Below are 143,706 nucleotides of genomic sequence, written 5' to 3'. Positions count from 1 at the left end.
TCACTCTAGGCTGCAGAACACTGAACACAATGCCTTCAGCGCCGATGCCCCATTCGCAAGAAATGGGACTACCTGGCTCGTGCAACAACGATGTACGTTTGACTCACCACATATCACCCACACAATTACACACATAAACACACAAACCATATACAATTACACAAACCGGGGTATACAATAAACACTGCAACAATATAGTGGTAAAATAGACATGGAAACCGGACAAACACAATACAATCAAAACACGATATGGAAAATATATAGTGAATATATACATACATATCGAACACACAGAAACACACAAACCAACAATAACAAGATGTTTTATAAATAAAAACAGTTTAAGAAAAGTAATAAATATATATAAAATAAGTTTATATATATATTATTAATATAAATACGAAAGCAAACATATATAGGTAAAATACGTGAGCAAACCACAAAATAAAACGAGGCCATATCCTTACGGTTTGCATCCAACTGTGAAATAATAAGTACCTAAAGTAAATAAATAAAATTATGTATGTACCTACAGAAACATAGGAATGCCCCTTCGTCGCTGGTGACAGTGAGTGCGCTTCTTTGTGAAATTATGTGAATTATGTAGATAAGATTATTTATTATCTAAGTGTCATACGTGTAACCAATGTAAGTGTAACCAAGCAGTACTTAGACTAAAAACAAGAATAAAATGTTAAATAAAGATAAATAGAAAGTAAGTTCCCAAACTTTGTAATGTTATCACAAGTTATGAGTAAAAAGTAAGATTTATGTAAGCCAGATAAAATAGATATTATGTAATAACTAGTACTTGGAATATAAGAATAAAAAATGTTAGGCTAAGAAATACTGAAGAAAAAGTGTAGGTAAACATAATGAAATACAAATATAGATATAAGATTTAAATGTAAAATAGTTTAATATAATCAAGCAGTACCTAGAATAAGAATATAAAATGTTGTAAGGAAACTGAAAATACATAGTCTAATAGTTTTTATTGAAATATAATAAAACCTTAAAATTTGTTCCCTGAATAAAACTACATAGTAGATAGGTTATTAGCGGAAATCCCATCCGGCATAGAATAAAAGATGATGAATGAATGCGTAAAGTATGCGGCAGGGTGCGAGAGGCATAGATGCGAGAACTGGAATGAATGAGAATGTAGAATAACAAGATCCTGCTGTTCTTATGAGCGGGGAAAAAGCAAAAAAAACCTAACCTAACCTAACCTAACCTAACCTAACCTAACCTAACCTAACCTAACCTAACCTAACCTAACCTAACCTAACCTAACCTAACCTAACCTAACCTAACCTAACCTAACCTAACCTAACCTAACCTAACCTAACCTAACCTAACCTAACCTAACCTAACCCAAATCTTTGAAAATTATTTTTTGACGGATTTGGCATCTCAGTAGTCTCCTGACTTGGATTAGACAAAATTCGCTTCAATCTGGCCTCTTTTATTCAAATTAAGCGGTTTTTAGCGTAGGTTGAAGTACTGTTTTATCCAAGAAAAGTTATCAAAACATTTTTGACCAACCAGTTGACCGGGGCGCAGTCCCCAACATAAGTTATCTTTACTCACGCAGTGTAACGTGTCTATTGACCGCTGCACTTAGATTTTATTCTAAAAATTTGAAACCACAGCTTTTTTGGCTGCCGACTTATCTAACTGTGACCGAAATTTTAATTCGAACTTTTTATCTATGCTATTTATTTTATTATTTTATTTTTCTAATATATTTGACTGTTTTAACAAACTATTTTAAAACCTATACAATCACCACAAAACATTATTAGATCTTTTGATCCGTTTTGATTTTACTTTTGAAACTATTAACAGCACCTTCCAGCCCTATACACTGGACGGTGCATTGCACAAGGACGAGCACGCGACGGCAATTAGCTTTGTGAAGTATCCACAGGCTAACCAGGGCCCTTTGGACCCTTCTTCTTAGCAAGAAGAGTAGCCCTGCTAAGGTGCCCACAGCTAGCTGCTCGGACGCCATCTATCATAGAAAACTGTCTTTTGTCCAGCAAACAAAACTAAATATGTTTGGAATCCGAACGCCCGTTAACAGGAAGACTGCTCCTCCAGCCCAAGATGCTTCTCCTGGCAGTTCTTCAAATGTGAGCCCGCTCAGCCGACAAACACAAACGTCAGGAGGAGCATCGAGGTGTTGGAGTCCAGCCAAACCCCTTGCCCAGCTCAGCACCTGCCGCCCCAGTGAAACCTAAAAGATCACAACACTAAAGAGCGTGTCACCAGCTCCAGAGAAGCCCGCTGGGGCGGGCCCAAAACCCCAGCCTCCGTCAGCAGGGTGCAAGAAGCCAGAAACTTGGTGACTAAGGCTAAGATAGCTCTTGGCCAAAGCCGGAACCTCGGACCGACATCAAGGAGGATGTCACGCTGGCTATTGACACCCTCTATCGCATGGTGAGGGATGGGGAAGCGGACAAGGGGAGGGCCTTATATTCTCAAAAAGGAGCAGCCAGCCACTGTCGATGCGGTGCCACCGGAACGTTGCAGTCAAGAGTACTCCCAGCTGCTCTCCTCACTGGCGGACCACAGTAGGCTCGTGAAGGAGAGCGCCGAAAAATGGAGGAACTCAACAAAGTCTGTCAAACACACGACAGCGTTGGACGCGACCACATACGCGCGGAGTGTTGGCGGCACAAAGCCGCCCGCAGCATCACCGCGACCAACACTACACTCGGTTGTGGTCGCCTCCAACGATAAACAAAAACTGGCGAGCAGGTGCTGGATAAAATCCGCACTGCTATTAACGCCAAAGAAGTGGTTACCGCATTGACAGGGTCAGGAAAGCAAGGACAGCAAGGTCGTCATCAGCTGCAGGGACGAGGAGGAGCGGAGCAGGGTCAGGAAAAGCTTAGGTCGGCCGGTCAACAACTGACCGTCCAGGACGCAGCAAACCTAGACCCGCTCATTATCCTCAGGGACGTCCTCAGCTACAACACCGACGAGGACGTCACGAAAGCCCTGAGGACGCAGAACACCAAGCTCTTCGCCGACCTTGCGGCTGAGGATGACCGCGTCATAATAAAATATAGAAAAAGGGCTCGGAACCAGCTGATGTGCCACATCGTTGCGAGAGTCTCCCCCACCCTCTGGAGCAGATTGACGGGGGCGTCTGCCGTGTATATAGACATGCAGCGGATCAGGGTGGAAGACCAATCTCCCCTGGTTCAATGCTCCCTATGCTTAGGATATGGGCACGGCAGACGCCTTTGCACAGAAAAAGAAGAAGCCTGCAGCCACTGCGGTGGCCCTCACTTACGCAATTCTTGCCCAGAAGCGAAAGCCAATGCGCCCCATCCTGTTGTAACTGCACTAGAGCCGGGCTGGAGGAACGACGCATAATGCGTTCAGCCCGGACTGCCCGGTGAGATGGGACGCATTGGCCAGGTCAAAATCGGATACTGCTGAGGGCGCCGCAGTGGACACCAGGTCATACAAAGTTCTGCAGGCCAACCTTCAGAGAAAGCAGCTGGCGACCGCCGAGCTGCTTGGAGCTGCTTCACGGTCGAAGGCGTCCTTCGCTCTCATCCAAGAGCCTTACGTGGGCTCTGTCCGGAGAATGCGGAGCTACCGGGGGCGCGGATCTACCAGGCTTCGGAGGAGGGAGGGGCACTGTAAAGCTGCCATTGTAGTGTTCGACCACGACCTCGACGTCATACAGTGCCCAGAACTCACCACCCATAACATCGTCGTGGTGAGGATCCGGACAAGCCTGGGAAATCGCAGCAACATCGGTGTACTTCGAACCGGACAAGCCCATGGACTCGTACCTGGAGCACCTCAGAGCGGTCAGGCGGAAGCTGGGAAGTCGCCACCTTCTCATCGGGGGCGACTTTAACGCGAAAAGCTCATGGTGGGGAGCCTTACGGAGACAGCGGGGGAGGAGCTATGCTCCACACTGAACGAGCTGGAGTTGCAGGTACTAAACAGCGGCACCCTGCCCACTTTTGACACCATCCGAGGGGGCAGGAGATACTGCAGTCACGTCGACGTGACGGCATGCTCGGCGGATCTTCTCTGCCTGGTTGAAGGCTGGGAGGTAGACGAGGGACTGACGAGCTCGGACCACAACGGCATAAAATTTAGGATAAACTTGCAAAAATCTTTAGGCACAGCAATAAAATCAACTACTAGGACGTTCAATACCAAAAAAGCAAACTGGGTCCAGTTTCGTGAGAAACTGGCCCAGTTTAAAACAGAAGAAAATATAAATCAGTCAAAATTTGAAGAAATTGAAAATAGTCAAAATTTAGAAACAACCATAAATAAATATTTAGAAATAATAGTAAAGTCATGCAGGAAACTATACCGAAAAAAAAAAACTCGGAAAAATTACCTTGCCGTGGTGGTCCCAGGAGCTCGAAAGCCTGAAGAAGGAGGTCACCACCAGGAAGAAGAGTCCGCTGTGCCGCTCCAGTCCGAAGGCAGTCCGTCGTCGAAGAGTACCTGCAACATAAAGAAAATTATGAGACCAAAGCCATGATAGCCCAAACGAGGAGCTGGACGGGTTCTGCACCAAACAGGATAGGGAGGGATGTGGGAGGGCATTTACAGGGTGATAGGGCGTACTGCGACACGGCACGAAGACGCAACCCTACTTAGAAGTGGCGTATATCTGGCAGAATCCGCATCGCACCTGGCTGAGACCTTTTATCCGCAAGACCTGGAAGAGGAGGACACTGAAGAACAAAGGACATCCGACGTTTAGCCATGCGGGTAAACGACCCGGAACATGATGAAGAACATGACCCGCCTTTTACTCCGCATGAGCTCATAACAGCAGTGTCCTCCTTTAACCCTAAAAAGGCGCCAGGCGCGGACGGTCTCACCGCGGACATCTGTCGCCAGGCAATTCTCCAGGACCCGGGGCGTTCCTTGCCCTGGCCAACAAATGCCTCAGTCTGGGCCACTTCCCAAGAAGTGGAAAGAAGCCACAGTTGTGGTACTGAGGGAAGCCGGGCAAGGACAACTACACAAACGCCAAATCGTATAGGCCGATCGGGCTCCTGCCCGTGCTAGGAAAGGTCCTGGAGAAGATGGTTGTCACGAGGCTCCAGTGGCACCTAGTGCCGAGGCTGAGTACCCGCCAGTACGGCTTCATGCCCCAGAGGAGCACCGAGGACGCCCTCTATAATCTAGTGAACCAAATAAAGGTTGAAATAAAAAACAAAAAGTTGGTCACCATCGTCTCGCTGGATATAGGGGGCGCTTCGACAGCGCCTGGTGGCCAGCCATAAAGGTCAGACTGGCGGAGGAAAAGTGTCCGGTAAACATTAGGCGGCTACTTGACAGCTACCTTGGCGACAGATGTGTGCGACTAAGGTATGCCGGAGTAGAACACCTAAGAAACACACAAGGGTTGCGTCAAGGCTCGATCAGCGGGCCGATACTGTGGAATGTCCTCCTAGATCCCCTTCTCAAGAACCTATATGACCGCGGGGTTGCGTGCCAGGCGTTCGCCGATGACGTGGTTCTGCTGTTTGCCGGGGATACTGCGCTGGAGGTGCAGCGACATGCAAATGCCGCCCTCGAGTTTGTTCAGGAGTGGGGAGTCAGAAATAAACTCAAGTTTGCGCCACACAAGACTTGCGCAATGCTGCTGACCAACAAGCTTAAGCATGACACCCACTCCTGCGCATGGGCGGGGTCGACATTGGCATGTCTCGCGAAATAAAGATCTTGGGCCTGACTATAGACGATAAGCTGACCTTTAACACCCACGTCGCCAACGTCTGTAGGGAAGGCCCTAAACATGCGAAGCAACTCCAACGAGCTGCAAAAATAAGCTGGGGACTGCACCCCGACGTCATCCGCACAATCTACACGGCAACAGTGGAGCCCGTCATCCTTTACGCTGCGGCCGCATGGTCGCCCGCCGCTCAAAAAATTTGTGTCCGCAAGCTACTAAACACCGTCCAGCGGGGCTTCGCAGAGATCTGCAAATCTTACCGCACCGTCTCCCTAAACTCGGCCCTACTACTCGCCGGGTTACTACCTTTGGACCTACGCGTCAAGGAAGCAGCCGGCCTATATGGGCTCGCAAAGGGTCAACCCGGCTAGTGCTGGGAGACCGGGAGGTTGAGCAGGTGGTTGGATTTGCAGAGCTACCACACCGCCTTGCGTATGGACCTGAACTTCAGGTGTCTCGATGACCGAAGCCTGGTAGACCAACACAACGTGCAGTCGCTCAGAATTTTCACAGACGGCAGCAAGTTCCAGGGCAAAGTCGGTGCTGCGTTGTCCATATGGGACAACCAGACCGAACTGCGGAGCCGAAAACTGAGCTTGCCAGCGTACTGCACAGTCTACCAGGCTGAACTTCTGGCCATATGCAGGGCTACTAGCCCTGAACAGCGGAGCGGAGAGCTGCGGCATTTATAGTGACTCACGGGCGGCCTTGCAGACTGTAACCAATCCCGGGTCTATGCACTCCCTCGCAATCGAGGCGCGCCGAAACCTCAGCGTGGCCTTGACCCTTGGCAAAGCTGTGACCTTGTTCTGGATCAAGGCCCACGCCGGCATCGATGGCAACGAGCGCGCCGACGAGCTAGCAAAAGAAGCAGCACTCTCGAGCCGGAGGAAGCCTGACTATGACCGGTGCCCGGTCTCATTCGTCAGGAGTGAACTTCGTGGAGACTCTCTTGACGAATGGAACCGGAGATACAAAACGGGCGAGACGGCCTCCGTCACGAGAGTGTTCTTCCCGGACGCGAGGGAGGCATATCGCCTGGTGCGAAAAATACAACCACAGGGAATCTTAACTAACATCTTTACAGGCCATGGGGGGTTCTCCCAATACCTGCACCGCTTCAAGTGTCGGGAGAGCCCGTCATGCGTCTGCGACCCTGCGGTTGAGGAATCCATTCAGCACATTCTATTTCCAGTGCCCTATATTCGAGAGAACGTTTTGACCTCGCCCAAAGACTCGAGACAGATGTGGCAGCCAGTAGAGCCTTCGAGCTCATCGCAAATAAAAAATTAAGAGGCGATTTTCTTACGTTTGCTGAACAAATTTGCAAAATTGTCGTGGACAGAAACGCTTCGGATTAATCCGGAGCGTCTTTGTCCACAGCAAAGAAAATAAAAAATCAAAAAGACAAACAAAGTCTCTGATTCCGTCAGAGGAACTTTAGCAGTACCCATGATGGCGGGTGCATTATTTAAAAAGAACCTAACAACCTAACCTAACCTAACCTATTAACCTAACCTAACCTAACCTAATAACCTAACCTAACCTAACTAACCTAACCTAACCTAACCTAACCTAACCTAACCTAACCTAACCTAACCTAACCTGGAACCTAACCTAACCTAACCTAACCTAACCTAACCTAACCTAACCTAACCTAACCAACCTAACCTAACCTAACCTAACCTAACCTAACCTAACCTAACCTAACCTAACCTAACTAACCTAGCCTAACCTAACCTAACCTGGCCTAACCTAACCTAACCTAACCCAAACCTAACTAACCTAACCTAACCTAACCTAACCTAACCTAACCTAACCTAACCTAACCTAACCTAACCTAACCTAACCTAACCTAACCTAACCTAACCTAACCTAACCTAACCTAACCTAACCTAACCTAACCTAACCTAACCTAACCTAACCTTTTTTTTTTAGAATCTCATGGACTTCCTCCGCCTGGGGAGAGGCGGAGTGTGTGGGACTCACCGGCTAAAACCCCCTGTGTCCTCCTTACACGTGGGCGGGCCGCGGGATCAAATTCTTCCGGCCCCACTGGTGCTGGCCCGCCTTGCGGGCCTCGCCTCAGGCACGGGGGTGAGGTGTTAAACTCCCCGTGCAACGCCTCAGAGGCGCGCGTCGACACCCGCGCGCGCCTCCGCCTCGGGTCCGTTGAATAGGGGCGGGGACTTCCCAAGTCCTTCGCCCTGGACCCGTTCATGGGGGCGGAAGGGGCGTTGTCTGCCCTCCTCCGGCGCCCGGAGCGCCCTGCGGGCGGGATCGGCAGTTGAAATCTCCCTCTCCCGTTCCGCAGCTTCCTTCTGCGACATCACGTCCTCGCAGAAGGACACCACTGCGTCCCACGACTCTGCGCTGCCGACCATCTTCCGTACCACGGCCGGCGACAGATCGCCTCCTACTTCATTTGTGAGGACACGGCGCTGCTCCTCCCAAGCAACACACTGAACGAACGTGTGTTGCGCCGTGTCCTCCCGCCATGGACGCAGTGGTGGCACCGAGCGTCCGGCTCCTGCCTATGCGACACAGGTACTTGCCGAAGCAGCCGTGCCCCGACAGCACCTGCGTCACCCTGAACGACAGGGAGCCGTGCCTTCTCCCGAGCCAGTCGTCGAGCACTGGCCGGATCGCCTCGACGGTGGCGAGGCCGGCGGTAGGGCGCAGAAGCCTCTGCCGCCATTCCGCCACCAAGACCTGACGGAGCTCTGCTCGGCGCTGCGCTATCTGCCGCTGCACCGGCCTCGAGTCCCGTGCCCGCTCTTCCTCGCGCCACCGATACAGCGACGCGAGTACTTTAGCCTCTAGGTCCCAGGGCGGGGATCCGGCCAGGACGCAAGCCGCCTCGTAGGAAATCGTGCGATACCCGCGGACGACTCTGACGGCCATCGCCCTCTGCGGTCTGCGCAGAATGGCTAGAGTGCTGGCCGCCAGGTCCATCGCCCACACAGGGGGCCCCATGGGGCCATGGACCGCACGATTCCCACGTACAACCGCCTACAGGCGGCGCTCGAGCCCCCATGTTAGGGCAACGTTGACAGCGCGCCCGCTGCCCATCAGCGGGCACCAGCCGCCGGAAGTGGGGCCGAATTCCCATCGGCTGTCGAGCACCAATCCCAGATACTTCATGGTGGACTCGACAGCTATCCGGGCTCCACCGACCACGATGTGATCCCGACGGCGGCGCGCGTCGGGGGCCATGAAACACCATGGCCTCCGACTTGTTGAGGGCCACCTCCAGGCCCAGGCGCCGGATGCGGTTCACCACCTGTGACACCGCAGCCGTGGCTATCAACGCTGCTTCCCTGTGCGAGCTCCCCGGGTGACAAGCGTGTCGTCCGCATAACACGTCAAGTCGGCGCCCGACGGGAGTTCGCCTCTCAGCACCCAATCGTAACCGATGTTCCACAGGAGCGGCCCCAGCACCGATCCCTGTGGAACACCGCACGTCATGAGGTGCCGACCGGCACCGTCATGTCCCCGATATGTGACGCATCTACCTTCTAGGTAGGCCCCTACTGTGCGACGGAGGTAGGGAGGCACGCGGTGATATCTCAGTGCCTCCCGAATACAGCTCCAGGGCAGGGTGTTGAACGCGTTGGAGATGTCTAAAGACACCGCCAACACCACCCCACCCTGGGACACCGTCTCCTCCGCCAGGGCTCTCACGCGCATTATGGCGTCTACGGTGGAGCGCCCGCGACGAAAACCAAACTGGTTGTCGTCCAGGTCCGGCCCCTCTCTGCACAAGTGGCTGACGAGGCGATCTGCGATGACACGCTCAAAGAGTTTGCCCGCCTCGTCGAGCAGCACTATGGGCCGGTACGCGGACGGCGAGTCCGCGGGGCGCCCCTCCTTCCTGAGCAGGACCAGCCTCCCCTCCTTCCACACACTGGGAAACTGACCCTGCTCGAGACATGCCGTGAAGAGCCCTCTCAGCTGGGGCTCTAGCACCTTCAGAGCCAGGACGAGAGCTCGGCCAGGAACTCCGTCGGGTCCGGGCGCCGTGTTCTTAGCCCGGAGCCGCGACACGGCCGCTCTCGTCTCTGCTTGCGTCACCTCGGGGACATCGGTGCTCTCCTCTTCGGGAGAGTCTGCCGAGGTGAAGCCATCGTCGGGGGAACGTGTCCCGCTCGCTCAGGGAAGAGCGCCAATACGACCGCCCCTAGCAGCTGGGGCTGCATGCTCTGCACCAGTGGAGGCGCCCATGCACGCAGCTTGCCCCGTACCCAACGGTAGGGGCGGCCCCACGGATCCCGATCCAGGGACCCCAGCAGCTCCTCCCTGGCACGCGACTTAGAATCGCCGATGGCCAGCCGGACGGGCGCTGGCCCAGCCTCCGCGGATGGAAAACGTCGTCTCCGGTATCGTGTGTACTGGCGGCGAGCCGCAACGCACGCGATGCGCAACTGCGCAATCTCGGCGGTCCACCAGTACACCTGGCGCCTTGCGGACTGTTGGCGGACGCGGGGCATGGACGCGTCGCAGATCTGCGTCATCGCCCGCGAAACCGCAGCGCCACTTCGACGTCGACGGGGCGTCCGTCGCCGACTCCCAAATCCAGGACTGGACTAAGGGCTTCCTCGAGCCTTGGATGCACTGCGCCCAGCGCGGGCCGTCGTTGATCGGGGCTGTTGGATGGCGGCCGCTCGCGGTCTGGGCAGAGACGTCGAACCGGATATACCTGTGGTCCGACAGCGTCTCCACCTCCACGGCGACACGCCAGTCGCGGACTCGGCTGGCGACAGAGGGGCTAGCGAACGAGACGTCCACTATCGACCCGCCCCGCTGCCGCACGCGTGTATTCCGAGCCCCGATTCAGGACGACCAGACCGGTCGTCACCGCCCCTCTTCAGCACCTCGCCCCGAGGGTCAGGTGACCGGAGATCCCCACGCCGATGACTTGGCGTTGAGATCCCCGAGCACCAGAACGGGGCGAGGGTGATGGCGACACGACGGCGCCCAACTCGACAAAAACCCTCGAAGTCGGCGAGACTCTTGTTGGGGAGAAATACGCCCCACAATGACGATGCCGCCGAGACCGCAACAACCCAGCCACGGCCCGAGACGGGTCGGTCAGAGTCCGCCAATAATGGCCACCAAACCGTCAGCGCACCCCAGCCAGTTGTCACGGGCGGGGATGAAGTGGCTCGGCGACCACAGCCACGTCAATCGACCACTCTGCCATGCTCTGGAGGAGAAGATCCTGAGCTCTGGCACAGTGGTTGATGTTGCCCTGGAGGAAATGGAGGTGCCCTATTATTGACACTCCATTCCCTCGGCAACGGTCCTGGGCGGGAGTCGGCCGCGGAGCTACTGGCCTGCGGGGGTGGCGAGGTTTCCCCGGCAGGCTTAGAGCTCCTCTTCTTTTTCTTGGCCTTGCTGGCAGGCGCGCCACAGGCCCCTCCGCCCACTTTGTGTCCCGCTGGCTTCCCCACAGCCGAACACAAGCAGCAGTTTGGCGCCGCGGAACACTGGGCCGCCTTGTGGCCGGGCTGACCGCAACGATAACAGAGGTCGCTGCGGTCAATCTCGGCGGTGCATTTTGCCCGGACGTGCCCTTCTCCAGGCACCGGAAGCACCGCAAAGCGGGGCTGCAGGAGTTTCACCCTCGCAACCCAGCCAACCAGCAATCTGCCACTATCGGCGATCTTTTCGCCGACGCTACAGGGCACCGAACCCAGACTACGCCGAGTCCGGTAGCGTCAACGCGTATGTCGCCGGCCCGCACCTTGTCCGGCGGACACTCTCCGCCACGAGCAACGGCCGCCGCCACCTCCTCAGAGGTCACGGAGTCGTCCAGGCCAGCAATCCGCACTTCTGCGGTTTTCATTGGCCTGGAGACCCGACGTCCTCTGGGTTGAGGACCTCCTTCATTTTGGCGGCCAGAGCGTCCGCCTTCTCGACGCTGTCGCTCGCAGCACCAGCCACCTCAAACAGCCGCACCCGTGGCAGCCTGCCTGAGGGTGACGGACTGGAGGCCAAGATCTGCCAATTTTATCTTGGCCTTGGCCTCGGCAATCACCGACTGGTACGTAACGCCGCGCTCCGCAGCTCCGGGCTGGAGCGTTAGCGTAACAGCCTCAGAACGAGGCGCACGTATCGCCGGCGCATTGCGACCGCCGGTCTTTTGGCAGTCCGTCGCGCAGGCCGCGCAACTGCGCGCGCGCTGCTGCTGGTGCCGCGGCCTTTTGGCGGCTTTGCGGGCCTTCTTGCGGCCCACGACTTTCGCCCAGGTCTCACCCTTGGACCCGGCAGTCGTGGGCTGAACATCGACGGGGTTCCCTCCACGGGCTTTCAACACCCTCCGCGGGCTTCCCCTTTTGAGGCGCAGGTCTCGGCGGCTCTCCGTCCTCCGTTTGTCCGCCGCTAATGTCGGCCGGAGGATTGGCTCCTGCGGAAGCGCCGAGAGATGGCCTCGATGCGAGCGTTCATCATGCTCCCGCACTGGGCATGCAGAGCCGAACAATGCGCTCGACCTCATCGTCGGTGTGCGCGCTTGTCGGTCCCGGTGCGGGAGTGGGGTCGCCATGGGCGGAGTGGCGACGGCGGCAGATTGTGGCTGCTGCTGCTCGCTCAGCGCAGCCACTTGCCGCCGGAGATCCTCCAGATCTCTTCGGAGCGGCTGTTCTCCTCCTGCAACTTAGTGACCTCGTCTGAGGCCGTTCGGTTGAGGAGGTCTCAACCGCCTCCCTTGATGTCGGCGGCTGCCTCAGGAGCGCGGGTGAATGTGCCCTTCAGGTTGCCGGACTGCGTGGCAACCTTCAGGACGACATCCACGCCGCCCAACACTTGTTGGCTTAACGCCACCGCCGACATCTCCCCTGAAGCCGCCAAAGCGGCACGTCGCTCGCGGGCGCGTCGGGCCATCTCTGTCACCTCATCGACCGCGACCGCCCTCCGCTGCTCTCTTTTGGCGGCGTTGAGCTCTGCTTTCGTGCTTCCTGGGGACACAGCTCACGCCGCCAGGGTCCTCGCTCCTGACCCCAACATCCTCTCTTCGCTGGCCGCCGGGTAGCGGAGCGCAGAAACCGCCCCCGCGATCCCTCGGCGGCCGCAAGGGGCCCCCTCCTGTTGGTGCCGGTTTTCGGCCCCGCCGAGCTGTCGGCACTTTTGGGGCCGATAGGTCCTCCTCGCTTGAGGATAGGCCTATCGACCCATCTCGGTCGAGACTTCATCGCGCGGACGCTTCCTCCAAAATCTGGAGGCAGTTCCGCGCGACTCCCATCGGACAGGACCACACTGCACGGTCTGCAGCCCCTGGCCAAGACCGTGCCAATATTGGTGCTTCCAGTAGCACTATCAGCAGCAGGGGCCTGGTCGCCTACCCTGCGCGTCCGTCGGTCGCCAATTTCGCACTCACAGGCCCGGATACCTGTGAGCGCCGGTTGTCAGCCGGGTCACATGACATAGAATCGGTGCTTCCAGTAGCCACATCCGCTACAGGGGCCTGGTCGCCTGCGCGTCCTTCGGTAACCAATTTAACACTCGCAGGCCCGGATACCTGCGAGCGCCGGGCGTCAGCCGGATCGCAAGACAAGACACACTCTATATCTGACATTTCCATTTACGATATGGTTGGTACACCCATCGCTTAAGGCGATGCGGCCACTCTTTTGGGAGTATTTAGTCCGAGGAGCGGATGCCTCCGGTGCAGGATACACCGCCCGCTGCTCGGTATCTACCGGGACACTAACCTAAGACTAAACCTAATATATTTTTGTATTTTTGTTATTTTGTAATTTTTTTTTTTTAACTTACGGCTAACTTACTAACTTAACCTACTTGGCACCGTGGCTCAGCACCTCGCCACGGATGCCCCAATACCGCGGGTTGAGGAGCAACCTGCGGCCTTCCTCGGTCACCGACGAGCACGCCGCGGAGACCCGTAGACCGCGGACTGTACAACGGCCCGATCACCACCCACCTCGCTCCTAGTCGTGCACTCTGCTGCTGCAGGTGCAGATAGAGGAACCTCGAGAGCGACTCCTCCGCTCCTGTCGAAATTAGCCACGGACAACAATCTCCTCTATCCCACCCCCGCGAGATTATTGTCCGTGCCAGGGTGCACCGGCCCGGTGACTGCTCTTCCCTTAGGACGTGTCCACAGGGACCAGCAGTTGCCGAGCACACGGGGAGGTTTTCTGACAGGCACCCCAACCTAACCTAACCTAACCTAACCTAACCCAGTCACGCGGACACCCCCCGCCGCGAGAACACGAGTACAGGCGAAGCTCCGCGCAAAAATTCCCTTCAAAAATCGCTACCAGTGGTATTTTTCTCGCGTAACATATCGTGTTGCATACCAAATTGTGCGGAAAAATCAGGCCTACGCGCGGGTGAAAGTGTGGTGAAAATCGGTGCAGCCGTTCGAGTGCAAAGTGCAAAAAAGTGGAAATTTGATAAAAATTTTACCTTTAAAAAATAACGCTGCCCGATTTACCGCGGTGACATACCCCTTTTTTGGTGCCGTCTTGAAGCTGAAAACGAGTTCTACATCCTGCATCACTTTGTCGATTTTTTCCGCCCACTAGGGCGGAAATACAACAAAAACAAAACCACGTGGCCACCGAGCCACGCATCTGCAGAACGGGAGGACGCAATCCAGCTATCTCAAAACCCGCTGGGAGCTTTCATCTGCCGCTTCAAGCTTGAAGATAGGTGCCCTAGTTTAAGAGATATACAATTTTGAAAATTTTGCATATTTTCAAAAAATTATAACTTTGATTTTGTCGCGACGACCCTCTGTTTTTAAAATTGCTATTGATAGCATTAAGCGATATTTACAACATATCCAAATTTTACAATTTTATCTACATTAGTTTTTAAGATATTAAATTTTAAAATTTTAGGGGTTACATGAGGGTTGCTAAATACAACCCCTAGCAATTAGGTTGGTATCCCAAAAAATTTGGAACATCATCTAGAATAGCAGCAAATTTTTTGGTGAATTTTAGTTACATTTTTTAATTTTTAAGCACTTTTCCATGCAAAATTCATTGTTTTTTGCAAAAATAAAATCGGGGGTTGAGCCAAAAAATATTTAAGCCCATCCATTATATAACCCTTTCAAAGACCTTTTCAGCAAGCTAAAGCGCGAGTCTGTGGGACGCTTAGAACTCGAGGAATCTGCGATTGAAATTTGGGGCGGAAATTGTCGCGAGGGCGGTGGAGTCCCGCCCAGTTCCGCCCAAACTTTCATATCGCGATAACTTCGGTTCCGAACGTCGTACGGACTTGCGGTTTCTTTTGCTGACCTTCCCCTAGCTTTCTGCATCCCCTCCATCCCCTCCCTACGTCTATAACATTTGACTTTTGGGCCCCTATATTAGGCCTTGATTCATATAGAGAGGGCGGAGGGAAGAACAACGAGCCATCGCACGTTCCTGAGAGACGCTTCGTTCCAGAGATATTGAAGTGCAAAACTTGGCGGCCATTTTGGCCGGCCATCTTGGTTTTATAAAACACGCGATATCTCGGGAACCAGGAGTCGTAGAGACGTGCGGTTTTCCTCGTACAGCTTCCCTCTTGTTACTCCTACATCTCAATCTCTCAGAACCTACCCCCCCCCTCCTTCTTTGTACCCCCCCCTTCCAATTTCAAACTTAATTAAATCCGGCTGTTGTTTACTTTAGATAACGCAGTAATTTAACATAGTTAAGGCTCACCCCCTCACTTTGACCCCCTCCTCCCTCCCACTGTAGTTTTTAAGATAGACTTAGGTAGAACTAGGAATCTACCTAAAACTTAGTTTTAGACAAAATATTTATTTTACAATTGTATACAAAACCAGAACCGACCCCCCTATACAGGGTCTAGTTGAAACTTGACAATTTTCCCCGTTTCCCTCGCTAGGCCTTTGCCAAACACATACAACACAACACACACTACACCACAAATACACACATACACAAGCAAACTAATAATGTATCGCACTCCTACAACGTCGGGCACTTCCAAGAATGCCACACCTAGCCCCTCTGGTGGATCTCACGCAGTGCAGGACGCTGCCAAAACATTCATCCGGAGACCCGAGCGGAGTAGAAGGTCCGTAGACAACATGGAGGCGTACAAGAAACTCCAGGACAATTACGCGGCTATGTCAAGCGACAAACTCCTCCAGGAGTTAATGAAAACTTTCGAGGATATTCCTTCGAAAGTCCGCGAATATCCGCAAATGCGGAAAGATATTAAAAACTACCTGGAGATCCATTCGGACAGAGGTCAGCGGGTCCTCTACGAGCTCAGCAAGAGAATGTCATGTCTGGAAGCAGGGACAAAAACACAACCGCACACAAAAGGGACCTTAGCAGGAAACGACCAAGACGTTCTGGTGCGCCTGGATCAGGTTGAAACAAACTTGGAGACACGACTCAACCTCCTTGAGTCAAAAATGACCGCAGCTTTCGAAGAGCAAACTGCTCTCCGCGACGATGGTGGCGCTGACATCATCGACAAAATCATCGACAAAATTGACGAGGTTAGAGCGGCTGTTGATACCACGACCGACGATGTCAGAGTCATGGGCCGCTCTCAACATACCCTCGGCAATAAGCTCGATGAAATCGCCGGTGATGTTGCGATAGCCAAAGAGCAAATCAACCAGGTTGCCACAGGGACGGTCACGTGTCAGAGTCCCAATCCCAGGACTTACGCCAGCGTAGCAGCGTCCAATCAAGTATACCGGCCAGCACTTCACTCTATGGCGGTCACCTTCGAAGGCGATCTGGAGACTGCTGATGAGGTACTCGCCAGAGTGAAAAAGGCGGTTGATGCCAGGACCACTGGTCTAAGAATAAATAAGGTCAGAAAGGCCAAAAATCAGACCGTTATTCTAGGATGTGACACAGTGGAGGACCTAGAAAAAGTCAAGCACAGGCTAGAAAGTCAGGGTGAGGGACTAACAGTAGTACCAATGAAAAATAAAAACCCTCTAGTCGTCCTGAAAGATGTCTTTTTAGACAGTGATGATGAAGAAATGGTTAAGGCGCTACACTCACAAAATGAAAACATTTTCAGGGGACTTGAACAAACCGATAAAGAAATTGAAATAAAATATAAAAAAAGGACAAAAAACCCCAGAACAGCCCACGTCGTGGTCCAGGTAAGACCAATAGTATGGCAGAGGATGACGGAGTCCGGAGCCCTCTACCTTGACCTGCAAAGGATCAGGGTGGAGGACCAGTCTCCTCTCATCCAATGCACTAAGTGCCTCGCCTACGGTCATGGCCGGAAATTTTGCACCGAAAGTGTGGACAGATGCAGCCACTGCGGCGGACCGCATCTGCGCGAGAAATGCGCAGACTACATCGCAGGAAACGAACCGCAGTGCTGCAACTGCTCGCACTCTAGGCAGCAGAAAACCGACCATAATGCATTCAGCGCACAGTGCCCAGTACGTCAAAAATGGGATTACCTGGCCCGCGCAAACACTGCTTACCATTGACTCACTAAATGTGGGGTGCGTAACACACACTACAGCACGAAACACATACACAGACAAGACATGCAATAACTCAAACCGGGAGTACAAAAACCGAGAACACTTAGGAGGAAAGAACAAAACTATGGAAACCGGAGAACAAAAAACATATATACACAGATATGTTAACCATATAATGACTATATACAAGCATATCAATAACAACACACACAACATCAAACCGCACCCAACAAAACAATTAAAATACCAAGAAATAATTAGATACTGGAAAAGAAAATATGACAATAAATATATATAAAGTATGTATATATATATTATTGCCACTAATATAGCAGCAAGTAATAAATAAGGTTTAATTAGTGAGTAGAAAGGTTTAAAAAACAGAAAAACAATAAATAAATCATGTACGCCCTTACAAAATTGTAAATCTATATCTAAAATGTTATATTAAAAGTATATTGTTTAAAAATAAGTTAAATAGAATAAGATGGAAAGATGGAAAAGTTTCTACTTTTAGATATAAGAGCATAGTCATAAGAAATAAATTGTATTGTTAATCTGTAGTTTGTAATTGTAATACTTAGTAAAAAACAATGTCAGTAGAGATAAGATAAATTAAGAAAGAAAAATGTATATCTAGAGCGTCAGAATCAAACTAATGTAATCTAAACAACAACATAGTACTTAAACAAATTGATAGTAAATTAAGAAACATTAATTATTTCCTGTACTTGATAAAAGTTCAAGTAAATAAAGCCCCTTGATATAATTATTTTCCCTGTTGTAACAAATAAAAGTAGGCCAAATTAGCGGGAGTCCCACCCGGCAGAGTAAAAAGATGATGCATGGAAGGAGGTATGATGCTTGAAAGTGCGAGAGGCATAAATGCGAGAACTAGTATGAAAGAGTAAAACTAGAATAATAAGGTCCCGTTGTTCTCATGAACGGGGAAAAGCAGTAATATATAAAAAAAAAAAAAAAAAAAAACCTAACCTAACCTAACCTAACCTAACCTAACCTAACCTAACCTAACCTAACCTAACCTAACCTAACCTAACCTAACCTAACCTAACCTAACCTAACCTAACCTAACCTAACCTAACCTAACCTAACCTAACCTAACCTAACCTAACCTAACCTAACCCAAACCTAACCCTAACCTAACCTAACCTAACCACCTAACCTAACCTAACCTAACCTAACCTAACCTAACCTAACCCAAACCTAACCAACCTAACCTAACTAACCTAACCCAACCTAACCTAACCTAACCTAACCCAACCTAACCTGGCAACCTAACCTAACCTGGCCTAACCTAACCCCTACCTGGCCTAACCCAACCTAACCCAACCTAACCTAACCTAACCTGGCCTAACCTAACCTAACCTAACCTGGCCTAACCTAACCTAACCTAACCTAACCTGGCCTAACCTAACCTAACCTAACCTGGCCTGGGCGAACCCTGGCCTAACCTGAGGCGAGACCTGGCCTAACCTGGGCGAGACCTAACCTAACCTGGGCAGACCTAACCTAACCTGAGCGAACCTGGCCTAACCCTGAGCGAACCTAACCTAACCTGAGCGAACCTAACCTGGCCTGGCGGACCCTAACTAACCCTGGGCAGAACCTAACCTAACCCTGAGCGACCTGGCCTAACCCTGGCAGACCCTAACCTAAACCCTGAGCAGACCCTAACCTAACCCTGAGGCGAACCTAACCTAACCCTGAGCGAACTAACCTAACCCTGAGCAGAACCTAACCTAACCCTGAGCAGACCCTAACCTAACCCTGAGCGAACCTAACCTAACCCTGAGCGAACCTAACCTAACCCTGAGCGAACCTAACCTAACCCTGAGCGAACCTAACCTAACCCTGAGCGAACCTAACCTAACCCTGAGCGAACCTAACCTAACCCTGAGCGAACCTAACCTAACCCTGAGCGAACCTAACCTAACCCTGCGGAGGAAGAGGTGCTTGAGCAACTTAGCTCCATAAGCCCGAAAAAAGCTCCCGGATTAGACAATCTAACATCAGATATTTGCCATAAGTTCGCAAAGATATACCCCCGTCTCATGACAGATATTTTAAATAGATGTCTCTCACTCCAGTACTTTCCTGGAGCGTGGAAGGAGGCCTACGTAAAGATCATTCCCAAACCGGGCAAAGACGACCACATGGATCTTAAATCCTTTCGCCCCATAGGACTGCTTCCAGTCTTCGGGAAGCTACTGGAGAAGCTATTTATCAAAAGGGTCGTCCATAAAGCAGAGTCGGAGAATAAACTCAACAACAACCAGTTTGGCTTTCGGCAACAGAGAAACACGACGCTAGCCGTTCACACCGCTCTGGACTTCATCCGCCTCGCAAAGAGAGTAAAAACATGTAATCGCGGTCTCTTTGGATATCAAGGCGGCGTTTGACAATGCTGGTGGCCCGCACTCTTCCAACGTCTCGCCAATCTTGGTGTGCCCAATAACATCTACGGGCTCATCAAGGATTACGTCAGGGATCGAGTAGTCACTTTGGATCACGCCGGAGTGCGCGCGCGTAAAACACTCACAAGGGGTGCATACAGGGGTCTGCGTGGCCCCGTTCTGTGGAACATGATCTTGGATGAACTCCTAGACATGCAGCTGCCAGCGGGATGCCACATGCAGGCCTTTGCGGATGATCCTCCTTATAGTCACCGCGGACAATAATGAAGAACTGCAGAGCGTGTCAAATACCGTCCTGTCCGAAATTAGTAACTGGGGAACTAAAGTGAAACTCAATTTTGGCCCAGCGAAGACACAAGTCATTGCTTTCACGCCGAAGGCCAAGTCCGTGCAGCTCCATATGGACGGCACGGACTTGGCATTCGTGCCTGAAATTAAATTGCTCGGCATAGTGATAGACGAAAAGCTCAAATTCAAGCGACACCTCAAATACGTGCTGGGTAAGGCCTCGCGTATCTACAACAAACTGTGCATTTACGCGAGACCAACCTGGGGCACACACCCTGAAAATTCGCGAACCATCTACTTACATGTTATAGAGCCGATCATCACCTACGCTGCAGGAATATGGGGCCAAGTGGCAATGCAAAGAGTGCACGAAAAGATCTTGCCAGCCTGCAACGCGGCTTCGCACTAAAGGCCATTCGCGCCTTCAGGACAGTGTCCACTAATGCTGCCCTGGCGCTTGCGCAACTCATTCCACTTGACCTCAGAATCCTCGAGGTGCATCAAATCGAGCAAACGCGCCTTACCAACACCACTCCCTTTTTGCCGGAGGACGTTACGCTAGAGCGGCCCACACCTGCCCGCGAACTACTGCACCCAGCGTTGAGAGTGGGAAAACCTGATTTAGACCACGAAAGAACGGACGATACTCAAGAAATATTTACAGACGGAAGCAAACAAGACAGCGGCGCTGTAGGGCTGCCTTTGTGTGCCTTGACCCAGGTGGGTCACAACAACCAATCATTACTAAAAATTCAAACTACGACTCTTGCACGGTCTTCCAGGCTGAGCTCTTCGCCATCCTGGAGGCCTGCAAGTGGGCGACTCAAAATATCAAAACACTGTTATCTACACCGATTCACAAGCATCATTACAAGCCATAGCAGACAGAAGCAACACACACCCTCTCGTCACACAAATACATAAAATCATACATACACACCGCGATACAAAAAACATCACACTTAAATGGGTCAAGGCACATAGGGGCAATGTCGGCAACAGGGCTGCCGACGCCGCGGCAAAACTGGCGACCCTTCTTCACAAGACGCCGGACTACAGGTCGTTCCCAATGTCCTTCGTGAAACATAAGCTCCGCATGCGTAGCCTGGACCTTTGGCAGGCGCGCTACGTCCAGCGAACAGGGACAGTACACTAAAGCATTTTCCCTACACTAACTGATATCAAACACTTCCGAAAACACACAGACATTCACTTCCACACAACACAAATACTCACCAACCACGGCTTTCACAAAACATACTTACACAGATTCCACATCACACCAGACGACTGCTGTCCCTGCAACACAAATACACCCCAGACTGTGACGCACCTGCTGACTGACTGTCCGAGGTTCGCTGCGGAGCGAATGCGACACGAGGCATTATGCGTCTACCATGATATCGTCCCGTATAGTTTGCCAGAAATACTTAAGAAAGAGGAAGCGCTGGCAAGTTATACGGAACTCGCGAGCAGAATTTACTCGAAACTCAAAGCCTACAATGGCACATAAAATAATATCTATTATTACTCATCTATACATTTTTCATATATTATCATATATTTCATTATTCATATATATTCTGAATATTTATTATTCTCTCTACCCAAGCGATATCAAAACTTAAAAAGCGACATCCCAAGTTTCGGGAGCAAGCGTATCAAATCGCGCAAACTGCCGCAACATATCATATACGCGAAATAACAGCTATCTTAAACCAAAAACAAAGTTCAATAAAAAAAAAAACCTAACCCTGAGCGAACCTAACCTAACCCTGAGCGAACCACTTAGCAGCCGCATAGATTCATCGATCAAGGTTGTGTTGTGGATGTGACCATTATCTAAACAAAAGAAGTAAAGTTTGTGATGTTGTGGAAATCTCTGGATCTAGTCAGCCAATTTGGAAAATTATTACGTATGGTGCGTAAGTTATTCTCACACGAAACAGTTATAATCTAGGTATACAGGGTTATTGGTAAATCACTAACAACCTTGCAGGACTGTATTACTAACGTCATAAACTACAACTTTTGTGACTCGTACCTAGTCATACTTTTGAATTGGTAACTCGCTACGCTACGATTTCCCGCCTTTTTACGAAAAGATCAAATAAAAAAAAACAAAATATCGTCTTCTTCACGTACTGTGTGCCTCGGTGGACGATCACTATCCCTGATGGCATGCCGGAATTGCCCGTAATCTCGTAACCGCTGTGTGGCGGCTAGCATTCTTACTCAGCGAGGTGTAGGGATGTTTGGGAATCGTATGGCGTATTGGCGACAGGCTTCTGAAACATTGTCATCACACCTAGCCAGCGTTCGCACCATTTCCGTGTACTCGAAATTTGAATATCGATACGCCATACTGTAAAGATAATTACGTTCGCACTACCGAATTTCCCTACAAGGACACGTATGATGCGACGCGGGCGCATAAAAACGACTGACGGACGGCCGCTCGTAAATAGGTCAAACGCTCCCCACCCGAGCCCCGCTCCCTGCTCCCCTCCGCTGTCTTTTGTACTACTGTTTACTGTGCTTCGCATAGACTTCGTAACTTTTCGAGCGCACACTTGAAATATTTTAATTTTTGTGTGAACATTTTGATGAACTTAAATCTGAGAATTATTAAAAGTCATAGAACAAAAGTTTTAGTTTATAATATTAGTAATTATGGTCCTGAGAGGTTGTTAGTGTTTTACCTATAACCCTGTATACGCTTTGAGTCTAACAAAGCTGTCATTTGTGTAGGTATAGGTATGTCACCGGAAAATAACAAGACTCGTAAGTTGATCAACTCTTTTTTGCCTTTGTCGGATAATTTAACGGCTTTTTTAAATGGACTATTTATCGTATGTATTTTAGTAAGTTGATTAATTTACGAAGCCTTGCCGTTAAATTATCCGACAAAGGCGAGGTGTACGTTGATTGGTTAAAAGACTCACGTGCTTATAATTATTAAACTACGGCTAGGTACCGTATTTTAACCATTAGCTAAAATTTAATCCGTTAAATGGTACAATCGTTGCGAAAAGTCCCCACTTTAAGGTGTGGCTCGAGCCACTGTACGGACGGCCCGGAGGACAGGGTGAACTCCACAGTCCAGGTGTGCCCTGCCTGCGAAGGGCACCGCCGTGTCATCGTCGAGGCAATCGGCAGCGGCGACCTTTCGAGTCCGTTCACACCTCTCGTCCCCGCTGCCTGACTACCGCAGATACCTGAAATACCTATGTACGTCAAAATAATACTCCTTTTTATCCATGGTACCTACCATGAAGCTTTTAGTTTCAGAGCGTATTAGCTCCATTGATAAAGCTATTTCTTTGAAGTTCGTCACTTCACTCAGCACTTGTCTGTTCGTTTCCAGAAAAAGAAATTTGGAGAAGACCTTTAGGATCTCGTTTGTCATTGCATTGTGCAATAGCCTGGGTTGTTAACCCAAACCAAAAATACGTAGTTATTCTTAACGGAATTAATTCAAATAACGGAACTACAAAGAAATATAAACAATCGTTTTATTTCGTCTCTATCAAAAGAAATTCGACTTATTTTCGATCGTGTCGTTTCGTCGTATAAACTATAATATGTATGTATATTATTTACAACGTCGTAAAATTACATTTTGCGGTGACCCAGGACTCCGAAAAAATACAAACGGACATTTATGGTGCTCTGGATCACCGTAACAAATAAATGATACAAAAGACGAGGCGCTGGCACAGCTCAGCTGACGGGCAGCGGCCGGCGGGCGGCGGCTGGCGGGCGGCGGCTAGCGCGGCGGCGGCGGCCGCGGCTTGGCCGTGGCGTACGCGATCTCCGACAGGCGCACGTCGATGGGCGCGCGCTCGTCGTACAGCGTAGGCGCCTGCAGGATGATGCCGGCCGACCCCACCACCACGGCCAGCGTGAAGATCCACAGGAACAGCCGGTCCAGCACCATCGCCACGTACTTCCAGTCCTCTTTCACCTGCACCAAACAACAATCTGTTCGATAGTCGGCTACACAGAGTTCAAGCAGATGTCGGCACGCGCAACACTCACTCTAGTAGACTCTTCTTCTTTACGCGTTTGCTCTGCAATGTAGTTGATGCCATCAATGGCCTTGTTCAACTCGGGGCAGCGATGCCAGCGGCGCAGGGCGTCACAGAGCGCCGGCGCGTCGTGCAGGCGGCACGAGCGGCAGGCGGAGCAGGCGGCGGCGGGCGGGCCCGGGCCCAGCCCAGCGCCCAGCGGCGAGCCGTCCTCCCAGGGCGCGCTCTCGCTCACCGCCGTCACCAGCCCTGCACTGCAAGCGACACGCGTGAGTCGGCGGCGGCGCGCGGCGCTGCGCGAGCGGCGCAGAGGCACTCACAAGCGACTGCGGTGCGGGTCGACGCGGTAGTGCGGCCGGCGCATCACCAGCAGGCGCGGCAGCACGTGGATGAACACGCGCCGCACCCACGGCGCCATCGTGTGCGTCTGCGGCGACCGGAAGTGCACGTTCAACACCACCACCGTCACGCATATACTGTGTTACACAATCATATCGTTATTATCAGGGTTGCTTGTTTGTATGGGACTGCTGTAAGCAAGCGAGCACCTGAACGTGTCGAGGATCATGGTGAAGAGCACAAACTTGCCCAACAGTGGCACCACCAGCGAAGTAGGCGGGATGATCTCTGCCAGCAGCAAGAAGAACACGGTGAGCGACAGCAGGATGGAGATGGACAGAGACACCTTTTCCCCGCTGTCCGAGGGCAGGTAGAACACAAGAACGGTGAGGAAGGAGATGCCCATGCACGGGATGATCAGGTTCACCGTGTAGAACAGCGTCTTGCGCCGCATCGTGATGTTGAACGTTATGTCCAAGTAGGGCTCGTCGCAGCACGTGTAGAACTTCTCGTTCCTGGTAACGGGTACAAGCAGGCATGAGTCTTATACAGAAATAGGTAATAATTGTTTTCGGAGAACCCCTTAAACCGGACGTCGTTACCTTCACATGTACAAACTTCGTACTTACTGACTAGGTGATCCGACAAACTTTGTACCGGTTTTTCTATATAACCTTTTAATTTTATTTTTTTTTTTTAAAGTCGTGGTGGCCTAGTGGGTAAAGGACCAACCTCTCAAGTATGAGGGCGCGGGTTCGATCCCAGGTCGGGCAAGTACCAATGAAACTTTTCTAAGTTTGTATGTACTTTCTAAGTATATCTTAGACACCATTGGCTGTGTTTCGGATGGCACGTTAAACCGTAGGTTCCGGCTGTCATTGAACATCCTTGGCAGTCGTTACGGGTAGTCAGAAGGCAGTAAGTCTGACACCAGTCTAACCAAGGGTTATCGGGTTGCCCGGGAAACTGGGTTGAGGAGGTCAGATAGGCAGTCGCTTCTTGTAAAGCATTGGTACTCAGCTGAATCCGGTTAGACTGGAAGCCGACCCCAACATGATTGGGAAAAAGGCTCGGAGGATGATGACTTTTTTGACTGTAACAGCAACTTTCTTGCACAAAATCAAAAGTAAGTATATCACGTTGACATAGGTGCGATGTTACCTGACGGCAGGTACCTCCAGGATATCCCACTCCACGGAGGTGTAAAACTCAGACAGGTCGACACCCAGCTCCACCACGTTGGTCCCGCGTGCTTCGTCGATGTGTCTCAGGTCCACCTGCGCACACAAGCTCAACTGAAGCGCGACCCCTCGACACTGCCGCACGACACCCGCCGCGCCACCACCGCTCGCGCGCTTACCTGGAAGCCGTCGTAAGTCCACGAACCAAATTTCATGACGCACGTCTGCTGGTCGAACGGGAAGTATTCCACGTCAATCTCGCACGAGGACTTGTAGATAGCTGGCGGGCGCCACTCCACACGTCCCGTGTAATTCAAAGTTGCCTTCGTTGCCAGCGTCACCTCGAAGTTACCGTCGGCACTGCGACAAGGGCACGGTTAGCGGACTCGTGACGTCATTGACATCGACCGGGAAAGCAGATTAGCAGACGCTCACTTGTTGTAGAGGACTATGTCCGGCCGCCAGATGTGGTCGGAGGGCACGTGCAGCATCTCCACTCCGCCGTACTCCCGCGGCTCCCACGACAGCTTGTAGTCATACCAACTCTGCGAACAACGAGACCGTTATCAGCCGGCTCCAAGGTCGGCCGCTCGGTTCGCTCAACGGGAATCTTACCTGCTCCACCCACAAGTTGGTCGTCATGATCTGATTCTTTAGGTTCTGTAACAAGCGAGGAAGTGATTTGAGAGAGAGGTCTATCGACGGGCAGCAGTCGGTGACAGTGTGACGGTGGCGGTGCCGGTACTGACCACATCGATGAGCTGGCTCAGCTTGAGCTTGATGCGCACGGTGAGCGCGTCGCTGACGTTGAGCACGGGGCGCACCAGCTTGTTGTAGTTGCTGAGCAGGTCGTCGTAGAGGCGCTTGGCGTCGGGGTTGGCGGAGCAGCCGGCGAGCGCGGCCAGCGCCACCAGCAGCAGCAGCGGGGCCGCACGGTGCGGCGCGGCGCGGCGCGGCATGTCCGCCCGCGCATGACGTCAGCGCATCGCGCCGCCACCGCGCGCCGCCTGCCCGCTCTCTGCGCACAACACAAAGCGCTCATCACAACAGTTACAACGCACTATCCGCACCTGCTGGCTCTTATCTAACTCTTTGAATTTCGCAGAACCCCGAGCGGTATGCGCTGTGTATTACTTACTCTTGACTTTCTAAAAATCATACTCAATTGTAAGTTCACTGACAACATAAACGTCAGTTTAATTAAAATCACTGTTCACTACTTTCAAACTATTTTTAACCGACTTCCCAAAAAGCAGAGGTTCTCAATTCGACCGTATTTTTTTTTTTTGTTTATTTGTTACGCGTTTACTCAGCCATTTATTGATCGATTTTGATTATTCTTTTTTTGTTTCATAGCGTATACTTTCGAGGTAGTCCCATTATCATCAGGTTAGGATCTGATGATTTGAACCCTGAGAAATCGAGGGCAACTTTCGAAAGTTGTAGGAATACATAGGGTGAAAACTTGACACTCAGGTGTTTGTCTGATAGCACTATTCAACAGTGAAGGTTTTGAGCTGACCTAATGATGGAGACCAATGAAGGGCGAGGGAATTCGGCAACTGAATACGTAAACTTTCTTGTGTTTGGGCTTATATTATTTGTATTGACGAGACCTTTGCAATAGTGAAGGTTTGGAGCTGAACTGATGATGGAGACCAGAGAAGGTCGAGGGAACTCGACAAAGTCAAAGTCAAATCATTTATTTCATTTAGGCCTTTACAAGCACTTATGAACGTCAAAAATATAGCTAAGTTTGATTCTAGTTGCCCATTCCAAAAGTAGCTTCCTATGGAGAAGAACGGGCAAGAAACTCCATGACCGAATATGTAAACTACCTCGTGTTTGGGCTTGTATTATTTGTATTGATGAGAACTTTATAGTTTTGCGGATAGTGACAACTATTCGTATCACTGAAAAACTGAAAATAAAAAACTTTTTACAAAAAAATAAAACCGACTTCCAAAAACACTAAAAAGCCAAAACAAAAACTAATTTTAGGTGCATCGGTCTAGAATCGGTGTCTAATGGATTTCCCTAAGTTAATTTTGCCACCGACTTCTAGGCCGATCAATATTCAAAGAAAACCGTTGTTTTAAGAGTAACGAGTGTTATTGTTATTGGTGAACTAAGCCAAAAGATGATAATGATGATGGCGTCCTCCTAGCTGATTATCGGCTACGGCGGCTATTCTCATATAAGGAGATCAGCCAGCTGCTCAGGATATAAGTATTATAGTGCACAAGAAGACAGGTGGGACGGCAATCCGAGGAAGATCAGGACCGACATTTACGTCCTCTCCGATGCATGGGTGACTCAATCACCGACTTCCAGGCTCCGGGGTGCTTGGTGAAAGTTTCTAAAACCAACGAAACGAGTTCGGGCCGACCCGAGAATCGAACCCGAGGCGCCGCCGCGCCGTGCACAGCCACGCAGCTGACGCAGCCGAGGTCTCTGTGAACGACATTGGCCCTCAGAACTTGCATTAGATTTGTACGAGTACATTGAAACTAGGTGACTTGAAATGGAACAACAACTGCATAGTTGGAAGATTTCGCTTTCGCGCACACTGCAGACTAAGCCCTGAGGTTGATTTTTTTTTTGGAAATCTTGAATTCAATCAATGTTTTACGTTGGTCTGATACCGGACAAATATCTGATCGTTTCTACGGGTGTACTTCCATCTTGATACTGATTTATGAGCAAACCAACTATCAGCCCACAAAAAGTTGATGGTGGGCCCGTTCTCCTATCCGACGCCATTATTTTTGAACGTGAAGTGTTTTTACACTGCAGCCAGTTGCATCAATAACTACATATCATGAGGTGCTAGGTATTGTGTCGAATACATGAAATGAGCAACTATTTACTTCATCATGTATTACCTTTTCTTTAAGTATTTCTTGTTACAAATAGATTGATTAGGTTCGCTTAATCACCATGGCTCGATATAAGTATATCACAAACAGAACGATAACTAAAGATCTAGGCTACCTTTGTTGTACTTAAAGAGTAATTTGACATTATGTAGGTATGTTCCTCGCATACTTAAAGTGCTGAAGAAGAAGGTGCACTGCGCATGGTCAATACTTGGAGTAGAGAGAGGTAAGTCCTGCAGGCGCTAGTGCCCTCACTCGCGGCCTGGCTGCCGCTGCTTCACGCGGACAGCTACCTGCTCGTGTCCGTCTGACTGCCGACGTGTTGAAGTGGTGCTGGCCCACGCGGCCCAACATCACATCTTTAAGCGGATTGTAAAGTAGTAAATCCAAAGCAAAGTACAGCGTGGCCGGCACACACTCAGACAGTCGCATAGCCTCGTGCACCTGAGGACCTGACTCTGTTGGCATACTTGCAATCTTCTTGTAAAAAGGAATACTCGTCGCACTTCTCCTTGTCTGGATTACAAATAATGATCTCTGTAGGGATACACACATACTTCACATATCGTATAAAGTAAACGAATTAGAAATTAACCTCCTAGGTACCTAATTAGAAATATGATTATCATTTGAATTTTAATATTTTGCAAGCAGATTTATTTATAGCTAAGCATGTTTATTCCTTATTTTCATGTGAATCGCTTAAACACTACATATGTTTACGAGCAATCCTTTCATTTGTACCTATAATTAAAGCAAGCGTTCCTTACACCGGTTGCCCAAGCAAGGGTAGATGTCTTTACTAAGAACCTATGTTAAGTAGTAGGGACTTAATTGAAATTATGCTTTGTATCTAAGCGTATTACGCTTCGTAAATGCTATCGGAATATCACAGTAAGTATATAAACTACTACTACTGGTGCCAGTAGCTGATCCCCTGCACAAGATGCCGCGGACAAGCGAGCCCGGCAGACCCTTAGCGGACGACTGTCACTTGTTCTGAGCCGCATCGTGCTCCACGCACACACAGTGCCTTCATTTTGCATCGCCACCACAACAACTAAATTATGTGTATATTGTTAAACGCACGCAGATGGTATTTTTTGTTTCCTAGTCCACGGAGGAGAACTTGTCGCTTCCAAGTTGTTCTAATCAGCCTTCACGCGTTATAAGCCGCTCTCCAAAACCCTGAATTATCGAGGGCGACTTAATCAGCAACTGTAGAGTAGCACAGAGCCATGCGTTAGTGCACGCCTGCAGGTCAACGAGCTGATGTCGCGACGTCTGCAGTTTGACATCTAACTGAAACTATACGATTTGTTCTGGTAAAGTTCTAGACACCCGTCGAGTTTCCTTGCGGGAAGAACTGCCCGAACGCAGATGTAGATTCTTTAAGGGTGCATCGCTGGCATGCATCGTTGCACTACTTGCAAGTATTTTTTTTAACACTGTCCACAAGGCATGTGCAGCAAATATTAATTACCAGATCGGTATGAAGCGAATCCTGAACAAAAGTAGTGGTGAGTGGTCCAAAGGTTAATTCATTATTAGAGAGCGCAGCGTTCGGGCGAGGGCGGGCGGGTCACGCGGACGCACGCATGGCACGCGCGGCTCGGCCGGGGGCGCGCCGGAGACTGGCGCGCGCCGCCGCGCCGCGCACCGCGCCGCCACGCACTCGCCACGCCTCTCCACTACACTACCGCGACGCCAGCACGCGAGCTTCTCCTAACTTCAGCTCACTAACTAAATTAAAACTTCTCACACAACTTCAAACCATAAAGTGTTCATGATGAGATACCTACTTTATTTTTCCCAAATTGCGGGAATATTGTGAGCGTAACAAGTTTCTGCCGAACATTTACGTTACCTATAACTAAATAAAATGAAAATAAAATAAATAAAAATCAAAAACATGATCACAATCTTTAGACTCAAATAGCTCAGTTAATTATATTAAAAAAAGACTTAACTTCTACTAAGAGATTTACAATGAAAAGCAGATTTTCAAACAATGACAATCTTGACAGTAATAATGAACACCGCTTCACAGGGTGTTTATATGGCAGCATAATTATCATCCGACTACTTATGTAAAAAACAATAAAACACAGTGTTAATAACGTCTGTAACTAATCCTACACACAAAATAAATGAAGGTATGTAGAAATTAACTAAGGGGAACATTTTTTTCATGTTGTCATTTAAATATTCGAGATTGAGAGATGTTACTATGATCAGTTGAAAATATCATACTGAGTGGTTATTTTAATTTAATGGCAGTTGATTAATTAATGCGACAGAAAAACATGGAGAGCTGTAAAAAAACAATTGGATGGTTACCTCTTATTATATGCAATGTCAATTCTAAATATAATGGCCATTCCAATAAATGAATGAGCAGTAAAAAGGATGGATCAGGGCCCCGATTCTCCTAAGTTAATAATGTCAAAATCGAATAGAAATTAAATCGCAATATGATTGCAATAGCAGTTTTAACTAGGTATATCGGTCATACTGCTACTGATTGGTTTGCTATTTTGGTGAGTTTAGTCTATACGGTAGTTTGCTCTACAATCATATTGAAAGCGTAAATCATTTGCAGAAAAATTGCATTTGCTAAATTCATAGGGGGAATTTTACCTAAAAGTAACGGTTCATCTGTAAATGAAAATTGGAGGTCAGTTTTCGAGCTGGGGCACCCCGACTTTGATGTGGCAGGTTTTTTTGTTTTTACTTTATAAACCAATCAGAAGAAGGCTCCGTCGACTTGCATTAACTCATTTAATTTGTCGTTACTTCGGAATAGCATTGCTTCGGATGAGGTTTCTTTATCAACAAATTCCAAATTCTTACTGCCCGCACGTAACTGCTCATTCAGTCATTTTTACCGGTCATTTTATTATTTCCCTGCTCGATTATTTATTATTTATCGATTATTTATTTACGTATCCATTTCATTATTTTAACTCAATTTTCTTTCATTTATTGCTTAGTTTTAACTGCTGAAATAGTTATCCCACCGAAAACATTAAATGTAAAAAAAGCCAAGTCTTCCTACGCAATTCTTTCTCCGGAAAAAGTTTTTGGGATCGCATAGACGCCAAGTCCTGTTCAACTTAATTTGTAATAATAAATCAATATTTTGTGATGACTATATCAACAGTTTTGTTCACATTACAATAATATTGACAATTTAGAGAGACATGCATGGCTTTTTTTACATGTATTGTTTTTGGTGGGATCTTATTTATTTTTTGTAGGTCTATTTCTTTTCTTTTTAGGTGATGTTAATATTTTTTGTGCTTCAGCTGCTGCTTTGTTTAGAGCCCATTCTCTGTCTCTTACTTTTTTACCTTTTCTTTGTAGTGTTGTAATTTGTAAGGTCACAAGTCTGGACGGTAAATATTTCTAAGTCGGTTATATTCAACTACTGCTGACTCTGAGCTTTGATGCTTGTAATGTAACGAAAGCATAGCGCGATTTAGACCAGGACAACGCCATCTATCGAGCGATCATGAAGTATTTATCGGACTCCATTAATATGAAAGATTTTATCATTATTCATTTCATTTTAACCTAGCTTTTTGTATATTTAATACATAATAACAATATAACACACTATATACTAGAATAATATGTACTAGATAGATATATACTAGAAGTGACAAATGGCGAGCGTACATTTTGAAAAACTTGGCAAAACTGCAGGTTTTAAATACGAACACAATTGGACTCTCATTGATACGTAATTTTGCCTATTCGTGAACTAATGCAAACATTTCGGCGGAGTAGGTATGAGTGCACAGAAAATCCCCATCATACAAGTGTTTCTCCCCTGTAGTGAAATTATCCTACCCTATGCGCCAGCCTGATGACTCATGTCATCATCCATCCAGCTATTCCCCAACTATGTTGGTTTTGGCTTCCGAGTCACCGAATCTGTTCGAGTACCAATATTTTGCTTGAAGCGAATACCTATCTGATCTCTTAAATCCAGTCAACTACCTACACAAAACGTTATCCATGGTAAGTTTGACAGACTTTCTGGCTTCTGATTAGTCGCAGCAGCTGCAGAAAATGTAAAACTGACAGCTTTGTCAGACTCAAAGCATATATACTAAGATTATAGCTGGTTCCTGTGAGAATTACTTACGCAACATCCGTAATAATTTTCCTCCAATTCCAATAATTGGCTGACTACATCCAGAGATTTCCACAACGTCACAAAACTTTAGGTAGGTACCTACTTCTTTTGTTTAGATAAATGGTCACACATCCACAACACAACCTTGATCAAAGAATCTGTGCGGCTGCTAAGTAGTAATCCTAATTATATTGTCACGTGAAAAAATGCACCTACGCGATAAGTATTATTTTGACGATTCTATATTGCCCCCGCAGACGAAGTTGCGGGCTACAGCTATAAAACAAATAGTAAAATTTCGTACATAAATAAAGAACAAAGTTATCAATGCTGTCGAAATTCTTACACAATGTTCTTGAAAAACCACAAATATAAATAATTTGTTTCCTATTATGTACAAGTTGATGAATAAATTACAAAATGTGACTGAAATCAACCGACTATAGGAACAGGCTACTGGTGTGTGGTAGTTACTGGTGGTGAATAATCCAAGGACGAAACTGAGTAGGATGAACTAACAATACATCATCCAAATCGGTCAGCCCTTGTCGTGTCGCGTTATGTGCAGTAGCTCAGAGCTCGCAATTGAGATATGTAGTAAGCAGGAGATGATCTTAGGGGTTAATCTGGATTAACCTTGAAGTATCGTCTTGGAGACTTAGATGCAATCGTGAGAGTTGACTAATACGACATTTAAGTAAGTATGTACAATTGCCAGGCTATGACATGAGGCCCGTGACTACATACTTAATAAGTAAGAGGTTTCATGTGTGTAGCGAGCGGCCGCAGCCGCAGGAAGGCGCTCAGTCGCAAGATAGCGCTCCGGCCGGTAATCTCAAGTGTCATAACACGCCTTGAGGGCCGTTTATCGGCGTCTGACGCCCCCCCGCGCCCCACCGCCCCGCCCCGCGCCCCGCACACATGGCAGCTGTTATCAGTGACGAGCTGGTAGCTACAGAGCGACAATAGTACCTAGAGTGTGCGCCGCGCGCCCGCTGGGAACCTTCCCCATACCACACACGGCTGCCTACAAGCTGAGCTGAGCTAGCAAACAACTCATTCTCACTTAGGATATCCTGCAGTTCCACCTGCAATGATGTAAAAGTAAAATATTTTTTGATGACATACCTAATTTGAGTAGTTGGAAGGAACTCTGACGGCGGATAGTCATAAATCCAGGTAAGGTAATACTTGGGCGGCGAATACAAGCTGTTGATTTGCATCCGTGCCATATTCAAGGACGTAATTATGCTAATGATTCTCGACCCAAATCAACAAAAAAATTAGTACGTAATTTTTTTTTTCGGAATTCTGTCTCAATCTCATCTAGCCGTATTTAAACTTGGCGCGTGTGTTACTGGCCTTAAAACCGTGCTGCACCCTCACACAAACGCAAACACCAAGCATACGCAACGATTATTCATAAAATTGGATTACTTCTGAAATACTACGACATTTCAATGACAAAAAAAGCAGTGCATATTAGCTATTTCCTGCCTACTGTAATTCCAATCGATTATTTATGTATTTTATGTCCTCCTCCTGAAGTATGGCACAAATGCAAGTCAACACCTTGTATACGTATCGAATGTGTAGTTCTCGTTAGCCCACATCTAAATGCCTCCGTGTTTTTTATAAGTTACACTTAGGGTTGATTTTTAAATAGTAAGATAACTCAGCCCTTCATTAATTACAAGCAGTATCACGCGCGTCCCGTGGGTATTACTTTCTGTACCCAGACAAAATATTATATGCTATGTAACTCGGAGATAGCCTAGCTTCCCAATAGTAGATAACCGATCTTTACAAAACAAATTCAGTAGTTTCGTAGCCAAACAACCAAAACCAAAAATGGGTACAGGAAAACCAAAAAATGTTTGAACAACTTTATTATATTGGTGTACATCATCTGATGATGGTACTGGAACTTCCTCAAGCACGCATACAAAATATCTAAGGTCATTAGAAAATTGGAGGCTACAGCCATTATTTTCATATAACAGGTCAACATCAGTTCAAAAACATATAAAAATTAGCGTATTCAACTCTTCTCTTCCTTGTGTTTGTTTTAGAAGTAGTTATGTTTAGAAAGAGCAGAAAACATAAATGATATGATCGATGTGAGTGTTACAGCACGATATGCTACTCCAATTGTGTACGATATTATAAGTAGGTAGGGAGTGCGGTCGTTTGCGGCGCGGCTCGCTATCGGTGAGTAATTCAAGGCGAAAGCAAGGAGGATGCCAGTGGGGCACGTCGCGCGACTTCCGGGAGTGCCCCCCCCCGCCCCTCCCCGCGCGGGGCGCGACCCGCCCCTGACCCAGATGTGCGGCGGCAGTGCGTTACGCAGGCGGCGCGTCACGCGTGCACGCCGCCACTGCAGCCGCGCCGTCTGCGTCCGCTACTGACCGACGACACCGATTTATACGAACACACCTAATTTGTACTAATTCAATAGGAATTCATACGTAGCAAACAACTAGGTACAAATACTAATCAGGTGTAGTACAAGACAGAACAGACGGGTATTGTTTTCTGTCGGCAGTCAGTAACGTCGACCTGTTCACAAGGAACTGAGTTTTGTTCGCATATTGGCGTTCTTCGAGCCTATACATCAGCTTTAAAAAACACGTTTTTGATTTTGATTCCAAACAGCCAGTCGCCCATCATGGGGAGGCCGCCATATTGATTGGATTTGTAATGAAGTTTCTTAGCTAGTCATATATTGTCATCAGAACTCAGAGCGTGTGCAAAATGTCATCCTCATCGAAGACTGGGAAGCAGGTCAAATTAAGATTCCAAGATTTTCTTACATACATTTATGAAGCTAATATACCTATATAAGCGTGTTAATAAAAATTACGATGTTACCAAATGAATAGAATTTTTACAGATATTACAAATTAAGGAGAGAAAGAAGATTTGTATCGAATCTAGAGTTAGTAAAGGAGCCAAAAATATGTTTGCTTTAAAAAAAACAGCAACTTTACAGGAAGTGTAATGCACATAAATATGTTTCGAAGCCAGAATTGTATTACGCGTACTAAAATGAGATAAATGAGTCTCGATTACAACTTTGTGAGTAAATCTAACATAATAGCTTCACCCTTTCTTTCATAAAAAAATTCCGAATAATTTTATAAGTTTATTAAACTACAATTTTCAACCGACTTCCCAAAAAAGGAGGAGGTTCTCAAGTCGTCGGGATCTTGCTTTTTATGTTCACCGAATACTCGAAGACGCCTGGACCTATTTGTAAAATTATTTTTCTGTTTGATAGGGTATACCTCCCACGTGGTCCCATTCAATCAGGTCAGGACCTGATGATGGAAAACCTGAGAAATCGAGGGCAACTTTCAAAAATTTTAGGCATGCATAGGTTAAAAACTTGACAATGAGGTGTATGTCTTATAACACTATGCAACAGTGAAGATTTTGGAGCTGACCTGATGATGGAGACCAGAGAAGGACGAAGAAACTCGACAACTGAATATGTAAACTACCTCGTGTTTGGGCTTATACTAGCCGTATTGATGAGAATTTTCCACTAATGCGGGTAGTGACAACTATGCTTGTCACTGAAAAGCCAAAAATAAAAAACTTTTTACAAAAAAATAAAACCGACTCCCAAAACATCGAAAAGCAAAAAAAAACTATTCTTAGGTGCATCAGCCTAGAAGTCGGTGGCGAACTAAACATATCATCATCCATTATTATTGATTAGACTAGACACGATAGTTATCGTTGTCTCCGAATGCTGGTCTCAAGTTCTGTACTGTTACTGTTACTGTTACAGCCTTTTTATCGTCCCACTGCTGGGCACAGGCCTCCTCTCACATGGAGAAGGATTGAGCATTAATCACCACGCTTGCTCAATGCGGGTTGGTGATTTCAGACTTTATAGTCCAGGTTTCCTCAAGATGTTTTCAACAGTTCTGTACATATTATAATAAAACATCGTATTATGTTGACGATCATTTAGCAGCCGGTGTCGTGCAAATCCGCGACTAAACTACGGTCCTGGAGTCGGGCTAGTCCCTGTCGGCGCACGTGAGTACCGGTAGCGGCCAACTGTCGCCGACCCACGGCCAGCTCGCTTTCATCACAGCGGAACCGACTCAATTCTCATGAGACATTTCCTGTGCCTTACAATGAAGCCTTAGTTTGGCGCGACATATTATTGCATTGTGTATACCTTCGATAGCAGCCAGTGTGTAGTACACGACTCCGGTAAAGAGCACAAGAATTGATTCATTATGAGCAAATCATATCGCAAGGAATTATTTTTCGCTTCTCTTTCTGTGTTTGAGGAAATTGGTTTCGTTAATGTTTAATTCATAGTCCTCGTAGTTGGGTGAAGTAGTGGACATGCGGGTGGCGGCGACTTGTTCAACATGGCGGGACAATGCACAGCTGGTGCTAATATGATAAAATGGAGCGGGATTGTGTTACAGTGTTCAGTATTGCGATTGACTTAGTCTGGCAGCTCTCATTGTAACGAGAACCGGCAAAATGAGAAATTTCACGCTTTAATAAAGCTATGCGCGCTCGGCTGTTGATTTTTTTTCATAAGCAAAAGGCGCGGTGCGGCGTGGGCCGGTCGCAGAGGCGAAGTAGGGGGGAAGGGAGGAGGGGCGGAGGCTCTGGCTCGGACGCGCGCCTCCTGTAATATTAAAGCTGCTTAAGAGTAAGACCTGCGGCTTTCACTTACCGCCTTCCGTTTTACTTATTCACGGCGAACTCGCGGCTTGCTTACATATTGATGCGGTGAGGAGCGCTCTCACAGATATTGTAATCATCGAGCATGCGAGCAGGCGCTTAGCCTCGGTATCGTCACCGCACCGCCACCGCACCGTCGCCGCAAGGCCAACGTGACTTCAGCTTCCTTTTACGGATGCTTGCTGATTCTCTGTGAGACAGACCTGTCGTCCTCTACGAGAGGAAAAGATGATCAGCCACCCGACACTCACCGCCCACGCCTATGGTGGCCGGGAGTCATCTCTCGACAGCCAGCGCCCGTGATGCCTATCACGTCCACCGCAGCCGCGTGGATGAGCGGTGAGCATTCTCGATCTCAGTGGCGTGCACTTGGAGAGGCCTATGTCCAGCAGTGGACTGCGATAGGCTGATGACGATGATGATGATGATGATTCTCAATCGCTGCACCGCCTCCTCTTCGAGCATGACTACTTCGCAGACGGAGGCATCCTATTCCCTCTCGCTCCGGACCATGCTTTTTTATGATAATTATACTGAGTTGTGCACTTGCAAGAATATTTCAAAATATTTAATTGATGACTACAGATGCGTTTTAGTCAGATCTGATATTATATACTTTCAGTCAACTGTCAGAAGCCTCGGTAATTATTCCAAGAATTCAGAAATAAGATTTTTCTCCTTAAATGGTTCACAAGTTTTATTTTTAACACTTTGAAACGGAGTCCTAAAACTGGGATGTCGGGAGTGGGTCATTAATATATAAGTGATTGACTCGGACAGCGATCACAGGTGAGCGCGACACGGAAATTGAATTAGAGTGCGCTCGCGCTCGGCCCGCGCCGCCGCCGGGCCGCGCCGCCGCCGGCACATACATACATACATTATTCGGATAATTTATTTAAGCGCATTTCAAAGCTAATACTAGTAGAAAGCAGATTTAATAAAAAGTGGCGAAGAGCACCCGGAGTAGCGCCGACATGCCCAGTCGTCGTCAGTTACTGACTCAATGTAAATCAGCCTCAATGAGTGACGCGTCCACGCAACAGTAGGTACTGGCGCGCGTCTATACAGTCAGCAACATTCAAGCACGCTCACTTCATCAAATGATTGACAATTTCATGTAACGTCGCGGCCCTCCTTTTCCAGAACCGACTTATCCAACTCGGAGTGTCATTAAATGCAACCATTTTGTGGGGTTATCGAGCATTACGCTGAGTGAGTAAATCTACGAGTAGTTGATGTTCAGAAGTGGCAGCGACGAGGCGGGTGCAAAGCGCTGCCATCAACTGAAATAAAACAAAACTAATAGAACATACTCATGGACATGACCGTTGTTTGTGAAGAAGTACTGAGCTGTCAGGCTGTACTATAGTATAAGGTCGCGGGGACGCTATGCAAAGCGGCGCGTGATGGATGGCCTGCGTCCGTGACCTCTCTCTAATCGCTGCCAAATCCCTCACAAAAAGAGAAATAATTAGCGAGAAGCTCTCCGTCGGCGCCTCCCTCGGCGCGGAATTAAACAAGTTATGATAATAGCTCACCGGCGATGCCACGCAATTACGTAAATTCCTTTTATTTTTCGTTTTTGCACAAGTTCTGATTAATTCCAACAAGAAAGTCGGTATTATCCCTCTCAGTGATATAATTGAATTCTAAAAGTAAAGGAACGCGGCCGCTTCTATTTGTTTGTTAAACGAACTTTAGCGGGAGTGAGGAGAACGAGGGCGAACCTCCCGACGACACTTGCAGATGATAAATATTTAATTTTAGGCGATGAGTAAGTCGAGGTGTTGAGCATTGTGTCGAGGCGGCGGCTCACAACCACAGCTCGACCGAAAATGTAACTCAGCACGCACTGCGCTGTATGGTGCTTTAACCCGGCCTCACCCTTTCTTCTAAGATACTGATAATTTTTTTTTCGTTGTATGTTTATTATAACGTACCTGTTGAGGATGTTAATCCCAACAGTGAAGATGAGATGTGGTGAGTGCGGAGAGAAAGGAACACACATGTTGGTTCTGTTGTGTTGTTCTTGTTATGTGTAACGTACCTATGTCAGTACAGAAAACAAGGTTTGGTAATTCCTTCCGCTTATGTAGTATACACGTTTACTGATGCTGTAGTCAATTAGACTTAGGTATAATTGGGTAGTATAGTTATCGGCACGAATCTTGAGCTCTGACCTTCATCTGCGCAGAAGTAATTTATTAGCAAAGAACCAATCCCAAGTGACGGCTTTGACGCGATGCACTCCGGGCCAATCACCGCTTTAGCCCGACCCAGCGCCTCACTTCATACCACAAAAGGGACCCACTTCTGCGCAGGTGAAGGTCAGAGCTCAAGATTCGTGCCGATAACTATACGTAGTAATTGAATTTGAATTTGGTCAGCCCACACTAAATATTAAATGAAAAAAGTAGAGTATTAATACTTAGCAAAATGATGGTATCGACCGCGGCGTCAGCAGAACATGTGCAGTCGGACACTGTGCATAACCCTAACATCTATAATCTCATGTATTTTAACCCCAGTGCAGGGTACAGGATACGTGAAGTTGGTACTTTCCACGGGATACAGGTGAAATCGCGGGAAAATGCTAGTTATATGTATATACTAGCTTCTGCCAGCGGTTTCACCCGCATCCCATGGGAACTACTTCCCGTACCGGGATAAAAAGTAGCTATAGCCTTCCTCGATAAATGGGCTATCTAACACTGAAAGAAATTGTCAAATCGGAAAAGTAGTTCCTGAGATTAGCGCTTTCAAACAAACAAACAAACAAATTCTTCAGCTTTATAATATTAGTATAGATAAAGCTAAAGAGTTCTAATGCACTAGCCTCAAGAACTACTGGTCCGCTTAAAAAACTTCGTTCAGTGCAACATAGGCAGCTCAATCGGGAGAGTGGCTATCAATGGGGAGGCTAAGTGCACGAAGTGGCCCCTCGCGGCAATCAAAACTCGCCTGAACACACCTAAAATATTGAAACCCTAGATGTATATTGTGAATCATGAAACCGTGAGGCTCGCGTCCACAAGAATTGTAACACTTAGTTCGTTTCCGTGGTCGCGTCGTAGCGTCCTTGGCTTTCCGAATGACAAAAGCGACAATCAGCCAGTTGCCACTCAACGTCGCGGATTACGTGTCTAAAATTCTTAGCACTTTTGAAATATAAAGATGCAACGTCCAGTGGGTCGCAGGAGCTCTTCGCGAAGCGGCGCCACTGAATGCGCGCTAATGAAGGTAGCGCGTCTGTAGGCTGCAAGGTACCGCCTGCTTCCTTCTGTACGTTAGTTACGCTATTTTATATTCATGATGGGTGACCATCTTGTCATACTGAGATTTTCCGTGTTTCGGAAAGCACGATAACGGTGTCCGGCTGTCATTTACATATCTTTGGAAGTCGTTACGGGTAGTCAGAAGCCAGAAAGTCTGGCGATCAGCCTTGGCAAGGGGTATTGGGTTACCCGGGTAAACGGGTTGAGAAGGTCAGATTGGCACTCACTCCTACTAAAACTCAGCTGCATCCGATTAGTCTGGGAGCCGGCTAAACATAGTTGCGAAAAGACTAGAAGGCAGATGATTCGTTCAGTTTGTTCTCCATTCTCAAGTTAGGTACAACCTACATACTTATTTAATTAGGTGCACGTTGAGGTTCCAAGTTTTGTGTTGTTGTCTTATAGTTTTTACATTCTCTGTATGATATTAAACTCTTCTTTTATAATTATTTCAATAATTATTTTAATTTGTATTTCAAAAATTCTAGATACTTACTCAAATTTCTCAGGTGGTGTAGAGCGAGTTCATCGTCAATCCATCATCATCCATCAGGTGTGCCCTATTGCTTTCATTAAGCCACGGCGATGACGATAGGGGTCTTCTGGAATCTGTCCATGGTTGTCCTTGCTAGTTCGCCCAACACACGCACACACACGCAACTCATCACAATAAGTTAGCGCCGACAGACAAACTTGTGATCCTCTATATAATGCATGTCGAATCGATGTTCCGCGCTGAATCATTCATGACGACAATCGCTGAACACTTCTACAGCCGACTTATACTTTATTTATCTCATCACCAAAAATCTAAATAGAGCCGAATAGTATACACACAAAATCAATGGCGTAAATTGAGAGAGAAGTTGTGCAGGCGGTGAGTTGAAGCGTTCAGTCGAAGTTGTGTATGGAGGGCCATCGCGCGGCCGAGGGCTCTCGCGCTCGCCGGTGTCCGGAGCCGCGGCACGTCTTATTTATCCAGGCACAGAAAGTTGTTTCCTTTGTGTCCGTTGTTGAAATAAAACAATCAGGCATTCATAAAACGTGTTATTTATAAACAGGTAATTTGCAACATTTTTGCGTAAATATTCATATCCGAAAAGCCATTATTTTAATCATTTATACGTTTTCTTTTTATTAAGTTTTCTTTTTACTAAAATATTTTTTCATGACCATGGTATAATGAATGACGATTATTTGGGTAAAGTGTAGACACAAGGCCTCGTGTGCGACGGCGACGCTCTCGACACGTTCAGGTGCACTCGATATGCGTCACCGGGCGCCTGCGAGACCTCATTAAACTGAGAACAACACTAGTTGTGACGTCACGCTTCATTGCGGATTCCTGATGGGAGTGTGCGGCGCGGCTGTGATTGACATTCTTGCACAAGTAGTCTCACGAGCAGATTGCGATGTTTGTCAGCTCCGCCGTCGGATATTCTATTGCCTTTGTAGATCCATCGTCGGAGAAGAGAACAGCTTATTAGATTGTTCATGAGCCTCGCTCGTATTATCTGACAAACAATGTAATTAACGTTTCCTAATAAGTTTGTTACCGCGCGGGTCATTATCTGTCAGTCAAATAATTATGTATCAAAAACCCACATGTGTTCTTCACATTGTACTGTGGTGTGATCTGTGTTATGTTCATACGGTAAGTAGACAATAGGAATTCGTCGTGCAGATAAGAAGATACGCACGTAACTTTACATATAAATAGTATTGTATATTGAATAAAATATGTCACTTCTTAAGGTATTCCTTAGCTCAACTATACCTCGACATGTAGTTCTGTGTTTTGTTGTGACGCCTACCCCTGAGTACTTGCGGAGTCTGCCTGCGGGAAGGTTGGCGAGCCCAACATCACAATACGCGGATGGGTGACGTTCACGATCTGCGAATTCTTATAGAGTCTGTAATTCAACTCTTATCATGTTGTTGTCCGATTGTGAAATACCGAAACAATACATACTGCACATGCAATAAGCTCCAATTAAATGTAGCAAAATGTTATCATGTGGCCTTCACACGTCGAAAATATGTAATAGATTCCAAGTATACGATTAACAGTAAAATCATCAGCAAAGTTGGAACAATGAAAGATCTTGGAATCACACAAGATAGTAAGTTACTATATGACCAACATATTGATAATATTGTGAATAAAGCATTTAGAGCCCTTGGATTCATAATGAGAACTACAGCCTGTTTTCGATCATTAAAGCCTATTAAGATATTATACTGCTGATTCGTAAGCAGTCACGTCTTGGAGTATGCGTCCCAGGTTTGGAACCCACAATATGCAATATACATATAAGACACGTATTGAAGGGGTTCAGCGTAAATTTCTAAGATATTTAGATTACAAGGCACAGCAATGGTCGGATGATTATGTTCATCGTTGTAAGAGGTACCACTTTTTACCCCTGGAAAAAAGACGTGAAATCAATGACGTATTATGTTTCTTGATAAATATCGCGAAGGGAGCGGTCGACTGTCCTGAACTACTAGGAAAAGTACAACTGCGTACCAATCATATTGGTTTCCGACAGCGAGCGCTGCTTCACGTACCTTTCGCCTCCACGAAGTATAGACGTAACGCGTTCTTCTCACGTAGTGCACGTTGTTTAATTCACTACATAGACCTTTTTGCACAAAGTCTAACGTAGTAAGGCGACGTTTGGCAAAACTGTTCTTTTGCGAATGATTTTAAATAAAATTGTGAATAATGTAACTGGCTAGCAATTGTACTCAAACTGAAGGTATCTAGGGTATAAAGACTGTAACAGTGTGTTACCTACATTACGTGTATTAAAGTTGTAAATATCGATAGGTTGAAATTATCTGTGGATGCTTGTTGTTGGCAATTTAGTTTTATAATTATGTTACTTATAACATTGTGATTAGTCTGCCTTCTCTAAGAATAAATAAATATAAAAAAATATAACAAATCATCCCTTAATAAGATACTGGGGGATGATTTACTGAAATCCTAAAATACTTTACTTTATTACTTACTAGCCGTTTTCCCGCGGTTTCACCCGCGTCCCGTGGGAGCTACTGCCAGCACCGGGATAAAATATAGCCTACGTTACTCGCATATAATATAGCTTTCTAATGGTGAAAGAATATTTAAAATCGGTCCAGTACTTTTTGAGTTTATCCATTACAACCAAACAAACAAACAAAATTTTCCTCTTTATAATATTAGTATAGATATAGGTAACATCAATATTTATCCCTTTGAAAAATACATTATAATAATTGCTTAAAAATTGCAATTGTAAGCCACACAGGGAAAAAGGATATATAGATAGATCAAATGTGTATATAAGGAGCGTGTTATAAAACATGATATTTGGTATAAATATTCCGGTTACGTTATCTAGCGCACGTGGGGTTACGTGACAAATGTACAGACGAGATTATACTGTTAGTTATTCAAAGCGTCTTTCCTCGGCGCGAGCCCCGCGCCGCGCCGCACCGCACCGCGCCGCACCGCACCGCACCGCGCCGCACCGCGCCGCACCGCGCCTCGACACGCTACGACCCGTCGCCGAGTGTCGTTTAATGAATTGCACATGATCAGAAAGCAATGCTATTGCGAAACACCGACGAGCGTGTCAGTCAGCATGGTTGACGGTCGCGTCTTGGTGGCTACACACGAGCCTGGCCGGCCGCTGATTGCAGACGACAGCGCGTTCGGGCACACCCGCTTGTTTAAACTTTAATCACGTACTTACAAGTTGGCACTCTTACACTTTTCACTTGGGCTGGTAAGTTCCCCCGCGAACGCTTTGAGACTTCGCGGTACCAACAGATTAACTAAAGGCACCTCTAAATAGCTGGGCGTTTGTCCTTGGCACCATCATGTCGAGTAGGGCTGGGTTACGTCATTATTTTCTTAATATATGTATAATTAAGCAGGTATTCAAATAAAGAATTTGGATTAGGGCAAGGGAACCGGTTCATCCGAAGTGCTGCTGAATATATTGATTTGCCGCGTACCTACCTACAGTGTATATTAGGAAGTTCCGTCGATATCAGTTTGGTGTATAGTGCGACAGTTAACGACTACAACTCCGTGGAGCTCCGCCGGGAACACTCGTACCAGGATGTCAGCCATACTAATAGTTAGGGTAGGTAAGTTCCAGTTCTGTTTAAACTCCTCTGGACACTAATGTCTCTGTGAGTGGCGTGGCGCGGGAGGGGAGGGGGGGGTGGCCAGCTTGTTGGCACATTTAACAGTAAAATGGATGATGATGCGGAGACTAGTTACCAAGAGTTGCTCCAGCAAGAGGGTTACTTCACCTGCCTCTTGACTCTCTGTAGTGAAAGGACTGGATTATTCTTCAATCAAAAAAATATTCCCAATCTTTGCAGATTGACAGCGGTACGAGTGCAAATTCTAAAAATTTTTATTGCCAACCAAGAGTTATCATTTTCGTATATATTTTTTTTTGCATAGTTTGTCGCTCAACAAATAACTAATTATATGGACTATTTAATGAATGACCGGCGCGGCCGGTGCAACGTACTCTCATCGATAACGCCTGACATTATCGTAATTAAATCAATGCCCCCCCCCGCCTGTCCCCCCTCCGCCCCGCTCCCGTGGCGGCGGCACGCGCGACTGCGGCCGCGGCTGTGGTTGCTCTGCGGAGGCGCTGAGTCCGTACGGCTCACACTCCATGCAAGAGACGTGACTCGTCTGTCAAGCTCTATGGCGACAATTTTCCATAAGAATAATGGCTGCGGGGCAGGAGGGCCCGCGGCGATGCGGGGGGCGGGGTGCGGGGCGCGGGGGGCGGCATTCGCCGATAAACTACCTTTTTATGCATGCAGGGCCATCTCGCGGCTTCAGATATTGGCTCGTAAATCAGCACGTAAACTGTGACGTGTAACGCCGCCACGTAAATACGTAAGCCGGCAGCGCGCCGCACCCGCTAATACATTTATGAGCGGCGCGGACTGCGCGATAAATAACTAATTCTTCAAGTGTTTATGCTTCGTAAGGGGCCGCTTTATTGTTGCCGCTAATGCCCGCGCGACGCGGCGCGGTACGGTGCGGCACGGTGCGGCGCGACGCGGCGCGGTACGGTGCGGCACGGTGTGGCGCGACGCGGCGCGGTACGGTGCGGCACGGTGCGGCACGGTGCGGCACGGTGTGGCGCGACGCGGCGCGACGCGGCGCGGTACGGTGCGGCACGGTGCGGTGCGGTGCGTGTTTGTGGCGTGATGTGATTCGATTTGTGATGCAGTTTGTATTGCGAATGTGATATGGTTGGTTTTTTTGTGTTTTATACCTAGCTTCCTGTAATCGGAGTTGATAAAATTATAAATCTAAATCAAAGGTCATTTATTCAAAGTAGGTTGAAAATCAGAACTTTTTGAACGTCAAATCTATAAAAGACAGCCCCCAAAACGCCCACCCTTCACCACTTCCTATGTGTTTTTGCTGGGAAGAAGAAGTGGTGGAACAAACTCCCCAGCAACACAATTCTGTCTGTATGGTTTGAAGAAGCGTAAACAAAATATTAAAAATATCACTATACAACATTGTATACATAAAAATAATATAAAATATAAAAATCAATTAAATAGTTAATCATACAATAACAATACACACAACAATAATAGTGATCCAGAACTCACTATAGGAAGTAATTTAGCTGGGATCGAGGAATCCATGGGTTGCACGTGAAGGTACATCGCTGTAACGGCTTGCCGGTCACACCTACCAGGATTGCTGTGGTTATATAATAATACTACAGTATTATTCATGGCCGGTTTCATCAAACTTTAAATCATTAATGATCTGTACATATTCAGCCACATAAATTATGTCATAATTATTCATCGGTATTCAATTTCAATGAAACCTATCTCATAAATGCAAAATAAAGTTGAGTGAAAATGTAGAGCCCGCGACATGACATTCCACTTAGATGAAATATTTTTATCGAGTCACCGACATCCGTAGCGTGTGCGTAGATATGCTACGGCGTAGCTCGTAGCGCTGCTACGCCGTAGCGTTTATGGCGCGTTCGATCCAGTTTATAGTGTAAGTTAGCGCGATAAGCCGCGCGTGCTATCATAAAATTGGTTTTCAATTTAAGGAGCAAGCTGAGCACACTATCTTACCGACGCTGTTCAACGACCGCTGGCAACTTCTGCCCTGTTCGGCTTATGTTCGCGACCTGGACAAATTATATTACACATATTAATGGTTGAATATCTACATAGTACAACAAGCTTAAGTTACGCATTATTATAATTATAATATATACAGTCATGGACACATAATTAAAGACACTGTTGGAATCTTAAATTGCTGCCGCATTTCATCTGTATTTCTTTTTTCTGATTGCTACTGGAACTTTATTTTCTATTTTAAAATATTTAAGAGGGCATTGTGAAATATTAAAACTAAAGACTATCTTCAGTGATCCTTCGCGACAAGTTTTTTTTCGCTTTATCCGAATCTCGAGCGGTATGAACCATAACGTGGCCTGGCCATATAATTAAATACACTCCATTTGCTCAGAGGAAGAAATGCAAATTATTAATATTATTGATGGTACTTTTCTATAACAACATTCCCTACACTGTAACTAAGCATACTAATGAGTGCTAATATTTGGTTTATTTCCTTTTACCTCAATGACAGCACGACATCCCTAAGCGTGCAAGCGGTCGGTTTTGTTTTAAGTCGCTACGGGAATTTTCTTCCATGCTTCATAAAAATCTGTGTAAAATTGATCAATGTTTCATGTATGACTTATCGCCATTGTGTTTTCTGGCCGATCACCAGTTTTTTTTCTATTAAATTTGCCATGGGCCAAACCAAACCCGTCATAAGTTGCTCGATCAAAGAGTCCTTTTTACTACTCTTACAGTGTTTTTCAGAACTTTTCTAATTTGGAAAGCGCTAAGGACCGGTAAATTATGCTTAGCATATAACAAAATGCTATTTCTAAAATATTAAAGTACTTGAATTCGCCTATTTTTAATAATATCTTTCTAAAAGATCACCACACCAAGTAGTGGAGAGAAGCCCCACACTATTACTTTTTCGCCTCCTATGTTTGAGAACTTTCTTAGTGTATTTTGGTTCCATCTCATGTTTTGGAGGCGACTAATTTCGATACATTATTTTAGAATTATTCGTATCCCTTTGTTTAATGAGAAAAAAATACATTTTGAACACTTGTTAACTGCACCTTTCACATTTGACAGAAATAGCCAACTACAGTATGGACAAGCGGTGCTTTTCCAAAAGTAACATTTTCGATACCCATGCCTTACAGCTTTTCCCGACCCGGTTGTAGTCTAAAAGTTCTGCAGACACAATTGTCGTCCTTTTAGCATCAGATGACTCCCAAAAAAACCAGTACCGAATCATGTAAATGGTTCACTATTTGCCTATAGCACCGCCTTAAAGTCTGTTTGCGGACAAGTTTTCCTTGGGGTCGGTTTTGAGTTGTTCTCAAACCATGCCTTTTTTAGTGCCATTGATAAGAAATCTTTAATAATAAATTTATTACCGTGTCCTTACTATAGATCAAGTGGTATGAATAAATCCGTATGTCAAAATATAATATTAAAAAGTGTTCGGAGTAACCGAACACCTTTACGCAAACACGTGAGCCTCGGCCCACAATTTTTAGCTTTTAGTGCATTTTCGGTCGTCATCGTACACGGGCGTGCATTCAACTAACATTTTTGTAACGATTTTCGTAAATAAACAAAGTTAACGATAATCGCGAGTTTCTCATCTCATTCAACATCAACAAACAACGCACATCCCCGAACATTGGTCCTTCGAGCGTTGCTGTGTTTTGGTGTCTACCAGTGTTTTGTGCTATCAAATCGACTGGCCTCCCAGAAGCGGGTCTCACCAGTCGGTTTGAGAGGTGCTTGTATCACAACAGCGAGTACCAGGGCACAGAGGGAATCAGCAATAACAGTATAGGGTGTGTGCGCTAACATTTTAACATTAACAACAACTTAATAACAAACAATAACAATGGAAGATCTTCTAACAAGACAAGCTGAGCTTACAACATTAATCGAGAGGATTTTCACTAACTTCAAGAAGGAGAACATGGAACGCAGGAAGCTAGTGGCTAAGAAGAAAGCAACAGAATTAAAACTTATGTTTCAAGAGTATAAGGAGAATGATGATGTTTTGAAGGAGTGTAAAGATCGTTCTAGTGACTACTTCACAGGAGGTTACTTTATCGAAACAAGAAACTACTATCTGGAAGCATTAAACTTCATAGAACAGTACATAAAACAGGATGCTGGAGAAAACGTAACAACATCTAACAAAACTATAGAGAGTGTTGATCTAACAAAAATTATAAAGCAACAGGAAGAACATGCGGAAACTGTAACCAAGAGTACAGAAGAGAAGTCCGAAACCAACAACACTAACAATAAGCTAACCGAAAAACTGCGAAAACAAACAGCTAATTACAGAGCCTTCCAGCGTACCATATCGAACATCGACGTAGGTATTTTATTAGAACATTGGGAACTTGAAGATGCGATCAAAACATTGGAATCACGCTGGAAAATCATAGACTGTCTTCACTGGGAGATTGAAAGTGAATTGGAAGCCGAAGGTAAAGAAGAGTTGGAACTACTGTACGATAAATACGAAAAGCAATACCTCCGTTTGAAGAAGTCTATTAACTCTAAAATGTGGTCGGAAAAACATAGAGACAAAACAACACCTAACTTAGAAGTACCAACATTCAACGGCAGTTACAACCAATGGGTGTCCTTTAAGGATTTATTTTCGGAAGCTATCCACAACAATCCTTCACTATCTAAGGCGCAAAAAATGCAGTTTCTGAAGAGTAAGATTCGAGGAGAAGCTGAGCGTCTCATCCAACACTTGCCGATTAGTTCGGACAACTACACAGTTTGCTGGGATATCCTTAACCGCCGTTACAACAACAAAAAGCTTATATTTACATCTCACATCAACATGTTACTAGATTTACCAGTTTTAAAACATCAAGCATTAGCGCCAATCAAGAAGATGCATGACGTCACTCAAGAGTGCCTTAATGCAATAACAAACCTGGTGTGGACATATCCACCTGGGACCCTTTACTTGTACATCTTTGGATCAAAAGTTAGATGTTGACTCCCATTCCGAGTACATAGACTCGTTGAAAGATCGCCGTGAGTTACCGGTTCTCAAAGATTTTTTAGACTTTTTGGAAAAAAAGTTTACTGCACTAGAGTCATCTCGTCGCAAGAGCGAAACCTTGCCACAGAAATTTGGCAATCAATATTCTCAACAAAATCCATCAACATCATATGGAAAATTACCTTACCATCGAGCAAACAATTATTTTAATTACAACAAGGGAAGCGCAGACAAACAAGTTATTACGAAATCAACATGCAACATAACTACAATAAAATGCCCATTATGCAACAACGGCCACGGACTTTATAACTGCAAAAGATTCTTGGAAATGTCCAGTGAACAGAAATTAAAACAGTGAAGGAATTAAAAGTCTGCATGAATTGTTTATTTAGTCATAATGGCAATCCATGTAAATCACCTCAAACATGTAGAAAATGCTCGAAGAAACATAATACCATTATTCACGATGCCTGCAATATTGGGTACAACACATCGACTACAAATGTAGCAAAACAAAATGAAATTCAAAACCCTCACGTGCGTCAAAGTAATGAAAATGACTTATCAGCCGAGGTTTTGTTGTCAACCGCTATGCTGAAGGTTAAGGGTACTGATGGAACTTATCATGATATGAGAGCGTTAATAGACCAAGGATCGCAAGTTTCCTTAATAACAGAAAGGGCGGCGCAACAGTTAAATCTGAAAAGACAACATTGCAAAGGAACGGTTATTGGCGTTGGAGAAAAGGAAAATAGTGGAAAAGGGTTACTAAACATTCATTGCCGCTCGATCTACAGTGACTACGAGTTTCGAACTGACGTCATTATTATGAACAGCTTGATTGGAAACTTACCCAACAAAACATTCAAAAGCCAAACTGGAACATTATTGAAAACATATCCCTTGCGGATCCCGATTTCTACATTAGTCGACCCATTGACATTTTGCTTGGAGCAGATGTTTATTCTTTAATTCTTTTAAGTGGCATGATAAAGGGGACGAATCAACTCAGCCCGTCGTACAACAAACAAAACTTGGTTGGTTGCTATGTGGAACCGCCAAAACATACCAGTGCAACATAGTGCATAACATTGAACAGATACAAAATTTTGGGAAATAGAAGAGATCAGTGAGCAGTCTCCTTTATCAGTACAAGATCAACAATGCATAACATTTTACAACGAAACTACAACACGAAAAGAAGATGGACGCTATGTCGTCAGGTTACCGTTAAAGGAAGACATAACAAGTAAACTTGGGTCTTCTAAACAAACTGCACTGGCACAATTTCGAACCTTGGAAAACAAATTTAAAAGGCAACCAAAATTGGCTCAGGACTATAAGAACTTCATGAATGAATATAAAACAATGGAACATATGATACCGACAACAATTAGTAACCAGACACCTGAGTATTATTTGCCGCATCATGGAGTTGAGCGTGTCGATTCTTTAACAACACAATACAGGGTGGTATTTAATGGTTCTCATAAAACAAATACAGGGTACAGTTTGAATGATCTCATGCATACCGGCCCTAATTTACAAATTGATCTACAAACACTTCTTTTAAAATGGAGACAGTATAAATATGCTTTTACGAGTGATATTGAGAAGATGTTTCGTTTTATAGCAGTAGATGAAAGAGATCAAAAGTATCAGAAAATATTTTGGAGAGTCTCTCTAGAACATCCTATTCAAACATTTTGCTTAACAACTGTCACATATGGAACCCGCGCCGCTCCATTTCTGGCAATAATGACTTTAAGAAAACTAGCAGCCGATGAACGTGAAACATACCCAGAAGCCTCAAAAGTTGTCGAATCAGCATTTTATATGGATGACCTTGTACATGGGACAAACACAATTGAAGATGGCAAACAGTTAATCTCGGATTTGAACGCACTAATGAAACTAGGTGGTTTTAACTTAAGGAAGTGGTCGTCGAATGAGAAAAAGCTACTGGATAACATTAAGAAGGACGGAAACAAATCAAACAATGAAGTATTTACATTTAAAACAGAAAACATTTCGAAAACATTGGGCTTATGTTGGAACTCAACAGAAGATAAATTAACATTTCAGTACAACACAAACAAACCTAAAGACAACACCAGAATAACAAAACGAACACTGTTATCGGAGATCTCAAAGGTCTTCGATCCGCTAGGTTGGATGGCACCTTTATCAACCAAACTTAAACTGTTGTTTCAAAGGGTTTGGAAGAAAAACATGAAATGGGACGATGAAGTGCCAATTGAAATTCAGAAGGAGTGGATCAAGATTAAAAGCGAGCTCGGCGCAATTAATCAATATGAGGTACCAAGATGGATACGCAGTCGCAAGGAAGATATCATAGAACTACATGGCTTCTGCGATGCGTCTCTTGTAGCCTTTGCTTGTGTCTTATACGCACGAGTCAACGACGAAACAGAGCCAGTGCTATTGGCCGCAAAACAAAACTGGTACCTCACAAAAAAGCAGTAACATTACCCAGATTAGAGTTGAGTGGAGCACATTTATTAGCAAAACTTATGAAGAAAACACAGGATGCACTTTCGGAACATAAAACACAAATATATGGTTGGACGGACTCAATGGTCGTGCTTGGATGGATACAGGGCGAACCAACTCGATGGAAAACATTCGTCGCCAACCGAGTGCAACAAATAGTTGAAACAATACCGAGCACATGCTGGCGTTATGTAAAGTCGGGCGAAAACCCAGCCGATGTAGCGAGTCGGGGTTTATACGCACAACAATTAAGAGACAACATTTTATGGTGGCACGGGCCCTCATGGCTCACAACATTCGAAAATCAAGAACAAGAGACCCCAACCTACACAACAGAAGAAGAAGTAAGGTTAAATAAATCATGTACTGTTAAAGAACAAGAAGAAAACATTATTGAAACATTATTGCATAAACACAGCTCATTCAATAAAGTAAACAGAATAATTGCATGGTTGTTACGTGCATTTGCACCTAAGCGAACAGACATGCCATCATATCTCACATTACATGAACTTACTGCAGCAAAATTACTTATAATTAAAACGTGCAACAAATGGAATTTAGATCGGAAATTGAATGTTTACGCAATAAGCAAAGACTAAGTACAAAAAGTAAAATATTAAATTTAAATCCATTCATTGACTCATCTGGTGTCTTACGCATTGGAGGCAGACTTGAAAACTCAACATTGAACATGGAGATGAAGCATCCAAAGATCATACCACGTGATAGTCGTCTGGCTGAGCTTTTAGTGGACGAAGCTCACAAACTTACCTTTCATGGAGGTCCTCGCCTTACTCTGGCCAGTCTGAGGCAGCAGTATTGGATACCTGGAGGGAACAACGCTGTGAAAAAACGTCTGAGAAACTGCGTGATTTGTCGCAAAAACAACCCACAGCAACATCAACAGATAATGGGTGATTTACCCACTGCACGTACGGAGCCAGCCCGCCCTTTACCACACCGGAGTGGACTACACCGGTTTCGTTGAAATCAAGAGCAACAAAACAAGGAACGCAAGGTCGATGAAAGGTTACATTGCACTTTTTATTTGTATGGTCACAAAGGCCATACACCTGGAACTTGTAACAGATCTAACAAGTACAGCTTTTTTGGCGGCCCTAAGAAGAATGACGGCCCGACGCGGAGCCCCACGCTATATGTATAGCGACTGTGGAACCAACTTTGTGGGCGCTGATCGTATTTTACAACAAGAACACGAACAAGTGCAACAAACATTTGATAACAACTTCATGGGTATACTTGCTGATATGAACATTGAATGGCATTTTAATGCCCCGTCGTGGCCCAGTGCCGGAGGTTTATGGGAACGCGCGGTTCGCAGCTTAAAACACCACCTGAGAAGAGTGATTGGGTCACAAAAATTAACATTTGAAGAATACTACACAATACTAACACAAATTGAAGCCTGTTTAAATTCAAGACCCTTGTGCGCCCTAACAGAAAACATTGATGATCTTGATTACCTGTCACCAGCCCACTTTCTCACAGGCAGGGCAGGAGTAACAATCATAGAAACACCTGAAGATGGAAGAACAAGATGGTATTTGACTAATCAACTATTTCAACAAATATGGAAGAGGTGGAAGTCGGAATATTTGTCACAACTTAACGCACGAAACAAATGGTTAAAACCTCAGGATAACATTCAAGTAGGGAATTTGGTCATTATTCAAGATGAAAACTTACCAGCCGGGAAGTGGGCGATGGCTCGAGTAGTCGAACTGCACCCTGGGCGCGACGGATATGTACGTGTTGTTTCACTGAAAACTCAACATGGGATCATCAAGCGGCCAATAGTCAAATTGTGTTTATTACCTATTCGACCCGCGCAAGATGAACCTGAAACGAAAACTGATAACAAACAAACTAAACAAACAGGAAAGAAAGGAAACAAGAGGCACTGCATTTCCGCTACATTGTACTCCGTTGTGATGGCACTAACATTCTTTATGACTCTTATTTCAAATGCCTACGGAACAAGTAACATCACCCAACTGAACGAAAATCAAGCAATCTACTTTGATCCCATTGCCAAAATGCAACTCATACGACACCAGTGGACGTTGGTAGCCTACTACGATATGTCACCGTACTGGGAAGGAATAACTGCCTTCAAAAAATATTCAAGCTATCTGGAACAATCCTGCAATCGCATGAACAATACCAACAAATGTAACATGATTGTACCACAACAAAGTCACGAGTACACGGAGTTGCAGTATTATAACCAGCTGTTGCTGACACAACATTTCATAGAGCACTCCAGACGGCGTCGCGGGCTTATCAACGGCATTGGATATCTCGCCAATGGACTGTTCGGCGTATTAGATGAACGCTTCGCAGAACAGTACGCCCAAGACATTGAACTTATAAAACGAAACGAAGCACATTTGAAGAATTTGTGGAGTAATCAAACATCGGTAGTAGAATCTGAATACAACTTAATTAAAAGGATGGAGAAAATGGTTGCCATGCAACATAAAGTCATAAACAAACACCTGAACAGCCTTGATAAAGCTTTGAACACTATCCAAGCGGAAGTAAACGAAATAACAAAACAGCAAGAGTTTATTCTAACAGCAATTGCAGCGAACAGTATGCTTCAAAATCTGAAAAACATTCAAAACATGATGTTGGACACTATTTCTGATGTTTACCAGGGAAGAGTAAATCTGCATTTATTAACACCAAAACAACTACAACATCAATTGAATGTTATTTCTGGCTTATTAACAGGCGACGTTACTCTACCGATTGAAAACATTCACACAGATTTGAAACAAATATACGAACTTATGAAGATAAGAGCCAGAGTTACAGACAAGTATTTTATATTCGAGATAAAAATACCATTAATCAACAGAGAAACTTATGATCTCTATCACCTCATTGCAGTACCGAAGTTGTACAGAAAAAACATGACTCTCGCAATCACTCCAGTTTCAGATTACGTTGCCATTAACTTACAGAAAGACAATTATTCACCTATAACTACAGAAATATTACAGAAATGTATAACCAGAGGAAGCTCAACATACATGTGTGACTCAAACACACCGATATACAAGATGAAGTCAGATGAAGATCTTTGCATACTGGAGAGAAATGTATGCAAAACAAGCAGTGACGCGTGCAAAAGCCAGTTCATTTCATTAACAAAAATAAACACATATTTATATGTATGTTGCGAGCAGTGTCAAGTGCGAATCATATGCGGAGATCGGATTACGCCGCACATACTTATGCGCTAATGTCATTACTCTTGATAGCGATTGCGTAATGACAACAAACTCTTTACAATACATGGACACAAACACTATGAGAGTCAATTTAAGGTCAAATATGATACTCAAACAGCAGTCCTGGCACCGATTAACCACATAATCAATCTGACTATTGATCAAGGATACGAGGACAATTTGGACAACCAATCAAATGAAACAGAAACAGTGCACAACAACTTGCTTAGAGAGATAGACTTGAAGTTAAAACAGTTGAAAGAAGAACAGAAATATGAAAGTATCACTTCAATGTCTAACCACGACATACATCACTATGCGGTTATCTACATCGTATTGGGGATAGTGGTTATCTTATGCGCTGTTTTCCTATATCGAAAATTATGTAGAAGCTGGAATACAACCCGGAAGAGACGATCAACGAAGCTCAACCAATGCCCAGGACTTCTAGGATCAACAAACACCAATCGCAAGCTCAAGAAGAACACGAGATGAAAGAGTTTAGCAAACCCAGACCCGTGTTCCGTAAATTAGTTTTTAATAACGATTCGGAATAATATTTTTCTATTTTTGTTTAACATTGTATAATAATATTTTTTGTATTTTTGTTTATACTTTATACTTTTTTTGTAATGGATGCACACCCCAGCCTCCCTCATCTTTGCTGGTCGGGAATATGTTCGGAGTAACCGAACACCTTTACGCAAACACGTGAGCCTCGGCCCACAATTTTTAGCTTTTAGTGCATTTTCGGTCGTCATCGTACACGGGCGTGCATTCAACTAACATTTTTGTAACGATTTTCGTAAATAAACAAAGTTAACGATAATCGCGAGTTTCTCATCTCATTCAACATCAACAAACAACGCACATCCCCGAACAAAAAGCCTAAAACATTTTACTTACCAGAATTTTTGTTCTAGTCTTATTGATAGGACTAAAATAAAATTTTTTAATGAAATAAACCTAAATTATTACCTAATTCGAATTTTCATAAGTATTTTACTCACTTCTAAAAAAAAGTATGGCAACTATTTGTATCTTTCGTTTTTTTTTCTTAACTGGGCTTTAACTGTCTTTAATTAGCTGACCAGCCAAGTATCAGCTACAAAAGTTAGTGTTCATTTCCCATAGAGCTTTATATCTAAAGTATTGAAGAAAGAAAATATTTTTTGTCCTTAATTTAAAGAACACAATGTAATGTTTGTTTTAATAATTATTACACTACAGTTTATACCGTGCTTAAGCTCATGTCAGTACCATAACTATTTATTTCACTTCGAGTCGGGGGGTGTCTTTAATTATGTGTCCATGACTGTATATACATATAGCATTATAATTATAACAATAACAAAATAAAAATAAAATGGTTATCCCGAAGTTTAGACTACCTAAAGTACATACATCTTTCAGGGGATATTATGTCAAATGTTATCCTACTTCCTACTTATATTATAAATGTGAAAGTTTGTGAGAATGTATGTTATGTATGTTTGTATGTTATGTTTGTATGTATGTATGTTTGTTATTCAATCACGCAAAAACGGCTAGACAGATTTGATTGAAATCTCTTCCAGCAGACCCGTAGTAGGAGAGTTAGAATAAAGAGAAGTAGATAGACTGTGTAAAAAGAAATAGTAAAGATATATAAATTATACACATATATTTATATAAAGCTAAGATAATACATACATAAAAAATTACATCTTTTATAAAATAACTCTATGAAGAAGCCTAAGCATTATTTTGCCGCCGAAAACCAAAGCAATGCTTGTGCAGTCCCTAATATTTCCTATTATCGACTATGGTGACGTGTGTTACTTCGACCTCAATGCGGACTTGCTCAACAAACTTGATCGGCTCATCAACAACTGCATAAGATTCGTCTTCAACCTGCGGAAGTACGATCATGTTTCTGAGTATAGGACGCAATTGAAATGGATGTCCATTCGTCAGAGAACATCGATGCGTGCCCTGACAACCCTTTACTCTTTACTTAACTCTCCTACTCCCCCCTCGTATCTAATTCCTCATTTTCAATACCGTTGCTCCGGTCATTCCAAAAATCTTCGCTCTTCTCACAATCTTCTTCTTCACTGTCCTTCTCATACTTCTGACACTATCCACTCTTCTTTTCACATTCAAGCTATCCTTCTGTGGAATGCGCTGCCCTCAGAAACCAGGAAGTCACCCAGCAAACAATCTTTCAAGAGTGCTGTGCGGAAGTACTTGCTTAAGAAATCGTTGGCAAAATCATCATCATACTAATTTATTGGTATATTATATGTATATATGTATGTATGTATTGTTATTTGTATTAGTATTGTTGTATTTAATTAGTATTTAGTGTTTTATTCTTCATTAAGTTTTCGTTTTACTTTCTAATGCACCTACCATGTTTTTATCTGCATCACCCTAAGGTTGACTGGAAAGAATGCCTATGGCATTAAGTCCGCCTATGTAATATTTTTGTTGCATAAAGCTTAAATAAATAAATAAATAAATAAGAAGAGGAGGACAAATAGTAGCTTTCGAGCTTCTGTTTAAAAGTAGCAACAGTTTGAAGCTCCTTAATTCTGTCGGCAGCAAATTCCACAACCGTACTGCGTGAACTGTGAAGGAGAAGGAATAGAAGTCAGTGGGATGGGAGGGGATTTTAAGGAGAGATTTGAGATGCGTTCTACAGGCGAGCGAACAAATGAGAAGCATTCTCGCACATAGGAAGGTGTTTTGGGATTAAAAAGGATATTAAATAGGAGACACAAAATGCGAGTGTTCCTGCGAAGACGAACAGGGAGTGACTTGAGTTCTTTGCGAAAATGAGAAACATGATCATATTATTTAAGATTGAAAACAAAAGGAATACATAAATTTTGCAACTGCTCAAGGTTATTTAAGAGCTCCTCTGTGGCATCCAAATAACAGGCATCGGCGTAGTCTATGATGGGTTGAATGAGAGTCTGAGCAAGAGAGATTTTGGTATTTAAGGGCAAAAAGTACTGGAGGCATTTCAGAGTGTGAAAGGTGAAGTGCACCTTGCGACTGACTTCATAGACCTGCGCAGACCATGATAAGTGGGAGTCCATGATGACACCCAAGTTTTAGCCGTTACAGCATAGCTCAGCCATACTATTACTTATAGCCATACTATTTTTTAAAAGAGCAAATATGGAGTTTCTTGCCCGTTCTTCTCCATAGGAAGCTACTTTTGGAATGGGCAACTAGAATCAAACTTAGTTATATTTTTGACGTTCATAAGTGCTTGTAAAGGCCTTAATGAAATAAATGATTTGACTTTTACTTTGCATTGTGTATAGGTATGTACTACTTATAAATACAAATTACATCATCTTCTTCTTCCGAGCCTTCTCGAGCGAAATATAAATATAAATTATATAATATTATCCTACTGCCTACTAGTATCACACATGTGAAAGTTTGTGAAAATGTATGAATATATTTTTATTAATAAAATAAATAAATAAATAAAATAAATTAACACACCACGCGGGCGAAGGCACGGACGGAAGCTAGTAATTAATAATATTAAGGAATATATAAAGTAATGAATCGGTAGATAATTCCATTAGCACAATATTACTTGCTGAAACTTACAACAAAAGCTCATTATGATCGCTAACTTACTGAGTGGTCGGCACGCTGCGGGCTGCGGGCTGCGGGCTGCGGGCTGCGGGCTGCGGGGCTCTGCCTAAACTTGGCACAAAGATACTGAAAACTTCCTTAATGACCGTTAAAACATACAATGATAGCCTAATTGACAAAAACTTGTTAATGAAGTATTATTCGTCGGTCGTCTCAAGCCTCAAGGACATTGTCAAGGCGGGTTCAGCTGAGACGGTGTGGGACAACGCACGCGCGTGTGTGTGTGCACACGTGGCTCCCCGCGCGGGACCGGGAGCGCCTCCACTCAGACGACCCAAGCGGAGCGCAACTTGCAATATCTGTTTTAGAACTTGCTTACCCGTTTTAGAACTTGCTTACCCAATATATTTTTTTGAATTGTCTAAATTATTTTTCTCGTGCAAATACGTAGGTTAAATACGTAGGTAGGTTAGCACAGATTCAGATAACTGAATTGGCTTACTATTTCTTCCTCCTAATTTGTGACCAAAAAACAACTATCTGCCGACCAAAAGTTTGTAGTGTGCGCGCGTCCTAAGTACAACAAAAGTAATGCTTTACTCTCAGGATGTTTACTTTTGCTCTACTGCTGCTTATGCTATTTTATGAGCCCCATCATAAGATTACTCTGACTCTTGCAGAGTCTCAAAAGAGAGAACGTACACAAAACAAAACCGACTTGAAAGCATAGAAAAAAGCAAGAAAAATACTGTTCTGTGCATCTGATACTTTCAGTGAGTAGCTGCCCTCGTGTCAGTTAATATATCAATAAGGAGCTCGAATAGCAGCTCCTTTATTTTATTTTGTTATACTTCTACACTATTATAAAACAATAAAAAAACAGGAAAATATATTTTTTTGTTTGTCTGTACCCTAAAGGCTCCGAAATTACTGAACCCACTAGAAAAAAAAACGCGTTGACCAGTTAGTTATACAAACCTATTTAATAGACTGCGCTGAACTTTTGAGCTCACTGGAAAGTAAAATTCCAGCTCGGCTCCCTAGCAGTAACGTGTATAGCCTTTTTCACATCGCCACCTCTAGAGCCAACCTTGGGCATTACGCCGCTATACCGAGAGTCTGTAGACAATATAATGCTCTAGCTAAAACATCGGAGTTAGACATCTGCCAGTGTATGTCCACGTTTAGAAAGTGCTTAAAAAACTCGCCAGTATAAAGTGCTAGTATATGTATATTTTGTTTCTTAAGTATTTAGTTTGTAACTGTAGTTTATTTGTAGTTTAGTTAGCTAGTGATCTTGTGCATGCTGTGGTCTCCTAGTGAAAGGAGTACACCGACAATATTCCCATTGTTTTATCATACTTATGTCATGTTATGTGTACATCATTTGTTGGAGATCCTAAACAAAATAAATAAATAAAAATAAATAGTCCATTTTTTTCACATTACATGAGTTTTGAGATCACCCAACTACGCAGTGCTACGCTGCTGCTACGCCGCTACGGCGTAGTCATAGTTGTGTAAATGTGATGATCAATATTTCTCAGTGGATATGGATGAGGTGAAATTGTTCGGAGACAGAATGTTCGTTACGTTCGCGACGTGCACACGCACGCGGCGCCCGCCGATATACACGTGATGTCAGGATGTATGCAGCATCGCAATACAAAGCCTCGTAGGGGCGCGCGCCGCCGCCGACCAATCTCTATGTAAATGCTCAGCATTCTGCGTGGGAGCGCTTTTGACCGATTTTAGCGAGTGAGTAATTAAGTCAGAATATATAGATCTAATATGTGTATCATGTGTCAGTGAAACGTAATAAAAAGACAGAAAGGGTTGCTTTATTGTTTATATGGTGCGGGGCCGTGCGGGGGCGCGCGGGACGCGCACGGCGCGCTCCTCTAACTCCGAAATAGAGCAATCGATGAGCCGAATACCGAATGGAACAAAACCGCATATCACTGCCGACGATTTGATTCGAACAAAAAGTTCAGCAACAAATGAAACTAGAACATTTGGGAGAACAATATTTGCGGTGCCTTCGTCTGTGCCCCTGACAGACTATTGTTTTATTCAGTTACAGCAACCGAGCACTCGCGGCCGCACTCCTCGCCACTCGGTCATATTACCTTACATTCTTTAGGAAAGCTAACGTTAAATGTATCAATGTCGTAATGTTACAAGTGTATTGCGACTACACTGAATATAATTTCCTACCAAAGTTTAGAGCTGTAGTGGTATACTAATGCGACTCGCACTTGACCATTTCCTTATAATGGAGCTTGTGGCTACAAGCTGCTCACTGTTAGCGCTCTCACAAACGACCTTATTTTAGGCGTCACTCACAACCACACAACCGAAAACAACATTGGATGGCCTGCTCAATTGCTCATCATATACTTTACTTAGTGTCTACTGCTGGAGAACCTTCAGTCCAACTTCACAGCCCTGGAAGAGCAAGCAACGCGCCGTGTGGCGGGGGGGTGAGGGGGGGAGCACAGGTATGTTAGTTGTGCAAGTCATCGACAGATATAGTGTGGTTCCTTATTAAACGCTGTGCGATCCCGCGCTCCTGCGAGTCAGCGCCCCGCATAGCGGAGCCGGCGCGCGAGCCGGCTGCGGCCTGCCGGCGCGCGGCGCTGCGAGAGGCATACACGTTTTATTGCTTGGCCGCGTGCCAGCGTCAGGTATTAAGAAACGATATCACGAGCGTGTGTCACACAGCTTGCACATGAACACACGCGCCGGCGCCGGACGCGAACACGACCGCGAAGGTCGGTGAGCACGTGCAGCTCAGCACAGAGTCGTCCGCGCACTAACTGACGCTCTAAAGCTTGCCTTCACCGATGAGTCATTTGTTTAACATCACCGAACAAACAAAGCGCGCTTGCTTTGCTTTCAAAGTACCGAGCGAGCGAAGTTAACTCAACGCAGAAAACGAGACAGCCCAGTCGTGACTACCTACTGCGCTGGGCGTATCGGGGCAATTTTTTTAGGAATTAGGCATTTAAGCAGGTTCGCCATTCCAGCCTCATTAAAAAAACTTAAACTTATTTCTTTGGGTTATTTATCTAGGTAGTAACAATATATTAACAGCTACATGATATACTTACTTAACTATTCAATCGTCGGCTTAGTCAGTATAACACAGAAATATTATTCAAGAGAAAATACAAACAAAGCCTGAGGTATAATAATCGTAAAGAAAACAAGAACCGCAGGTTTATAAAGAATTTACGTTTTAGCTGAGCCACTTTAGACGGCACGCCTTACGCCACATTAACATTGCACGCACACTCACCACTTTACTTTAAGAGAACATTATTAGACAGCGGCGAGCGCCTCCTGCTGTCTCCCAGCGATTCTTATCATTTGAAACATGAACATTTCAAGCAGTTAGCTCACACTATTATTTAACACTTTAACGGTGAAGTCTAAAGAAACGCTATCAAATATTGATGAGGGAGTGAGCCGGCGCTGCGCCGCCGTCGTCGTCTGTCTGACAGAGGCAAACAAATATAGTCTCATGAAAACATAATTCCATTAGAGACGACAAGAGCGAGTGCCGACACTGACTGGCACCGAGCAGTGACAAGTCGTCGCGCGCCGGCTCACTGTCAGCCGCGGCGACTGTGACGCGCACTGTGGACCACGAGTGGTGCACGCGTGGCTGCTGCCCAGCCATCGCTTGCAGATAGCTCGCTGTGGAATTCTCGCAAACCGAAGTCAGAAGCAGTACTATCTAAACTACTAATTGAAACACTTCTCAAATCCAAAGCCTCCTTCCACTTTTATAAAAGTTTTAGTTATATATTTTGTTATATATTGTACTAGCTCGCAGCATCGCCCGCGTGGTGTGTTGATAAAAAGTAGCCTATGTGTTAATCCAGGGTATCACCTATCTACATACCAAACAACCAAATCGGTCTAGCCGTTTTTGCGTGAAAGAATAACAAACATACATCCATACATTCTCACAAACTTTCACATTTATAATATTAGTAGGGTGTCTGGGACACACCGCATAAAGTCACATTTGGTTTGGATACGTAACCGTTGGGGCTTACCTATCTAAACCAACTGACTTATAAAATTATAACGAAAAGTGCCATTAATTTTTATTTAGGTAGCTATTCATTTGACACAACAATACGTAACGCAAAAGTTTGATAAAAATTAGTTGCCTGTAAAGTTGGTATACGGGCGAAAGTTTTACGTGACAGCGACTTTGAGTCTCTCTCGCTCTTAGGCGGGCTAACTGTGCTCGAGTGGAAGGGACGCGTGCCTTTCACTTTTTATGTCTGTCTCTCCCGCTCTTAGGCGGGCTAACCATGCCCGAGTTTAAGGGACGCGTGCCTCTCACTCGCTCTCATTGTGAGCGCATAACGTGAGCGGAGCGTAACGCAGTTTCTTGAAGTGTCACCCGGCAAACCAATTTATAAGACGTTGTCACGTCAAAACGTTTGAAATCGTTTGATAAAACCTTCCCGATATCAAAAAATATTTTACTTTTCAAAGTGTGGAACTCGCCAAACTTCTTAAAGGGATTAAACTGTAAAAGAGCTTCGGATCCAATGATCAGCTCAAGCTTTGTTTGTAGTGACGCGAGTTGCGCGACAACACTCACTGCTGTGTATTATGCGTGACAGTGGCCTTCAATTAAAATAAATGATCAAGTGGGAGTCGGGCTCCTGCACAAAGGATTCCATAATATTTTTAAAAAAGCCAAGAAGTCACACATATTGTATGGGAACCCCCTAAAATATTTATTTAATTTTAGTTCTTAGTATTTACTGTTATAGCGCTAGCAATAATACCTACATCATCTGTGAACATTGCTAAATATCAGGAGACAGCCTGGTGCCAGATGGATGGACAGATCGACAGCGAAGTCTTCATAATAAAGTATCATTTTTCTATTTGCTTAGGGTACATAACACATATTTAATTTAAAACATCGTATTGCACTTGAGCACTTTGTATCAGGTTGCATGAACCATTAAAATATACTTGTCAGCTGAGAAAATTATAATCGAAACGATCCTATGAAATCGTGTAATGTACCTACCTATTGTATCGCTACATAAGTAACCACGTGTGTGTGTGTGTGATGTGGAGGCGCGCGTGTGCGTGCGGCTCCGCTTGATTGACGAGCCCCCCCGCCCGCGCCCCCGCCGCCCCGCCCGCGCCCCTCAGCCCGCACTTCGCGCCACATAATGGCGATGTAATTTGCGCACAATAACCGTTTGATATATTATTTTTTACTGACATTTATTAACACGGGTTTGAATGATGGCGATGGCAAGTTGCTCAGCCCTTGAATCAAATTATTATAAAGCACACGAAAAAGACAATCTGGTTGTTGCTGCTCCCCGCGGCGTCTGCTTTCACTTCACATACAACTCCACTTGAGGGCTTTTTATCGTAGCCCTAATATTACCTGTATTTAGTTGTAGATAAACAATATTTACACAAATGAAACAATCCACACAAATGCAACATAATTCGGAAGCCAGCATCAAAACTGGCAAAATAGTGGAGCATCTTTTGTAATGTTTTTGATACAGTGTTCAGTGGGACTATGCAGTTGTCACGTTACGGGCATGTAATGTAACGAAGAGGGATGGAACACAACATGCCACAAGGATGCATCGACGTGCTGAGAGGCAGAGCTACACCGAACTAAACTGGAATGGCTTGTCTGACAGATGACAGCAATGAGAAGGGAGTGAGTGCTGGTAGGTCTATGACCAGTAGCAGAGGAATGGAAGTGCCACCCTTTCCATTGTCCTTGTCTCTTCCATTGGATTGAATAGTGTATACTTATAGTTTATTCATACTAATATCTGCCTCGGGTTCGATTCCCGGGTTGGGCCGAAATCGCTTTGTGGCTTTTCTAAAACTTTCATAAAGCAGTCCGTAGTCTTGAAGTTGGTGATTGATTCATCCGTGCATCGGAGAGCACGTAAATGTCGGTCCTGCGAATGATCTCTCTTTGGTCGTGTCAGATTGCCGTCCCATCGGGCTATGAGAGTAAAGGAATAGTGAGTGTCTGCGCTAATGCTCGTGCACTGTAATATGTCCTGCGCAGCTGGCTGATCTCCTTATATGAGAACAGCCGCCGTGGTTGAAATCGGCCGTGGACGCCATTATTAATATTGTTAATTTCAAATGCAAAAAAGTTCAACTACTTAATAAATTATCTTTGGCGTTATCTTTGGCTAGGATTACTTTAATTCTATATATATTTAGTATAGGCATCCACAGTAAGTCTGACACCAGTCTAACCAAGGGGTATCGGGTTGCCCGGGTGACTGGGTTGAGGAGGTCAGATAGGCAGTCGCTTCTTGTAAAGCACTGGTACTCAGCTGAATCCGGTTAGACTGAAAGCCGACCCCAACATGATTGGGAAAAAGGCTCGGAGGATGATGAGGTATCCACAGTAAAAATCCGGCTGAGCTGTACATGGCTGACGGCCTCGGCTGAACTGCAAGATGCCAAAAAAAGGTTGTTATTTTGTAGCTGTTAGAGAGACATTCCATCTGTGTGCTAAACACATACGTTTACTTTGGTGTACTCGCTCTAGCGAACAGAACATTCTGGTGGAATCTCGCCTTATTAAAGATATCCTAGAACAGTAAAGCAAATCGGTAAAATATAAATCAAGTCGATGTTACATGCTTATAAACATCGCGTGAAATTTCATTTGCAACTACAACACTCCTGTTTATCCGTGGGGAGCTGGGGAGGGGGCAGCGAGGGGGAAGGGATAGAAAGCTGTCAAACAGAAATACTCTGATTTATTACGATACTAGGTATTTTGCGGTTCCCCACTTGGTGCACGTCAATAACAAGCATCGTATTGCCGTCTGCCTAACAATGACTTATACCAATGCATCAAAAGACCTAACAATGACCTAAGACTACCTAACAATGCATCAAAAGAGCAGAGATACATACTTATAATTCAAAAAAGAATCCGATTTTAGGCTAACAGTGAGGCAAGCGTATCAGTTCAGCACTGGAACAGTTCACACGCCACGCTCACGGGTGAGCCCGCTGAACGAAACAATCTGTTGAGAACCCAAAGCGTCTGTAATAGCCGAATGTAATAAAACAAAGTAACAATAAGTAAATACTTGGCCATAACGGGGCTCTGGCAAAGTTTCCCCAACTTTCTGTGTAATCTTCCATCTTGTTTGATGTTTTCCATTTGATACGTTTTGGGAGTTGGCGAAGTTCGTACGGAGCGCGAAGTAAATGGCACTTCAGCTGTTTATGGAGGGGTCCTCATGCACACTAAGCCCCGGGGCTGGATTTGAACTACCAATTAACTATGACTAAGAACCCAGTTTCTACTTTTAGTGATGGTATTACAAAGTGGCTCGTCGTAGCCTGCATGTACAGTACATGCGAACACGTTAAAAACTGGGTATATGGGTCAGCGCGGGCGGCAATCTGCAGAGGCGTCGGCGAGCGTGTTCCCCGCGCCCTCCGCCGCCGAGCCGCCCGCCGTCCGCTACAACGTCGACACAGTAAAATGCAATTTTCCAGTGAGTTCGGCACACAAGACAAGCCGACAGCAAACCCTTCAGTTCAAACTGCCACCCACAGCGCAACAACAGTTTATACAAGTCTAACTACAAAAAGTTTGCAAAACTTATCTATATCTATATACATATAATAAATCTGTAAAAAAAGTGTGTCTGTACATTGAATATATTTAAAAAAATATAATTGGGTGGGGTTTAGAAACACTAATGGAACACAAATCCAAAAAAAAAATCTGTCTGTTTGTCTGTATGTCTGTAGGTATGTCTGCATGTCTGTATGTCTGTTTGTTTGTACACGCTAATCTTCCGAACTACTGAACGGATTTCAATGATTTTTTCTTTGTTGTATTAGTATTAAGCCTGGTCAACATATAGGCTATAATTTATTTTCGAAACTTGAAGACCTGATACGGAACATCAACAGACCAACAAAACTATAAGAGATACAAAAATGGTGCCATGGCAAAAATTGTTACATATGATGAGCATTTTCAGCTGAGATGATACATTTTTAGATCTGGAACACCTGATGTGGAACCCCAAGAGCCCAGCTTCTCTGTACCATTTACAGGTATGACGTTTTAGCAAAAGTTGTTCAATCTGATAAGCACTCTCTGTTGACGAAAAAACATCGAAGATCTGGAACTTCAAGATCAATACTACACTGTCTTGAAATGTATAGAAATGAATGTTATGAAATAGGTATGGTGAATCAAAAAAAAAGTAATTAGTCCTTCTTTTAGATAACCCTAAAATAATGGACACGTATTTTTTCACAAACAAATAATAACGAAGATTAACACGCTTGAATTTTGTGTTAAGTCACTGCTTAGTACAAATTTTACATACCTAGACGTTGCGTCACGAGCCCCCACTCTCCGACTTTGTTGCGTTATATCTCATTATTATTTTGTATGTCTCTTCCAGACCTCGGGACTAAAGAGTTCCGAATTTTTGGGAGGCAAACGTGGGGCCGAAGCCAACACGCTGAAGCCCTTTTGAGACAACTTTAATGAAATGGTGACACAAAACCGACGATTATCCCTTTATACTCTATAGGAATGTACCCAAGGACTATCCCCGGTTCAGTGCTAAACTATTGCTAACTATGGATGAAAACTACTTGCGCTATTGTGATGGGATGCTAATGGACTAGGAATGGGGAAACTACGCGAACTATGGCACCTGCCAATGACAATGTGTAAGATACATGTAAAAATGGCAGGTGGAGACTCGCCAGCTCATTTACTGGGCCCCCGGGAATCAGTCACTGAATAGCAACAAGAGGGCAACAGGGACATGAGCGGCTCAAGTGTGAGGATACCTAGGCGGATTTTAAACGCAGATTACGCGCTCCCTGTCACTTACCACGAGGCACCTATCCTCCGAGCAGGGCTACTAACCCTGCTCTAGCGACTCCACTCTGGACGGCCAAGCCAAGCCAGAGGCGTGAGACCTACCCCCGTCATGGTTCACTCCGACCGGCCGGAGATTGGGGTCGGTATACTCTCCCTGGAGAACTCAGTATATATAGCCCCGCGGGGTCGCTACTCCCCGTCATCAGCCTCAGATGTCCTGCGGTGCTTATATGTCATTATTATTGTCGTTATTATCTCAAGAGCCTTTGTTGTTAATTATGTTAGGGTCGACTTCCAGTAACGATGCAACTGAGTACCACTGTTTTACAAGAAGCGACTGAATTCAATATCAGACGATTCAGATCTTTGATTTTGCTGATCCCGTAGTCGCTGGCATGAGGGACAGGATCCGCGTACGAAGTCGCGGGCAGAAGCTAATACCAAAATAAAACTAGCAGCTTCATAAAACGGTGTAAACTACTTTACGAATAATACTTAATAATACTTTACTGAATCGTCGCAGTAATGCAATGGCGTGCAATCGATGCTACGTAACAATAAGCGAACTAGGAAATTAAAGTGAATGTCCAGAATGCGAGGAGCGAGCGTGGCATCGCGCAGAAGGCGCAGTCGAGCGCACCGCACGCGAGCGCACATAGAGCGCTGAACCTTCTGCGTGAGTGCAGCAGCGCGGCTGTTATTAGTTCGCGCGGACGGTACACCAGTACCTACAGATATTGCTCCGCTTTTGGATCCGTTGCGTCGGCCGGTTTAGAGAAGCAATGAAAATGTTTATTCTATAATAAGCAAATTAATTAATATGCATATTATAAGTAGAAAAACGACCAAGAGCGGGCCAAAAGTCGGGCCACGCTCAGTGAGTGTTTCCGTAGTTTTCAAATTATAGCTCAAACCTACTCCACCGATTCTGAGTAGGAAAATCTTAGCAGCGTGAAAGCCCAAAGTACAGCGACATCTCTCGAGAAACTGAATTCATCATCTCCCGAGCCTTTTCGGAACTACATATGTTGGGGTGGCTTCCAGTCTAACCGGATGCAGCTGAGTACCCGATACCCCTTGGTAAGATTGGTGTCAGACTTACTAGCTTTTGACTACCCATTATTACTGCCGAGGATGTTAAATGGCAGTCGGGACCTGCAGTTTAACGTGCCACCCCAAACACAGTCATTGGTGTCCAAAATATACTTAGAAACTACACACAAGCTTATAAAAGTTGCATTGGACCTGAAATCGAACCCTCAAACTCATAACTTGAGAGGTTGGTTCTTTACCCAGTGGGCTACCATGACCAGAGAGAGAAATTGGAACTTAAAAATACAAATTTTAAAAAACTAGATGGGTTATGTGTAGTATGTAGATACCATATTATAGTACGTAATACCATGTTTATCCAGAATACAGCAGTGTAACTCAAACTGTGTTTCATTCCACACGTCCCGCGTCTTCACCACGATACATGGCGACCCTGCCTGCGGTCTGCCTCGGGTTACATTCCATGACCATATCGGGAGGTCCCTAATAGAGATACCTACATTTAAGTGATCAAAAAGAAAAGAGTAAGGATGAATTACTACGATATCGGACTTAGTGCAATCGTCTTGTGTGCGAGTAAATACCCCTCCAAGTATTATTCTTCAAAATGGGTGGTTCTCAAACAAAAACAGAGGAAGTGATTTTAGCGCAAACCGCCGCTGGTGGCGCAGACAACATTGCGCATTTGGAAACGTTGAAAAACCATGTTGGAGCCATCAACTACACTCTGCTGGTGATCTGTATTATTCTGACGTTGGGAGCCGTATATATCACTTGGCGAATATACAAGAAGTGTCATGAAAGGCTGGTTGACCGTCGAGTAAACGAGTTCGCATTGCAAAGATATGCGAGTTTGTTTCGTCGAGAGCGGCGTCAAGTGGAGAAAAGTGAATCAGTGTTGTGATGTGAGTGATTTCGGTGAATTCCAATAGTGAGAACAATTTAAACGTGAAATGCTATCGGAACGGGCTCTTTTCTTATTATAACCGTATATTTAGCAAGTAATGTGCTCAATGTATTAGAGCCAAAGTTAATTTAGTAGATAGGTATGCTCGCAGAGGCACCATTATATAATGTACGTATACTTGTCTTATTTTTGTGTATGGGATGGCTGATGTTTTAGAAAGCTTATATAAAGATTTGAAAGAAATTAGAAGCTACTTAATTAAAATAGGCCCTAATCGCCGACAGGGGGGCATAAGTGTATTAAAACTAGCAGAAGCAAATACTTTATATAGTCAATATAGTTGTTTAATTACTAATTTAAAAGACGATATCAAGAAGCATCTTATTGATGAAAAATCTCTAGAGTTAATTAATAAATACAGTTCTGAGTTTCTGGGTTTATATAACGAGATCGTTGAGTTGTGTTCTAAAAATAAGGGTAAAGAAAAGGTTAGCACTATGGATAAACAAACTTGTTTTGATTTGAAAACTGCTCTGAATCTCTTACCAGTTATGAATGACGATGAGGATGTTACTAAAAGATTAATCGAAAATATTGAATATTACGACTCAATTATTGACGCGCCAGAATGTAAGAAAAAATTAATCATGTTCGTTTTAAAAAGCAGGCTTTCTCAAAGTGCCAAGCTAAAATTATCTTCTAATTATAGTTCTACGGAGGTTCTGTTAAAGGATATGCGTCAGCTACTGCTTGCAAAAAAATCACCCACAGCGCTCCAGACTAAGTTGCAGAGGGCATCACAGAAGAATAAATCGGTAGCTGATTTTGGTAAGGAAATAACCGAATTATTTGTGGAGCTCACCATTTCTCAGGCAGATGGCGATTCAACGAAATACAATGTTTTGAAACCAATCAATGAAAAATACGCTATAAAACGATTCGCGGACGGTCTGGGGAATGGGCGGCTAAGCACAATTATCGCAGCGCGCAACTTTTCATCGCTCACGGACGCGATACAAGCAGCCCAGGATGAAGAATTGTCAACATCAGCTGATTCAACGGAGGTATTAGGTATGTATCAAGCGCAGTCGAGTACTGCAGAAGGCCCTTGGAATAAGGCTTTTACAGGTCGAAGCCGTAATGGTCGGCAGCGTGGATTTTACTCAAGGAACTTTTCACGTGAACCCTCGCAATATAACTCAGGGGGCCGCTCGAGACCAAACCGGCGAGGTAATTATTATCGTGGTCGTACTTTCAACAATAGGGGTAGAAGATTCTCAGATACCGGAAACGCCAACGCTATTGAAGCTGAAGCAGACAATGAACCGACGACATCTGAAGAACAGGTAGTTACGGAATCTCTTCATCATTTTTTTCGACCCTAATGTAATATATAGTTTCAATTCTTTAAATAAAATTTCGTTCGATATCGGTTGTCATCATGACCATAAGTGGTTGATAGATACGGGCGCATCAATTTCTGTCATCAACGATGACCTAATGGCTTGTTTAAAAATACCTTTCCATGTAGAGAAACTTAGAATTAAAGGAATAGGTGGTGATGTCATGTCAGCGGGGTATGTATGTATCAATTTGCGTCGCAATAACGTGACATTTAAACACAAATTTTATGTATTGAAAACCTTACCATCCAAAGTTAACGGTATTTTAGGACAAGATTTTTTTCAAACTTATAAAGCTATTTTGAATTTTGAATTGAAAACTTTACAGTTGACTTCATTTCCAGGAAAAACGATGACATTACCGTTTGATAAGGTCGATAGTATAAATAGCCCATTAAAGATATCCGCTCGAAGTGAGTCGGTGCATTATATTGAAGTCAATTCGTCAGACGAATCGGTGATTGAATGTCAGGAACTATGTGAAGGCGTATTTGTTGCTAGCTTGATCGTGAAGCCTATAAATGGTAAAGTTCCTGTTAGAATATTAAATACTAGAGAAGAAAGTGTTTATTTACACAATCTTACGTTGCATACATCAAAGTTAAGCGACTATAAAATTTGTCAGTTTAATAAACCGGTTACGAATTCTGATAGAGTAAAAAGATTATTCTCTTTATTAAATCTAGATGGGTTGAATGAGGAAGAGACTAAATCTATTGAGAATATATGTGCTAAATTCCCGGACGTTTTTCACCTACCAGGTGATAAGTTATCCACTACTCATTTATATCAGCAAACTATTGAATTGAAACCTCATACGACCCCAGTGTATACTAAAGCTTATCGCTTACCTCATTCGCAAAAAGCGGAGATTGATAAGCAAATACAAAAAATGTTAGACGACGGAATAATAGAAGAAAGTAGAAGCCCATGGTCAAGTCCTTTATTACTCGTACCAAAAAAACAAGACGCAAAAGGGTTGAAAAAATGGCGGGTTGTTATAGATTATAGAAAATTAAATAACCATATTCAGGACGATAAATTTCCGTTACCAAACATTTGTGACATATTAGATTCGTTATCCGGGTCTATGTATTTCTCGCATTTAGATCTTTATCAAGGATTTTATCAGGCTAGCCTGCACCCCCACAGTAGACCCTACACGGCATTCACAACTAACAAAAACCAATACCAGATGACTAGGTTACCTATGGGATTAAAAACTAGTCCAAATGCTTTTTCCCGCATGATGACTTTGGCAATGTCTGGACTTAATTACGAAAAGTGCTTAGTGTATCAGGATGACTTAGCCGTTTTTGGAAGGAATTTGAATAATCATAATCAAAATTTGATGGATGTACTTGGCCGACTCCGTAAAGTAAATTTGAAACTTAATCCGGAGAAGTGCAAATTCCTACAAAAGGAAATATTATATCTGGGACACGTTGTGTCGGAAAGTGGTATTTTACCAGACCCTCAGAAAACTAAGGTGATTGATAATTATCCCAGACCCCAAAATGCACAAGAAGTAAAACGCTTTGTTGCTTTCGTAAACTACTTTCGGAAATTCATCCCAAACTTCGCGGAATACGCTAACTCACTGAATAAACTATGCTGTAAAAATGTTTCATTTGTTTGGACGGATAGTTGCGAAAAATCATTTCAATACCTCAAAAAGAGTTTAGTAACCCCACCAGTCCTTCAATACCCAAATTTTTCAAAAGATAATAAATTTATCTTGCAAACAGATGCATCCGGGACGGCCATAGGATCGGTTCTTTGCAATGGAGATGGGAGGCCAGTTGCGTACGCTAGTCGCGGCCTAAACGAGGCCGAAAGAAGATACCCAACTATTGAAAAGGAGCTTTTAGCAATAGTTTGGAGCGTAAAATACTTTCGGCCCTATTTGTATGGGAGGCAGTTTAAAATACAAACCGATCATCGACCCTTAATATATCTATTCGGAATACGGGATCCGTCTAGCCGGTTACTTAAATTCCGTTTACAGCTTGAGGAATATAATTTCACAATTGAATATTTAAAAGGCAGCAAAAATGCAGCGGCCGACGCTTTATCACGCATAACGTTGACTTCTGATGATTTAAAAAATATTAGTACACTCAATGTCATAACTAGAGCTCAAAGCAAACAAATTGCGCATCATAAACATACAGACGTAGCAAAAATGTCGGCGGCTGACAATATTTCATCCAGCTCGGGATTGGAACAAACTAAAGTTGTGGAAATTATAAAAAAGCCGAGTAATTTTATCGAATTATCTTTAACTACGAGTAAAGAAATAAATAAATTAAAAAGTCAGACTTTATTAGAATATTCTGACTATTTCATATATATACCAAGTAAATCTATTATTTATTTAAATCCAAATAATGCTCGATCATCGTTTGCGCGAGACGGAATGATGAGAGATTTGCGATTATTGTGTAAAAGAATAAATGCTCGCGAGCTATGCATTATTAAAAACGATACGAATAAGCATTTTATCGCTGGTTTAATAGAGAGCATTAAAAATGATGATAAGTGGTCCGGTCCATGCATCTGCATATTAAAAGGAATACAGAAAATAAATAACACGGATGATAGACGGGTAATCCTAAATGATTTTCATCTATTACCCACGAGTGGTCATGCAGGTATCAGGCGGATGTTTAATAATATTAAAAAATACTACTTTTGGCCCAGTATGGAGAAAGATATAAGAGATTTCGTATCAAAGTGTGAGCATTGTCAGAAGCAGAAATATTCAGTAAATATGAAACAACCTATGGCAATAACGAGTACAGCACATTCCTCATTTGAAAAGATATACCTTGATTTAGTCGGTCCATTGCCAAGAGACGATGACAATTATACCTATATTCTCACATTACAATGTGAGCTTACCAAATTCGTCGAAGCATATCCTCTACGCAATAAAGATACGGTAAGTGTTGCAAAATCATTCGTCAACAATTTCATCTTGAGGTACGGTATTCCGCGGGCAATCGGCACGGACAGAGGAACGGAGTTTGTATCTTCAACGATGAAAGAGGTATGTCAGCTTTTACATATAGACCATCTGACATCAACAGCTTACCATCATGAAAGTTTAGGAGCATTGGAGAACAATCATAAACATCTAGGGGCTTATCTACGCATCAATTGTGGAAGTCACCCTGCATCATGGAGCGAGTGGTTACCGTATTGGTGTTTTTCGTACAACAACACGGTACATTCGGAAACTCAATATACTCCCCATGAGCTGGTCTTTGGTAAGTTATGTAATATTCCGAGTAACCTTAGTAGTGGTGTAGATCCTTTATACAACCTCCATAGTTACCCCCTAGAGTTGAAATATAGGCTTCAGGTCGCACAAAGTGATGCTAGAAACAATTTGGTTAAAAGTAAACTGCAGAGAAAAAGTCAATATGATAAAGATATTAACCCAGTAAATTATAAAAAAGGTAGTTACATCCTCTTAAAAAACCCGAGTGGGGGTAAATTGGATAGTATTTATCTGGGACCTTTTAAAGTACTAGAAGATTTAAATTGTAACGTGAAAATAATGAGAAATAATAGAGAAGATATAGTTCATAAGAATCGTACCAAACTTTTTAAAACTTAACATATCTGGCCTTTTGTCTTGTTACCTTTTATAGCCAGTAGCTTATCATAACAACTGAGTGTTATAATCGTGTTGCATTGTTACTAAGCGATTAGTACAACGATATTCATATTATAAACAAACTTAGAGTTGTAAGTGGATCTTAATGTAAACACAAGCTGTCCGCAATGACTTGGTAACTTTTAGAAGTTGTTTTAAAAATAATTGATAATTGTATTTGTATAAGGTCTAGACTTAGCAACAAATATATGTATATTATAATAATAGCTTGTTTGTAGCCAATATAAAATGTATGCGAACTTAATTAGCGCAAGTGTGAAAGAAAAAAAAAAAAAAAAACTTTGTACCTAATTATATGTTTTTTTTTTATTTTGCGATGGGAGGTGTAGTATGTAGATACCATATTATAGTACGTAATACCATGTTTATCCAGAATACAGCAGTGTAACTCAAACTGTGTTTCATTCCACACGTCCCGCGTCTTCACCACGATACATATGTATGTTAGGTTTTCGGTGGAAATTTTGGATTACACAAACCGATTTTGAATGTATCTTTTTAATTGAAAGAATTAAAGTTCAGAATTATAAAAGACTAACTTCCGCCCTGATTAGTTCACATTTTAGATTGGCAAAAAATAAAGGACAGTATTTTTTAACCAAACCTTAAATATTTACTAAGATGGAACACAACAAAGATTGAGAGAGGGGGCTCGTGACGTCACGTCTATTTGTACTTTACAGTGACGTTACACAAAATTCAATCGTGTTGTATCTTCGTTGCTGTGTTTTTATAAGAGAAAAAAAATCGTGTCCATTATTTTAGGGTTATGCAAAAGATGTCAAATTATTTCTTTTCCATTCGCCATACCATTTATCTTCTACTTGTAGGTAAGCACGAATGTATATTGTGACATGTGAAACTGAATGCATTGTATATACAATGGGTAGCGTGAACGTGTCGGCACTCACAGTGGTATCTCCGTGAAAGTACCGCCGGCGCCGCAGACGTATCCGAGATGCGGATACAATTATTCCTCTTCCGCAGTCGGATATCGAGCTCCTCCGCGCCGAGAGCCTCTTCGCACAATCTGATATTCAGATTTACATTTAGATAGGCCAGATGTTCGCTAACACGTATAATTCGATCTGGCCACGTGGTTGGTGCGCGAGTCCTCACTAATGTTGAGAGTGCATCAGCACCAGCCTCCCAATCGTTTACTGAATCGAAAATGAAAAATGAAAATGAAATCTTTATTTGTAAACATAGGTTTAAAAAGGTGGTTCAATGTCATATAATATTAGTCCATCTATGTCTTGCATTGAAGCGTACAAATACATGCATTTTATGTCATCATTATTAATCGATTTATATCATATTTAATATAGGTAATTTTTTATGCCAAAAATAATTAAAACTACAGAAATTATTGTCATATTAACCCTGTACAGTCAAAACAAATTCAAATAGACCGTAACTCAAAGTAATAAGACTTCGTGTATTGTCGGCTTTTTCCGTAGTTTCGTTATGTTGTGTCGAGTCGAGCGGCGCGCGGCGCGATATTTGCGTGCGTAGTAGTATGACCAAAAAGTTCTCCAAGAATTGGTATCACTAATTTAGTAAATAACAATGCATATACATGTTAAATTAAAAATTCAGTGTATGTATTATGATTATAACATAATATTCTAATTGGGGTGTTTGAGGGTGTGCGTTAATTACGTTACATGTTGTATATTCGTATAATGCGTTCCGAAACATAAAAGTACATAAGGTGGAAATATAAAAAAGTTGACACAATTATGCACCCTGACGGGAAGAGCAAGGTTTAAAGAGAGAAGGAAATTGTTCCGATAATGAGTATATTGTGTGTGTGCTTGCAGGAAAGCATTGATCGCGCCGCGCCTGACACCGATACTGTGAAATACGACGCTGGTGTCAACCAAACAAATAACGTTTCTTTCGCAATTTCCTGCAGATGGAAAAGGAATTCCCAACTAAATATTTAATATCGGAGGTATGCTCTCTTAAATATTTTAGTCGGTGAAAACATGAACTAAGAAAAGGAAATCATTATAAAGGATATATCAACTGTTATAAACAAAAGGAAAACAAAATTGAATTTCCAGCACAAAGCGCGGCCACTTGACAAGCTGAAGACCGGCGCGGACAGAGCACCACAATAAATCGCAGCGAGCGAACAGCGCCGCGCCCCCCTCGCCCCGCGCCCCCCTCGCCCCGCGCCCGCCGCCACCCGCTCCCCTAACGACAGCATTTTTGTTTGATCCCCAATTTGAATGCAGATGAAGGGCCGTCTCGTAATACTCATTTAAACGGCGAGCGGATCAAACGCTGATAGGTTTTTGATCAAGATATCGTGAAATAAGCCCGACCGCGCGCGCCGCATACCGAACAACTCGCCACATTAGCGCAGTGATTGGAACGAGTGACGAGCCGACTCGTCATGCACCATCACGGCACTACCCTTCATTGTTTCGTGTAACGCTCTCATTGGAATGCTGAGGCTCGACTTGTGTAATATTGCGTAAGTTATTGTCGTCGTTCTGTGTATGTATACGAGAGTTACGATCGGCAGCTTTCGTTTTCCTTCAAGAGTTGGCAAAGCATCAAAATGGCACATTCGCTAGCAGCTAACCTACTCTCGGATGACAGCGCATGCAACTAAATCTCTCATTTAAAGGAAAATATGTTTTACTATAAGTTCGCAGCCTTGGCGTATCTCCATATGTATTCCTTGAATTAGCCCTTGCGTGCCAAGCCCTCAGTTATAATTGTAGCCAGGGACAAGCTGTGAGACGTGTGAGTGGAGGATGTTACCACCGACTCCTGGCACCCGGCTCCCGGCCCGAACAAGCGGCCACAGACTGGCAGGCCGAGCTGGAGATACCCTTCTAAAACAAATAGCTGTAATGTTGAGGACGTAAGGGTTTAGAGGATAGGCACTCTGTGCGGGTTCATATGTGGAAATGACAAGGAATGAACATTAATCACCAAACTTGATGTTCTTGCTCTCGACTTCTTTAATTCAGGTAGGTCAGGATATTTCAATCAGTGCGTCCTACCTGTCATGACTTACGGAGCCGAAACGTGGACACTGACGGTACGGCTGGTCCACAAGTTTAAAGTCGCTCAGCGGGCTATGGAAAGAGCTATGCTTCGCATTTCTCTGAGGGATCGCATCAGAAATGAGGTAATCCGTCAGAGAACCAAAGTCATCGACATAGCCCACCGAATCAGCAAGCTGAAGTGGCAGTGGGCTGGCCATATTAGCCGAAGAACCGATAACCGTTGGGGTAAACGAGTTCTAGAGTGGAGACCACGCCTCGGCAAACGTAGTGTAGGACGTCCTCAGGCACGGTGGAGTGATGACTTGGGCAAGGCGGCTGGCAGGAGCTGGATGCGAGCAGCCGAAAATCGATCTCAGTGGCGTGCACTTGGAGAGGCCTATGTCCAGCAGTGGACTGCTATAGGCTGATGATGATGCGGCGTTTAGGAAAGTCCATCGGGCAGTGATCATCGAATAAGTAGCGATAACTCGCTCGCCGCTCGCCGGCGGGTGCCGCGCGCACGCCGACCTCCGCTAAGCCGCTCATAAATTACATAATTACGTCGATAATGGAGAGACTAAATGCTTTCACAGACACAAAGTAATGACTCTCAACGACGCCTTGAATAAAATATGGAATGTCTCGCGCGCTCTCTTGGATAAAACAACAAAGACCACTATAATTTTAGCAACTTTGTGGTAGCCGAGCATGATTCTTTGAAACGTATCGTTTACTTTAACATCATAGCATATTTGTACCTTTTTAACCAGTATGCAAGCATGCTAATACATATATGAATTCTACAATTAAAATTCTCGTAGGTCTCGTAGCGCTCGTAGCGCGCGGCGTAGTAGTTTACGTAGCGTCGCTACATACAATCATAAAGTATGAAGGGCCCACCCTTCACCACTTCCTACGTGTTTTGATGGGAAGAAGATAAGCATCTCGAAATTTAAACAAAAATTGTATTTCTTGAAAACATTTTTGTTTTTAACCGACTTCGAAAAAAGGAGGAGGTTCTCAATTCGGCCGGTATGTTTTTTTTTTTTTTTCTATGTATGTACATCGATTACTCCGAGGTTTATAGACCGATTTACGTGATTCTTTTTTTGTTCGACGCGGAATAGCTGCCAGTTGGTCCCAGAGTCATCAGTTCAGGATCTGATGATGGAAACCCTGAGTAGAAGTATATAAAATAAATATTGTTAAGGATGAATCACAGCATAACACCAATGAAAGTGACCATAACGCCTGTGGTACAGATTCATTTCTATACAGGTACCGAAATGTTATTTACCTAGAATAGAATAATGAAAATGTAAGACCCAATTAAGATATATTGTGTACCAACATAAATAAATATATTGTTTTTTTTTTTTTGAAAATTTAAAGTAAGATTAATCGTCGTCAGTCTTTTCTTCTCAGTCTCCACCCCACAACGTCGCTCGATGCGTTGTGAGCCGCCCCCCCCGCGCCCCGCGGCCCTCCCCCCGCGCCGATATTGAAGTTTCAATGAACGATTGTGTGGAACGTCAGTGGGCCGCCTTGCCGGAACTGTATTGTAATGCTAAACCGAACTCGTCATATTGCAATGTTCACTGCCAGGGCCGCACACACTTACACACACACACATGCGTGTCTTGGGTTTCGTGTGAATTATAAGAATAAATACCAGAGTAACAATGACACTGCCCATTTACTATGTATATCTAATCAGATCCCATTTATATTGTTTTAAAAGTTTTCTTGAAACCGAATTTGCATTAGTTTAAACTAATCTTGCAGTTCAGCTACATACTCGTACATAGTAAGAAACATAAGTGCATGAAATGAAACTCGTGAAAGTGAGTGTGTCAGGCTCTGTGCAGCGCGCTGAGCGCTGGCCCCGGGCCTAACCGGCCCGCACCGGCCCACACCGGGCCGCACCGGCCCGCACCGTCTCGCACCGGCCCGCACCGGCCCACACCGGCCCGCACCGGCCCACACCGACCCGCACCGTCTCGCACCGGCCCGCACCGGCCCACACCGGCCCGCACCGTCTCGCACCGGCCCGCACCGGCCCGCACCGGCCCACACCGGCCCACACCGGCCCGCACCGGCCCACACCGGCCCGCACCGTCTCGCACCGGCCCGCACCGGCCCACACCGGCTATAATATACAAAGCGCATACACTTTACTCCCAAAAAATATGTACTCGACTATAAGACAGAGTTGCTTCTTTAAGAAGTAAACTGTGACTATTCTACAAATGTCAGATGTATTTACATTACACAGTGTTATTTATTTAGCTACTTTATACAGGGTGTTAGTGAACACCGTTATCCTTGAAACCATAGATAGTAGACTTGATTATAATTTTATTTATCTGAATTTAAAAATAAATGAACGTTTAATAAGTTTATTTCCGACACTGTCCGTAAATTTATGGATACTATGCGCGCGAGTTAAAGGGCGGTGGCCTGCAGCACTCCGTTTAAAACACATACAAATAACCTGTGATGTAACTTACCTTCATACTTTTTCTGGCTTAGGTTAGGCAAAAGTACCTACTACTGTAGCTTGACGAGTGAAAATTTAAGTTTTTTTTTGCTTTTATTTACGTTCTATAAGTGAAACGAAACCTCTGGTTTCTAGGAAGAATTTCTAACTCGTAATGCAATAATTAACGTCCATTTATGTTTCCAGACATTGGGTCCTGTGGTCCTGTAGAAAAGAACAGACCGGACTCGGAGACTCGGAGAGACGTACGTCGCCCGCCCGTCGGAGCCGTCGCACGGATCGCACGGATCGCACGGGCCGGACGGGGCGGGAGCGAGCGCGCGATCCACACCTTTATAATAATCGGTTAGTTTCCGAGTCTCTAGGGATATTTCATATTTGGGAATAAGCGACTGAAAGCACACAAGTTATTTGTGTGGTGACAGTCAAACATTGTCTAGAAAGGCAAGAAGTTTAACAACTCGCTGCCTCGGGTTAACGTGCCCAACGCAATACAAAGATTTGTATTATTAATGTGTGCATGCTAGCACTCCGGTATTTCCCGCGAGAAATCAACTCACTCCGAGAAAACGAAACGGATGATATATAATTTAGGCAAACATTTGTATGTTAACAGTCAATTTTAATTTGGACTCCGATAAAGTGTCAACAACTTCCAAAATCGCTAATTAGCAAGTTGCTGACACTAATTGAATTAGAGTGGCGGAGCGCGGCGCTCCCCGCGGACTAGTAAAACTCCATTACGTGTGTCAGAAGTAATCCCGGCGCGCGAGCAAGAGCCCGGCGGCCGGCCGGCGGCTGTCCGGCCGGCGGCTCTCCGGCCCGGCCGCTGCCGCGCACCGCACTCGCCGCTGCCGAGGAGATGGACTACTAAAAGGATTATCGGAATAATTACAAGAGTATGAAGCGGGCCGCACGCCAACCGAATCAATCAATATGGCGGCGCGCTGATGACACTCGCGCGCCTTCCGCCTGCCTATGAGCCTCTAACTACATTACTAGTCACAAAAAAATCTAACCATACATCAATAAAGCTTTCCAAGAAACTCTTAAGAAATGTGTTGGCTTGAATTTTTAAAAATAATTCTTCCACTGCAATATACAGATATTCGGGCAATTTCGCTTTAATAAAGAACCATCGTAAATTATAAACCTCATCGGTAATGCCATCCATCGAAGGAAGGAAGTAACATCATCTACTGATCAATACGTAATGTTATCAGAAAAACCAGACTTTACGACAAACTAGTTTCGCGTAGGGTCCTCTTACATATTTTATGCAATAGGATAAACTTGTATAGCCTACTGTAAATATTATTGTATATCTGTCACGTAACGAAATTGTTCTTGCTATTAAACAACAGCCAAACAATCGCGCGGCAGGCATGGACTCTTTACCGGGAGAATTGATCAAATATGGTGGTGACGAGTTGCATTCCGCCATTTATGAACTTTTTGTCCGTTTGTGGGAAGCGGAACGTATTCCAGCAGATTTCAAAGTCTCTCGCATCTGTGCTCTATACAAAAACAAAGGCGACCGTTCTGACTGCAACTCCTACCGCGGTATTTCTCTTTTATCAGTCCCTGGGAAAGTCTTTGCTAGAGTATTACTGAACCGCCTAATGACCCTATCTGAAAAGATTTTGCCGGAAACCCAGTTTGGCTTCCGACCTGACCGTGGTACTTGTGAGGCGATTTTTTCATTGCGTCAACTACAAGAAAAGAGCCGTGAACAGGGGCGACAGCTGTACCTGTGCTTCGTCGACCTTGAGAAGGCTTTTGACAGTGTGCCTCGAGAAGCCCTCTGGATAGTACTGAATAAGTTAGGATGCACGGATAAATTTGTAAGGCTTCTGAGACTCCTGCATGATGGCATGGAGTGCTGTGTCGCTGTCGATGACGATCAGTCAGACTTCTTTCCCGTTACCTGTGGGGTGAAGCAAGGGTGCGTGCTTGCGCCTACACTGTTCACGTTGTACTTTGCAGTCGTAGTACGCGATGCCTTACAATTGTCATCCGATGGAGTTCGCATCCGTTTCCGCACCGACGGCAATCTTTCAATCTAGCCAGGTTTAAGGCACGCACTAAAGTATCGTATGCCCTGATCACCGAGATCATGTATGCTGACGATCTGTGTTTCGTGGCGGAATCCCCAGAAAGCCTGCAACAATTGATGTCCAATTTTCACGAGGTTTGTCAAAATTTGGCCTGAAGATCAGTGTCAAGAAGACGGAGGTTATGTCCTTGGACAATAACGGTCACGAGACACTGACTATAAGACTCGGTGAGGACTCGTTAAAGCAGGTCGATAAATTCCGTTATTTGGGGAGCACATTAACATCGAAGTGCGACCTTGATGTAGAGATCAACAGCAGAATCGGTGCTGCTGCCGCAGCATTCGGCAAGTTGGATGCCAAGGTCTTCTGTTCCCATGATCTTAAACTGGCTACAAAAATATCGGTTTATATGGCAATAGTGTTGCCTAACATCTTATACTCTGCTGAAACGTGGACTGTGTACCGCCGGCATATCCGCACACTAGACCAATTCCACCTCAAATGTCTACGTAAAATACTTAAGATCCGATGGTCTGATCGTGTGCGAAACACCGAAGTGCTGCGACGAGCCAATGTCGGTGGCATTGAGGCTTACCTTATGCGGCGACAGCTTAGATGGTGCGGTCACGTGTCACGCATGGCGGAGGAGCGAGTGGCTAAGCGCATCTTTTATTGCGAACTAAAGGAGGGCAAACGAAAGCAGGGCGGACAGTTCCTCCGATATAAAGATGTGCAAAAACGTCACATGAAAAAATGTGACATTGAGCCTTCGCAATGGGAAGGGCTAGCAGCCCAACGGCCTGATTGGAGAGCTCTAGTTAGAAACAAAGTTTCTGACTTTGAGGAGCGTCGTCGGGCAGAGCTTGATTCTAGACGCGACGAACTGAAAGCCCGACCACCCGCGGCAATCAGTTACAATTACGATAATGGTGTGCTCACATGTCCGCAATGTGCGCGGACCTTCTCAAAGAAGATTGGCTACTGTAGTCATATGCGAGCACACCAGCGACAATTATCTGTACGGAGTTGAGGCAGTCGCCGTGACCGAAATCGGTCTGGAGTCATCATCATCATCATATCTTCAATCGATTGTCTCACTCTACGGAATGACTTTCACTACACAGACAGGAATTCAAATTGTTTCAGGGAAACTACACTCGAATCATAAGGTTAAGCAACGCTTGGCGCGACCGGTCCGTGGATGGGTGATTATTTTGTCATAAAGAGTTCTTCTGAGTTTTTTAAGGCAGTATAAATTAGTAGGTCCCGCCCGGCTGCCATTTAGACATATTTTAATGTGGAAGTCAGAAAATCTGATAACTGGTTTGCCCGGGTTGAGGAGGTCGTCGTAGGCAGTCGATTGGACTGGAAACCGACGGTAGTTGGGAGAAGACTAGGCAGATGAAGACGATGCTGGGAACACATCGCGCCCGGATAACATGGGAACGGCTAGGTCAGTATAACTGAATGTACAAGTATGTAGGCCGCGTAGTGCGCGCGGCACTAATTAATTCCGTCACCTGTCGGAGTATTAATGGCTGTGAGCGCTATCCACTCTCATTGACATCCCGCTGCAATCCACTTCACGTAATGAAAGCTGTTTCAAACTTAATTCCTATTGATAAAGATAGACGCCGGGATATTTACGAACGTCGTTATTTTCCTGGGCGTGGAGCTGCGATTAAATTTTAAAGAGATGCCGCGGCGAGCGCCCCTCAAATTAGATAAAATACTCTCCATCATCATCGACCGACACAGACGTTATACCTAAACGTAATTACATTATTAATTCGGGTGATGGCGAGAGGGAGGGGTTACTAGTCAATTCGCACGAATGTAATTATAAAGTACCCGAATTGAGCCCTTCCAAAATGTGACGTATGCAATTCACACATACCTATTCATTTATAAAAAACAATAAAAACTACAGTCGAACTCCATTCTGGGAAACAATATTTTTTTTGTAATACCTAATTCTTAACTTCACCAAACGTTCTTAATTGATATGTGGAAAAGCTGGCGTAAGTTCCAGGAATTCATATTTGGCAAGTAGGTGTAATGTTATATAAGCAAGGTGCTGACAATGCAATCTCCTGTTTAGGGTTCCGTAATCAATTGGGAACCCTCTTAGTTTTACCATGTCTGTCGTTACGTTAAAAAGATTTGTTTAGATGTGTCACTCAAAGCTAGAGGAGAGTCGCACCAAGAAACTCATTCGTTTTCCCGTTTAATTACCATTAAACAGGGGCTTTCAATATTGAATAAATAGTAAAATGACATGATTGAGAGTGCAGAACTGTGCAGGGCTGTGCAGGAGTGCCGCTCCCACCGCCAGCTCAGCCGGCGCCGGTGAGTGCTGGCAGACCGGCACAGGTGTCAGCTTTCATTCTTTATATATGTACGAGTCATCGTACATTCTTTACGAAATATTTTATTATTGTAACTAATTGTGCAACGCCTTAAGTAGGTATTGCTGATATTGTGACACACTTTTCGTTACTATGAAGACTTTTGTACATAACATGATTTTCTTAATTTAGTGAAAATAAATCGCTCATCTGTGTCGGTAGTGTTTACATTTTTCACCGTTCCCTGAAACACATCGGGATCACACCGACACCACTCACCAACTACACATAGCATCATAGGTACGAGAGCCTACCGCCCGTACATTATTGGTCCTTCGAGAAAACTATCACTGGCGAGGAAGACAATACATTCTCCTTGAAGTGAAACTGAACCAGCGACCGTGTTTGGACAAACAACTCCACTTCGGAACATCCGTGCAGGTGACGAACTAATTTCAGTGATTTCTGCCATTGACATCGCACTTTGGTGATTTACAACTATCAAGATGCAAGAACTTATCGCAAGGCAAAAGCCTACCTAGCCATACCTACGGTTAAATGCTTATTTTTCTTGTCGGGACACCATTTCACACTCTCGGTTAGCCCCATGGTACGTTATTAGTTAACTTGTGTTATGGGTGCTAACACAATTGATAAACTACTTATAGCTACATATACACATATGTATATACAAATACATATTGTAAAACCCAAACTAAGGCCATCAAGCATGCTCATCACACAAATTTCAACCGAACCGGGAATCGAAGCCGGGACCTCAGGTTCGGCAGTCCATACATAGCTTAGGTTGTTTTACGCATAGACAAGAACATTCTCAAATCGGCTGCTCATGTCCTTTGTATACGGACAATAGATGAATAACGTAGTAAAGAGTATTCATGGCTTTTATCCATCGAAAGTCTGGGTATTGTGGTTCTAGCTAGTTTATTGGTGCTCAATAGTTTTACATTTTGCGGCTTTCCATCGTTTCTTGAGGAGGCACAGTGTCAGGTTCATTCAACAATCCCGAAGCGTATCATAGAGAATGAGTGGCAGCGAAGTGAGTCGCACGCGGGCCGCCTGAGTGGCCTTTATCGGATCAAAGTGATGACTCACACTTTCTCAAATTAATTCCTATAATCGTGAAATATCTTACAATGGCCACTTTGTTTCCTGAAAACTCAAAACTCAACGAAAGCCTTCGAGACTGCCGAGCACTCAAGTGCTGAATAATTAAAATATTGGAACAGAGGAGCCGCGGCCGCGCCTGCTCGCGCTCGGCGCTCAGCGCGACGCGTGACGTCACGCGGGGCTCGCCCACCGCCCGCACGATGTGCCGCTCGCTTTCACCAAACATGTTAGTTCAACTACGTAAGATCTAGCCGCTAGAGCCCGGTAGGTACGTGCTTTAAACTGAAATTAAAAAAACATCAAATTCATTTATTCCAAAAACTCCACCATTTTATTACAATCCCGCAGAAATGATATAGATAACTTACTGTGAACACCGCGTGCGAGCATGACCGCAACGCAACCGCACCCTTGCCGGCGCGCGACACCGCCACGTCACCGCCACGCCGCCGCTGCGCGACTGCCACGGCCCCGCTACGCACATGTACACACTGCTTTATAAATTTTGTGAAACAGTTTATGCACAGAAGGTCGACTGCTGTGTCCGAGTTGGCCTGATCGCTGGGTAGGTTTTTAAAAAACTTATGTGTAGCAGCCCGGAATCTGGAGATGGTGGCGATATAGTTGGCCCTGGCTGCGCTCTGATCTCTCTTCGGTCGTGTCAGATTTCTGTCCCATCGTTTTTGAGAGTGAGGAGGGATCAGAGAGTGCACCTGTGTCGGACTAAATGCTTGTGCACTAAACTATGTCCTGCGCAGCTGTCTGATCTCCTTAAGCTAGCGAACAACAGCTGCCTGGCTGTGATTCGGGCTGGATGGATCTACTAATATTGTAATCAAAAATGGTTATTTTTTTTGTAATTAGCAATGCATATCTGTAACTAATACATTTTGCAAAAAATAAATTATTATTTTTTTGTCGTTTACATAGACCGAATTGCAGCGATTCAAGCACGATCGCCACATTAATTAACACTTAACGACCTGTAAGGTTGTCACTCGGAAAAGACGAATTAAACGACTGAATGATGAATATTTACTAGTAAGGATCAATATAACGAATCTTATTACTAGGTACATGATAGGATCAGTCTATCCATTTGTGACACCGGAGCGTCGTAGCAGGCGTAGCTGACGTAGCAGCTACGGCGTAGGCATGCTAGTGGGTTTTCTGAATAGTATCTGTAGCGTGTGGTATTTTACGTGTAGGGTTAGAATAAGCTCGGCCTGTGCAAACAGTCGGCCTCGCGGCGTAGGTGCGCGTATTATCGTAAGGTCGGAATGTTAATGGAGCGGAGTGAACAAACGCACCGCAGTCATATCCCGCCTGCGGCATGCTGCTCACTTACATATTCCAGTGGCCTTACTAAGCCATTCTCTGACTTCCCAAAAAGAAGTAGGTTCTCAATTTGTTTTTTTATGTAGGTATGTTCACCGATTACTCTTAAAGACGCCTGACCGATTTGTAAAATTCTTATTTTTTGATAGGGTATACATTCCAGGTGGTCCTATATTCATTCTATAGTTGCCAGGTCAAGATCTAAGGATGGGAACCTTGAGAAATAGAGAGCAACTTTCGAAAGTTAGGATAGGGTAAAAACTTGACACTAAGGCTTGCGTCTGTTAACGCTAAACAACAGTTGAAGTTTAAAGCTGACCTGACGATGGAGACGAAAGAAGGTCAAGGTAACTCGACAACGTTATATTATATACTAGCTTTCGCCAGCGGCTTCGCCCGCGTAGCGTTCGGTTATATCGCGTTTCCAAAAGAATTCTTCAAAAGTCCGGGTAAAAACTATCCTATGTTCTTTCTCAAGATCAACTCTATCTCTGTACCAAATTTTATGAAAAACAGTTCAGTGATTTTTTCAGTCATTTATAATATTAGCAGGCCTCTGTCACTCGACGTACTTGCGCGCGATAAATGCCTACCGCTCGCTGGGTTACCGGTAGCCCCACGCGGCTCAGGGCTTTCAATATTCACACGCGCCGCGCGCGTTCCAATATTATTATTTTTATTTCGTGGCATGTTATGCTGTTGGTTTTTATTAGGTTTTTTAAGCTACCTAACTAACTGATGGATTATTTTGAGTTATGTTGGTTTATATGCGACTATTGTAAGATTTAGAAACATTTTATATTTATGAACTTATCTAGTAATTCTATTTTTTTTTAAATTAATACTTATCTACTTTATGATTTTAACAACAGAGATCATTCAAAGTAAAATAAGTATATTTTACTTTAGATACCTACTTAGTTATATGAACTGTATTGTGAGTTTTGTAGCTCAAAACACATCTCGAGTGTAAGTAGGTATAGTTCTGGTCCAACTTAATGAACATTCGGAACATTACGCGTGTCGCTACGCAGAAACCAATTGTAGGTATGTATCAACACTCGACGGAGTTGTACCATATGGGTATGGCACTTGTGCTCGAAAAATAGTTGGAGACCGCCTTTGATTTTGACGAAAGCTTTACTTAAGTACTTTCCTATGCTTACGTATTAGGTAATTTTAAGTAATATGTACCCATACTCCATTTTAGTAGGCAATACAATAGTTAACTAAAGAAAAATATTCTTGATATTACTTTTTATTTAAAAACTCAGTATTAAAAAAGGCTATCTTAAAATAAGCGGAACTTTGTTTTCCTACTTAAATATTAATAAATTGTAAGAAGCAACCCTAAGCACGGCCACGGCACGGTTGCGGTCACTGAACTGTGCGCTATCGCATTGGAATAACAATCAAGCGCTCGAGCTTTTAAGGTTAATTTTATAACGCAGCTAGGAATTTGTAGGTAGTTGGGGAACTTGTAGGTGCTTATAACAGTAGGTATGGACTTTTTTGTATGGAGTGATTTATCTGTTACGTAGTAACTATTATATAATCTGTGATATTAGTAGGGATTAACTAAGTACCTCATGTTTAGAGTTATGTTATTCAAATTGACGAGAATTTTCTATTCATGCGGATAGTGACGACTATATACGCTTGTCACTGAAAGCTAAAGATACTCAATACTTAATTCTTTATCAGCATTCCATATGTTATACAGGACTTATACACAGGTTTTATATATAAAAACTCGTCGGGTTTCACATGTCGGTGGGTACGCCCTAAAACTATACCTATTTTCACTGAATGTGGAGGCATTATGTTCTCTCTTTTTTTTAAACATTTTTTGTAGCTGCTTGAGTGATAGGCATGGGTAAGGTGTGTACTAGCCAACATGATAATGTTTACTTGCTTTTTTTTATACAAATTTATGTATATAATTTTGAGTGATATTTTTAATGTTTTGTATACGGTTCTTCAAACCATACAGACAGAATTGTGTTGCTGGGGAGTTTGTTCCACCACTTCTTCTTCCCAGCAAAAACACATAGGAAGTGGTGAAGGGCGGGCGTTTTGGGGGCTGTCTTTTGTAGATTTGACGTTCAAAAAGTGCTGATTTTCAGCCTACTTTGAATAAATGACTTTTGATTTTGATTGATTTTGACAGAAACATATTTTTTTAATAGATTTCTAAAAAGAACAAAAAAATCTACATACTTTTAAGTCAGTGTCTAGGGGAAACAGCCATATTTAATTCGCTACCGACCGCGACGTCTAGCTACCTTAGTGATTTTTCTTTTCTCTTTTGCTTGCAAGTGATTTAAAAAGTAGTTTTTTTTATTAATTTGAAATACTTGTTTTCTTTCCGTAATTAGTTTTTTTTTTTTTTTTAAATCAATAAAACAAAATTGTCGACATAGTCTAAAGCTGTTCTTGTAAGATGTTGGCGGCGAGTGGGACTACGCTAGAGGCGGCTGCTATCTGGCGGAAGTCCGGCATCGATCGCGTGTCGACTCCCGCCGGGGGCATGTTCTCTAACACGCGAACTCACAAGTAAGCGTAAGTATAATTGGCATCATTATTAGCAGGACTCAGTAACAGCAGCTTCGTCGACTGATACGGATATTGTCTGCTGCTGCACCACACTCCGCCGAATAATAATAATATGCGTCTGTACATCGCGACAACCTCTCAATCTCAACAATCATTATATTGTGTGAACAGCTTATTATTATAAAGAGTTTCGAATAAAACAGAGGGCACAAATCACTTTCAAAATAATGCAGTTAACCGTCGAAAGTTTCCACAATGGAAAAGTAAACGTAGGTACATAATGGCCATTGAAGCTTCCAGCGAAGTTTTTCCTGTCCAGAAAGATAAACAATAATGGAACGAAAGGGGGATGTCAGAACATTGTGCCCGGGCCTGGGTTAATTAGCTCGCGGCTCACTCCTACAATTAGTTTACCAGCTTTTATTGCGATAACAAGCTTTAGTTACTGCCTCAGCACACATTAGCAAATATCAAAGGTGCGATGATGTTAGGCGCATCTTTATTGGATATACGACGATGATACGATGTTTGGAACTGGACCACATCGCAATTCGCAATCTGCCTAACTTCTGGAAGATTGTCATTGACACGGTCTACGGTTATAATCTTAGATCGTTCCACAGCGTCTCCTAAGTTTTCTATAAGGTAGATATGTCAGTTCCGGCCATTGCTCTAGCGACACAATATTACGAAATTAACGAAAATTATCGAACGCGGGGACCACTTGTAAATTATTCAAAATTAATGACTCCTCCGTTCAAAATTAAACTTAAATCCATTGTGCGTTTTTGCCGATATTTCTCGGGTCACCCTGGAAACTTCTAAACTTCTAAGTACTGAAACATGTATAAAGTCCTTAAGGTCAGGCCAAACTGCGAGCGACGCTATTGACGCTGGGAGGCGGCACGAGACGCGGCCGGCACGCGGCGGGATCCGCGCGGTGCACGGCTGCATGTATCTGGGGCAAGTTAAACCGGTCGCGGCCTTGACGGCCGGCCAACGAGCCGCGGCGCCGCTCAACTAACGCGAACCAAACTATTTGTGCACGTTGTTAGCCAATAAGAGCCGCAACCGCGCGTCTTCAGCGACGACACTTCACAAGCATCGCGACATTACAGCTTAGTTATATGCTGCAGTAAATTAATGTGGAAAGTACCTACCGATTCTTCGCTATTGAAGTCGAAACATGAATCTTATATTTAGTAGGTAACGTAAGTAGTAACCTGCAGATTGGTATAAGTATCAGTACCTAGGTATGATGCCAGTGCGAAGTAAGTAATAGCGCGGTGTCGGCCGGCGCTACATTCCGCACGATCTAGACAAATAGCTGAGGCGCGGCGGGGCGGCGACGCGCCCGCCACCGCAACGTGCATTACTGGCTGGCACCAGGCATACCTATCGAGCTTCCCCACTTCCACAGTGTTGGATTTAATCGATATCCGAAACTTGTGGCAGAACGTGCTCAAAGCTTATATTCTAATAACGGTTATCACGTCCGTAGTCGTCGAAATGGTTACGTGACGGCACGAACTCGCCACTCTTGGCACGAACCCTGTACCCTCTCTATCTCTACAAATACTATAAGTATAGAGCTCTTAACTTATATTCAAACGTTATTTGATAAGAGACGGTATACACGAACGCACTTCAGTGACGTGATCAGATTGTTTTGTAGCAAGCAGCCCGTACGTGTGCGAGCGCGTATAGCCCGCGTATAGCCGGCACGCGGCCATGCTGCGGTACATACGCAACGCTATCAGCAGCTCGAGCAGCGCACGTGGAACATCTGTTCAGCCAAGGCAATGCAACTCCCACTTGTCTGCCAGAGTGCCGGCAGTGTACACAAAATACCCCTTCTCTTACATGAGTTAATGTACACCGGTTCGGTTTACTGAGGACTCAGTGCCTCAAGTTCCCTCAGGCGACAACCCTATATTCCATCGACCTGCCGTTAATTTCATCAAGCAGCAGCAGATAGCCAGTTCCGCATCGTACCAATATCCAAAATAATTGGCAGTGTTGGCACCCACCAGGCGAGTACTTACTGAGCACTTAGCACTCACGAGGCAAACGGTTTTATTAGCAGTTGTCTCGAGGCACACGAGGCGCACCGTGACACAGGGGAGAGCGCCGGGTGGCGGCGACTCAGCAATACGCAGTGTTTGCACACACGCGCACCACTTCATTAGCCGCGGGAACACGCTCACTGCGGGAATAACAACTCCACGCCTACATCAAGCCACTCAGAACAAACGAAAGTGTGTATTACTTAAACGTCTTCATTATCCTGAATCCCGATAGCTTCTAAAATAAGGCAACATGTTATATTTGGTATAATTGACACGACAATATAGAACGTAAAAATTAAACAGTTTTCAATGAAATTCTTGTTATTTTAGAAGGTAGATAGGTGAAGGTGAAGTAGGAACAATTAAGAGCGGAAGCTGTTATTCAATATCACTACATTTGACTCCACGTCAAATGACATTAACCTTGACTGCCTCGTTGGTCTGGTGGTCGCAAGCGCGACTGCTGTGCTTGAGGTTTCGGGTTCGATTTCCGGGTCGCGCCGAAATCGCTTTGTGGGTTTTAGAATCCTTCACGAAGCAGCCCGGAGCCTGGAAGTTGGTGAGTGGTGCTCTCTCCGGTCGTAAAAAAATTCTCGTGCGCTATTATATATCCTGCGCAGCTGGCTGATCTCCGTATATGAGAACAGCCGCATAATCTTTACCATAATGCAAGGTACACATAGAAAAGCCTTTTTATCTTCTGTTTGATGCTAAGGGGGTGTAAACCAACCCGTGGCATATCACAGCCACAGACTGGTCCTAAGATGGACACGTGCGACAAGGATGGCTTCATAAAAGTAGAGAGAAGAAAAAAGAAGCATCTTTTCCTTGGCAATCAGTGCGTGCCAGCACAACATGGACATAAGCTCGTGCTGTGTCCTGCAGTACGGAAGACACAGCTGTACGTGTGCCCTCAACACGACGCCACGGTGGCACAGCTCATTTTATATATTTTTTTCATGAAAATTATAGTTAGTTATTTTATTTTTACTTGCACTTTGAAATGCAAGGACCTAGTGGTGCGGCGCGGGCGGTGCCGCTGCCGGCCCGACCTCTTGTAGTGCGTAGGTCGGCGCATCAGCATTGCACCCGTTCGAAGCCGGAGCGGATCGTGATAGGCTACTTTTTATCCATGTGCGCGAAGAAGTTAGTTCGGGACGCGTGTGAAACCGCGGATGGAAGCTTTTCTAAAAGTTACTTAATTACTTACCAATTTCGCCAGAGCAGGTAGGTAAAAACTCATGCCGAGCTGCCGAGCTAATCCACGAGGCTGACAATACCCGGAAAATGACAAATGTAATGTGAGTGACGGGCGATGGGACGCAGCGGGAGGGGGTGGGGCGAGGGGGAGGGTTACCGCGACCTAGTTTTGTCACCACATGGTGTGATCAGATGATTGCACACCTGTTCTACCTATAAATGTAGAAAAATATTTAAACTCAGCTTTGTACGAGTCACTTTAAGCCTGTCTCCTAATTTTCCATCCTTAAACATGTTTTATTTTGTGTTTACACAAACTTAGTGTCGTTAAGACTGTTTAAGTAATTCATACTTATTTTAACATTCACGGTTAAATAAAAATCGGAAGAAATTATAAATTGGTGGGTCCTGGCTATCATTTGGACATCTTTGGCAGTCGTTACGGGTAATCAGAAACCCGAAAGTCTAACAACCAGGCAGTGGTATCGGGTTGCCCGGGTAACTGGTCTGTACAGGTCAGATAGGCTTAATCACTCAATCGCTCCTTGTAAACACTGGTAGCGGTACTCAACTGCATCCGGTGGACTGGAATTCGACCCCAAAATAGTTGGGAGACGATGACCTAGGCAGATGATGATGTCAACGATATCCCAGTTAGTCGATTTTCTTTTTTTCCTTTTCTCTTTTTATGCTTTCTGAACTACTAAATTTTTTAAACTAAAAATAGGCCTTCACCGAGCAGTGGGACGGTCGAGGAATTGTTAATTCGCTATCATAGGCTGCATTTGTTTGTAATTTCTTACTTTTCATCAGTCTGATTTCCTTTACATATTAAGATAACTTGGAGTTTCCTATTTGGCACTATCCATGAACATCCTACCGTCGTCATGTGGCGTACCTAGCAGCTGTCATGCCTTGATGTTCCTGCTTGATGACTGATGTCACATACCTACTCATACTTGTAAGGCTGCGTGCAAATGAAACTCAGCCATCATCGTATCCTTAGCGGGGCCAAGGGCCAAGGTCTGCCGGGGCCGCGGGATTGTTCGAAAGAGTTACCGCCGTCCTGAGTGGTACATATAAAAGACCTACGACGGAACACGACGGTTTTTAGTCAGTAAGAGTCCCTCACACACAGCGGGAGGGGTCATTTGATGATTTTTGATGTCGTTAAAAAAAAGCCATCATCATATTGTTTACATATTTGGATAAGAATATTGAAAATCATTTGTTTTATGAGGATGATGATGATAAACCATGACCTCTCTGTACATTTATTATATACTAGCTTCCGCCCGCGGTTTCACCCGCGTCCTGAGATAACTGCTTCCCGTATCCGAATAGTGACAAAAATCTATCCTATGTCCTTCTCCTGGCTCTAAACTACCTCCCTGCCAATTTTCAGCTAAATCGGTTCAGCCGTTCTTGAGTTATAAGTAACTAACACGACTTTCTTTTATATTTATGTTACGGGTAATGCTAGAAGGTGGAGTAAACCTAGGTTTACCAGGGTTGATTTAGTATTACCCAAGCTTTTGGGGTAAAGTCCGAATAATAAGTAAAATACATTTAATTCGGGGCTTACCCATGCTCCCCTAGGTCTACCCAACTCTAGTAGACCTAGGTGAGCATGGGTAACAACGTATCCAACTCTAATGTAGGTATGTATAGACTCAGTTTAAAATCAATCCCACCCAAAACAAAAATGTGAAAGACTGCCAAGTTCGATAATATGGGAATGCTTCGCCAAGTTCCATACACATACCTCAGTTAAAAATAGTTACTTTTTAATGATGTTACTTGGCAAGTTTTCATACACCTTGTTATAAACCTACTAAACGCAATGAATCAAGTATTTAATTTTCTATTAAAACTTGCCAAGTAACATCATTAAAAAGTAACTATTTTTAACTGAGGTATGTGTATGGAACTTGGCGAAGCATTCCCATATTATCGAACTTGGCAGTCTTTCACATTTTTGTTTTGGGTGGGATTTCATTTATTTTTGTAAGGCTGTTTATTTTATTTTGTTCTTATGATTAAGTTAGTTAAGTAAATGTCTCATTTATACTATCTTTCAGATTTTTAAATATGCACTATGCTTCTTACAAAGAAATGAACTAGATTAACTAAATGGACTAGATTTACCAACTGACTGACATGACATGTTATCATATATTATGTTCGTGGATCAAAGTTACACATTCGTTATTTTCGAAAGTGACTCACACTTGGCCGTTTTCAGATTTTTACTTTGACTAAATACAAACCTTTGTAACGAATTTCAGATCGGTACGACCATTCGAAGATATATTATATAAATATAGATAAATTTAGTTCGTTTTAGTTCTTTAGGGGTATAAATTTACACTGGGTATTTTACACCTTCATTATTTTGAAACCGACTCACACTTGGCCATTTTCAGATTTTTTCCTTTACCTTGACATAAAGACCTACCTCCATGCCAAATTTCAAGTCAATACGACCATTGGAAGTGGTCTAGGTTTTTGATGAGTGAGTCAGTGAATCAGTGTATAGTAAAAATAGCGATTTTCTGACGTCAATGTCTCAAGACCTACAATAGGTATTCTTATGGATCAGAAGCGGTATTAATTAAAGAAAGAACAAGTAGCACACAACACCAGTTTTAATCTCTTACAAACAATTTAATTTGAATAAAGAAAAGCAACAATTACACCAACTACTCTTAAACTACTGCTAAAGTACGTAAATCGATACAAAACGATACAGCGAAACGTCCGTTGCATCCGAAAGCTAAGCAACGAATGACCCGAGTACCACATGCGCGACGCCTTTTATACCCTTCCTCTTGTCTCGAATTTGTGGGTAGGAGAAATATTTAACACGGCCGTTCCTGATTGCGTGGCGTCCTCGACCGCGGCATTTCTCTGCTCTTCTCTTTCTATTTGCATCAGATCCTTGCTCATCCGTCACAACCTGGCTTTCATCATTATGTTGATCGTCGCCAATCTCTGAAACATTACAACACACGAGTAACAAAATGACGTAACCACTACGGTTTGAAGCTTATTCAACATGAAACAACTTGTAGGTTACGGTCAACAAAGGTCAATGTCCCAGGCACAAGCGTGCACTCAAGTGCCAGTAACAAGGACCAGAAAGGAGTAATGATTTAAAGTTGAAACAGCTTGAAACCCAAGAGAACATTCAATGCATAACTACAGACAGAATCCGGACTTCCGTCAGTCGTTATACATTGTCAATGACAGAGGCCCTGACGTTTGCTTGTCGATTTACAAACACATAGAAGAGGCCCTAACGTTTGCGTACTATGAGTTTGTAACAAATTACACGCTTCGCGTCATGAGACAGAGGCCCTAACGTTTGCATGTCCCTTCGTATGACCGCGATCGTGAAACAGAGCAGAGGCCCTAACGTTTGCATGCTCCAAACCGGTAAGTCAACAGAACCAGCAGGAACACCGGCTCAGCAGTGCTCGTGCCGCGACGAGTAGCACCGGAACAGCAGCGTTCGTGCCGCGACCAAGAGCACCGGCAAAGCGACGCTCGTGCCGCATTCAGCAGCACCGGCACAGCAACGCTTGTGCCGCGACCAGGAGCACCGGCAAAGCGACGCTCGTGCCGCATTCAGCAGCACCGGCACAGCAACGCTTGTGCCGCGACCAGGAGCACCGGCACAGCGGCGCTCGTGCAGCAATCAGCAGCACCGACACAGCAACGCTTGCGCCGCGATCAGGAGCACCGGCACAGCGGCGCTAGTGCCGCATTCAGCAGCACCGGCACAGCAACGCTTGTGCCGCGACCAGGAGCACCGGCACAGCAGCGCTCGTGCCGCGACCAAACACCGGCACAGCAACGCTAGTGCCACGACACGGCCGCTACACATTCTCACATTCTCGTATACAACTCTGCAAACAAGCACTGACGACATACATTTCGTTCGGCCACTTCTGACCATCAAAATCTGGAAAGCTTTTCGCTCTCAAGGAAATAAATTCAACTTTGAAACTACGTCTCAGAAATATCATTATTACTAATCATGTGTCAGCAATGCTCAAAACACAACTACCATTACGGTTTGATAAGTTACGTGTAGTTAACTTCACTTCAGCTTTTTGCTACACAGAATACTCATAGGTGACAATACCAATGGTTGGTACAATTATTACACATTTTTCACTTAATACTCCTAACAGCATAATTACTTCCGATGTGTAATCAAAACAATAAAACAGATCACCTGACCTCAATGCATGATATACCAGGTCTACTATCCACTAGCTTTCCGGAGTTCCTTTTGGACCGGAGCTCATTTTGTATAACACATTTTGTAAAACAACAAAAGCAAAAAACAACCTGTTGGTTATTGGCGCTGGCACCTGAGAATCGAACTCAAGTTCTCATACCCTTTCGGTACGTTTTTAATCAATAAGCCACCAAGACGGATTACAAGCCATGTATTACATAAAGGCTAAATAAAACCGGATTGATCTCACCATTTACGTAGAGGTAGGTACATTACAGGATACTTCCCGTAACATCTCGAGCATTGTAGGAGCAAGGCATGTTGTTCACGGACACCACAGCAATACATAGGCAGAAACTCATTCCACCAGAAGCACATGAGAGCCCCTACAGCATCGGCATACTAAGCTCAAGCTATTCTCGACTTATTCCACCGTCATATCCACTTAATAAAAGTGCACATGAATATAAACTCATTAGCAACCGTGGTCACACCAGAACTTCGCTCACAGTCACGTGTCGACACGACTGGGAGCGACGACAGTAACTGCTTAGTTGGATGCAACGGACTATCGCTACTAGAAGTCATGGGAAATCTACGTTTGATCACTTCTAAACTTGTAAGAATTTGATCAAGGGCGGCGTTATGTGAACCGTGACGATGATAACGAGACTGATCAAAAGTCCAGTACACACTGATCAACACAGAACTCACTTTTAACCTAATCGAATCAGATGGCAAAAACGGCTAGAAACGCGTGGCAATCCCACTTCTGATCTTATGGATCAGAAGCGGTATTAATTAAAGAAAGAACAAGTAGCACACAACACCAGTTTTAATCTCTTACAAACAATTTAATTTGAATAAAGAAAAGCAACAATTACACCAACTACTCTTAAACTACTGCTAAAGTACGTAAATCGATACAAAACGATACAGCGAAACGTCCGTTGCATCCGAAAGCTAAGCAACGAATGACCCGAGTACCACATGCGCGACGCCTTTTATACCCTTCCTCTTGTTTCGAATTTGTGGGTAGGAGAAATATTTAACAGTATATTAATGAAATTTTGTATTTTAGATAAGTGAGGGGGTCTCAACAGATACTAGAAATTTGATATGCGTAAATAAAATAGATTTTGAGTTACAGGGGGGTCGAATTTGGCCCGAAATGGTTCGTGTAATATAACCCACGGCCGGTGTGTCGCTTTTTTTGCTCGAACTTGGCGGACACACTGCCGCGTGTCTAGATTTAGATTTATACAATAATGACCATTATATAATTATTTAATAATTATTGTAAGCATTCGTTTAATATGCATTTGTGTAAAAAGTCCTTTCAAGATTGTTTGCCGTTTGAGATCTAAGGCACAGTTTAAAATAGAGTCTGAGGCCTACCTACTCAAAGGACAATGGGAACAAATATATGGGACGTGGTATACCCCACCAATAGCGATGTCATATATATCATTGGATAGGCCTTTTTATGTAGAACAACATTTACTATGACAGCTTTGCTGAAATGTTTGTCCGTTCTGAGATATAGATCAAAAACTGTGCAAAAGTTAAACTAAACTTAACTTAATAATCTATTGATATCTCAAGTTTTTAGAGGAAAAACTAAGTTGAAATAAGTGTAAGTCTCCTGAGTCCTACCTGCTGTACCCGTTAGGGTCCATAATTGTTACTATTATTTTGCATTTGAGTTTTTTTTTTTTTTTTAGAGAAAAAGACCTATCCATCGATATGCATGACTTTGTTATTGGTGGGGTCTGTTGTTATGCCCAATATCCAGTTAGTACAGTATAAGGTTCAAATGCAAAATAATAGTAACAATTATGGACCCTAACGGGTACAGCAGGTAGGACTCAGGAGACTTACACTTATTTCACTTAGTTTTTCCTGTAAAAACTTGAGATATCAATAGATTATTAAGTTAACTTTAGTTTAACTTTTGCACAGTTTTTGATCTATATCTCAGAACGGACAAACATTTCAGCAAAGCTATCATAGTAAATGTTGTTCTACATAAAAAGGCCTATCCAATGATATATATGACATCGCTATTGGTGGGGTATACCAATCTGCCCAATGTCCTTTAATAGCTTGAAAGCAACGCCATCTGTCATGTCATGACGCAATCCAGATGGGTTGTGACAAATAACTTACAAATATTTAATTTTTATTCCATTTTAAGTGCATAAAATTCTACAATATATTATATATACTACAAAATACAGAAAACATATGATCCATTCTATAATATGTATTAGTTATTTACTAATCGGCAAATGCATTGCATTGTCTATGCGAATACCAAAAATTAAAGCACCAACATTCAGAAACAAAATAATAACCTAAAACTTAGATTTTGTAATATATTTTACAGAATGTAAAAGCTAGAATTAAGTACATTTAACTTGTTCTAAACAAGCAGTTAATGTGCTATATGCCTAAACCAAAATTACGAAAATTTATACTAAAACTTTAATGTTGACATTTATTTTCGCGGTACAATAACGTTGATTTTTCTTTCAATCATTGAATCGTACCTGTGGAATTCTGTTGACGTTTACAATTTTTTACACAAATTCCAATATGGAGCAATAAAACAAATTACTAATAGTATTATGAAAAGCTAGATATAGGTAAGTGGATAAAAATATGCAACTTTGTTATTTTTTTAGGAGAAAAGACAGTCTATCACTTCCGTTGCGACAGGAAAAGGAAGTGTGTTTTATGGCGGTCGAAAGGCATGGCTTTAGCTGCGCGCTTGACATCCTTATCCTGTCTAATTTAGATCAATATTATTGTGTTCAAAACTGCTAATTGTAGCTTGTAGCCAATGTTTGATCATTCATCTCAATTTATGACGATGCGTTATTGTAACATTAAACTTACTAGATACAAGTACCACGTTCAATGCCTCAATAAGCAATTTTGTTTACCTGCAGACAAAGTTGCAATAACTTTGTTCAAAACGCTTTGGAAACCTTGTTGTTTACTAAATTGTTTCGGTGATTAGGCACATGAGTTGTTTGCTTCTCCAAGTTTAAGGAAATCAGTGCCTACATGAAGAAGGTATCATTTTGATTTGTGTATTTAGCAACTGCTTGGGGTTTTAAGTAGGTACTTAGGTAATATTTTACAAGATTTATTTGTCATGAAGGGTAAATTCTATGATAAAAACAATAACTCATCATAGTGTTGATCATGTGTCTGTCAGGCGTAAGCAGGGGTGGGTATAGATTCATAATGTATACACCTCTATAGTTTAAAATAACAAGCCTCCACTTGTTATTAGCAATGTTTTAAACTATTGTTACTATCTTGTTGTGTTGTTAGACTGTAAGCCTTCCTACAATAAATAAATAATGTACTTGTATAGTAGATGTTGTTAGTTTGACAGTATCACTATGCTAAGTGCCTGATGTAGCTGGCACGGTTGTTGCAGGGGCGCTGCGATGACATCAGACCTGTGCTCAGAGGATGTGGTGGTGCGTATCACAACCCCGCAGATCATTACTGTGAGTTTAGTAATACATCCTTGTACTATATCACGGCAACAATCACTTTTGTTTCATTAGAAGATGAACCAAAATTGATCAATTTCTACTTTTCTATTATAAATACTCAAATTTTATAAACCACTTAAATTAAAAATAAGATTCTGATTCCTGTTCCTAGTTCATATTGCTTCCTTTATAATGATGTCACCTTTCAGGTGATCTCTCCCTGTTCCTGTCCCTCGCTATACATCTGCATTCACTACAAGAAGGAGATTATAAAATTATGCACACAAGTTTTCCCCAATCCACCGACAACCCAAAAGACCCAGATAATACAATGTGCTTTCTCAGGCTTCTTGAATTATTTTGTTTCATTAGTTACAGTGTGGAAGCTGAGCAGACAGACATGTTCATTTCCACATTTAAAATACCTCTATACTTGCTTAACCCAGCAGTTTCACCCACTTCAAGAGTTTTAAGAGAACTGTTTCCCATACCCAGATATTCTGATATATTTATGTATATTACTGTCAAGATTTAGTATAATGTATTTGATTGTTTTTGCAGAGGAGGGCAACTACCACATCCATACATAATGCATGCAAAACGTTGACATTTGTAATATTTGTATTAAGTAAGGATTATAATGTAGGCTACTTCTTTTATCCATGCGGGATGTAGCATAGCACATTCAGGAAATGGGAAAAACCACTGGAGCTGATATTATTACCAATTAGAAAAGATACATTACCAATGTATCTTTTCTAATTGCACCTGACCTATATATTTTTTTGTGTGAAAACATGGTGCATTAGGACAGTGTAATGGAAAGTGTCGGGCGGTGTAGCAGGCGGGGGGCGGTGCGGGCGGTGCGGGCGGCGCGGGCGGGCGGGTGGCGGCGTCGTCGGCGGCCGTGGAGCTGGGCCGGCGGCTGCTGCTGGCGGCGCGGGCGGGCGACACGCAGCTCGTGCTCGACCTCATGGCCAAGGGCGCGCCCTTCACCACCGACTGGGTATGCCATGTCACACTTCAGTCCCCATTCAGAATCGACCACATTTCATTTGCATGACTAAAGGACAACTCCTCAAGTTCCTGAATGTAAGTAGAATGCGATACAGCCTACTTTATAATGTTTGGTTGCCAGCATCAACCAGGGCCCCGATTCTCCTAAGTTAATAATGTCAAAATCGAATAGAAATCGAATCGTAATATGATCGCAATAGCAGCTTTAACCATATCGGGCATTCTGCTACTAATATAAGACCAATCGTATTCCAACGACATTCGATTGGTTTGCGATTGGTCTGCTATTATGGTGATTTTTAACCAACTTCCCAAAAAGGAGGAGGTTCTCAATTCGGCCGGTATGCTTTTTTTTTCTATGTATGTAGGTACATCGATTACTCCAAGGTTTATAAACTGATTTACGTGATTCTTTTTTTGTTCGACCCGGAATATCTGCCAGTTGGTCCCATAGTCATTAGGTCAGGATCTGATGATGGAAACCCTGAGAAATCGAGGGCAACCTTCGAAAGTTGTAGGCATACATAGGGTAAAAACTTGACACTCAGGTGTACGCCTAAAAGCACTATTCAACAGTGAAGATTTGGAGCTGACCTGATGATGGAGACCAGAGAGGGCCGAGGGAACTCGACAACTGAATATGTAAACACCTCGTGTTTGGGTTTAAATTATTTGTATTGACAAGACCTTTGCAACAGTGAAAGTTTGGAGCTGACCTGATGATGGAGACCAGAGAAAGTCGAGGGAACTCGACAACTGAATATGTGAAATACCTCGTATTTGGACTCATATTCTTTGTATTGATGAGAACTTCCCACTTATATGGATAGTGACAACTATTCGTATCACTGAAAAGCTTTAAATAAAAAACTTTTTTACAAAAAAATTAAACCGACTTCCCAAGACACTGTCTAATGGATGTTACTAAGTTAATTTTGCCACCGACTTCTAGGCCGATACACCTAAAATTAGTTTTTTTTTTGCTTTTTAGTGTTTTGGTCTATACGGTAGTTTGCTCTACAATCATATTGCAATCGTAGATCATTTGCAGACAAAATGATTCATTGTTGAATGACAGAAAAGGATAAAAACGTTTATTTCAAAGAAAAAATAGCGGAATGCCACATACGCTTCAATCGTAATCGAGTCGTGATTGGATCGGAGTCGAACCGAGTCGAACGTGAATCGTATTTCGCTTAAGTATAATTAGGAGAATCAGGCCCCTGTATTTATACAAAAGTGATCATATTTGTTTTGGTGATTAATACTGCTGTAGTGGTAAAAAAAGATAACAAAGAATCAAATGGCGATTTATGTTCAAAGGGCTATATTTCAAACTGCTACTTAGGTTGAGTAATGCTTGTTCATTTATTGGCCTAATATTTCTATTAAATATCGTCGATTCAATGAACGCGCTGGTTATTCAATCAAATAGCAGATTCAACTGGATGACTGCAACACATACAATATGTTGTTTGTTAAAATGATTAAAGAAGGATGTTCACATCGATTAGAGGTTTGGTTTTAAATGTACTTATCTATACTAATGTTATAAAGAGGAAAAGTTTCAATTTTAGTTTTTGTAATGGATAAACTAAAAATCGAATGGACCGATTTTAAAAATTCTTTCACTGCTGGAAAGCTACATTCTTCCCGATTCCCGATTAACATAGGCTTATCCATTTATTTATACGGGCAGCTGTAGTTCCCACAAAACAATGGCCGACCTCTACCTTTGAATCGACCTTAAAAAAATTGGGAAAAAGCTAGAATTCCGTGTATGTGGGCGGCAGCTGGGCACGTCGCCACTGCACCTGGCGGCGGGCGGCGGCCACGCGGCCACCTGCGCCGTGCTGCTGCGCGCCGGCCTCACGCGCGACGCGCGCACCAAGGTGGAGCGGACCGCGCTGCACCTCGCCGCCGCCGCCGGCCACGCCGCCGCCGCGCGGCTCCTGCTCGACGCCGGCGCCGCGCCCGACGCGCGCGACCTGCTGCGCATGACGCCGCTGCACTGGGCGGCGCAGCACGGCCACGCGGCCGCCGCGCGCGAGCTGCTGCGCGCGGGCGCGGACCCGGCCGCGCTCAGCAAGTTCCACAAGACGCCGCTGTCGCTGGCGCGCGAGCTGGGCCGCGCCGACCTCGTGCGCCTCATGGACGACGCGCTGCGCGAGCGCGAGGCCGCGCGCTCCGTGTCCGCGCTGCACGGTACGCGCCCGCCCGCCGCCGCCGCCGCCGCCGCCGCCGACCGCTTGACGCTCATCTCATGTTTTCTGTTGCAGAACAAATGGCCGAAATATCCCCCACGGAATCTCAGATGGAAACATTTGATGCTGTACAAAGTGAGCATTCATTCAATAAAACTATATGAGCTGCACTCGTGTCTACTCATTAATGATGTTATCCTTTATTCTCAGGAATCCAAGATTTGAAACCTACCAAGACGAAGCAAGCTGAAAAGACAATTAAACAGGAATTTAAAATTGAGGTATTATATCCAAGCCTAGATAGCACTTCTACAAAACATTTTCGTAAATCTATTTTTTCTCGGAAGGAAACTAAATTTGCATCTGCATATCGGTGAGACTGTGAGATGTATGTAAGCATATAGTGTTAATCTAGCTGAAGCTGTAGGTTAGAGTAGCTGAGTGTGTGTGTGCAGAGCGCGGGCGACTCGGGCGCGGCGGCGCTGCTGCGGCAGCACGGCATCACGCTGCTGCCGGCCGACGACGGCAGCACGGTGCTCAGCGCGCTGCAGAGCGGCCGCACCGTCGTGCTCTCAGGTACGCGCTCACACATCTACATCAACCGTGTCATCATCACTACTAACAAAAACCACTTCCACTCTATATTATGTATCAGAATCTCGCGGAACTTAAGTAATCGTGACATTGGTGTGGCTAGAGTCACTTTATTTTTATATTTTTTCCGCCTGCAATTTCACCTGCGTATCGAGAGATCTTCTTTCTGCACTTGGATAAAAGTAGTATATTAAATGTATATATTCTGATATATAAGCTATCAAGCCACCATGCTTCAACAAAATCCATCGAGTAGGTACATCAAATTACATTTTTACACAAGTAAGAATTTGCAGATGCTGGAAAATTAATGTTGAAAGAGAGTGAAACCACGCCGCCCGTCACCAGCAAAGCGACTTCAAGTGCCAATCAAGGGAAGGGCATGGTCCTCACGGCCACACCCGTCAAGTCGCCGCCCAAGCCCGGCGTCAAAATATTCACGCTCAACAACAAACTTCTTGCCGCTCCCAAGGATAACAAGATACCCGTTAAGAAGATCATCAACCCGCAGGACATGCAGGTACTAAAATGTTATTATTATGTTAACATTATGTGAAAAACAATAACAATGGCCATATCCCTGCAAAGCGAACCTTCCTTTTTTTATTATTGTATTTGTTTGTTTGGATCAAAATTAGAAATTGAAATTTAATCCTATTGTCAGATGTGTCTGAAATTTGGTACACACCTTTAATTCTGATGACAATACAATATAGTAATATCAAAAACATTGTAAATCTAAGATTGCTGCCGGTACAAAATGGCGGATTACATATTTTTCCACAACCCCTTCAATATGGGTATCAAATATGGCTACACAAGTAGAATACTGTAATTGTGACAAAATTTAAAATCCAAGATGGACGTCGTTACAAAATGGCGTATTAGGTGATGCAATCCACTCTTATTATAGAAGAAAGTATTACAGCAATAGTTAATGGGCCCCACGTTTTATTTTAGGTGGATAGGTAAGAAATGTTGATAGGTTGATTTTCCTACTTTTCAGTGCACATAAAACCGTTAATAAAAATCGATACCGATTTTTTGTTGTTAATAAATTGTATTTAGTATTTAGATACAAGTAACATCGTCATATCAAATTGGTCATTCTTAACTTACAGGTGAAGTTTGTACAATTGCCTCCTGACGCAAAAATAATCTCCCCATCGAAAATAGTACCAATGAAAGCCAAGAACAAAGTGTCAAGTCGCGCGGCCGCGTCCGGCGTGACGTCACTGGGCAGCCAGCGGCCCGCCGTCAAGATCATCATGAACAAGAGCAACTTCAACCGCCTCATCGCCACCGCCGCCCGCGCCGACCCGCCCGAGGTGACGTCACGTGTACCGCGTACCCTCTTCTAGCTTCTAGCTTACTGCTATATTCGAGCCGCTGATGCAATTATTAGTTTTTCTTATAGATAGCCGTGCCAGGAGCGAGCGAACAGGACTGTATTGAAATACCAGAGGACGACGTCGAAGCGTCTCCCGACTCCGAGAATCCCGCCGTGCTGCGAGCGCAACTGGCGGCCGCAAGACGAGCTCTGGCCGCCGCCCGCCGCGAGCTCAGCACCACCCGCGCCCGCCTCGCGCAGCTCGAGCGTCTGCACGAGTAGCGCCTGCACCAGCAGTTCGGCTCTTGCACTCAACCATCTGCTGACGTGTTTACAAATTCCGAGTTTTGGACTGTTTGTCTCTCTATAATATTTTATCAAGCTAAGTATAGACTGGAAAAGGAAACTGTAATAATATGTAAATAATGTATTATATAATTAAGGAAATTAAACAATATCTTTTGTAATCCAGTCGTTTATTTTTCCACATAATGATCTAAATAAAGTCACTTCATAAAATCGTATAGTAGTCGTGGCTAGTGTGGGACACAGCACGGGGCCGGACTACACGTCGCGGCGCTGGCCGCGGGCGGACAGCACGTCGCGGAACTGCGCGAGGATGGCGTTCTCCCGCTTGGCGCGTTCCTCCTTGCTGAAGGCGGCGAGCGCTCGCTTCTCGTCGGCCGAGTAGATCTGGTTCTCCTTGCGGATACGCACCGCCTCCATGCGACGATGTCTGTTGTTCAGATAAACAAGCTGTTTAGCACCACTCGTACCTTATCGTCATAGCACATAGATGAAAACTACTACGATCAAATTATATGGCAAAACCGAAACATGATATCAGTGTGGGTTTCGCTCGGATATAAGCATGTGCAACAAGTTCGTCTTTTATCTCTGACATTATCTGCTAATAGGAATTTAATCTAACACCCAAATAATGGTGTCAAATTACATACCTGCTGCCACTCATCACGTATCCTACAGATTCGTAAGATGCGATTTCGTCAGAAGTAAGTCCAATTTCTCCTCTGCGTGGTATCCGCTTGCCCTCGGCGACGTAGGCGGCCATGGCAGCGCCCTCTCCCGGCAGCAAGGCTCGCCCGAAGTCCTTGTGCCCCAGAGCCGGCCCCACTCGCGGAGTTGGACCAAAAGCTTCTGAAGCCATTTCCTCATCACCTCTTTTCGAAGACTGCGATTCCCTACTTCTTTCTATTTCATGTTCCTCTGTGGATAAGTGTACAAGTAATGATGACATGCATGACTACTATGATTTATACGTAACTAAAATATTTTATGTTGCTGCATCCATTTATACCTAGAAACTAGATGTGTGACATGGTTTAAACTAGAGACAGCATGCTGGATGCATTTATATATATTAGTCTGTGCAGTAGAATTGTTAGGAAAAAACTGCTAGTCCTCAGTCATACTTGTCAAATTATTTTGGTAATGCTACTGCTCCACCTGCGTCTTAACGCGTAAAATTTTGGCATTTTATACTATATATGTTACGGGTAATGCTAGAAGGCAGGGCCGCGCCGCCCCTGTGTGCGAAGTGTGCGGCGCACACAGGCGCCAAGACAATAGGGGCGCCGCGCCGCCACTGCCACCTAAATTATTTTTGTTACCTATATGATTGTTTTTTGTAGTGGAGTATCGACAAGTAGGTACAATACGCGCAACATAGGCCTTGTAAACTACAAAACATCTATAACGCTTATTGAACAAGTCTCTCAATATTTAATGTTTATTATTATTCACGTTTATGGTTTTAAAAAAACTTATAAAAAATCACCTGCGCTCTACAATGAGTCAGGAAAGATTAACTAATTTAGCAACAATATCCATAACCTCCTTATCCTTAACCGGTGGTCCGCGGACCACTGGTGGTCCCTGGAGGCAATCCAAGTGGTCCGCGAAGCATTGCTTCGCGACGTTGTCTATACTACTATACGTTGTCTAACTTTATTTTTAACGACTTATCTATGCGAACAGGGGTTTTCGAATGGATGTATATAAGATATCCATCTTGTCTAACTACTTGTCTAACAGAAAAAAAATATGTTTGGGCTACATTTTAAGTAATTTTGGCTTTGAGTCTTAAAAAATAATTAAAATTTCGCGCTCGCTTCGCTCGCGTATTCAGAAACTATGTGCCCTTTTTGCATTTGTCAACAAACAAAAAGTTAAGTACGTTTGGGCCACATTTTACGTAATTTTTGGTTTGAGACCGAAAAATATTTCGCGCTCGCTTCGCTCGCGCTTTTGGAAACTAGCTGCATATAGGCAATTGTTTATCACAAAAATCGCATTAGGTATATTAAAATCTGTGAATTTTTATTTTTAGCTAAATAATAAAGAAATGAGTGCTAATTATAAAGTATGCTTGTATTCTTTATCAAAGAACCCTCAATTTAGGTAAACCAATGTGGTGGTCCGCGGCATGATAAACTTTTGGTAAAGTGGTCCCTCATGCCAAAAAGGTTAAGAACCACTGATATAGACATACATGAAACTATTAAGGATTTCGCAAACAAAAAAGCGAGAAAAGTGGAAATATTATAATTTAAGTAATGTTTGTATTCTTGCAAATGTTAAGACTCTTGTTGTTTTTTTAAAACATATTATAGGTAGGTAATAGGTAGTTAAAAAAGAGGCGCTTCATAGGTTTCGCACACAGGCGCTGCCGGGGGTCGGCGCGGCCCTGCTAGAAGGTGGAGTAAACTTAGGTTTACCCGGGTTGACTTAGTATTACCCAAGCTTCTTGGGTAAAGTCCGAATAAGAAGTAAAATAAATATTAATTCGGGGTTTACCCATGCTCCCCTAGGTCTACCCAACTCTGACTGGGTAATGTTAGATGTTGCGTAATTTTCGAGCCCGCGACGAACGTGGTACTATTGAGGAAATGTTCTCAAGAAATCATTTTTCTGTGTGTCATGATAAACTGATGGATATTGAAAATATATCACCAGAAAAAAAAAGCTTACGAGAGGTTGCAAATGAACAGTCGCTTTCAGGAGGCCAGGGTTATAAAAGGTGTAATTGTAAAACAAAATGTGCTACAAAGAAGTGTTCATGCAAAGCTGCAGGAAAATTGAGAAATTCTAAATGTCGCAGCAGTTTATCTTGCTCATATAAATATTTTCAGTTTAAACAACAACTAACGTTATTAGTTTTTTCTATTAAAGCTATTAAGTTTATGCTCTTCAAGCAATTACGATCGCCTTTGTATGTTTTTGTAAATAACTAGCCTTTGCCCGCGGCTTCGCTACCGTCAACTGACTTCTCTACTTTACCCTATTTTTTTTTCATAAGAACCTTCTCCTGACAATAACAAACACAACAAAAAGAATTAGCCAAATTGGTCCAGGCGTTTTTGAGTTATGCCCTTACCAACACATTTTGAGATTCATTTTTATATTACAAGTAGATAAATGTTTAAAATGACCTTGGATTTTCATTTCACTAATTAAGTAGTCAAATTTTTAACATTACCCATTCAGAGTTGGGTAGACCTAGGTGAGCATGGTTAAACCCCGAATTAAAATTTATTTTACTTCTTATTCGGACTTTACCCAAGAAGCTTGGGTAATACTAAGTCAACCCGGGTAAACCTAGGTTTACTGCACCTTCTAGCATTACCCGTAACATATATACTTCCCTGCCGATTTCGGCTATGGTGACTGCTTTCAGTTATCATTGAGAGAAGAGCTAGGAGGATCAGCTCTTCTATGCGCCCTTTAGGCGCGTACGCACGTACGAACACAAACACCAGACCCGAACATTTGGTTCGTACGTATGGACGGCATATTCGAACACGAACGCAAACATAGTTCGAGTCGAGTTCGCGAACAACAGTCGTGAACTCTATCTTAGTAGCCATGACGGCGCCGTTGGAAGTGGTCGATTGTGAAGTTATTAAAGCGCTTCGAACGCCGTCCATACAGAACACACTACAAGGATCGCCGCGAACATGTTTCACGAACAGAGTGTTCGATGTTCGATAGTGGTACGCACGTACGAACCAAGTTGTTGCATATCATGTAACGCAACAAATTTGTTCGTACGCGCCTTTAAGCCGCGTACGCACGTACGAACACGAACATAGCGAACACAAACACCAGACCCGAACATTTGGTTCGTACGTATGGACGGCATATTCGAACACGAACGCAAACATAGTTCGAGTCGAGTTCGCGAACAACAGTCGTGAACTCTATCTTAGTAGCCATGACGGCGCCGTTGGAAGTGGTCGATTGTGAAGTTATTAAAGCGCTTCGAACACCGTCCATACAGAACACACTACAAGGATCGCCGCGAACATGTTTACGCACGTACGAACCAAGTTGTTGCATATCATGTAACGCAACAAATTTGTTCGTACGTGCGTACGCGGCTTAAGATGGCTGCAGTACCCTATTTTATGTGTAAACGTGCGCGAGCATTGGCTGCACGTTAGGATACCGTCCACGTAGTTATAATGAATGGCTACTGGTGTTTTAGCCTTAAGAGCATCACGATTCGCATCCAGTGCGGATTTCCTTTGCTCTTCGAAATACCATAACTCGGGTGTCGGTTTTTTGGACACATCAAAGGGTTTTAGTGCGTAGCTTAGCGCGCTTAGTGATGTTGGCTACATTAATGCCATCTCATTGCACGCATGCAAGGACGAGTGTAGATACTTTGTTTAAGTTGTAACAGCATTTTACGAGCACGATAATGGAATGGTCAAATGAGAAAGCTTTAGTTTTTAGAATAGGGTAGTGTCCAGGGTCGAAATAATGAAATAATATTTAGTCCGCTTTTTAGATAATCAAAAAATATTGGATACGTATTTTTTCTTTTTTTAATTAAACATAAAATGACAAAGATAATAAATACACTTCAAAAATTAGGAGTGGGGGCCTTTTACGTCACAGTGTCCTGAAAATTGTAGCAACTTGTGACGTCACACTCAACTTTAACACGCTATATCTTAACAAGTTCTGATCCAATTTAAAAAAGAAAAAATACGTATCGCTTAATTTTGGACAATCTACAAGACGGACTAATTATTATTTTTTAGGAAACTAGCCTATTATTTTGTGTGTCTGAGTTTAACCTCTTTAATGTGTGTTAACGCGTTACTTCATGAGGGATTAACTCTTTGCGGAATTGTAACTAAGTGTAGCCAACACGCATTTTCAATGCAATAAGTAACGTGTAGTTGGCCATTGACATTAACGTTAACGCTAACGCAGGTGGAGCAGGAGCATAAGGGTGTGCTTTATGCATTACAACAAGCAAAGCTTATAGACATGTTTTATATCCTATGTTTCTCAATACACAAATATTATGAAATGGTTTAGACCTTTCACCATGAAAGAGTTACATACATAAGCAAAGTACCTAGAAGATTTCCTTGTATATGTATAGGTAACTTACTTCCTTTCTCGACCCACACTTCTTCCTGACTGCTATCACTGGAGTCACTACTGCTACCCTTGGCTTTCTTCTTCTTTGCCTTTTTCCGTGCTTTCTTTACTTTTTTCAGTTTTTTCTTCAACTTCTTTAGCTTCTGTTTAGTGTCTTTATCCTTTGATGACTTTTTACTCTTTTTTTTTTCTTTACTACTTGTTTCTGGTTGTGACTGTTCCTCTTCAGAGCTGGTGATGTTAAATATATTTATTTTAAAATATTGACCTGACATTATTACAATTATACATACTAAATGGAATAAAGCCAGGAATGTACATGTTAACTTCCAGAGTGACAGCTAGTCTAGTGAGCACATATTTGGTATATGGCCAAGGTTTAGTAACACACTATTCTCTTACAATGGCATGGAAACATTGTTATTTAATGATATTCAGAAAATTTAAAATTCCTTACTCAGCTCTGAGAGGTGATTTGCCCCACACCGATGACACTCCAACTAGCCCTATCCTCTCTCTTTCTTCACGTCTTGCATCAAAGAATTCTTCCTCTTGTGGTTTATAGCGACCTCTTGCTGGTGGACCTCCACCCCCCAAACCTTAAACCAGTAATAAAAAATCATTGTTACAGAATTGATTTGTATACCTATATAGTTATTTTAAATGATTGCTAAGTATAGTCATTCTGTTTTATTTGTTTTTTTTTTGCTATACGTACCACCACCTAGACCTCCTCCATTATATTCCTTATAGGAGGTGCGTCCTCTGTTGCGATCTCCTTCCCTGAGCAGTGTGCGTTCATGTTCCTTGTGTTCATGGTGAGTGCGGTCTCGACTGCGGCGGGCGCCGCGCTCGCTGCTGTCGGCGCGCTCACGGCGTGCTCTCTCCTTACTTCGCTCTCTGGTGCGCTCGCGTCGCCCTCTCTCCCTGCTTCGCTCTCTGCTGCGGTCGTGTCCAGCTCTCTCCTTACTAACTTCTCGAACTTCCCTATGTTTGCTTCGCTCAATACTGGGATTACGACTGCATCGTTCGTCACCACCAGTACGTGACCTATCAGGACTACGGCTCTTTCTAATACGGCTTCGATCACGATCACCACCCATAGCAAAGAACTTTAGTACTATTTTACTAATGCAACGGGAGTAACTCAGTAGAACACACAAATACCAATAAAGAAGTCTATGACAGCAATAGTGTTTTATTAATATCTTCGCATGACATCACATTTCTTTTGTAAGAATAGAGTACCTTCGTTACAATTAAATCTTTTGTCGTCGCCTAAAGTAAAAACTATAAGTAAAACCAAACCAAACTTTAAACTTGATTCATGAAATTATGATTGACATTTGACAATTGACCACTGGCAGTTGGCAGTTGGCACATTGACATTGACATAAGTCATTAATAGCCATCTATTAGTATTACCATCTATTACTGAGTGCATTGTGCAATGAGATAGGAATTTCTTCTTCTTCTTTATCGGACACTCTTGGCAGAGTGGTCGTGATCATGGATTGTCTCTGGTGGCTGCCCTTGCGATTTCTCTCCACTTCTCTCTGCTGGTGCCGTTCCGTGCGCACTCCACAATTGAGCGTGATGTTACATATTTTATGAGGTCTGTCCTGACTGTTATGAGATAGGAATTTAGCAGTATTCAAAAAGTTCCACAAGGAGTACATCTATTTCTTGTTTTTTTAGTTAGTTTCTCGCGGGTACATACATACATAACGTGCTTTCTTATCTCACAATTCTCATATCTGATATTGGAAGAATCGTTGACATTGACATCGACGAATCACTTACCATTAACCAAGAATAGAATAGAATAGAAGGAATTATTTTATAAGTCAATGGGTGAGTGCGACACAAACTCCATTTTGTATTTATTTTTTTCAAATTCGTTTTTTCAACTCGTTTAAACCTAGTACAAAAGCCATTCTTTTTTGATTATACGTTTTATAATAAGAAAAAAATACGTTTAAAAAGTAACAGTTATTTTATTTTAAATATTTGCAATTTACGTATTAACGCAATACAACATAGTTGGGAAAAGCATTTAAATACGTTGAACTTCCCTACCGCATTTTTCTTACATGGCTACATTAATCTCGGTTTCAGCTCAGTCTTGTGCTGTGTCAAAATAGACTTTATTCCATTTAGTTAAAGTAAGTTTCGGGTAAATTCAGTTTGTAAACAAACGATGTTGACATTTGAAGGAAATTCAGACGGCCCACTGACCGGAAATTCGTTGGACGAGTGGTGTAAAATAATGTGTAATCGATTTTTCTTATTTTCAGGTTTGGTTTTCAAGCAACGGAAATAAAAATATACATTTTATTATTGATAATGAAGTTATCTACGCCCAGATACACATTTTGTTTATTTTTTCAGCTTATATTCATGCTTTGTGATCTATTATTTAATTGTGTTAGCTTATTTCCCCGGAGTCGTGATGGGCTTCTTGTATTATTCATGTAAGTTTTAAATAAATTACAAATACTTTATATTTGTCTTGAACTTATTAATTTTAACCAAGTATTAATTCGTAGATTTCAAGATTTATTCCTCGTGTTATCCATTACAACAATGCTGATGACATTCTTCTCAACATATTTATTTCAAGTAAGTACCTTATTATTTGTAATCCTCTAAATTTTTGTAGATAGGGGTATGTATCCTGTCTTAGGTGAGGGAATAAAACTACTACCAGTCTGTTACACTCTCAGTAATAACTGAACTGATTTGAATGGAATTTGCTACGCAGATACAATGTCAATAATTGGGAAGCGGTTTAAAACTATTTTGATATTATGGAAATATTGTATGGTGCATAAACTGGAATCATACTTTGTTAATATACATTGTCGTAAATGTGGTTCAGCTGCGGAAAATAACAAGACTTGTAAGTTGATCAACACTCGGAAAATAAGAAACGGCATTTGAAATGTACATCTTAACATATTTATTTAAGTAAGTTGATTAATTTACAGCGTCTTGCTGTTAAATCGTCCGACAAAGGCGAGGTGTACGTTGATTGGTTAAAAGCTCTATGAATAAACACTCTTGCTTAATTAATGCTGTCAACCAATTAGGGTCAATTCACACTGAAGGAGCAGCGGCCGGCAGCGGCCGGCAGCGGCCGAAATTGCAAGGGATTGAGCGCGAGCGCGGCCGCGCGGCGCCGCACCGCGCCGCGCTCTTACATTTTCCGTGCTCTTACGGCCGCTGCTCTTTCAGTGTGAATTGACCCTTAGAGAAAAGTGTTAAGTGTCGGATAATAGTGTACCGTCAAATAGTTCACTGGGTAACGATTGGCCCATTTGTGGATGATTTTACTTGTAGCAATATAGTAATTTATTTTATTAGTTAGGTAGCTTGGTAGTAGGTTAGCTAGGTACCATAAGTTCACTGAATAAAATTCAATGCGTTAAATAGTACATTCCAACTGCTGTTTAGTATTTTCCGAGTTGATCAACTACCTAGAAAATGAATGAACTTACAAATGTTGTTATTTTCCGGTGACATATATAGTGTGGTTGCTAGGCCGGGCTGGTGGAGGTGCTGGCGCGCAAGTTCCGCGCGGCGGGCGCCGTGTGCGCGGCCTACGTGCTCGCCAGCGTGGCGCTGCACGCCGCCTGGCTGCTGGACAAGTGGGCCGAGCCGGAGTCGGTCTCCACACCGCTGCTGATCTGCCTGTTCACTCTGCAGCGCTGCCGTCAGTTCTATTGCACTCAATATTACGGTTTCGTTTAGTTCTAATTTTATTAAATTAGCATTTCACTTTTGTTTTCTTAGTGTCTCCGTGGTACTATTTCTTCTACAAGAGAGCAGCACTACGAGTCAGCGACCCCCGCTTCTATGAAGACATAGATTGGATCAACCAGCAACTACAGGCTCATTAAATTAATTCTCTATCAAACAAACCTATTTATATGGACTGATATAAGAACGATGGACTGTATAATGATTTAAACATTCATAGTTGTCTTCTTGATGTCATAAATTTAATTTTATTTAGTTGATCAGTAGGTATCTTATACTTTATATATGTCACCGTAAGATTACAAACATCGTTAGATTACAATCTATCTCGAGAGATTGTAAACTGTCGAATTATTGTAAACCGTAACACCTGATTGCAATTTAACGCATTATTTTTCGCTATATTATAATCTATCGATGAGAAATTGTCAAATTGTCAACTGTCCGAAAGCTCTCCCTGATTGGTCAGTCTTTTTGTAAGATCGAGAGCGATGTAGAGCGGTCAAATTGTCAACTGGCGTAGAACGGAATGCATCTTGCGCGCTGATTGGTAGAACGTCAAAAAAGACAATGTTCTTTGCAACTCCCGGTGTCACAGCTCTTTGACGTGCAAAAATAAGTGACGGTTTAATTTTTTATAAAATCAAAAATTGTACTTAATTTTTAAGACTCAAATTACACACAATTAAAAATTGTATTAAAAATTGAAGTTAGTGACGAAAACGAATCGCTGCAAAACCGACTCCACGTAGTCTTGTCTGCCCTACCCCTAGAGTGCAATTCAAAACCGCGTAGGCGCGGAGGGGCGAGGCGGCCTGCGAGCTGAGGCGCAGGTAGTTTCAGCGCTCGCCGCCGCGGCTGAGGCTGGCCGGCGGAGCCGGCCAGCAAGCCGAAGCTGCGGTGGTGAGCGTGAAAACCATCTGCGACGATAAGCTCGCATGGGACCGCCGGAGCCCCGCAGCGCCGGAGCCGTGACAGAAGTTATGCTTGCTGCATGTTGCATGCTTACTTCCATGCTGGGTCAATTAATATGGGATGTGTTATATTTTAAACAAAAAACTCAGTAGGTACGAGTGAAAAAATTAGAAGGTAAATAAATATTTTTATGATGTCATTTAATAGTATTTAAGAAGTTTACTGTTAGAATGCATGCTACAAATTTAGATGCAAAAAAATAACCATCATGCTGAGTTGTATTTAGAGTGGAAGATAACTCGTGGCTAAGATACTATTATTTAGATGCTCGACGCTTTATTAATTGTGGCTGACTTAGTAATTTAGAAGGCAACATACATTTTTGGGGGCGAATAATGATATTAAAAAGAAGCCTGTTTAATTAGCACCCCTTTTATTTTATTTTTAAATATAAGTTTGTATTTGAAGACAAAATACCTAACTGTATTTTTATAAGAGTTATTTTTATATAAATGTAATACTTGAAGAATTTTTGAAGAGCATTTATTTTATTTAACTGACACCTCTATTTCATTCCTAACTCTACGGGAACTCCATGGGAACAGAACGGCTGGTCGTGATTGGTCGATCTTACAAAAAGACTGACCAATCAGAGAGAGCTTTCGGACAGTTGACAATTTGACAATTTCTCATCGATAGATTATAATATAGCGAAAAATAATGCGTTAAAATGCAATCAGATGTTACGGTTCACAATAATTCGACAGTTTACAATCTCTCGAGATAGATTGTAATCTAACGATGTTTGTAATCTTACGGTAACATATACATATTTATGTCACATTCCTACCTGTAAGTACTTACATTTTCATATGATATAAAATGTTGATGTGATCTTATCAAATGTAACCTAATTTATGATATTCTAGTCAACTAGGCGGTTAAACTACTTTTATTAGAATAAAAATGTATTTTTAAAGAATTAAGGTAACCTTGTTATTATTTACTAATTACCGAAACAATCCTAGGTACCTCATCTATTTAAGACGCAATCATTCTCTCTCTACTTTTATAACTGAACCGCTGTTTTAAACGGTTTTGTACGACATAATTATATTTATTTAGTAATTAGTACTTTGGCTAGGTATGAGTATTTACAAAACCAGTAACTTCGGCATAAATAATTCGGGAGTCTCGTACTAGCTGGGAATCGATGCAGTCGTGCTGCTGACGCGTATATTTGTTTAATACAAAATAGAATTTAACGCGGCGTAAGCCGTTGCTAGTCGTTTTGTAATAGCCATGAGTGAACAACTCGTGGCGAATGAGCTGCTGGCGTTCCTGCAGCAGAAGCTGGACGTGATGGACGAGGTGTCCGCTGTCCAGATCTGCGCGACGAACTTCAGCGAGGATGACGTCGCTGCTGTACCGGTTGCTCACCAAGAGCGACCACATGGTGTCCCGTAGGCGTGACGGGACAATTTATTCAGGATTCATTCAACGCATTCAGGATGTCATCACGCTGCTAAAGGAGACCGATCCTGACGACGTGCCGACGTTTGTGGCGAAGGATCTGAATAAGCTTCCGCTCGTCACCTTCGACCACGTCGACATTACGAGCCTGCTGAAAGACATCGTCTTTCTATCTAAAGGCAAGTCTTGCGGATGTAAGAAGTTAGATGCATCCCAAATTACTGTCACCGATTTGCTCAGCGAACTTAACGAGTTGCGTAAATCGGTGACTGTAACTGGGTCACCTGTGGGTGCATCGAACGTAAACATGCGGTGCGGAGCGTCGATGTATCCGGTGCAAGTTTCGCGACAGCAGTTCTGTCGCCATCGCCGCTGTCACCGCCGAATGCTGAGCCGGCACAGTGCGCGCTGCCCCGCTCCCGTCCCTGCGGCTCCTCCGCTCGCCGCCGCGACACCGCTCGAACAGCTGCCCGTTTCTGCAGCGTCGACGAAACATCAAGATTCGTCGATTAGCAAAATTGATGCTACGAAGAAGCCCGTGCCCGTAAAGGGACCGGGGAATCGGGCTGACGATGAGGGGTTCGTTACGGTGCAAAGGATGAAGCGCCGTCAGCGGACCAACAAGAATCGCTGCGGCACGGCTCCTATTGAGCCAAACACCAAAATTCGTGCCGCCAAGCCGAACACCCCGGTATACATCTCCCGCCTACACTACACCACTAAGGCGGAGGACATCGTGGAGTACGTGCGTCAGAAGCTGAAGTACGCCCCGAGAGTGCAGCTGCTAGAGTCAATCAAATTCGTTTATTCATAAGAATACAAGCTTACAGTAAATACCAAAACGCTTATATCTATACTAATCTTACAAAAAAAAGTAGCTAACAATGCAATAATAAACATAAACAATTACAAAAACAACAATAAACCATACATTATTTCTTAGAACTAGTCAGAAAAAGGTAAAACATTTTCTTGATAACATAAGGAGCAGCAAAAAATATGTTTGCATCCGGAGTATTCTGTAAAAAACTATTTACTAATGAGTCGCGCCATAACGCCAACTTCAAGGCGTTCGTGGTGCGAGTGGCGACATGTGTCCCGCGCCTCGTGTTGGACGACAGCTGGCCGCAGGACGTGCTGCTCCGTCGCTCGCGCGGGCGAGTGCCGCAGGACCGCACAGTGACATAGTGAAGTGCTTCTAACATAGTCTTAAGTTATATACTAACAATTTTGTATAACATATGTATGCTAGTTTTTAAGGTATTTATCTATGGGCCCTTGATGCATAAAAATAAAGATGATTTGATAAACGTGAACATCCATTGGATAACATAATTTATTTTATTTTTTCCTATTGCGATCATGCGATCAGTCTTCTGACTATAAGCAGATTATGGTGAAGATAACATATTAAATGAAAATCAAAACTAATTGATAAAAATTCATTTATTTACATAATTTAGACTCGATAATTTCATTCAGTTCATGAGAGGCGATCCATATCTTACATATGTTTTATGATATTTATAGCAAAGTGTTGCATATATTACTAACATGTTTTGAAATCCAGCGCTATTCCAACATGACAGATCTACCGCGGACAGCAAATGTAGACAAATGTTTTAAGTTTTTAACAAACAATATTCACTGTTTGGTAGTTTTTTCATCCAATTCAAGCCTGACCTCTTCCTACCTATGTTGTAGTAATAGCCTTCTGTGATAGATATAGATACAATGAACAGACAAATAATGTGGAAGTGCTATTTTTCAGGTTTTGGGTCCAAAACTATTTTATAATACACACAGTGACAGTCATAATTCGTAAGACACATCCAAAGTTCCAAAACTGCTGCGCAACGTATAGTCCATTTACTTGACAACATAAACACTAGATTTCGCTACACATTCTAAAAGTTTAAAAATATCTAAACAAGCCGAGTACAAACAGTTTCTGCTTTAAAGCAAAACTGGGAAACTTAAAAGCTCCATTTAGAAATATCTATAAACATAGCATTTTAGTATTGTGTAATATGATTATCGGGTTATTTGTGCCAGTTTGGCGACACTGGTTTCCCTAGTAAGTTCATTCTAAGCCATTTCTACTTTATTTTTCTGTTCCGTGGTTACAAATGCACGTGCGATGCAGGCTACTCCGAGTCACAATGCCGGTTAATATGGAACATGAATGGATGGAGAATATAAGACCTATGCAGCTGGTTTCTGTATTAAGTTTAGATTCAGATGAATAAAGTTTCACATGAAGGCGATATGCGATTGTCGGTAGTATGTTTGCAAACATTCCAGTATCGAGCCGAGAAGTGGCGAGGCGCAACTCGCAGCGACCGCGCGGATCAGAACGGCGAGCGGCACAGCGGGCAGCTCGACTTGTTGCTCGTAGCGAACCATTTGCGCTGGAAAATATAACGTGGCTGTTAAACATGCTACGACTAATCTGTCAATTGAAACGATCAACTAGGATGTGTATGTGGATGGATGAATGCGTAATAAGATATTTGTTGCGGCAGTGGCGGCGGCAGCAGTACGTAATAATAATGGCGTCCACGGCCGATTTCGGCCACGGCGGCTGTTCTCATTTAAGGAGATCAGCTAGTTACGCAAAACATATAATAGTGCACGAGCATTAGCGCAGATATAAGTGCACTCCCTATTGTGGTGTGGTCTATGATCACGTAGTGATTAGTTAGTATTGATAATGTTAAGATAAGTAGACGATAGGAATGCCTCGTACAGAATAAGATATTTAATAAGATAGTAATTAGTTTAGATAAGCACGTAGCTTTTCCTTTGTATAAATAGCATAGTATATTCAATAAAGGGTGCACTTCTTACTAGGTATTGGTTGCCTTGACTATACCTAAACATGTAGTTCTGTTGTTTTATTAACACGTCTACCCTCATCAACACCTAAGGACCCTGCCTGTCGGAAGGTTGGCGAGCCCAACATCACACTATTCCTTCACTCTCATAGCCCGATGGGACGGCAATCCGACACGACCGGAAAGAGATCAGGGGCCCGATTCTCCTAAGTTAATAATGTTAAAATCGAATAGAAATCGAATCGCAATATGATCGCAATAGCCGTTTTAACCATATCGGGCATTCTGCTACTAATATCGTTTATTTCAAAGAAAAAATAGCTGAATGCGACATACGCTTCAATCGTAATCGAGTCGTGATTGGATCGCAGTCGAATGTGAATCGTATGTTGCTTAAGTAAAATTAGGAGAATCGGGCCCCAGGTGCAGGATCGACATTTACGTGCTCTCCGATGCACGGGTGAATCAATCACCAAATTCCAGACTACGGGCTGCTTTGTGAAAGTTTAAGAAAATCCACAAAGCGATTTCGGGCCGACCCGGAAATTGAACCCGAGACGTCGAGCACAGCTGCCGTGCTTGCGAGCAGTAGAGTACGTACGAGGCAGACGTTGTGGAACTTGTTGCGGCACTGGTGGCACGGCACGCGCGGCAGGCGGCCGCTGGCGGGGTGCAGGCGGCAGTAGCAGATGTCAGTAGAGTACGTACGAGGCAGACGTTGTGGAACTTGTTGCGGCACTGGTGGCACGGCACGCGCGGCAGGCGGCCGCTGGCGGGGTGCAGGCGGCAGTAGCAGATGTCAGTAGAGTACGTACGAGGCAGACGTTGTGGAACTTGTTGCGGCACTGGTGGCACGGCACGCGCAGCAGGCGGCCGCTGGCGGGTGCAGGCGGCAGTAGCAGATGTCAGTAGAGTACGTACAGAGCAGACGTTGTGGAACTTGTTGCGGCACTGGTGGCACGGCACGCGCGGCAGGCGGCCGCTGGCGGGGTGCAGGCGGCAGTAGCAGATGTCAGTAGAGTACGTACGAGGCAGACGTTGTGGAACTTGTTGCGGCACTGGTGGCACGGCACGCGCGGCAGGCGGCCGCTGGCGGGGTGCAGGCGGCAGTAGCAGATGTCAGTAGAGTACGTACAGAGCAGACGTTGTGGAACTTGTTGCGGCACTGGTGGCACGGCACGCGCGGCAGGCGGCCGCTGGCGGGGTGCAGGCGGCAGTAGCAGATGTCAGTAGAGTACGTACGAGGCAGACGTTGTGGAACTTGTTGCGGCACTGGTGGCACGGCACGCGCGGCGGCCGCTGGCGGGTGCAGGCGGCAGTAGCAGATGTCAGTAGAGTACGTACAAGGCAGACGTTGTGGAACTTGTTGCGGCACTGGTGGCACGGCACGCGCGGCAGGCGGCCGCTGGCGGGTGCAGGCGGCAGTAGCAGATGTCAGTAGAGTACGTACAGAGGCAGACGTTGTGGAACTGTTGCGGCACTGGTGGCACGGCACGCGCGGCAGGCGGCCGCTGGCGGGGTGCAGGCGGCAGTAGCAGATGTCAGTAGAGTACGTACGAGGCAGACGTTGTGGAACTTGTTGCGGCACTGGTGGCACGGCACGCGGCAGGCGGCCGCTGGCGGGTGCAGGCGGCAGTAGCAGATGTCAGTAGAGTACGTACGAGGCAGACGTTGTGGAACTTGTTGCGGCACTGGTGGCACGGCACGCGCGGCAGGCGGCCGCTGGCGGGTGCAGGCGGCAGTAGCAGATGTCAGTAGAGTACGTACGAGGCAGACGTTGTGGAACTTGTTGCGGCACTGGTGGCACGGCACGCGCGGCAGGCGGCCGCTGGCGGGTGCAGGCGGCAGTAGCAGATGTCAGTAGAGTACGTACAGGGCAGACGTTGTGGAACTTGTTGCGGCACTGGTGGCACGGCACGCGCGGCAGGCGGCCGCTGGCGGGTGCAGGCGGCAGTAGCAGATGTCAGTAGAGTACGTACAGGCAGACGTTGTGGAACTTGTTGCGGCACTGGTGGCACGGCACGCGCGGCAGGCGGCCGCTGGCGGGTGCAGGCGGCAGTAGCAGATGTCAGTAGAGTACGTACAGGGCAGACGTTGTGGAACTGTTGCGGCACTGGTGGCACGGCACGCGCGGCAGGCGGCCGCTGGCAGGGTGCAGGCGGCAGTAGCAGATGTCAGTAGAGTACGTACAGGCAGACGTTGTGGAACTTGTTGCGGCACTGGTGGCACGGCACGCGCGGCACCGCTGGCGGGTGCAGGCGGCAGTAGCAGATGTCAGTAGAGTACGTACAGGCAGACGTTGTGGAACTTGTTGCGGCACTGGTGGCACGGCACGCGCGGCAGGCGGCCGCTGGCGGGTGCAGGCGGCAGTAGCAGATGTCAGTAGAGTACGTACAGGCAGACGTTGTGGAACTTGTTGCGGCACTGGTGGCACGGCACGCGCGGCAGGCGGCCGCTGGCAGGTGTGGCGGCAGTAGCAGATGTCAGTAGAGTACGTACGAGGCAGACGTTGTGGAACTTGTTGCGGCACTGGTGGCACGGCACGCGCGGCAGGCGGCCGCTGGCGGGTGCAGGCAGCAGTAGCAGATGTCAGTAGAGTACGTACAGGAGGCAGACGTTGTGGAACTTGTTGCGGCACTGGTGGCACGGCACGCGCGGCAGGCGGCCGCTGGCGGGTGCAGGCGGCAGTAGCAGATGTCAGTAGAGTACGTACAGAGCAGACGTTGTGGAACTTGTTGCGGCACTGGTGGCACGGCACGCGCGGCAGGCGGCCGCTGGCGGGTGCAGGCAGCAGTAGCAGATGTCAGTAGAGTACGTACAGGGCAGACGTTGTGGAACTTGTTGCGGCACTGGTGGCACGGCACGCGGCAGCGGCCGCTGGCGGGCAGGCGGCAGTAGCAGATGTCAGTAGAGTACGTACGAGGCAGACGTTGTGGAACTTGTTGCGGCACTGGTGGCACGGCACGCGCGGCAGGCGGCCGCTGGCGGGGTGCAGGCGGCAGTAGCAGATGTCAGTAGAGTACGTACAGGCAGACGTTGTGGAACTTGTTGCGGCACTGGTGGCACGGCACGCGCGGCAGGCGGCCGCTGGCGGGGTGCAGGCGGCAGTAGCAGATGTCAGTAGAGTACGTACGAGGCAGACGTTGTGGAACTTGTTGCGGCACTGGTGGCACGGCACGCGCGGCAGGCGGCCGCTGGCGGGGTGCAGGCGGCAGTAGCAGATGTAGCACTGCGGGGCGCTCTCCACGCGCGCGTTCACCGCCGCCGTCCACATCTTCAGGGCGTTCAGCAGCGTGCCGTTCTGTTATCCAAAATAAATCATAATTACTGTCTATTTTTCAGTGCTCCCAAATACTTTAGTTTACAGCTGTTATTTTAGTTTTAGCGGTCGGTAAAGCTGGCATCGGACGGTGCCCACCTGGTAGGCGAGGTAGAGCGCGAGCCAGTGCGTGTTGGCGCCGACGCCGCCGCCGCCGCCGCCGGCCGCCAGCCGCGGCGCCACCAGCGGGTGCTCCCGCGCCAGCCACACGCGCAGCTCCACGCGCCGCTCCTCCACGCTGTACCAGCACGTCACCTCGCTCGACGACCACGCGATGTGGATCTGTAATCGCAACATTCGTACTGACTGACGACCGAGGTGCCCCATTCTAACCGAACAGGTCATCATCTCCCGTGAGTCTCATTCCAACTACGTCGGGGTGAGCTCGAGTACCCCCGGACATGTGAAAGGAGTACTCGTGTTAAAAAGACTATTAGCCCCGTGAACGAGTGAAACAGTGGTCGGGACATCACCTCGGCGTCGTCGATCTCCGCGGCGCGGCGCTGCAGCTCGCGCAGCTGCTCGCGCACGGCGGGCGGCGCCACGTACGCGCGCACCAGCCGCGCCAGCAGCCGCCCCGCCCGCGCCCCCGCCGCGCCCCACCAGCCGCGCGCGCCCGCCGCGCCCGCGCCCGTCACGCACCCGTACAGCGCGCGGCACGCCAGCGCCGACACCGCCCGGCTGCTAGCCGCCTCTGCGGTTGGTTTCGGGGACGATCCGACGATTCATACACAGTTAAAGCACAGTCGATATAAATAAAGAAAAAATATTTATTGACACAACGCAAAAAAAAAACACATAGCATACAAAATACAGAAAACAAAAGGTTGTGCGCCAAATAGGCCCCGCAAATAGGTAGACGTGTAAGCGATGCTCACCGTGCACGGAGAAGTCGTGGTCGACGAGGAAGAGGTCGTGGTGCTGCGGCGGCGCGGGCGACGGGTTGTCGCAGCAGGCGGCCCACACGGCGGGCGGCAGCAGGCGCAGCGCGGCGCCCAGCGTGCGCTCGGCGGCTCGACGGTCGCGCCACACGGCGCCGTACTGCTGCGCCAGGTCGCCGCGCGCCCGGCTCGCCAGCGCCGCCAGCGCCGCGCCCAGCAGCAGCCACGCCAGCGCCGCGTTGTAGCTGTCCGACATCGGCACCATCTCGCACGTGCCCTCGCCCAACCTACGTCCCGCCGACACACATTCTTCATTCGTTCCAAACGATACGCATGATGACAGCGTTAAAAAATTTAGATTCTAATTAGTCCGCACTGGCTAACAACACTAGACACGTCTTTTCTTTTAGTTTAACCAGGCCTCTGTCACTCGACGTACTTGCGCGCGATAGATGCCTACCGCTCGCTGGGTTACCGGTAGCCCCACGCGGCACAGGGGTTTCGACAGCCGCTCGTAACGTTTTATGTTTATTATTTTTATTTATGAACATGACGACCTCTGGCCAGTTATGCGCTGTGCTTGGTTGCAGATCAAGTTAAAATAAAAAATATAAAGCTTTCGTTTTTCCGTTTACCTAGAGATGTAAACAAGTCAGTTATTGTTTATTTGGTTTTTAAAATTATCTAATAAACTGAAGGACTATTTTGATTTGTGTAGGTGTATATGTGACTATTGTAGGAAAATATAAAGGTTTCCTATTAAATATATGTATGTATAGGCATTTAGAAATATTTTATACCTATGTATGAATATACATAGGTTTCTATTTTTTAAAGTAAAAATACTTATCTTCTTTGTCATTTTAAAAATAAGCGACTTACTTTAGATACTTAAATTATAGATACTTATAACACCTTATACTTAGTTATACATGCAATGATTACCGAGTTTTGTAGCTAAAAACATTTCGAGTATAAGTAGGTATAGTTCTCGTCCAACTAAATGGTGGCTTGGAACATTGCATATATCGCTGCGCAGAAACCAATTTTGGGTAGGTAAGTAGGTATGTATCAGCGGTCAGCGGTGTTGTGCCAGGGGTAATAGGTAAGTATAGAATACTTGCCTGTTCTGTGCTCGAAAAGTAGTTGGGCACCTCCATTGATTTGGGAAGTCAGTTACAAATAAGCGTAACTTTGTTTCCCTATTTAATTGTAAGAGGCAACCCTACGCTCGCTGTCGGCACGGTCGCGGTCACTGAACTGTGCGCTATCGCATTGAAATAACAATCGAGCGCTGGAGCTTTTAAGGTTCATTTTCTAACGCAGCTATGAATTTGTAGGTAGTTGGGGAACTTGTAGGTGCTTATAATAGTAGGTATGGACTTTTTTGTATGGAGTGATTTATCTGTTACGTAGTAACTATTATATAATCTGTGGTTTAACAAAACATTTAATACCTATTGCGATATATCGCAACAAAGATTGAAAGTGGTAATAAACAAGTAGATTATTGCAATATATGTGGTGACTCACACGACAGAGGCGAGCGCGGCGTCCACGATGTCGTGCAGGCGCTCGAAGGCGTCGTGCAGCAGCTCCACGCTCAGCGCCGGCCGCGCCTGCGCCTCCTCCGCCTCCGAGCTGTCGCTCCACTGCGCCAGCTTCTCCGCTGTGGACAACCATCGTCACTATAGCGTGCGTCGCACGTCGCGGGCGGCGGCGGACAGCGCCAGTACCGTCGTCCAGCACGAGCGGCCCCGCCAGCGCCAGCAGCAGGTGGTAGGCGAGCCAGGCGGCGGCGTGGTGCGGCGGCCGCTGCAGCGCGGCGGCGGCGGCCGGCAGCAGCCGCGCCAGGCTCAGCTCGCTGCGCCGGTGCGCCGCGTTCAGCGCGAACCAGTCGCTCAGCTTCAGGCACTCTATGAGGGCGCCGATCACTTCTATTCGCGGGCTCGTCATTTCGCTCTCGTTACAACATTCTGTAACAAAATGACATAGATAACCGTACGTCGTACATCAACTATTTAATAAATAAGCAATAATGTTAGAAGGGCAGGCGCGCGGCTCGGCACTCACCGAGCAGGTGCAGCGCGAGCGCGAACAGGTTGTAGTGCGTGTCGGGCGCGAACATGTCGTCCCACTCGCGCGGCAGCGCCGCCACGTGCGCGGCGGGCTGCTCGCGCGTGGCGCGCGCCGGCACGTCGCGCACGAAGCGCCGCACGCGCGCCCACAGCCGCAGCACGGCCCGCGCCAGCAGCGCCACGCGCGGGCTGCCCCACTGCTCCATGGACTTGCGCAGCGAGTTGAGCAGCGAGCACAGCGTGATGGACACGAAGTCCCAGTGGTGCGGCGGCGCGTGCCAGCCGCGTGACGTCACGGTGTGGCTCAGGAACTCCACGACGGCCGCGTTGCTCACCACCTCGCGCCACGAGCACTCCGAGATGTCCCTGCACACGCGACACTCCATTAAATACGATCTTTGTCATTGATTTACTTGCTTTTATTTGTATAACGTATTTCCAACGACTTTTTTCCTATTTGCAAACCGCGGACATAAGGACGTTCATCAAATGAAATAGGATTCATGGACACGGTCAACCAACTTTCTGACTTTACAATTTCGGATACATTTCTTAACGAGGCAAAAACGGTAACGGCGGCAGTGGACAAAAGACCTTAGTGTCCATATTTGCTGATATTAGGACGAATAAAAATATGAAAAAAAAAAATAATAATGGTGCAGATATGTTATGTTTTTGATTTTAAACCACCATTTTGTTTTATGCACTCATAAATAAACACAATTTAGAGGAGTAGGTATCAATATTTTGGGCTGCAACGAAACCAATTTAAAGTTAGCAGTGCCGTTCGCAAGTCGACTCCATAGACCATTTAGAGGAGGTGAAAATTTTATCAAATACGGTTAGTTTTTCAAAAATGTTTAGATTTAACAGAAAGGTACATTAATCATTAATTGAAACTGCATTATCAGTTTTCTGAAAATCACGTCAAAAACTTTTCAAAACCCCTACGAACTGTCTACCAGGAATTAGTCTAAAACAACGTTTAACCAGTTTCTTAGCAAATCTACAAAATTCAAATTTAGAATACACTCTCACGCATGCTTGGCTATCCTTTTTGATGCTAGGAACATCCTACAGTCATCAAAACCGTTTGAAATACACGTGAAGTCCTTAAAACCAAGATTTCGCCTAGGTGCCCGTTTTTTTATCAAAAGAGTGTATAATATCTTTTACCATCAAACGGGATCCTGTAAAAAACTGGAGTGGCGTGTGAAAGGGCCGTTACAGAATGCATGATGCACAGAGTACACGATGCAGTGTGTGTACCTGTCGTAGAGCATGGTGTGGTTGCTGCGGTAGTAGGCGTTGACGATGCCGTCCAGCCCGGCGTCGCCGCAGTCGCCGTGCGCCGCCAGCCAGCTGCGCAGCATCACCAGCCGCGCCGTCTCGTACGCCGCCTCCGACGCCTCCGCCTCCTCCGAGCGCCACGTCGTGCTCGCCTGCCGCACCCACCGACCAAACATCAGCGCACATGCCGTCACTCAGCTACGCGTCTTCTTGTAGCTCAAGTTACGTTTGGGAGGCGGAACCAAAACAATGTTTAGCTATTAGACTATCGAGGCGTTCGGCTTCCTTGATAAATCTCTGTCAAGGATTGGAGTTCCCTAGCTCAGTATTTATCCGACCTCCTCAAACCAATTAAGAGCACTCGATACCCTTTCGCAAGACTGGTTGACAGACCGACGGACAGACAGACATGATGAAAGTAATAAATTGTTTTCTCTGATGAGAAGACACATAATAACACAAGGAATTTAAAATTAACTTTTGGCTACGCAAAAGAGTCAATTCATCAAATACGGAATTCCAATGGTAACTTCGGACTTGGCAAATTATATTGTACCTGTAAAGTGTGGAAGTATCCATTTCCGGAGACAACGTCCTCGAGCTTGTGTCCGTCGAGCGAGTCGGCAAGCGCCGTGTCCTGTGGCGAGTTGGCGGGCAGCGTGTCCTGTGGCTCGTCGGCAGGCGTCGCGTCCTGCGGTGAGTCGGCGGGCCCTGTGACCTGTGGCTCGTCAGCAGGCACCGTGTCCTGTGGCTCGTCAGCAGGCACCGTGTCCTGTGGCTCCCCGGCAGGCGTGGTGTCGAGTGGGTCGTGGTGCGGCTCGGCGGCGGGCTGCAGCATGTGCTGGTGGCAGAGCGCGGCGCGGGGCCACAGGTAGGCGCGGGCGGCGGCGCGGGCCCGCAGCGCGGCCTGCAGCGGCTCGCCCGCCGGCGCCGCGGCCCGCGCCAGCAGCTCGCGCAGGCGCCCGCGCGTGGCTGCCACTACGTCGCAGTGACGCTTCTGCAACGCACCTTACCTTGTTTATTCCCATCGACATTCTATGATGCACTGACGATTACTTATTGATTGAACTTCTAAATTCCATTGGCAGTCACAAAAATTCGTGTTTACATTACATTTTACAAATACCGAAAAGTTCGTACGTATTTAATAAACGTGAACTTCAATATACATATATTTTTTTTCCACAAATACAAGATTGACATATACTCACAATGCAAATTATATGTATTCCATTTGAAATTGATGCCTAAATTCTAATATAATATGTACAACGTTATGGAACTCAAAGTCTTTATGTATATTTTTTTTATTTTTATTTATTTAGGAAACAAACAGTCTCTTACAAACTAATGATTACAAAAAAAAATTAAGCAAAATTAAAAATTTTGAAAAACCCCCGACGGTAAAAATCTTATTGAAAAATAATAAAATAACTCAAAACCCCCGACTTAACCCAATTATATAGGAATATCCGTCGGGGGCTGCCATTAAACCAGCTAAAGGATTCCTAGTGTCGTGAATACAATTTTTGAAGAATTGTAGATGTTTAACGATGACATAAAATACACTCAATTAATTATTGAATTTTCATATAGAAAAGGCAGCCCCCGACGGTTATTCCTATATAATTGGGTTAAGTCGGGGTTTTGAGTTATTTTATTATTTTCAATAAGATTTTTACCGTCGGGGTTTTCAAAATTTTAATTTTGCTTAATTTTATTTCAGACTTTTTAGAGAGCATATACGAATTATAGTCTACATAATACGTTATTGCAATATTATTTTGCACTGATATTGTAGCGCCCTCTAGTGAGTTACTGGCGTAATTTTTATTATTTGGGAACATGCATTAAGCACGTACACATTGCTGATGAAAACAGAATTGTAATCAGACGTTTTGATTATATTGCAACATTGTTTGGCACTAATATTGTGGTGCCCCCTAGTGAGTTATAGCCATGACACCTATCTAAGAACATGAACTCATCGAACACAAAACCGTTATTGAAAACCGCATCAAAATCGGATCATTAGTTTAGAAGGTAGGTGGGAACATTACTGTTTTGCACTAAAATTGTGGCGCCCCCTAGTGAGCTACAGCCATGACACCTGTTTAAGAACGTGAACTCATGGAACACAAATCCGTTATTGAAAACTGTCTCAAAATCAGATCATTAGTTTAGAAGATAGGAGGGAACATTACTTTGCTGTTTTGCTCTAATATTGTGGCGCCCTCTAGTGAGTTACAGTCATGACACCTGTCTAAGAACATGAACTCATCCAACACAAATACGTTATTGAAAACCGCATCAAAATCAGATCATTAGTTTAGAAGATAGGAGGGAACATTACTTTGCTGTTTTGCCCTAATATTGTGGCGCCCTCTAGTGTGTTACAGTCATGACACCTATCTAAGGACATGAACTCATACAACACAAATACGTTATTGAAAACCGCATCAAAATCAGATCATTAGTTTAGAAGATAGGAGGGAACATTACTTTGCTGTTTTGCCCTAATATTGTGGCGCCCTCTAGTGTGTTACAGTCATGACACCTATCTAAGAACATGAACTCATCCAACACAAATACGTTATTGAAAAACCGCATCAAAATCAGATCATTAGTTTAGAAGATAGGAGGGAACATTACTTTGCTGTTTTGCCCTAATATTGTGGCGCCCCCTAGTGAGTTACAGTCATGACACCGGTCTAAGAACATGAACTCATCGAACTCAAATACGTTATTGAAAACCGCATCAAAATCAGATCATTAGTTTAGAAGATAGGAGGGAACCTTACTTTGCACAAACGCACACACAAACACACAAACGCACATCTCTCACCCTAAACGCATATACCTGCTCCGTTCCGTCGTGGGTAAAAAAAAATACATACAGACTTTGAGTTCCATAACGTTAATACTAATATTACAATATAATGCAGGCACCTATTTTAAATGGAATACATACATATAATCTGCATTATGAGTACAGGTAAAAAATAAGAAAAAAAAATTGAATAGACTTAATAAATATGGGTTTACAGAATTATTTTTATTGCTAACACTGACAATATTCATTTTTTATTTTAGATTTATATACTTCGTAAACTAGTATTAAATATGTCTAGCTCATTAATCATCATAGTGCATAGTGAAGTGATACTAACATAGTTTTAAGTTTTTTATATACTAACAATTTTGTATAATATAATATGTATGTTAGTCATTAAGGTATATATCTATGGGCCAATGCAAGTCAACACCTTTGAGCTCCTTATAAATACGTTCTTCGTCTATCTATAGTCAACGCATCAATTTCTACTGAAGAGTTTATTGGTGGGTTATTGAAATCAAAGTTAAAGGGACAAGTTGATGAATGAACAAAAACTGAATAAAAATACTCATTGAAGAGCTTACAATTATGGTCTCTGCACACAGCGGGCGCGGCGCGGCGGGACGGGACGGCGACGCGACACAATGTACTAGCCTTAAGTCGGCCTTTTGCATCCTTAGTTCTCTTTTACGGAGACTTGAGAATGTTTGATAATCTAGTGGGTTTCCGTATCGCTTCCATTTCGCGTGATACTTCCTTTTCTCTTTTGCCAACTTAATTAGTGGTCGACTGTACCATGGAGGATATCGGTGCGTGCTCAATACTTTACTACTATTATTGTATTAATAGTACAATAGAAATTCTCTACCATGGTATCAACACTGTCAGTAAAAGGAAGCTTAGATTGCCAATTAATTGAAGCAAGTGAAGACTGAATAGTGTTATAATCGGCTCGGTGAAACAGCCTCCCGGTGGAGGCTTTTTGTGGAAGAGCAAGATATGAAGTATTGTGCACAATAATAGAGAGAGACTTATGATGATCATCTTCTTATTAGTTCGTAAGAGACTGTTTATTTAAATAAATATCTCGATAAATACTCACAAAAGCATAGCCGTCGTGTAACGAGTCGATTACGATATAATCGTAGTAGAGTGTGCAGAATTGATCTCGCAGGTACTCGTCGTGCAGCAGCGCGCGGCCCCAGGCGGCGCCGGCGCGGCGCTGCAGCACGCCGCACAGCAGCGCGGCGCGCGCCAGCAGGCGGGTCGCGTGGCGCCGCAGCTGCGCCGCGCTCAGCTCGCGCACGCGCCCGCTGCCCGCCGAGCGGATGACGGCCGCGATGGCCTCGTTGTCGTCCTCGAACAGGCAGTTGAGCCGTGACGTCACGCACTCGTACCGCAGCGCGTCGCACTCCACCGCTAGCGAGTCTTCATCCTCCGTGTCGAATATTGATTTAGTGAAGTTTGCTATTTCCGTGACGTCCTCCGGTGCTCCGGTCTCGTCGCAGCATTTGAATAAGTGAGGACAGGGAGACATGATGTTTTCAATTCTTGCAATGTCCAATTTGTCCATACTAAAATCGATATAAATTTGAATAATGAAATTTTTAATAACCTTCAAACACAAACATTTCACACTGATTAAATAAATAAGGATATAGGTATTTATTTAATCAATGTGGAAATGCTTTTTGGTGGCTTTATAACAATAATAGAGAATTGATGAAAGAAAGATGATAAACCGTCGTACGTGAGCTGCAGCTGTTCCCGCAGGAAGGCGGCGACGCGCTGCAGCAGGGCGGGGCGCTCGTGCGGCGCCAGCGAGCCCGCGCCGTCCGCCCACGACGAGCGCACCTCGCACCACGCGTCCGCCGCCAGCCGCGCGTCCCCGCGCTGCAACACGAGCGCTGTAGCCGCTGTACCCACCCGCCCCGCCCGCCCCGCCCGCACACTCACCGGCACCAGCACGTCCAGGCGCAGCAGCTGCAGCAGCAGGCGCGCGTAGTGCGGCGCGCGCGAGCCCGCCAGCGCCACCGCCAGCCGCGCGCCCAGCGCCGCCGCGCCCGCCAGCGCCTCGCGCGCCTCCAGCGCCGCCACGCCGCACGGCGCCCGCCACGCCCGCGCCGCTCACCTGCCAGCCGCCCGGCGCGCGCAGGCGCAGCAGCGCGCGCGCAGCTTTCCCAGCACCCCGGCAGCGGCGCCACGCCAGCGCGCGCGCCGGGGCTGGCGAGGTGCGGGTGCGACGCGGCCGCGCGGACGCACCACTCCACCGCGCTCAGAGGCAGCTGCGACAGTTACCATATGCCACGTTAAACACTTACACTGATTGCTATAATGCGGTTTACACTTAAATGTATTCATGATTATATCTAGATATAGCAATATATTAATGAAGCGAAAAAATGTTGATTGCTTGTACCCTAAAGGCTCCTGAACTACTAAACCAATTTCCACAACTATTTCTACTTTTTGTCCGGGGACGTGAAGTAATTCCCCAGGGACACGAATGGAACTACAGAAAACAGCTAATTAAATGGTAAACGCCTGGAAGAGCTACTGGTCCATGAAGTCGCTTATGAAGGGTGAGCTCCCTTTATCGCTGAAGCGAAAACTAGTCGACATGTGTATTCTGCCCATCCTAACCTACGGCGCTCAGACTTGGTCTTTGACCGAATCTCAGAAGTCCAGGCTAAAAGTATGCCAAAGAAGCATGGAGCGTAGCCTGCTCAACATACGGCTTAGCGACCGGATACGCAACACCATTATCTGGTCCAAGACGGGCATACTCGATGTGGGCAATAAGTCTGCAAAGTTGAAGTGGGATTGGGCGGGTCCCATCTGTCGAATGCCTCAAGCAGCGATGGATAGAGAAAAGTGGAAGGCTCGAGGCCTTTGCCCAGCAGTGGGACAGCGTAGGCTAATTAAAAAACAAAAATGTTTATGGTAACGGAGTAAGCGAAAAAACGGAGTAAATAATAAATATTACATGTAAAAAATTCCACGACTAAAACTAATCTGCTTGTCGGAGAATCTGTTACAACATTCCTTCTTTTCGGCTAAAACACATAGTAGGTGGTAAAGAAAGGGGTTTAAAAGCAAAGAAAGTGTTACGTGTTGAAAGGTGTCGAAGACGGCGTCCTGCTCCTGTTCGGTCATGTACTGCAGCGCGAGGAACACGACGTCGACGAGCGCGGCGCAGCGCGTGGCGTCGCTCGCGAGGCGCGGCCGCAGCGCCCGCTCGTACAGCGCGTGCGCAGAGCCGCCGCCCACCTGCGCCGCCAGCGCCGCCAGCAGCGCGGCCGAGCCGAACGCCGCCAGCAGCGCCGCCAGCGCGGCCGCGGCGCCGGCGCGCAGGCAGGCGGCGGCGGCGCCCTGCACGCACTGCGCCAGCGCGTGCTGGAAGCGCACCGCCAGCGCAGCGTCGCACGGCTCGGCGGCGCCCGCAGCCTCCGCCGGCGGCGCCGCCGAGCCCTCGAACTTGATGCTCTGCTGCTTCTTCGCCTCTTGACAGAACGACGTCTTCAACATTTGTAAGAAAGCGATGTGCCCGTCGATCACCTTAGCTATTTCGTCGTGTTCCGAACCGGCCTTGTCGATCTGTGCCAGAATGGTAGAAGTGACATTCTGCCAAAAGTTTCTCACTAGATGATCGTATTTTTCAGTTTTGTCCTGCTGGGATAGTTTGAGCCAGTACTTGAGCAGCGAGGCCATGTGGGCGGCGCAGGGCTTGCCGAGCTGGGCAGCATGCGGGCCCAGCGCGGCGCCGAGCCAGGCGCGGTGCGTGCTGGTAGCGAGCTCGGGCACGAACTCGCGTGGCTGTATGGACACGTAGCGCAAACATTCCGCTAAGCTCGTGATCCATGCCTGCCTTTCGCTTTTTGAACTCAAAATATTTTTCTTTTCGAGTCTGAAATAATAATATACTACATAAACGTAAGTATAATTTGTATTTTTACAGAAAGTAAGGATTATATGCACCTGAAATGCAGAACAGGTTCCTGCCGCTTTCACATTTGAAGCGACATAAAATCTGAATAAAATGACAACATTACCCATTAAACATGGCACGAAAGAAGGCTTCGTAGAAGTCCTTAGTCAATATGTCTTGAGGCAGATACGCCAACAGCGGCAGCAACATGTTGGACAGCTGCTTCGCGTCTCCCCATCCACCTGCGGACGCGAGTTTAACGACATCACCAATTTAATGCCAAACAGTTTGCCATTTGCGCATTATCTTACCATTTTCCAAGAGATCTATAATCCGCTTAACTAGTAATTCTTTCTTGTCTAAGTACGTGTGCCAGTCCTGGAACAAATTAATGTTTTCCAAAACATCAATGTGAATGCAGTTTAGTTAGCCTGATTATAGGAACGGATTACACAAAAATCTTGTATATCAGTATTAAGTGTACACTTTTCTTGGTGTTTTTAAACGTGATTTAATACAAAATGTATATCTCCCAATAATCAATACGTTTAAATTTATAATTTTTTTAAGCCAAAACAAACGAATCAAAATGCCAGCATACCGGCACGTGCTGCATGATCTGCAGCAGACAGCCCCACAGCGGCGCGGGGTCGCGCGTGTCGGCGAGCAGCAGGCGCAGCACGCGGCCGCCGTACCCCGCCCCCACCGCGCCGCCCCACCGCGCCGCCAGCGCGCCCAGCGCGCACAGCCACGCCGCCCTGCACACCCCACACTTGTACTCACGCCGCGCTGCCCGACTTGCTAATCGTTTGCCGCCCGGGTACTTACCTGACGTGCGGCGTGGACTGCGGCAGCTTCCAGAAGGCGTGCTGCAGCAGCGGCGCCAGCTCGCCCCACAGCCAGGCGTCGTGCGCGGCCGGCAGGTGCTGCACGAAGTACTGCAGCCCCTGCAGGCTGCTCGTCAGGATGCGGTTCATCTGAAGCTCGCGCTCCTCCGCGTTCTCTATCCTGCGACATCCGCGTCGATGGTTTCCAGTGTAGCAAACGTCAATTCCGTGTGTTCGGAACATGTTCGGAGAGCATAATAAAACAAGAAGCGCATAACGATACCTCTTCTTGAGCAGTGCTTCAGTGTTGCCGTTGAGGTTGTCCAACAGATGTGCGATCACTTCCGCTTTGCAGAATGAGATCACTTCAGGCAGTTTGTTATCAGGGAATGTTCTCTGTTGGCAGGGTTGCACAGATTAAACTCTAAATTCACAATTTCATCACAACATACGGTGACCATAAAGATTTAACTGTCGACTGACTTGTTGAGTCAACAAATAAACCTTTTGTAATTAAATAAAATAAAGTACCTAAGCAGGTTATATTATATGCAAGCTTTGTATATCTATGTTATTACTATTATGCTACGGCTCCACCTGCGTCTTAACGCGTTAAATTTTGGCATTACGCAGATGTGGCCAACGTTTTAATGACAATTTATACAAATGGCATTATGAATAGCATTAAACATTAAGCGATAACTCGGGTGTCGGTTTTTTGGACACATCAAAGGGTTTTAGTGCGTAGCTTAGAGCGCTAAGTGATGTTGGCTACATTAATGCCATCTCATTGCACGCATGCAAGGACGAGTGTAGATACTTTGTTTAAGCGGTAACTGCATTTTACGAGCACGGTAATGGAATGGTCAAATGAGAAAGCTTTAGTTTTTAGAATTATTTTGTGTGTCTGAGTTTAACCTCTTTAATGTGTGTTAACGCGTTACTTCATGAGGGATTAACTCTTTGCAGAATTGTACCTAAGTGTGGCTACACTTAGGTACAATTCTGCAAATTTTTAACACGCATTTTTAATGCAATAAGTAACGTGTAGTTGGCCATTAACATTAACGTTAACGCTAACGCAGGTGGAGCAGGAGCATTACAAATAATCCATAATATTTATCGGCAAAGAGAGTAACACAGGATAATATTAGATAAGGCGACGTGATCGGAGCTAGGAGCTAGTGACCGTGAGGGAGAGCTGCGCCTGCGCCTGCGCGGGCGCGTGGTCGTCGTACTGCGCCGTGAGCCAGGCGGGCAGTAGAGGAGGGTGAGTGAGAGCTAGTGACCGTGAGGGAGAGCTGCGCCTGCGCCTGCGCGGGCGCGTGGTCGTCGTACTGCGCCGTGAGCCAGGCGGGCAGTAGAGGAGGGTGAGTGAGAGCTAGTGACCGTGAGGAGAGCTGCGCCTGCGCCTGCGCGGGCGCGTGGTCGTCGTACTGCGCCGTGAGCCAGGCGGGCAGTAGAGGAGGGTGAGTGAGAGCTAGTGACCGTGAGGGAGAGCTGCGCCTGCGCCTGCGCGGGCGCGTGGTCGTCGTACTGCGCCGTGAGCCAGGCGGGCAGCAGCGCGCGGAGCTGCGGCGCCGCGCGTCGCCCTGCCGCCCGCAGCGCCGCGCCGTGGCACACCTGCGACACACGCACGACTACTAATAGCACTTTGTCTCCATACATAAAGCATTAGGTGCAAATAACACTGGTATCCAATAACTACAAAGCTTTAAAGATTTAACAAGACAACATAATAATTATGTTATAATAAATTATGTAATAAGTTGCAATACATTATTTAAAATAAAGACTTAAGTACAGAAAAGGAAGATAGTAAATTTGAAGTGCATCTTACACTTGTCTATATGTAGCAGTACTAATGACAACGATACACACCTGTGTCATCTCTCTAACTTTCCGGTCGGTGTCAGCAGTGAGTATCTTGTAGAAGTGTGCCCAGCTGGGCAAGGCAGCCACCACATCTTCAACATCTCCATTGTTTATGAGCTCACACAGTTCTTGCAGAGCCTGCACAAAGGTGAACAGTATGTTATACTCTATTTGAAGGTTTTCTCTACTCTTTTTTTTTCTGTAGCACATAGAATGCTACAAAGAACGGCGGAAGTGGCTTGTGTCTTGTTGGTGTTCAAGATATAAAAAGTACATACAAACTTGGAAAAGTTGCATTGTTACTTCACCTGGAACGTAGAGAGGTTACCTGCTTAGCCATCACAACATTTACTTTCAACATAGGTTGTTATATCCATGGGTATAACCTTTTGTATTTAACCCTTGGCAGTTGGTTGTTTTTCATTTCAATAGTCAAATTTCAAATTCAAATTTCAAATCACTATGTAATAACTATGTAGTCACTATGTAATAACCTTTTATTTATTTTTTTATTTTATTTATTTATTATTTATTCGACTTACACGGCTTTAACAGCCAATTACATAAATCGTATACTTAAAATTAAATTTAAAATATAAGCTTAAAAATACAGTTAAATACAACTAAAGTGTAAAATAATATACACTTCTGGACACATCTATAGGCCCACCTTGTATTTTCAGTTTCGTTTGGTCCTAGCTAAATTTTTATATAAGGTTGAGCAAAAATTTTTATGCAGTTTTGAACCTGGCACATTCACAATTTCATTCAATAGACTTTTTTTGAATTTCGAATGCAGAATTCAAAGAAACAAGAGACAATTTGGAGCCTGCTTGTTGATATCAAACAATCGATTACTAAGAAAACTTGGTTTTATTGGTTTACTTGGATTTAATTCTTGAAAAAAGTAATTGATATCTTTGGTTTTGCAACAAACATTACTTATTCTTAACATTAAGGTGAGGTTCTCTCAATAATCTATGGATACTTCACCTGAAATCGCCGCCCAAGCAGTGGCACTTATTCAGGCCGGACACAGCCAAAGAAACATGAGTGCTCAACTTAATTTAAGTCGATCTGCGGTCTGAAATGTTTATCGGAGGTACCTAGAGACTGGCGGCTTTGTTCGTCGCCAAGGAAGGCCCCGATCTCGGGTCACAACTGAAAGGCAGGATCGATTCATCGTGACGACGAGCTTGAGAAATCGTCACCTTACCTCCATTGAGATACAAAATCAACTTCGCGACTTCCATGGAGTATGTGCGACCGCTCGAACTGTTCGGAGAAGGTTAAAAGAACGCGATATGGTACCACACAAGCCAGCTAATGGGCCCAAACTAACGAGAGCCCACCGAACAGCGCGCCTTCATTTCGCACGCAGTCATTTAAATTGGACACAGCAAGAATGGTCGAAGGAAAAAAGTCTACCGACGTAAGGGAGAGCGTTTCGCACAATGCTGCTTTGAAGAGAGGGTTGCTTATGGCGGTGGCTCAAGGACTGTCTGGGGCAGTATATCCGCGAGCGGCAAAACTCAACTTGAGGTTGTTACAGGACCACGGCTGCCAACATTACATGCTGAAAGGTACATTCGTGAGTGCTTAGGACCTCACGTGATACCATACGCGGACTATGTGGGCCCAAATTTCCTTTTTATGCATGATAATGCAAGAGCCCATGCGGCCGGCATCGTCAGGGAATATCTTTCGGATGTGAATATCAGAGTTGTGGACTGGCCAGCCAGAAGCCCAGACATGAACCCCATTGACCACATGTGGGAGGAGCTAAAAAGATGTGTTAGGGCTCGTCAGCCAGTTGCCCAGACGATGCAGGAGTTGAAAACTGCCATAGAAGAGGAATGGGAGATGATCCCTCAAAACTTCATAGAGCGGTTGATAAAGTCTATGCCTAATCGTATGAGAGCTGTGGTAGATGCCTATGAAGGCAACACACGTTATTAAATTAAACCTTTATTTGATAAAACATGTTTTTTATTCAAAAATCAATTGCCTTTAACGAGGCACATATCCGACTTGTTAGGCGTAGCTCCATGTCGTATGGTATTCTGAATTCAAATTTAAAACAATACGATCGAAAAAGAAGGTAAAATGTATCAGGATTAAAACTGCATCAACAGTTTTTGTTCATGGTATGGTAAGGTATATAAATAAATATACCTTAGTTCTTGTGATAGGATCCTTTTTATTAAGTTTCTTGATGCACATTTGAAATTCGGGATTGAGGCCCTGCTCCAGGTTGGCAGCAGCTAAAGTCGGGAAGAGTGGAGGCAAAGGCTTGCCGCTGCCAAGAGTAAGAAGCCCCCCGTCGAGGCCTGTGCTGCTATTCAACAGCTCTGCACTGCGGCTGCTACTTGAAGGCTACATAAAAAAACCATAACAAATGCTATTTTTAGGAAGTTATGATAATTAATTTTATTGTATCTCACTATGTAAGTCTTCATCTAACTAAAGTAGTAGAAGTAGGACATCAAAAGTTATCCCTAACACAAACCACTGACTAATACATCTATTTCCTTGCCACAAGAAAAGAAAAATATTGGACAGTGTTGTGCTTTATTTTTAATGGCACTGCATATATTTTCTGAAAATAAGTTAGGAACAAGGTTGAGAGATTATTATTTTTATAAATATAGATAGATTTGAGTAAATGGTAAAATTTATGAACACAGTGGTGCAATACAAATTACTATTGCATCCAAGATTTCGTGGTTATAAAATTCCCATACTTACTCTAGCATTGTTTTTAGTCCTTTGGCTTTGTTTAGATTTTCCACCCATTTTATTTTTTTTGACAGTGTTACACAAAACTGGAATACATATTATACTAGATAGTATACTTAAGTATTTATTATTTCACTACGATTTAAAATTATTGCTTTGGTCTTTCAAGTACAGATTAATGACGGCAGTGCAATAACTTTTGACAAATGTTGACGTTGACAGTGACACATGACACAACTATGTCATGACAAGTCTATGGTCATGACGCGAAACACGACACGTTCCTAAAATAATGAATAACGTGGAGTGTGAGCGTCCTTGGAAGATCATTTAAATGAGGGTTTTCTAAAATGGCGTCCACGAGGTGGCAGCACCGAGTCGTCAGGTCCAGGTAACTGTCAAAGTGCTTATCTTTACTATGAATAGTGAACGATTTTAGTGTTTTTTTATTTTATAATTAAAGCACTGCATTATTATTTTACTATTGAGGTTGAGTAAATAAAAAAAACTAAATCATATTGTGTTAACAAATTTTTCAACAAGCTTTTCCTTAGTACCAGTGACTTTTGCACCCTCTCTCTTAGCTAAATTTTTAGTTCGGAAACCTTATTCTGACCGTAGTCCATAATAAAATCAATAACACTTCCAATATAACAGAATTTCAATAAACAATAAGTTCGGACCCTACAATTCCATACTATTTGACAGCTGTTTGGACCTGACGCATACGAAGCGCCGCCTGGCGGCAGAAAAAGTATCGAAAACCCTCATTGAACAATATTATTACTGTTGTGCAAAGTTGACCATGAGGGAGTATATAAATATTGTAGATTGAGTAATGGTTCTTAGCGACTTTTTATATCACAATATTTCTATTGTACTATTACAATTTACTTGATTGTCTAGGTGACGCGGTACAAAGAATCCAGTCTTAAAATCAAGCTGGGAATGAGAGGTTGTATTCTTTGTAGAATAAGGTACTTTCTTTATATTGTTATATAAGTTTTATTAAAAATTATACGACGTTCTGTTCCGTTCAGTAACATACCAAGATCAGGTCCATCGAGCCATCTCGGAAAATAGGCATCGCGTTGGTATCTTTGATTCTACTTAATTATTGTTTAATCCAAGTTAAGAAGAAGAAAAGGTCAAAGGCCTTGGACAAGTCCAGGAAAACCAATTTAATATGAGGTCTATTCACTATTCTACCCGCTCGAGCATTCTTGTCTATAGTCCGCGCGGAACTAGTTGGCCGTGCCTTAGGTATGTCAGCGTGGGGCGCGGAGAGGCGAGGGCACTTGCTGTCATTACTCATTCAGTGCGCCACCGTACTTCGCGACGACAACACGCGTTGTCAGTTCCGGCTAGTTGACACAAAACGCACATAATATTGCAATAGCGAGATAAGTCCGCCGATAAAAAGACAATCGAAGGAAATTATATTTAAAATGCATACGTCTGTCAAACCTCCCCTCAACCCTGTCGCCACCGAAGGCGCGGCCAACTACTACTGCGCGCACTATAGTATTGGTCCGGGCGGTGACACCTTGCAACCTAATAAATAGTAATCTGTGGGTGAAACTGACTGTGACACTGACACACACAATGGGTGGTATCCTGTTAATTGCATGGAATTAGTAAGTACTATGTACAATTGGAAGGCTTACTTGCAACCTTTCAACATATCAAATCATCATCCTCCTGCCCTTATCCCAATTTTATTTGGGGTCGGCGCAGCATGTTTTCTTCTTCCATACTCTTCTATCTGCCGTCATCTCACAAGTAACATTCTTTCTTACCATATCTACTTTCACACAATCCATCCATCGTTTCTTTGGTCTTCCTCTTCCACTATATCCGTCCACGTTCATACTCATCACTTTCCTCACAACATGACTCTCATTCCTCCGCATCACATGCCCATACCACGACAGCCGGTTTCCACGCAGTTTTTCTGATACCGGCGCTACTTTCAAACTTCCTCTTATATACTCATTCCTCACTCTATCCATTCGCGTAACTCCACACATACCTCTTAACATTCTCATCTCTGCCGCATGCAATTGTCTTTCATTCGTCGCTTTTGTGGGCCAGCACTCTGATCCATACAAGACAGCAGGCCTGACCATGCTCTTGTAAATTTTCCCCTTAAGTTTAAGGGGAATACGAGGGTCACAAGTTGTTCCCATTACCTGCCGCCATTTCATCCATCCTGCGTTAATTCTGTGCGTAACTGTCCGATCTATTTCGCCATCGCCCTGAATAAGCGAACCGAGATACCGGAAATCGGAGCAGACTGGAAGAGGTGCGTTATCCAGCGCTAAGGCTTCAGGACTGGAGAGACCGCCGAAATCGCAGAACATGTATTCGGTCTTGGTTCTGCTGATTTTTAAGCCAACATTCTCCAGTCTCTGTTGCCAACTCCCCAATCTGCTCTGGATCTCAGGTCCGTCTTCACTAACCAGGACGATTATACGTCATCAAAATGAGCCATAAACTCATACAAATAAAGTTTTTTTTTAAATAACTAATATCTACTTAGTAAAGTGAGCTCAAGTGAGACATTTTTCTTTGTGTCTCTTTCGCACAATTGCCATATAAAATGTTGTCGTCGTATGAACTTGTGTTTTTGCTTTCTAAGTTTAAAAAGAACTATTATTATAGCAATATTCTATAATAATAGTTCGTTTTTAGATTGTAAAATGGTAAACAATACATTTGCTGGGAGTGGCTGTGGGTAAAAATTGTATCCTGGCTGTGGATTATCTTTTCACATGTAAGTTTGACATAAATAGGAACTAGGGTAGGGTAGTCACCCTAGTTATTTGTTTTGTCCCTATCATCGACAAATTATGTACTGGATTTATTAAGCTTGCTGTATCACTAAAATTCACTATTTACAAGTCTCCCTTCATTATGAGTAGATTAAACTTTAACCGTCTTACCACAAAAACTTTTTAACGTCAGTTTAAGCCTTGTCTAAAAAAATGTCAAATTATGACGTTGACATATGGTTCATTTTGCAGCCAAATTTTTTTTAGACAAGTGTAAAACAGGGTTTTAAGTTTTTGTAGTAAGGCCATAAATTATCTGTAAATAAAAATACCCAAAATCAACGTTTCGTAGTCCCCTGATTTCTTTTCCAAAACGAATAAATATCCTTCAATAATTTTATTGGTACATGGGCTCATTACAGATCTTTTTCGAAATCTATCCGCACACCTAAAGAAACTAAATACTTACTATGATAATAAAAAATTAAAAAGTTTGTCTTCGGATTTACAGTTGTAGAAAAAATGGTTTGACCTGGGAACTAAAAATAAATGTACCATTTACTTACTATAATAATTCTGTTTTATTTAAGTCTAGTTTTCCACAGAAAAGGAGATTGGGCAAGAATGTATGAAGTCTGGTC

General features: G+C 44.4%; 6 protein-coding genes across 14 annotated transcripts; 3 read left to right on the top strand and 3 right to left on the bottom strand.

The window, feature by feature from the left end:
* Window positions 1-5,706: 5,706 nt before the first annotated feature.
* On the top strand, window positions 5,707-7,846 carry LOC135117659 (uncharacterized). The gene is made up of 3 exons (XM_064037279.1): window positions 5,707-6,103; window positions 6,384-6,994; window positions 7,676-7,846. The coding sequence occupies exons 1-3, from the start codon at window positions 5,707-5,709 to the stop codon at window positions 7,844-7,846; spliced, it is 1,179 nt and encodes a 392-aa protein (XP_063893349.1).
* A 15,570-nt stretch (window positions 7,847-23,416) lies between these two features.
* On the bottom strand, window positions 23,417-26,487 carry LOC110382708 (acetylcholine receptor subunit alpha-like). The gene is made up of 9 exons (XM_021343379.3): window positions 26,219-26,487; window positions 26,085-26,129; window positions 25,905-26,014; window positions 25,649-25,829; window positions 25,450-25,565; window positions 24,498-24,803; window positions 24,270-24,425; window positions 23,960-24,203; window positions 23,417-23,885 (listed from the first exon to the last, which is right to left on the bottom strand). Exons 1-9 carry the CDS (start codon window positions 26,426-26,428, stop codon window positions 23,688-23,690), a joined length of 1,566 nt encoding a protein of 521 aa, XP_021199054.2. The 5' UTR covers window positions 26,429-26,487; the 3' UTR covers window positions 23,417-23,687.
* A 73,296-nt stretch (window positions 26,488-99,783) lies between these two features.
* On the top strand, window positions 99,784-106,580 carry LOC110382705 (ankyrin-3). Of its 9 annotated transcripts, none has more exons than XM_049838996.2 (10): window positions 99,784-100,101; window positions 100,908-100,950; window positions 101,810-101,974; window positions 103,779-104,190; window positions 104,265-104,324; window positions 104,400-104,470; window positions 104,645-104,765; window positions 105,080-105,303; window positions 105,905-106,111; window positions 106,201-106,580. In XM_049838996.2, exons 2-10 carry the CDS (start codon window positions 100,918-100,920, stop codon window positions 106,393-106,395), a joined length of 1,488 nt encoding a protein of 495 aa, XP_049694953.2. In that variant the 5' UTR covers window positions 99,784-100,101; window positions 100,908-100,917; the 3' UTR covers window positions 106,396-106,580. The 9 variants fall into 9 exon arrangements, with proteins under 9 accessions (XP_049694953.2, XP_049694951.2, XP_049694949.2 ...); XM_049838994.2 differs by having other exon boundaries at window positions 100,908-100,980; window positions 101,813-101,974; XM_049838992.2 differs by having other exon boundaries at window positions 100,908-100,980.
* On the bottom strand, window positions 106,573-112,891 carry LOC110382704 (NKAP family protein CG6066). Its single transcript, XM_021343375.3, has 5 exons — window positions 112,250-112,891; window positions 111,989-112,130; window positions 111,542-111,762; window positions 107,073-107,340; window positions 106,573-106,849 (listed from the first exon to the last, which is right to left on the bottom strand). The coding sequence occupies exons 1-5, from the start codon at window positions 112,632-112,634 to the stop codon at window positions 106,678-106,680; spliced, it is 1,188 nt and encodes a 395-aa protein (XP_021199050.1). The 5' UTR covers window positions 112,635-112,891; the 3' UTR covers window positions 106,573-106,677.
* An 857-nt stretch (window positions 112,892-113,748) lies between these two features.
* On the top strand, window positions 113,749-115,929 carry LOC110382706 (transmembrane protein 138). Its single transcript, XM_021343377.3, has 4 exons — window positions 113,749-114,005; window positions 114,081-114,153; window positions 115,075-115,246; window positions 115,327-115,929. The coding sequence occupies exons 1-4, from the start codon at window positions 113,878-113,880 to the stop codon at window positions 115,431-115,433; spliced, it is 480 nt and encodes a 159-aa protein (XP_021199052.1). The 5' UTR covers window positions 113,749-113,877; the 3' UTR covers window positions 115,434-115,929.
* Window positions 115,930-119,109: 3,180 nt separating this feature from the next.
* On the bottom strand, window positions 119,110-140,507 carry Ltn1 (Listerin E3 ubiquitin protein ligase 1). Its single transcript, XM_064037278.1, has 24 exons — window positions 140,301-140,507; window positions 139,728-139,928; window positions 137,559-137,690; window positions 137,166-137,300; window positions 135,961-136,073; window positions 135,679-135,858; window positions 135,452-135,608; window positions 135,162-135,228; window positions 134,975-135,092; window positions 134,034-134,829; window positions 133,054-133,207; window positions 132,879-133,012; window positions 132,673-132,815; window positions 132,025-132,496; window positions 128,643-129,083; window positions 128,066-128,238; window positions 126,792-127,162; window positions 126,455-126,694; window positions 126,252-126,387; window positions 124,716-125,005; window positions 124,311-124,531; window positions 123,937-124,119; window positions 123,652-123,819; window positions 119,110-120,092 (listed from the first exon to the last, which is right to left on the bottom strand). Exons 1-24 carry the CDS (start codon window positions 140,346-140,348, stop codon window positions 120,033-120,035), a joined length of 5,133 nt encoding a protein of 1,710 aa, XP_063893348.1. The 5' UTR covers window positions 140,349-140,507; the 3' UTR covers window positions 119,110-120,032.
* Window positions 140,508-143,706: the final 3,199 nt, after the last annotated feature.

This window comes from Helicoverpa armigera, chromosome 12, assembly GCF_030705265.1.
Source record: "Helicoverpa armigera isolate CAAS_96S chromosome 12, ASM3070526v1, whole genome shotgun sequence".
NCBI lineage: Eukaryota > Metazoa > Arthropoda > Insecta > Lepidoptera > Noctuidae > Helicoverpa > Helicoverpa armigera.
This window is presented reverse-complemented; position numbering and strand designations above follow the sequence as displayed.

Bases quoted from the DNA above. Each gene is read 5' to 3' on its own strand.
- LOC110382706 (XM_021343377.3), top strand. From the start codon at position 113,878: ATGAAGTTATCTACGCCCAGATACACATTTTGTTTATTTTTTCAGCTT. The intron at 114,154-115,074 runs GTAAGTACCTTA...TGTGGTTGCTAG, and splicing joins TCTCAACATATTTATTTCAA to GCCGGGCTGGTGGAGGTGCT. The intron at 115,247-115,326 runs GTCAGTTCTATT...TTGTTTTCTTAG, and splicing joins GTTCACTCTGCAGCGCTGCC to TGTCTCCGTGGTACTATTTC.
- Ltn1 (XM_064037278.1), bottom strand. From the start codon at position 140,348: ATGGGTGGAAAATCTAAACAAAGCCAAAGGACTAAAAACAATGCTAGA. The intron at 129,084-132,024 runs GTGAGTATTTAT...GGTGCGTTGCAG, and splicing joins TACACGACGGCTATGCTTTT to AAGCGTCACTGCGACGTAGT. The intron at 126,695-126,791 runs GTGAGTGCCGAG...ATTTTGTTACAG, and splicing joins GCTCGCGCTGCACCTGCTCG to AATGTTGTAACGAGAGCGAA.
- LOC110382705 (XM_049838989.2), top strand. From the start codon at position 100,633: ATGATAAAAACAATAACTCATCATAGTGTTGATCATGTGTCTGTCAGG. The intron at 100,981-101,809 runs GTGAGTTTAGTA...CGGGCGGTGTAG, and splicing joins CAACCCCGCAGATCATTACT to CAGGCGGGGGGCGGTGCGGG. The intron at 105,304-105,904 runs GTACTAAAATGT...CTTAACTTACAG, and splicing joins TCAACCCGCAGGACATGCAG to GTGAAGTTTGTACAATTGCC.
- LOC135117659 (XM_064037279.1), top strand. From the start codon at position 5,707: ATGTCTCGCGAAATAAAGATCTTGGGCCTGACTATAGACGATAAGCTG. The intron at 6,104-6,383 runs GCTAGTGCTGGG...GGCCATATGCAG, and splicing joins GCTCGCAAAGGGTCAACCCG to GGCTACTAGCCCTGAACAGC. The intron at 6,995-7,675 runs GTAGAGCCTTCG...TTTTTTTTTTAG, and splicing joins CGAGACAGATGTGGCAGCCA to AATCTCATGGACTTCCTCCG.
- LOC110382704 (XM_021343375.3), bottom strand. From the start codon at position 112,634: ATGGGTGGTGATCGTGATCGAAGCCGTATTAGAAAGAGCCGTAGTCCT. The intron at 107,341-111,541 runs GTAAGTTACCTA...ACTTATCCACAG, and splicing joins AGTGTGGGTCGAGAAAGGAA to AGGAACATGAAATAGAAAGA. The intron at 106,850-107,072 runs GTATGTAATTTG...TCTGAACAACAG, and splicing joins TACGTGATGAGTGGCAGCAG to ACATCGTCGCATGGAGGCGG.
- LOC110382708 (XM_021343379.3), bottom strand. From the start codon at position 26,428: ATGCCGCGCCGCGCCGCGCCGCACCGTGCGGCCCCGCTGCTGCTGCTG. The intron at 25,566-25,648 runs GTAAGCGCGCGA...TTGTGTGCGCAG, and splicing joins GGACTTACGACGGCTTCCAG to GTGGACCTGAGACACATCGA. The intron at 24,804-25,449 runs GTAACATCGCAC...ACCCGTTACCAG, and splicing joins CTGGAGGTACCTGCCGTCAG to GAACGAGAAGTTCTACACGT.